This window comes from Mytilus galloprovincialis, chromosome 3 (assembly GCF_965363235.1).
Source record: "Mytilus galloprovincialis chromosome 3, xbMytGall1.hap1.1, whole genome shotgun sequence".
Lineage (NCBI taxonomy): Eukaryota > Metazoa > Mollusca > Bivalvia > Mytilida > Mytilidae > Mytilus > Mytilus galloprovincialis.
Window position 1 is genome coordinate 63,737,815 of NC_134840.1, and position 144,179 is coordinate 63,881,993.

Consider the following 144,179-nt stretch of genomic DNA (forward strand, 5'->3'; position numbering starts at 1 on the left):
TAGTTGCTTTCCAAAATGAACAACACAACAGGTGCAATACGTATAGCAGATCTGTCGACATGCATGGAGCATTTGAGATAACCCATGTTTTTGGTGAGGTTCTTGGTGCTCTGTTTTCTCGGTTTTTTAAGTTGTATTCTGTATACTGTTCTTCGTCTATTTGACAGTTTTGAATTATATTTTGCAATGGTAATGACAAGTTCGTTATCGGTTCCGGGTTTGAGTATCCCATTAGCATCTTTCTTCTCTCTTTTGATGCCTTTCTTAGTATTTGTTTAAAAATGTTTGTTCACTGGTAGTTTTACTGTCGCAAATTTAGTTTACCTAGGGACGCATATCGGAGATAGGTTAGCGGGTATTTGCGACAGTAAGTCCTGATTGACTTCCACAAAGCTTCAAATACAATACAAATATCTCTATTCGAATGCAAATAAGTACGTAATTTAATTTCATTCATTATATCATTATATCAGTGTAAAATTTTCATTTAAGAAAATTCCACGAAACGATGTTTTCCTCTTTGGCCCCTTAACTATGATTATTATTAGAGAAATTACATGTCAATACATTCCGCTTTTTAAAAATGTCGTCTCCTTAGTTACAGAAAAGGAGATATAAAATGTTACGTTTACTGTCATCCAATCAGAACCATTGATACAAAATTATTGCACAATATATTGGTTATGGCAACTGTGTAGATTAATGTTTTGCAAAATTCACCAGACACGTTGAGTACATCAAATTGAATTACCTTTTTATGTTTCATTCTTAATTGTAAAATATGCTGAACTAATCAAAACAAGTTTTATATTTTTTTAAAAGATGGAGACAAACTAAGTGCAAATATATTTCTTAAGATTCAAATTGCATAACATCAGACCACTAGTTTTTTATGATGGCATCTTGTTTAATTATTAAATGTTTCGCCATAAGGTTAATCAGATAGAAAAACGTTCATGTTAATAAAAAAAATCAAATGTCAGTGTAAAATACTACTAAGTAAAGTAAAATAGAGTTTTTCAACACCGAATCTGTACTTTAACGTTGGTCTAAAATAGTAAGCAGTTGTCTATGTAGTAGTAATCTTTCTGTCGCTCAAGAAGTGGAATATTATTTTAACTTAGAGATCAAAACTCAATTAGATCATTGCGACTGCAACATTTCTAAACAAAACAGGCCTTTACAAAGAGCAAAAATTAAAATCATTTACTACTGACTAATAGGTCAAATTAAACAAAAGGATATACTGACCTACTAAAATATCACAAATAGACAGATAAAAGTCTATAAAACCCTATATAAAAACTCAAGATACAGTAAAGTAAACCTCATTTGTTTCCACAAGGGAAATTCGATGATAAGCTGTCATGTTAAAAGTTTGATAGAGAGATATGATTGAGCCTCCTACGGAATTGAGTCATCTATAAAAAAAAAAACCACACAAATAGAAGATTCACAGGTCACATTTTATTTTGTACTCTTACGTTTTTTTCGAATATGATGAAAATTCTATAAATAATATAATCATGTAAAATGTCCTTCAAACCGAATGTATATATCCAATTGCTAATGTGTATTATTATATAAATGTGTCAAAGCATATCATATAACTATAACACAAAAGTACTAATTCAACTTACTCACTTACTCATTCGAGGCAGCCAGTCTATTTTTAATATACAAACCATTAAAGCAAAACAAAATCCAGGAATTTTATTACTTGCAAATGGAGCGCTGTCATGTTTTCAAGACGACCTCTTATACTATAAAGATATAAGAAGATGAAGTACAATTGCCAATGAAATAACTCTCAACGCAGGTCATAATTTTTGCACCAACACATGTCAAAGTATGGTCTTCAATACGGAGCCTTTGCTCACACACAACAGCAAGTTATAATGGCCCCCACATTGACTAGTGTAAAACCTTTCAAAAAAGGAAACCAATGGTCTCATGTATATAAAAAAAAGAACAACAAACACGAGTGAACCACATCAAGAAAGGACAACATCTTTCCAACAGGTTCCTGACTTAGGACAGGTGCACCCATTCAGCGGGTGTTAACGTTTTTAAAAGCGCTAATCTTCACCATAAACTGAAATAACATCTCTATACATACTGTAAAAAAACACTATGACATATCAATTAAAATGGCTTTTATTCTACGAAAGATTCATCAGTGGCGCTAGAATCAAACAATGTTTAAAAAAGAAGGCCAAATAAAGTACGATTTTGAAGAGGATTGACAATCAATAATTTCTTAAAGTTTTGCCAAATACAGCTAAGGTAATCCATTCTTGATGTCGAAAAGACATATTAACAAAAACAAGTAAACATACGCTGAACAAATAAATTTGATCTATACCACTATTCAAGTATAAAGTTGATACGAAAAAGGGGGTAAGATGTTTATAAGATGGAAAAAACAACCATGACCTTTGACAAATGTCGTAAAACAAAAACAACCTACACAGGTAAATAAAAATAATTTTGTTGTAAGGAGTACATGGAGTACGGAAATATTTTTACAAAATAAAAAGAAATTGTTGCTCAAAGTGTAAGAACAGAAGTGAAAACTTATCGTCATACTAAACACGATAAATACCTATCAAAGGGGGTAGTGATGTACGTATTATTTGTCTTTATGAATATTACTTTAACTCTGCTTTATATGACGTGGCTCTGTACTTATACATCCCGTCATTGTGTTAATGTTCTATAATAACTTTTGTATTCTAGTCTTTCATTTTTGCTAATGTGCGTTGTCTATATGCCTTTTTGTGTCTCTTTTAAACAAATGATGTTGCTGTGTACTTATACGTCCCGCCATTGTGTTATTGTGCTATGGTACATTTTTGTATTCCTCTTCATTTTTACCTATTATGTTTGTTTGTTTTGTTCACAAATAATTTTCAATAGAATGGATTGTGATGCCACTGTCATACAAGTGATAGATAAAGCTAGCTTTAAAATCAGATTGAATTCATCATTTTCTACATATGGAAATGCATGTACCAAGTCAGTAAACAGTTTTTATCCATTTGTTTGATACTGCCATTTGATAAGGGACTTTCCATTTTGAATGTTCAGTATTGTTGTTATTTTACTTTTAACTAACAGACATGCTATTTAACTCAGAAAAGCGACTCAAAAAGGAATATGACTCACAATTGTTATATTTACATAAAGTAACATTTATTTATTTTTATCTATGTGTTTTCAAAATAAAATCGCAAAACATGTCTATGGTGAGACTTGTAAGGGAAAGGGAAAGAAAGATACTTTGGGAACATTAATTACGCATATTCCGGTGCAAAACTGAGAATGTCATAGCAAAATACAAAAGACGATTAAAAGAGAGCCATATTTACAAAACACTACACAAAATAATAATATTGAGCAACCAGAACTCAAACTTAAACCGTGTGTGATTTTAGGTGCTTCAAAATGGTAACAGATCCTGCTTCAATAATGACATATTGCATGTTCTTATATTTACATATTGACACTCAAACCACCTCTTCTTATATCTAGTTTAAATTAGGTTTATGATTATTTTTTAGTGATGTCATAATCTCAAAAGAGAGGACGTTATTATGGTTACAACAAACGGAATATATCCATATTAATCTGTAAAACAGAATATCGAATAACGAACCGGCTGCTAACTTCACATACATTGTAAAACAGGTATAACATAACGGTATAACATAACATGTAAACTAACTGATGATTACGTCAGTGCAACTTAAGAAGGAATGACATCCAACTTAAATACTTGGGACCTTTGATTCAATCGCTTCATTTTCGGCAAGAAAATACTACCGGAGCAAACGGGATAGGAAACCAAAGTTCTAGAAATAATTCAACGTGATTTATGTACTCCATCAATAGATGGTGCTGTCATGTTACCAAATAGAATTTGAAAGTTCACAATTGGAAAGCTAAAATCATTCCAGTTGTCGGTAAAAAGTAAAATCACAAAAATACTGAACTTAGAGGAAAATCAATTCGGAAAGTCCATAATCACATGGCAAAATCAAATAACAAAACGCATCAAAAACGAATGGACAAGAATGTAGTTGTAGTTCTCAAAATATTCATTAAGCCTTGAAATTGCATCCAATGAAAATTTTCGGCTGCGATAACAAAACTATGTTGTTGACAGTTTTAGTAGTATAAGATACACATCAACAATTAAATATGTTTATTGTCATTCAAAGGTTCTGCTACTTTGGACCCTACAAAAAATATAAAAAGCATTAGTTTTTTTGCTTGAACTATGTATGCTTACATACTTAATATTTGTACTGGAGAAATTTGATTATTTAAACTGATATCCATTACAATGTTACCAGTTTAAATATTTATTGAGGCTGATGTTGCACTCTATCAAAATTCTCATGAAAGAAACAAGATAACTAACTGAGGTCGCCAGACTCACTATTGGTCTTTAGGAAACTCTTCGGTGACAATCAAATCATAATAGCTAGAAGACCAAATTAAGCAAGTTCCTTAAAAAATGTGCAATGCTAGTTACATGAACCGTAATTTTACTGTATATCAGTTAATATTTCTGGCTCGTTAATTTGTATACTATGCGGACTTCATAACAGATATTACACAGAAGATCAAATACATGTTTTAAATGAGTTTTCAGAGACACCATCACGAGTTGGTTGACTTGTTCAAAGTGTCGGTAATTAAACTATCTAGCGAAATGTATTTGTGGACTAATATCTCTAGATATCAGTGTAACCATCTGATCTGACATTTTGGATGACGGCCAGGTGATACATGTATAGCAGGAGATTCTTGTTCTGTTGACACTTTTTTCATTTGAGTTTATGCGATTCTTCCAGTTTTACCTTGATTTTTCTTTTACTCGATAGTTGATGTTTAAGATTTAAATTCACACCTAACATACACCCACTAAATCCACGAACATGTGTATGCAATGAAAAAAAAATCCATAGTATGTAATTTTAATTTTTCAAATATAAAAAGCAATCGAAATGTTGGAATGAATCTCTTCTTTAGTAACAATTCAATTTTGATGAATGTAAATTCCACCTTAAGGGCATACGATACAGTTTTGAACCTGTATTTACAAGTTGATGAAAATTTGCATATAGGCTACTTTTTACCTGATTAAATCAAATATGTAATAAAAAATATACCTTCATGTGCTACTTTTTGAGTAAAATAAGGTCGAAATTTTGTATATTTGCTCAAATTTCAGATTTGTGTCAGTATTTTCTTTTTCGAAAGAAAAACATAACTTTTTTGTTTTAAAAGATAAACACAAAATGGTTTTTGTTAAATAATCGGTGATTTCTGCATTTTATAAGTATCATTAAAAATTATGCAATTTTTATTCCGAAATAACTCTATATTTATCAAATGTTCATGAATAGAGGAAAAAACGTCATTTTTTGCTGCATGTTTATCAAAATTAAAAAAATTGCGCTATTTACAGTTTTATAAAATTTGGGTCACATAATCTCCTTGCAAAATGAAACAAATTGCTGTTTTAAAAAATAGGGGTCCATGCACTCGTTTTCAAATTAAATCAGTTTGAACGATAAAAATCAGTCGAAAAATGCATCTTTTCCCGATATGTCAGAGTTTGACGTCGCGAAAATAACATTTTACGTTAGCAACGTCATTACCTTCACTGTAACTGTATCGTATGCCCTTAAATATAAATCCGGAATAGTTTTCCATGTTGTGCTTTGTAAACCGTTTGTCTTGTTTCTTTTTATTCCCGATATGTGGCCATTTTTTTTTCCAACTTATGGTTTATAAAGTTCTAAAGACTACTCCCTAAGTCCATAAAACAAAATGAGAAAAGATATTGAGTAAAATTATTATTCAAATTTAAGGCTGGTAGTAAAAATATAAAGTGCCGAGATTACCTACCTTATTAGTAATCTTTATAGACATTTTCACTGCTCAGTATCCGTATTCTGTTTTAAAGTGAAATCATATGATTTATGAGCAAGTATCTTACATTTGTCTGTTACGTATTTTTTCTAACGTTAGTATTTTTGGACTTAACATTTTGAAGGATTTATAATAAGTGCTAGAAAAGGCTAAAGTTTCAAATAATGTAATGATTTTTAGACTTTTAAGAATGACGATCAAGATATTTAATTATAATTAAGTTGTTTATCTACAGATTTGTTAAAACATACAACAATTTTTGTGATGTGTGAGACATTCATATTAATATTTATACCAAATGTATAATCAATAATATATCTAACAAAGGCGATTTCAATTGAATCAAAGCAAAAATTACCTCCAGGATACACTACAAAGTAGTTCCTATCCCTAAGACGTCTAAAACAGACACTTCTGCTTTTATAACTATTCCAGCAGTTACCCCATAAGTTATAAAATCTCTGGAGTCCACATTTCACTGTGTATACTACAAATATAGATCAAGATAAAGGTAAATAACACGAATCAGAAGTTTTATAAATGTAAACATCGAAAACATCTTTATTTACGTTATAATGTAATGTACGCAGATCGAAGATAAACAATTTTAACAATTTGTCTGTAAATATATTTTCTCGAACTTTTTTGTTTATTTTCCACAAGCTTTTTACAATGGGATATATTTTTAAAAGTTACCATTATTAGAAAACATGATACTTAGATTAAGAAATATATTTAAACAATTGTAAAGAGTACATTTTTAGCTCACCTGGCCCGCAGGGCCAAGTGAGCTTTTCCCATCACTTTACGTCCGTCGTCGTCCGTCGTCCGTCGTCGTTAACTTTTACAAAAATCTTCTCCTCTGAAACTACTGGGCCAAATTAAACCAAACTTGGCCACAATCATCATTGGGGTATCTAGTTTTAAAAATGTGTCCGGTGACCCGGCCAACGTACCAAGATGGCCGCCATGGCTAAAAATAGAACATAGGGGTAAAATGCAGTTTTTGGCTTATAACTCAAAAACCAAAGCATTTAAAGCAAATCTGACATGGTTAAAATTGTTAATCAGGTCAAGATCTATCTGCCCTGAAATTTTCAGATGAATCGGTCAACCCTTTGTTGGGTTGCTGCCTCTCAATTGGTATTTTTAAGGAAATTTTGCTGTTTTTGGTTATTATCTTGAATATTATTATAGATAGAGATAAACTGTAAACTGCCAAAATGTTCAGCCAAGTAAGATTTACAAATAAGTCAAAATAAACGAAATGGTCAGTTTACCCCTTTAGGAGTTATTGCCCTTTATAGTCAAATTTTAACCATTTTTCGTAAATCTTGGTTATCATTTACAAAAATCTTCTCCTCTGAAACTACTTGGCCAAATTAATCCAAACTTAGCCACAATTATCTTTGGAGTATCTAGTTTAAAAATAAGTCCGGTGACCTGGCCATCAAATCAAGTTGCCGGCACGGCTAAAAATAGAACATAGGGGTAAAATGCAGTTTTTGGCTTATAACTCAAAAACCAAAGCATTTAGAGCAAATCTGACATGGGATAAAATTGTTTATCAGGTCATGATCTATGTGCCCTGAAATTTTCAGATGAAACGGACAACCCGTTGTTGGGTTGCTGCCCCCTGAATCGGTAATTTTAAGGAAATTTGGCTGGTTTTGGTTATCTTGAATATTATTACAGATAGAAATAAACTGTAAACGGCAATAATGTTCAGCAAAGTAAGATTTACAAATAAGTCAACATGACCGAAATGGTCAGTTGACCCCTTTAGGAGTTATTGCTCTTTATAGTCAAATTTTAACCATTTTTCGTAAATCTTGGTTATCATTTACAAAAATCTTCTCTGAAACTACTTGGCCAAATTAATCCAAACTTGGCCACAATTATCTTTGGGGTATCTAGTTTTAAAATGTGTCAGGTGACCTGGCCATCAAATCAAGATGGCCGCCACAGCTAAAAATAGAACATAGGGGTAAAATGCAGTTTTTGACTTATAACTCAAAAACCAAAGCATTTAGAGCAAATCTGACATGGGATAAAATTGTTTATCAGGTCATGATCTATCTGCCCTGAAATTTTCAGATGAAACGGACAACCCGTTGTTGGGTTGCTGCCCCCTGAATCGGTAATTTTAAGGAAATTTGGCTATTTTTGGTTATCTTGAATAGTATTACAGATAGAAATAAACTGTAAACGGCAATAATGTTCTGCAAAGTAAGATTTACAAATAAGTCAACATGACCGATATGGTCAATTGACCCCCTAAGGAGTTATTGTCCTTTATAGTCAATTTTTAACAATTTTCATAAAATTTGTAAATTTTTATTAACATTTTCCACTGAAACTACTGGGCCAAGTTCATTATAGATAGAGATAATTGTAAGCAGCAAGACTGTTTAGTAAAGTAAGATGTACAAACACATCACCATCACCAAAACACAATTTTGTCATGAATCCATCTGCTTCCTTTGTTTCATATTCACATAGACCAAGGTGAGCGACACTGGCTCTTTAGAGCCTCTAGTTTTTGTCAACTCATTCCAATGTTGCTCAAATGTTATTCTACTAGCATTCTTTTTCAAACTAAATACGAATGCGCAGAACAATATTACCTGAAGGATTATTCAATATTATTATCAATATATTGTTTGTAACTTGACAATATATCTTTTTTTTTTAATTTACTCACCTTTTCCTCCGTATGAAAATCTGCTATTTCTAATTTTGAATCCACGGTATTTGCCACAGTAATCCAAATAGCTTATTACGGACACATATCCTACAGTATATTCATCAGAGTCGTAATTTATTATCAAATTATTATAATATATGTTTACATTTATTGTTAATAAAACATTTCAATTCTATTTATGAAGTTTATATGTACAAATTTCTGTTAATGTAAGTTTTGATAGTTGTACATGGGCGAGCGTCTGAAGTATAATGCTTTGCATTGATATAACTCAGTTTTGTCAAGTTAATAGGACATCTCTGAATTTTAAAACGATTTAACATGGCTGTTTTTTGTTTTTGTTGTCTTTTCAAATAGCAAATATTAAGTCTGATCAAATATTGCTTTTTCCTCTAAATGCTTATCATTACAGTAAGCGTCAAATTGTGTCTGATAAAATAAGAACTAACACGTTGTTCCGTTTCACGTCGTTCATAAATTGCCTTTATAATTTTCAGTTGAAGAATTTCACACAATGTTGATTTTTTGGCAATTTTAATTTTGAACGTTGTGGCCGATTTAGGCGAGTGACTTATTTCAAAAAGACGCTTAGTTAACGACTTTAATGCACCCACCTAACACACGGCTGTATTATATATCATTTGAAAGCTGTTAATCTGTACTTTCTGTTTTGCCCGGTCGTAAAAAAATCGTACGGTGCAATTTTTGTTAAATCAAGGTCAAAGGTCATGAAAAAAAATTCCAATTTTTGCGATTACTAAATAAAACGCCATTTTCTAATTCTTGTACCATAAAATTTTCCAGAAGATCATATGAACTTTATGGAACATGATACATAATTTCCAAATCAAATAAAAAATAAGAGATTCGATGCGCAAAATTTCCCGAAAATTGAAATTTATCACAAATCCTAAAAAAAATGAAAAATTATTCAAAAAGCAAAATATATCTTGGGGAATCGATATTTGAATGCTAAAAAAATAGATAAATGTATATGTTTTAGGTCAAGGAATATTTGTTTTGTAATTTTAAGATGCAATTATTAATTATTGTTCATGGAACAGCCTTCTATTGAAGTGTTTGCAGTTGCCCAAAAATCTGCCATCTGCAAATAGCGATCATTTTGTTAATCTATGTTAAAATAGCACATCGCTAATTGTAAATATCAGGAAGGAGAATGATTTTCCATAATAAAAGAAGGAGTATTTAAAGTAAGAAAAGAATATATGCGAGGTAATTGAGGTTAAAATATGTTTTTTACGAAGTCAAACTGTTTTACTTTTTGTAATCTTGTTTAAATGCAAACATTACTTTGCGACTAAATCGTAGGCAACATTGAAATAAGTAACCTTGTTTAGAAACACTTGGTTGTCTAAAGCGGGATGTAAACGAACTAAATAAAATGCGGCTGCTTCTTATTTAGTTTAAAATCGTGTTATGGTAAGTCATATTAAATGTGTTTAGAAGTTTAATCGCTTTAATTATTTAAATAAAATATGCTTTGAGTATTTTCTACATAAGCTTTAAAAACACAAATGCATGTCATTGTGTATGTAAAACACTATAAGCAGTTGTGAAATAACAAAATGAAAAAGTTAAATACCCTTCCTGACCTCATAAGATCATTCGCTGTTTTAGGAGTGTTCGTTTTCATGGTATGCTGTGTTTTTTGGACTGTTGTTCATCTCTTGGACTTTAATCTTATTTTGTTCATGGTTTTAATTAACTTTATTTGATTCATGGTTTGAGATGTTGATTGTCCCTTTGGTGTTATTTTACTTTAAACACATTAACTTGCAGTAATGAAAATCAGCCAAAACATCACCTCAAAGTAAAGTGAAGGAGATTAACGCAATAAGACAAATATCCGCGAAAATAACTTAATTTGCTCACGATGATATATATATAGAACCAAATCGTTATCATGATACATTTAGCTACACTGATCTACAATTTTTTAACCTTTTACTACTTGAATAGTGACGAAATATATCAAAGGGACATCAAATTCATAATTAAAAACGAACTGACAAAGCCAGGCAAAAAACGAACAAGACAAGCAACAGTATACAAAACACAACATATAAAACTACAGATTGAGTAACACAAACCCCCAAAACATTTTTTGAGTGAACTCAGGGGCTCTCGAAGGGTAGGCAGATCATGTTCCACAAGTGACACCGTCTTAGTTTAAACATATTTATTTATAGTGGATTGGGAAACAAGTTTTGCAACTTAAATTAATCGCTTTCCACTTTGCGGGTGCGAGTGCTGCCTTGTAGCGGCATTAGCCTGCTCTTTTTCGAAATCTACAAAGGTGTGTTTAACGTGCAAGAGATATGGCTCTATCTTAATACGGGTCAGCCATTTATCGTCCCCTTCCGACGGACTTTCATCGTTTCCTCAAGACCATACTCACAAATGGTGTCAAGGAAGAGCCGAAAATTCAGTCCCTGAAATTTTCATCACGGAACGGAAACGAACCAGGAACCTTTGTGTTAGTAGTCCGATGCACTAACCACTACACCACGACTCTCTTTTACCCGTCTTGTGGCTCATGTATTTCCTAACTCGGTGCCAAGCCTTATTCGGTTGGTGACATTCACGGCAGAAATGACGGCAATTTGGTTACGTCGATGGAACTTATCAGTCGTCATCTGGCGAAACAGATATCTCATAATTGCAACCAACTCGTAGTGGCGTCCATGAAATTTTCAAAGGGATGATTTCAACTTTGCATTTGAACTCTGGTTTCAAACATGTTTAAACCACCATTTTTCTTCAAATGTCCTGTACCAAGTCAGGCATATGGCAGTTGGTATCGAATAATCTGTTTCTTTGTATGTTGGTGTTTGTTTTTATAGCAGTTCTGTGTTTCTGTTATATCGTTGTGTTCCTCTTATAGTTGATGCGTTTTCCTAGTTTTTGCTTTGTGACACGGATTTATTTCAGTTACTAGTAAATCGATTGATGACTATTTAATAGCGGTATACTATAGTTGCCTTTATTTCAGAGGAGTTGAGGCACATATCGGTCTCTCCTTTAGTAGTATAGATATGCAGGCGTTGCTATAATGTTGTTACATAGAAATGAAAAGTTTATAATTTTGTAGTAAGGGGTGTTTTTATGGGTTGTTTTATGCTCATCTCTTTTGTCGTAAAACTTGTTCTCAACCAACCCTCATCATCGATTTCAAGATACGTGATAGAGTAAACTGTATCTTTTGAGTCTTTTACTTTTATTGAAAATACGAGTCCAACATTGTCACAAATTTTGCGATATTCAGTGAGATGACATCATCTATATAATGGAACGTGAAGTTTCAAGATAATGATAGCTTCTTTTCAGTCGTCATCAGAAACTCTTGCATGAAGTCATCCACGTATGAAAAATGAACTAGTCATTCAAGCTATTCAGGAAGTCTAGTTGTAACTAGAATCGTTGCGTATTAATGGATATTTTTTCTTCAAAATTATTCTTATTTGACGAATTAATGCATGTAAACAATGAACAACGCAATTTAAGCAATCAAGTAGTCAAGTTTTATAATGTGTTTACTAGTTTTTGAAATTCTTTGAAATTTCAATTTTCATCAATTTATTTTCTATTTATTTTGGTCTAAATTTTCTATTCACATTAAATAAATAAAAGGTCTTTTCACTACATCAATATGTATAATGAAGCTACAAATCAAACAATTAGAAAAGTCTAAATATGCTTATTTCAGTCTGGTAGTTACAATGCAGATTGCAATCTCTTAGTTTCACCCCCTTTATTTCAAGCAATAAGATGATTCGCGCACATATTTTTTCTACTCTAAATTTTTCAGATTCTTAAGAATTTGTTTATTAAATCTTATATTGACCACATACAATGTTTAAATAGGAAGAAATGCTTTTAAAAAGCTGTTTTTTTTTTCAGATGGCGGTATTTTGGGCAACTGTATGAGTTGTTATGATTTGCTGTTTGATTAGAAGTAAGCATAATTTTAGGAAATTTTATGATGTCAAAAACTTCTTTGATAGTCATTACAGGGTTTTACTTAGTTTTAATTGATTAGCATTTGCACCAAAAAGAAAAATTTGGGTTTTCACACATTTTGTTAACTTTTACTCGAATTTCAGGAAACATGTGCTATCTGTCAAAAACACGCTTTAAATATTAAAATATGCATTTGAATAATGACTGTTAATCTCTCTGCTAAAAGTTTAAATTGTTTGCATATGTGAATTTAGTATATAAAAGTCATATTATGCAATCAGGCTGAAATCTTAGAAAATATGCACTTATTCGTCCTTGGCCTTTGATCTTGATTTGACGGAAATTGCACCGTACGATTTTTTTACGACCGGGCAAAACAGATAGTACAGATGTGTAGCTTTCAAATGATATATAATTTAGCCGTGTGTTAGGTAGGTGCATTAAAAATTTATTTTTATGGTTAAAGTCACTTGCCTAATTGAGGATGTTTCATACAACTTAAAATTAAGACAACCAATTAAAGATTATTTAAATATGTATAGCTATTTCTATAAAGGGTCAATATTTATCAAAGGCACTAGGCTTATAACTTAATACACCAGACGCGAGTTTCATCAACATACGACTCATCGGTGACATGCAGATCAGCATAGTTAGACAGCTAAACAAATATAAAGTTGAAACACCTATTGGATCAAAAATTGTGCCAAATGCGGCTTAGGAAATCTATGCCTGGGATAAGAAAATCCTTAGTATTTCAATAACTATGAATTAATATAAAACAGATAAAAAACTTGATTACCTCCGGAGTAAACTGCAAATAGATTTATTTTCCTAAGTCGCCCAAAACAAATACGTTGGCTATGATATCTATTCCAGCAATTACTCCATAAATTGTAAAATCTTTGAGCTTTACATTTCAGTCTATATGCTACAAATGATTTAATGACTTTGTTAATAACTTTCAACAGTGTGAAAAACGCATATATTGAGAACATGTAGGTTTACGTGTGTATGTCTGGTATAATAATAAGATGAAAGAACACATAAGAACTATTGTAATGGATGATATCTACTAAAATGGTATTGATTTCCAAGTTGAAACAGGTTGTACATTATGCACTACGGTTATTTCCTATTTTATTTTTTTTTTTAAGTGAACGCTATTGGTAGAAATTACATTTAACTAAAATATACACATAAAAATATGTATATTGCCCAATATCTCGATCACTTTACCATGTTTACAAAAAGAAACTTTCATATTTAGCTTCAAAAACCATTAAAACAATAGTAACAAAGGGTGTATTCATTTATCCACGTATTCCATTAACAATGATTAATGTGGCATCAATTGTTATTCTATTTTTTGGAGTGTTTTTTCAAACTACATACGAATGAGGGAACAATGTTACTTGTAGCCCCTCCCTTTTGAACGATAATTCTATTTTAATCATAACGATATTATTGGATACTTGTCAATAATTGTCTATTTTCAATTTACTTACATTTCCCTGCGTATGAGAATCTACTATTTCTGATTTTGAATCCATGGAATTTGTTGCAGTAATCCAAATAGCTAATAACGGACGACCCTGTACCATAATAGTCAGCGTCCCAACCTGTTATCAAATTATAAAATAAAATTGAGAATGGAAATGGTGAATGTGTCAAAGAGACAACAACCCGCCATAGAGCAGACAACAACCGAAGGCCACCAAAGGGTCTTAAAAGCAGCGAGGAACTTGTTGATAAATAGTTGTTCTCTGTATAGATTCTCATTAACTAATGTAAGCTTTTTCAGCCCTACATGTGCGAGCGTATGAAATATAATGCTTTGTATTTATATCACTTATTTAAAAACTGATAAACACGATATTTCTATTTGTTATGTGTGATATACATACTAATTTAATTTTACGCTTTTTTATATCATCTCATTTATTTGACAATAATAAAAACAAAAAAGGATTTTAATACGATTTGAACCTTTTTGTTTATTTTCTTGTCAACGAACTAAATATATTCAAAATTTGTAAAGCTCTTTCTTGAAAGGATCAATAATTGTAAAATGAAATGAGGGAAAAAATTATTACCTCTGGTGTAAAGTACAAATAGATTCCTCTTCCTGAATCGGCTAAAACAGACACTTCTGCTTTTATAATTATTCCAGCAGTTACTCCATAAATTGTAAAATCTTTGAGCCTCACATTTTAGTCTGTATACTACAAATGTTTTATGACTTTGTTAATAACTTTCAACAGTGTGAATAATGCAGATATCGAAAACATTTATTTTTATGTTTTTATTTCTGGTATAGTTATTCAAGATGTAAGGACACATAACAACTATTTCGATGCATGATATCTACAAAAATTGTTTTAATTTCCAAGTTGAGTTAGGTTGTACGTAATGCATTACGGGTATTTCCTAGGTTGTTTGGGGTGAACGCTATTGGTGGACCTTTTATATGTTTATTAAGCTACAATATAAATAAAAAATATTTAAATTGTGCAAAAGCTAGATCACTTAATTCTCTTACCTATCAAATGTTAATCTGTTTTTGATTCAAACTGAATACGAATGAATGAACAATATTTTTTGAACGACAGTTTTATTTGAATTATAACGATATCCTCTAGTAATTTGTCGATATTTTGCTTTTCTAATTTTCTCACCTTTTCCTCCGTATGAGAATCTACTATTTCTAATTTTGAATCCATGGTATCTGTTACAGTAATCCAAATAACTAATTACGGAACCAGATCCTACAGTATAATCGTCAGAGTCGTCAGAGTCGTAACCTATTATCAAATCAAAAACAATGTATACAAGTATTGTTTATAAAAAAATGTCTTCTTATTTTCTACTTGTGTATGTTTTTGCAAGTCTTACATGTGAAAGCGTAAGGCATAAGTGCTTTTCGTATTAGTAAAACAGATCAACGCGACATGTCTTTCTTAAGGGATCATAGGTATAAATTTCTTAGAAATGGATTTTTTTTATACTTTGCCAAATTGAAGATTATACTATGCTTTTTTTTCAAAAAGTAATAAAACGAATGGCTCATTGTGCTATTTTCCAAGCTATGAGTCGTTGAAAATTGTCTAAATTTAGTTAGATTGTTCATGCAAAAACACATTTTATTTTTAAAAAAATCTATGAGATAAAATTTTGAAATAAATTTTGGGAAAATAGGTTTCATAATATGTTTTTAGAAAATAAAATTTAAAAAATGGTTTCACCGAACTTGTTTTCTTGCTACAAGTAAACAATGTCTATATCAGTCCAGTATATATTTTTTACTAAAAGAATTATCTCCCCTAAAATGGCTTATTTGAACAAATTTATTTTAAAAACACAAAATTTGATATTAGTTTAAATATTTTGGTTATACAACAAATTGCCAAGTTTTCCATATATATAAATAAACAGTTTAACCAATAAATTTAAATGTGTCTCCAAATTTGCAGACTTGCAAATAACTAGAGCGATTTGGTACTGGGATTTACAATCCAGGATGGCGGTATATCATGAATCTACCTTAAATGCGTGATATACATACAAAACAATAAAATAAAATAAATCTGAAGTCCGAATCAAATACCAAATTAAAAGCTCATACACATCAAACAAATTGATAAAAGCTGTCATATTCCTGATATATACGGTGATTTTCATTTGTAGAAAATGACGGATTAAACCTGCTTTTTTTAGCTGGCTAAACCTCTAACTAAATTTTCACAAATAACCTTTTGATGTCAGGTAAAATTGATTCTAAAAACACAAAATTTGATATAAGTTTAAATATTTTGATTATAGCATAAATCGCCAAGTTTTCTTTATATAAATAAACAGTTTAACCAATAAATATAAATGTGTCTCCAAATTTGCAGACTTGGGCAAATAACTAGAGCGATTTTGTACTGGGATTTTCAATCCAGGATTGCGGTATATCATGATTCTACCTTAAATGCGTGATATGCATACAAAAAAAATAGAATAAAATAAATATGCGGTCCAAATCAAATAGCAAAATTACAAGCTCATACACATCAAACGAATTGATAACAGCTGTCATATTTCTGATTGGTACGGTCATTTTCATTTGTAAAAATTTACTGATTAAACCTGGGTTTTTTAGCTGGCTAAACCTCTTACTAAATTTTCACAAATAACCTTTTGATGTCAGGTAAATTTCCAAAAATTGGATGGAAATCAAGATAAGGTTTGTAATTATGTTATTTGATAAAGATTTGAAATGTTGTTTAGTTTCTCGTCTATCATAACTTATTTTTTAAAATTTCCCGTTCCGTATTTAAAGCAACATGGATTGTTCGGCAATTAAAATTTTGAACCTTGTGTTCGACTAAAGATGATTTCTACACCTAAAGTCAACTGATTGAAGATATTGTAAATTTATATAGCTATGTCTTGAAAGTTTCAATAATGAAACATTAAATAAATTAATTACCTCCGGAGTAAACTGCAAAAAGATTTATCTTCCTGAGTCGCCTAAAACAAACACTTTTGCTATGGTATCTATTCCAGCAATTACTCCATAAATTGTAAAATCTTTGAGCTCCACATTTTAGAAGGTATGCTACAAATTATTTGATGACTTTGTTACTAACTATTATCAGTGTGAATCATGCATATATAGACAACATGTAGGCTTATGTATGTATGTGTGCTATGATAATCCAAGATGAAAAGACACATAGCAACTATTCTAATACATGATATATACTATAAGTATATTGATTTTACATTTGAATTAAGATGTACGTTATGCATTACGGGTTTGTGTAGGTGAACATTCTTGGTGGACATTACATTAAGGTTAAAGTATATATATATATATATATGTATAAAATTTAAATTGTGCAATAAGTAGATCACATGATCCAATGACCTATAATATGATTTCAACATAAATCGAGAAAAAATACTTAATAAATACATATGATTTTATTTTTAAAATTATCTGCACCATGTTAACATTTTTGATCCTTGAGGCCAACATATGTGATAATAATATTAAAAACATGAAGAGCTTTATAAAGGAAAAAAGAATAACTAAAATCCCGTCAAGGAATCTGAACTTTGCATGAGGGAGATATATACCCTTTTTAAATTTCAAAAATTTCCTCACCTTGACCGGCATATGAAAATCTGTTGTTGCTGATTTTAAATCCATGAAATTTGTTGCAGTAATCTACGTAACTGACTACATAATCGTCACCATAAAGTCTAACTGTCTTAGAACCATATTTATACCTGTGAGCTGTTAATAAAGGTAAGTTGAATTTATCAAGAACAAACAATTTCTCTCCTACACTTTAATATATTGTAGTATGTTAGAGAGAAAAAAAATAATGTTAGCAATCCAAATAGAAGGTATTTGACGTTTCAGCTTGCCGTTAGAGGTCAGATTTTTAGTTAATGCTCAATTCTTCACTTTTTGAATTCATTATGTTAACGAGATATATATAAAAAATATTAATTTGAAACATAATAGATATAAGAAGAAGTGGTATGAATGCCAATTAGACAACTCTCCATCCAAGTCACAATTCGTTAAAATAAATCATTATTTTTTTATATTTTTTTTTTCATTTTGTTAATAAAGTACATTTGAATAACATACATCTGTAGAAAAGAAGATATAATTTCAACGTTTAAGTAACAACTATCTTTTTATCAGTTTATACTTATTTTGAAAGTATTATCATAAGAAGAAATAGGCAGCAAATATTTAGAATACTACCTGTCACGGCAACCACAAGGAAAAGTAAGCATATCAGGCGGCTCATGTTGAAAAATGATAAGTGATGTTGACTCTAAGTTGGCACTTTATATAGTAATTGCAAACACAATATGTTACCATGTTGCATGTCAAATTACGGTTAAACAGTTTTGTTGTCTGTTCTTACATAATTTTTATATGTAATCTATTGTTAATACTTTAATGTAATGAAAAGAAACATGATTTGTTTCCCACTCCATTATAATGCTTGACATGATATATTTTCTTATTCTGTGTACACCAGTTTAGATAATTTGTTTGAGATAAGTTGTGTCATGAGACCTTGTAGCATGTCCATTGGAAATATTGCATTCCACATTTTCCTTTAACAAATTAGGGAAAACAGATTCTACCACTCTATCCTGTTGAATATATGAATATTTTAAAGACAGTTTAGCCATGGCGTTGTGAGTTTGTTTTTGAAATATGAGATGAACGTCCCTTTGGTATCTTTCGCCCCTCGTTAATTGACTCCTAGATTTAAAATATTCCAATTTAAAATAATATTGATCTTTGGGGAATATAATATATTGTATTGTATAATATTTAGCATTAGAACTGCAGAATTGAACACTTTCAAGAAAGCAAATACAGGACCACAACTTAAATCTAGTATTCTTTTCAACATTGCGTTAGTCTCGTAGCTTTATGGCATAAAATTTCATTTCCGCCGTCGTGGTATAAAAAATAATGTATTACTTGCTAGTATCGTGTTCTATAAGCAGTGTTAATAGTTAATAGCATGGATTCGTTAAAAAAAATTGTTTAACACAACTTCGGTGTGATGCCTTTAGTTATTGTTTATGAAGTTCCTGCTGTTTTTGTATGTTTGCATTATGGGTGCAATAAACGACCATATATGTAGAAGTCATTAAAAATCAGTCTTTTGCCGCTCTTAATTTTTTTTTAGATTAAACCCCAAGTAGTGTTAATCCTTAATGACCGTTAAAATTAAGACCCAATCCTAAATACCCGTTTTGATAATATAACCTACCTTAAGTATTTATTGTTCAAATGATGTTCAAATAATGCATAGAATATTTGGCACTGGACGTTATGTCTCTTGATCGTGTGTCTTTAGTGATGCTGAAAACCTAAAATTTATTACAAAAAAACAGATGCTTAATTTATGAATTGAACAGCTTTTAAAATATCAAAACTATAAAAAAAAATTGAAAACAATGCTGCTGAAAGCCCGTCGTGCTATATTCGAGTTAGTATAAAAATCATCATCGGAGTTTATAAGTACAGAATAATTTACATAGTTAACGATTAATTCAATTCAGAATTATTTGTATGATCGCTTTAAATGAGTATGAAATACTTGCAACTGGAAAATAAGCAATTTCAGTCAAAAGTTCATTTATAATTACAGATTAAATTTGCAGTTATGATAATTATTAAAAACTGGCATCGAATTTACTAATGCTAATAAAGGACAACTTCATCACCTGTGTTCCCCATAATAGAATTGCCGTGCATGGTATCGATTTCATTTAGGAGATACATGTATTAGCGCTAAAAGACGTGAGACTTTCTTGCTTTAATAGTGGACACGTTTTGGCAAATAATAAATATCGGACACGTTTTGGGGTTTTGAAATCGGACACGTTGGTACAATATTGAATATTACGGAAACGTTCGGGTAAAATAGACCCGTTTGGGGGAATCGGACACGTTTAGGAGTGTTACATATGTATTCTGAAAAAGAATATTAAAATAAGTAGATGTAGCCTGGTTGAAATTGAGACAACTCTAAACAGGAGTATGTTCTTTTTTAGCAGACCAATCTACTTTGAAATGAGACTTTCAGATCGTCAAATTAGTAATATCCGCACAATTATTTCAATTTTAAAATATTATGGATTGGAGTATAACTTGAGTGGAAACAAAATTAATGGTTTCAGTTGTTGCAGATTATTCAAGTTTAGAGCTAGACGTAACAAGTAAAGGCATATCCAGTATTTCTGGGCTGGCTGAAGATGTGAGGTCGTTTAGAGAAATTTATCCTTCTTTCTTTTGATGACAGAAAACAAAATAATATAGTTTGTTTGAGTTTTAAATAACATCACATATATTGGTGCTCTAAGAACAGGGCATTGGTGGTGACCTTATATATATGCTCCTGGTTCACTGGACAAATATAGCGGAAATGCTGAATAATCATTATCTGTTTATCAATTTCTAGATTAAAGCCAAGATATGAAGCAGACTTAACTGTATATAAAATTGAGAATGGAAATAGGGAATGTGTCAAAGAGACAATAACCCGACCATAGAAAAGACAACAGCCGAAGATCACCAACCAACAGGTATTCAATGCAGCGAGAAATTCCCGCACCCGGAGGCGTCCTTCAGCTGGCCCCTAAACAAATATATATACTAGTTCAGTGATAATGAACGCCATTCTAAACTCAAAATTGTACGCAAGAAACTAAAATTAAAAATAAAACAAGACTAACAAAGGCCAGAGGCTCCTGACTTGGGACAGGCGCAAAAATGCGGCTTGGTTAAACATGTTTATGAGATCTCAACCCTCCCCCTATAACATTAGCCAATGTAGAAAAGTAAACGGATAATAATACGCACATTAAAATTCAGTTCAAGAGAAGTCCAAGTCTGGTGTCAGAAGATGTAACCAAAGAAGATAAACAAAATGACAATAAAACATAAATAACAACAGACTGCTAGCAGTTAACTGACATGCCAGCTCCAGACTTCATCATATGAATATCAAGCACATATATATGAGAAAAACATAACCCGTGTCATGCCAACAACTGGCTTTTAAATAAATGTGTTTAGTTCCGATGCAAATACCCTATAGGTGAATCAATATTAACGCCAAAATATGCAATCTTTAATGACCTGACAACAGTATCGTAACTATATCCATTCTTAATAAGTCTATTTAAAGGTTTTGTTAGATTCTGAGGTGAATACTGACATTTAAGTGCTTTATAAAGAATATTTCCATAAAAAAATAGTTGTGAAATACCTGAACGTATAAGAAGACTGCATGTTGAGCTATAATTACGAATGATGTTCTTATGCCAATGATAAAATTTAGTAAATGTTTTGACTAGTTTGTGATATTGAAAACCCTGGTGTAATAATTTTTCAGTAATACAAAAATTTCTGTCGTTAAAATTTAAAAAATTGTTACATACATGAGCGAATCGTACAAGTTGAGATATATAAACACCATAAGATGGTGACAAGGGAACGTCACCATCTAAAAATTGATAATTAACGATAGGAAATGAAGTTTTCCGATAATGATATAGATATCAAGATCGAAAAAGGGCAGTGGTCATTGTTAGTATTAGCTTTATTTAAAGTAAGTTCAAAAAGATAAATTTCTTTAGTATACATACTGAAGTCGTCATTATTGAGAGCCAAAATATCATCCAAATATCTAAAAGTGTTATTAAATTTGTGTATCAGATGTTGTTTCGGTGGGTCTGTGCTGATTTTTGTCATAAAATATAACTCTTATAGCAATACAAAAACAGGTCATCAATAAGTGGTGCACAGTTAGTCCCCATTGGAATTCCGATAACCTGACGATATACGGAATCTCCAAAGCGAACAAGAATGTTATCTAGTAAAAATTCAAGGGCAGATATAGTATCAAAGTATGTCCAATTAACATAGTTTTTTTGTTTATTGCTACTAAAAAATGACCTAAAAGAGTTTTTGATGGGGTTCGTGTTGCTTATTCTTTAGTTTTCTATGTTGTGTCATTCGTACTGTTGTTAGTCTGTTTGGTTTTTTTTTTCATTTTTAACCATGACGTTGTCAGTTTATTTTCAGTTTATGAGTTTGACTGTCCCTCTGGTATCTTTCGTCCCTCTTTTTGAATATATATATTCACATTCTGACTTTTCAAATGCCCATTTAATTAGGTATGTGACTTTTTTCTTAATGAGAATGTGAGGCAATGTAGTATATATGGTAGAAAAATCAAAACTTTGAACATATTCAAAATCACCAATATAAGCATGTAATTTATCAAGTACTTCCAACGAGTTCTTGACACTCCAAAAGCAAATAATTCCACTATTTTCGAAGGCGTTATTTAAACAATTTATTATCAGGTTTTTGATTGTACCAGATGTACTGGTAAGAAGAATAGACAAGTAGTGGAATAATGGCTCGAAGACGAAATAAATCTTTTTTTGAAAGGCATTTCGTGTAGTTTCGGAAGCCAATACATAGTTTGGACGTACATTGTATTTGGTTCTACATGTAAAGCGGTAGCAAACAGTTTATGTTTGTTACAGATTTCGATTTCTGAAAATGGAGTCAGTCTGAGAATGTTGGTGAATTAGTGATTTCTTTTTGAAGAACCTCAATGTCAAATTTACGTCAAACAATAATAATATTATTAGCAGCTTTATCGGCCGGGACAAAAACAAATTTCTTAGCTAGTTCTTTTAGTTTATGTTTGATACGAAAAATAGGTTTATTGTGGGTATTGTTACGAGTAAAATGTTCTTTAAAATGTTGAATACGTATATCAACTATGTTTATTACTGAATTAAAAAAAAGAGTCCAAAGATGTTTTGTCAGCTTATTCCCGTTTTATGAATTTCAAACAGTAAGTACGGAGTGAGTCGTGAATGCTATTACGACACTCATTCAAATTAATAATTGACATGGGGGGGGGCGATAGGTACTTTACTGAGGAATGATTTTAATTCTCGGTCTTTAACAATGTTAAGATCTCATGTTATAACATGGGAAATTGGTCCATTAATGTATTCGAAATTACTGCAATTACATGAAGTAGGTGTATTTTCACTGATATTTACATCTTTACACAATTGACTATAATCAAACACACTATAATTTGAACGATTTCATACTTAGGACTGCTTTATGAAATTGTGTTGCAATCCTCTTAACTTTTATTTAACTAATTAACCGGTAATGAACAGAGCTTTGTTAACAGATAATGTGTGTCATTGCTTTTTGAAATAGAAATTAGGTCCGAAATATTGGTATGATTGGTCCGAAATTTTCTTTGATTGCGATTTTTTCTACGACCATGAGAACGGGTTTTACAAATAGTTACAGAAACTATATCAAAAATGTTAACAGAATCTGTTCTTGGTATATTGCAAATTCCCATGATATTATCATTAAGACCGAGAGGGATGATATTTTAATAAGATGATTGTGCTTCTTAAGGTGTTGATAAATAATACTTTTGAAATTATTTGGTCTTTGAAAACGATACAGATGTTCTTGAGTTCGTTTAGATAAATATCTTCCAGATTCACCTACGTATGGAGACCGCATCCCGGTTTGTTTCATGTGAGTAAATAAATAACACTGTTTGTTTTTCAAGTTATATCAGTTTCAAAATTTAAAGAAAACATTAAACGTGGACCTTACCGTATTGTTGGTGACAATACGGGGACATGTAAGTCATTTTTGGGCATGACACTTATCGATAGAAGGGTAACCACGATTTTTATTGTGAAAAAATGTTAGCCATGGTAGTATTTTTAGAAAAGCGATGTTGAAGATTGAGGCGTGTAGATATCCCTTTAACGAGTTTAGTATTAAATATTTTTCCATTTCTAAGCTTTATATTTGTTTTTTGTTTGTGAATTATATTAGAAAGGAGCAAAGACTGGCGTCCATAATATAAACCAGCATACAATAAATTATTAAATAATTATGTAAAAATGATAAATCTGTTCGGCTAAAGAAGTCAAACGCTATCTGTATCAATTACCCGAAAAAGAAAGGGTATATCAGGAAAGCGACTGACGTCTGACTATGTTTTGAAATATTCCTAAAGTAATGAACTTGTTCGGACACACACTTCATAATCTGATATATTATAAGAGCATAAACCTAAAGCACGGGGAGGCACTCTACTGTCTCCACACGGCACGTTGTATCCTTTATATGAAGTTCTACGGGGCAGATAGTTTCAACATAGTAACCAAATTTTGAATTATTTAGTAAGATAATACCATCTTTATAATGGAAAGAAAAGTTAAAGGACATTACGAACTTCTTTTCTTTCTTCTTTAGATGTTCTGTATGAAGTCAGCCTCATATGAATTACGGAACAAATCGGCAAAAAAGACGATTGCAGTTGGTCTTCATTGAAGACGTCTTCGGTAGACGCAAAAATTGTCTTGTGTTAAAAAAATTATAGCAATGTTAACTTCAACGAATTATAAAAGCAACTAATTATTAACTTTTTGTCCAAGAGGTCAACACAAGCCTAGTTGTCATATATGTTTGTTGATATAACAAATAAGTGGTATGGTAACTTTCTTAAAATGTTCTTTTGCCTAATTTTTTTTAAATTGAAACACAGATGGTATCTATCCAAGTTTCATATTTAGCGTATTTGGCACATCGTATTCTTAACTATTTGTCTTCAATGCTCTTGATCTTAGTTTTTATTTTGTGGCCTGCCAACTTTGTTGATAAAACTACTACTGGTGAATCTGATATAGGCTGAAATCATACTAATCATAAACTGGTTTAAACAAAAACAGCATTTGTTTGTCTTCTTGTAGACTTTTTGTGACTTGGATGGTAAAACTGTGACTATGATGGAGAGTTGTCTCATTGACACTCATACCACATCTTCTTATGTCTATTATATATCTAACATATATCCAGAGCTTGCATACATTATCATAACTTCCGTGGTAGAGGGTTGCTGCTACCACGAATTATTTTAAATCTATGGTTTCTGGTAGTAAAGCGAAAGTCGTCCCTTCGAAAGAATAACGCAATAGACATCATCAGTGTAGTATAAAAAAAATTGATGTGGTGTGATTGTAAAACAGACAACTATTCACAAGAGGCCAAATGACAGAGAAATTAACAATTATATGTCAGCGGACCATGAGTAGCATAGTTGTCCCTTATTGTGTTGGTGTTACACAATCTAAAGATGTCTATGTAGAGGTCAATTGATCTTTATTTGTGCTTCGACCGTTGTTCGTTTTCAAGACATTATGTTACTGTGTCGGTTTTTCATAGACTTTTCTTGGAACTCTTACAATTGATTTTTAATTGGCAGAGCTGTTTTTTACCCCATTATACTAGTTTTTCTTCATTGTTTCAATAATTTAGATTGATTCAAAGTTCTATTTCATTCTCTAACATTCTTGAACTTTATGTTGTTCATACCTGTTCTAATCACAGGATTATGATTCCAAATACATGCATCGGTGATATCATTAGGTGCCATATGTTGTTTTTTTATATACAGACAAAATACCGGTGCAATCAAGCACTTCGTATTAACCAAAATAAGCACCTAATGTTTCTTCTTCGAGGTTTATACTGTAGACACAACTTCCTTATATTGATTACTGCATTTTTATAATCTAACAAGAAATATCTAGTGATGTTCATACAAGATATGGTAATAATCATGGTTCAGTTGTCAAGAAACGATATGAACCTTAACAGAGGATGAGATGATCTTACACAGATTTTCTGCTAGACCAGCACCATGCATACAACAATTTGATTAGTGACCAAACGACTAAATAAATTCTTATGCATTATGAGTAAATACAATTTTAATAACGAGAAACTATTTTGAGTCTTAAAGGAACTGTTTGACGTTGTTTCTCATCTAAACTACGTGTTATATTGTTCTGTTATTTGTCTTTGTTCAATTATTAATATTCCCTTTACTGGTGGGTCTGTTTTATGTGACAGTTCTTGTCCATTCGTTTTCGATGCGTTTTGTTATTTGATTTTAACATGTGATTATGGACTTTCCGAATTGATTTTCAGTATTTTTGTGTTTTTACTTTTTTTTTTGACATGGCTCGGTACTTATACATCCCGTCAATGTGTTTGTAAAATCTTTCATTTATGTTGGTGTGTTTTGTATATGCGACTTTTTGTGTTCCTTTGGTTCCATAACGTGACTCTGTACTTTTAAAGATCCCGTCATTATGTTATTGTTCTAGTATATGTCATTTTGTTATTGTTCTATTATACATTTGATAATACTTTGAACGACAAACGACAAAATTAGTTTTCTTGCGTTGTGGTATTAACCATACATGAATTCTTTAAAATTCTAAGGAAATAAAGGATAATTTTAATTCTCGGTTTTTTTTCTGAAATTAATTCTAACATAACTTTTGATTTTTTTTACCTTGCACACCACCATTCCCCATGTGAAATTATAATTGTTTTAAATATACATTGAACAACAAAATAATTTTCTATCAGACGTTTAAATTTTCTGACGCCAAACACGCGAAACATGAATGTGTGGTTTTTTTTTATTATTTTATAGATGCTTTTTGTATTTCTATGTAAATGTTTGTTTGTTTTGAGATTAAAACACAGTGATGACTTATGATGAACCATATTTTGACTATTTTACCGATTATGTCTGTTTTCTTCACGCATCGTTGTACAAATAACGGAATTTGATGCGTCTGCAGTACAAGTAAGAGGTTTAGCGCTTTAAAACCAGGTTCAATCCACCATGTTCTACATTTGAAAATGCCTGTACCAAGTTAGGAATATGACAGTTGTTTTCCATTCGTTTGATGTGTTTTATCATTTGATTTTGCCATTTGATTAGGGCCTTTCCGTTTTAAATTTTCCTTGGCGCTCAGTATTTTTGTGATTTTACTTTTTTTATATTAAAAATAATAAGAATGACACAAGTATCCACCAAAGTTGAAGTTAGGTGAATGTTAATCAATTTAAATCAAATGGCAGATATGAATTTCTTACTATGCACAACAATCCCCCTAAATTGTATCAAATAGGATTACTGTGGCACTCATGTTATATTCCTTTACTAGTATGTACAACATTTGATGGGAACACAATGGTTTGGAAAAAGGTTTACATGGATCAATTGGCAGACCCAGCATATTTAACACTGTATTATGGAAACACTTGTTTGTTTAATCCACCATTTTCTACATTTGATAATGCCTGTACCAAGTCAGGAATATGACAGTTGTTGTCCATTCGTTTTTTATGTACGATGTGTTTTGTCATTTGATTTTGCCATGTGCGTAGGGACTTTCCGATTTGATTTTCTTCTGAGTTCAGTATTTTTGTGATTTTACTTTTGACTGTTGTTTTTCATTTGGTTGAATTTTTCGGATCCCAGGCACAGATTACCTTAGCCGTATTTGACACAATTTTAGAATTTTAGGTCCTAAATGCTTTTCAACTTTATACCTGTTTGGCTTTCTAACTATTGATCTGGGCAAAACTGATGAGTCTAATGTAGACTATGTATATTCAATAAAACATTATTGTAACAGGTTCACGGTGCATAACCATAACGGCCACTTCTGGCGGAAACGGATACTGCCACCAAAACCAACGGCGACTTTCGGCGTTTTTCCTATGATGGACTCGGACGACGATCCGAATAATGATGATTTAGACAAATCTGTTAGGTAAGTGATACAATTGCTGTGTCCACGGAATCCTCGGATGTGTTTTTGTCATCTAGAAACCACTTATCCCAACGAACATGTATTCCTTTTATATTTGATCAGCATTTTAAACTAGTGACTTTGTGTTGTGCAACTCTTTTTCCACCAAAATGATAATTATTTCCGCTTTAATTAGAACAGTATTAGCCATACTTACATGGTTTCGACGTAAACTTTCTTTTGTTAATAACATTTTGTGCATAATTCAAGATTTAAAGTCAAAGATCAGTCGCCTAGATCAATAATAATAATTTTGAAAAGGAAGGAGTTTGACTTTAAACTTGAATTATGCACAAAATGTTATTAACAAAAGAAAGTTTACGTGTGTACCATGTAAGTATGGCTAATACTGTTCTAATTAAAGCGGAAATAATTATCATTTTGGTGGAAAAAGAGTTGCACAACACAAAGTCACTAGTTTAAAATGCTAATCAAATATAAAAGGAATACATGTTCCTTGGGATAAGTGGTTTCTAGATGACAAAAACACATCCGAGGATTCCGTGGACACAGCAATTGTATCACTTATCTAACAGATTTGTCTAAATCATCATTATTCGGATCGTCGTCCGAGTCCATCATAGGAAAAACGCCGAAAGTCGCCGTTGGTTTTGGTGGCAGTATTCGTTTCCGCCAGAAGTGGCCGTTATGGTTATGCACCGTGAGGTTGACAGATACAAAAGACTCGGAATCTTTCCAATCAATTTAACAGTAGTTATTAACAAGTTACCGGTAAATTTAGTGTTTTTTTTTCTTTACTTCACCTTCTACGTTGTTTTAAAATGAACTGAAAAGAACTAAATTATATGACTTGTTTAATTCTGAGGATTTTTTCCCATCTTTCAATAGAAATGACTGCATGTGTAAAATACTGGCTAATTCATCGACATTTTTCTTTCATCCTCTAATTATCTGACGATTTAAAAAACTACTTCATGACTTAATGAAACTAAAATTACTCTTTATAAATGTGATGTATTTGAAAAAGTTTCTGAATATATCCTCAACACGAACACTTAGACCAAAAAGCAATGTGTTATTATCGGAAAATGCGAGGGCATTTATGAGGGAAAAAATGGACCAAATAAAGGCAATAGTAGCTTACTACTATTCAGAAGTCATAAATCGATTGAGAGAAAGCAAATCCGGACCACAAACAAAAACCGACAACAACAAGAGGGAAACAAACAAAACAACAGAAACACCGAAGTGCAACAAAAAACAAACGACAATGCAACATACATAGAAACAAACTATTATATAACAACTTCCATTTTCCAAATAAGTTAATATAAATTCAACTGGATTCATTTTATCTGGGGGAGTTGAAACCTTTGTTTCTTTACAATTTCTTATTTGAAACTATAGGAATTTGTTTCAGATCTATCCATTTAACGGCAACATTTAACTCACAGTGATGGATACCTAAGCTAGCGTACTGATTCATCAGGTACATTTTAGCGGCGCGTTCGTTTATACTTTTTGTGTTTTCAAGTTATGAGTTTGAATATCCCTTGCATATCGTTCGCCTCTTTTAGAGTCTGTCCAATACAAAAACACAACTCCTTGGTCACATATAGCAAGAATCTCAAATGACATGTGGGTTATGAGATGGAGGTTGTGCGCAAGTTAAATCTGTCATGTAAAAATATTATTCTTTATGGATATTTAACATTAAAATATACGCGGGAGGTTTTAGATAGCCATAAACCAGGTTCAACCCACTGTTCTTTTCTTAAAATTTCCTATTGATGGTCAGGAATACGACAGTTATTATCAAATAGTTCGTTTCATTATCACTTAGCGTTTGATTTTGTTGTAGTTCAGTGTTTCTTTTGTTCAGTTATTTTCTCTTATAGTTCATTCCTCGGTTTTGGTTTGTGACCTGGATTTCGTTTTCGTTTTATGACAGTAACTGTTCATTAGCGGTTTACTATTATTGCCAGTAACTGTTCATTAGCGGTTTACTATTATTGCCAGTATTTACACTTAAATGTTTGCATGATACTATTCAGGTCATCTTCGACATGTGTTGACCTTTTTCTTTATTTTTGTTTGTCTGTTTGTTTTCTAAGAAAATCCGGTCTGGTGGTTGTGTATTCACAGATATAGAATAATAAATAACAACAGCTTAGTTCTAGTTATCGATCATTTTTCATTCCCAAATAAAATCCTCTATTTGGCAAGGCAATTTTTATTTCAAAAGTGCGTTTCATGAAAAGTTTTTTTTTGTGTGATTGTCAGTCTAAATATTAATATAACACAATAATATGTTCATGAGTTTAAATTATTTATTATTCACTATATATACAGGATACTCTTCATTCTACAAAAAAAAGACAAGAAAAATATTAGTTCATTTGGCAATAAAACTTGTAGTTGTTATGATTCTAACGTAGTCAATGTTTAACGTTACTTTCTTAACATTTGACATTGACAGTACTGGAATATGTATACTACAATTTCAAGTGTTGCAATAACATATATTGTGGTTAAGATAATATTTTATCAACATAAATTCCAGTAGGTAAACTAACGAAAAATAGGAATCAAGAATTTTCATCTAATAACATTAACGGTACCAATTTTCCTGCACCAGATGCGCATTTCGACAAAACATGTCTCTTCAGTGATTCTCGTGGCCAAAATATTTGAAATCCAAAGTTTACATAAAAGATGGAGAGCTTAAATCTAAAAGGTCCAAACAGTATAGCCAAATCCGTGAAAGAAATCAGAGCTTTGCATGAGGGAGATTCGTTTCTTAATTTATAATAATTTATAACATTTTGTAACAGCAAATTTTAATAACACAAAAAAAATCCGTATTTTCATGCCAGTACATCTAAGTGTTGTTAATTCCAATAACTTTATGTTACTTCAATATATCTTTGTAAATTTTTAAAGAAACAAAAGGAATACAAATAATCTACATTGTACCACAGATTCAAGCTTATTACCTTATAGAAGGAATAGTTTTCGTTTTCCTTCAATTCTAATTATTCTTTTATCATGTTTGATGACTTTGGAAACGTATAAAGAAATTATAGAGTATATTTAGGAAATGTTGGTCCTCAAGGCTCTTTAACTATGTACATTATATGGCCTTTCTTACTTTTTTTGTATTTGGGCGTCAATAATGAGGATTTTTTAGTCAAACGCACGTCAATACAAAATGCAATCCTGGTACCTGTGATGAGTTTATTTGTCACCTGGTAACTTCTTGATCTTACAATTTCAAATTAAAAACATAATTGTTAAAGATGTTAAATTGCTTTCAAAGTGTTGAAATAAAGTGGAAAGAGTAATTAACCATAATTTGAATAAAAATATCAAAATTAAAAGGCTTGCAGAACAATACAAATTTATCGAAGATATCAGGCTTATCGTGTTGTACACCACAGTCTCGTTTCAGTCTGCAAAAGACTCAAAAGTGGCGTTCAAAAAGAGAGGGCGAAGTTGAAAAGAAGAGTAAACGTATGTTTGCTATGATTACCTCAGTTATCAATACAAATCATCACCATATGATGCCGTCTTTACAACCACTGTTTTAGGAGAGTAGCCAGCATCGTAATCTGTTTTAACAAATAAATATTTTAGCATTCCTCATCTTTAAAGATAAATGTTTTTTTTAGATATTGTTCTAATATAAATATTTTGGAAACACTTATTCTTCAAATGTAAAAGACTTTTCGCATAATGATAGTAATAACCAATAATTCTTCTGCATTTCGTCCTTCCTGAATCAAATGCATGCTGCTTATTTGTTTAAATGCAGTCACTACAACAATATAATGTCATCATAGTCATAGACAAAAGAACTTACACAAAATCGTATTAATTTTTAATCAATAAGATACTAAAAGGGATAATCATTATCAACAACATGAAAATAAATTTACCTCCGTGGTATATTGAAAAGATGTGTAGATTTAGCAGTCGACCAAAACAGGTACTTCTGCTATGATAACTGGACCAGCAATCGCTCCATACGTTATAAAATCGTTGTAATCCACATTTCAGTGTGTATGCTACAAATATATTTTAATGAGTTTTACAGAGAAAGAAACTTAGTGGTTTAGCGTTATGTCCGGTTCGATGATACAAAATAGAAGTAGATATAGGCAGGTATTTTACATTGTACCCTTGCAATAGGTTAGATGAGGGATAGGCGTTACTAAAACATTCAACCAGCCACCGTCTGTATGTTCTTGTCCAAATAGGAACCTGTTCTTAAGTGACTGTCGTTTGTTGCTATATAATATATTTGTTTATGTGTGTTGTTTTGTACACCAATTTAGCCGGGTTTTTTTTTTCATTTCATATGTTTTACATTGTGTAATATCATTTAAACTTTCTATGCGGAAAGGTATTTGTTTATTGACGGAAGCCATACACCGACCTTTAATTGAAAAACTCTACTTCATTTAGTCTCTGATTGATAGTCAAGTCATTAACAATCATACCACATTTCCATGTTTTAGAATACTCATTTATTTGCAACAACTTCGATTGACAATAGAGAAATACAACCAATGCTATGAATTACGATCATTTCAACGTAACTAAGAAAATATATCATTGTGCACGCAAATTCAACATCCATTGTTATTTCTGATAATACATAACATGGACATACGTTCTGTAGTTCTAATTTAGTATAAACATGATATTTCTGTGTTTAAACTAGTCGTTAAATCTGACTCACCTTTTCCTCTGTATGTAAATCTACTATGACTGATTTTGAATCCATGGTATTTCTTGTAGTAGTCCATGTAAGTAACTACATGGCTGTCACCAAGATGATAACCGCCACCATAGACTGCGTTCTTCACAACTACGGCGTCAGGGGCGTAGTCATTGTCGTAACCTGTAATTAAAGAACTTGTTCAACTTTTTTAAGAGAAGGTTTTCCTGGAGTGAATAGTATTTTATATCATTAGGAATGATCTTTAAATTTGAACTAAAATACATATGAAATTTCATCTTATTCATGTGATGATAGAATAAAAGATTTCTTGTGATACATGTAATTTTTGCGTTTTCGTTCAGCAAATACTTCTCTATACATCTGACTTGTCGTCTTGAATTACTTATTTTGTGGTATTTGTCATATTTCATTGCATAAAATGAGACAAAATGTTTTGTTCCGCCTTTCCTCTTTTGTAATTGATGTTAGAAATTCAGTGTTATGGAATATAACACTTGATTGTTCTTTCATTATCAATACGTCTTATAATTGGTGAACATTGGCCTAAACGGGAGATACTCGATTGATGTCAGATTTATATTATTTATTCATATTTCAAAAATACCCATACTTTTTAGAATTATTTTAATTATAGGCGAGTTCTGAAAAAAAGCATAAATAAAGGCAACAGTAGTATACCGATGTTCAAAACTCATAAATCGATAGACAAAAACAAATCCGGGTCATAAACCAAAACCGAGGGAAACGCATTAAATACAAGAAAATGACGACACACACAGAAACGAATGTGAATTACCTCCGGAATATATTTCGAAGAGATGGCTCTTCCTGAGTCGTCCAAAACATAAACTCCTTCTATGATAACTAGACCAGCAGTTACTCCATAAATTGTAAAATCGTTGTAGTCCACATTTCAGTGTATATGCTATAAAAAAAATATATATCATGATAGATTTAGCTTTAAAATTTATAAAATTTCAAGACCAAGTTTTGTTATCTTTACTTTCTTGTCCAACGCTGTACTAAGATGAACATGAAGATAAGAACTAACTATCTGGAATATACAATTAAGGCTTACTTTTTAGTCTTTTATAACTTTTTCATAAAGTACATTCATTACACATTGGTGTATATTGTCTTTAAACGCATCACTACTTGTGATCTGGATTCCTGTCGGCACTTTTAAGTATTAGACACAAGCTTGTGTTAACTCAGGCTGAGGATTTCACCTTAACTATATAAAGGTTATAAATACCTGTAATTTGAACAAATAACAGACGTTTACTTTTGATAAATAGGATCGTCGCCCATACAAGGTGAAACAAGCTTCTTTTTCTTTTGTTAATTCAATATAATACTTTAACGTCACTGAAACATAACATATTTTTACGTAGGACAGGTTTAGAATACTCTGTCAACTCCCTAAACTTTTAAACTTTCTTACCTTTTCCGCCGTATGAAAATCTGTTATGACTGATTTTAAATCCATGGTATTTCTTGTAGTAATCCAAGTAACTCACTAAATGTCCGACACCATATATGCCATGGTAGTCATGTAGTTTATTGATGGTATGTTCGTGTTTTCCGTGTAAGTAGTCGACCTTCAACTCATGCTTTTTGTTCTGATACTCGCGGTCATGTAAATGTCTTTTATGTTGGTATTCAAGAGCTGAAAGATGTTGTTTTGTGTGTTTGTGAAGTCTGTTTATGTGGAAATCTACGAGTGCTTTAAATCTATTTATGTGTTTATTGGCCACGCTTGCAATTTTGTGAACATGCTTTCCTGCCTGGTAAGCAATATTACGTTCGTGTTTGTTAGATACATGTGATATCCTTGCAACATGTTTGTTGGCTACATGATTAATTCTATTCACATGGTGGTTGGCAATATGGCTGTGCCTACGTAACAAATTTAGTCCGATGGCATGTTGAACTGTAAATATAAATAACTACATAGATACTCAATGAATTTACAAAGTATAAATTTATAAAACCGATTGCATTGATAGTTCAACTTTTTTTTATATAACAGCCTAGCTATTTATTTTTTTCTCCTTTAACCTAGCTATATATGTATGTTGTTTTTATTTAGGTAGCTGTTCAGTGTATCTTAAAAAGTTGCATGGTGGACATGCTCAACACATATTTCCCAGGAATGCAGTAAATACTTTAACAGTGCTTGTGAAATTGGTCGTTCTACGCATCACACAAATTTATTTTCAATTTTTTTACAAATAGTATCAAAACCTCTAAATTTTTGGGAAACAGCAAACTAACAACACCAGAACATACATATATAATAGTACAACAAAGTATATGAGGAATATATAATTGCAACAAAGCTAAAACATAACCTTTACTCATTTTCCTTTCCGCGCAGTTGTGTCCGCCCTCATTTTATTTTTGTGACCATATTACTCTCAAATTCTGTATGCTCTGTGTGCTTTTAGCTTAGATATATTGTCTAACGTATGCGGTTCGTCAATAGACTATCAATTTACCACGATCCTACATATTTAACAAAAATATTAGAAACATTTTTTGTTTGTTTCAAAAATATACCTGCAACGTATTTGTAGAACAGATGTTGTCTTCTAAGTAATCCAAAACAGTCACCTATACTATGATATTCATCATAGCAGTCACTCCATAGCCTGTAGAACCGGCTGCTACTACATTTCAGTTGGTATGCTTTAATTAAATATTATCTTTTTTTATGTGTTACTTTGTTTAATGCATAAAAATCCAATATGAAAATATACAAAACTACCTCTTTTTAATTTTTAAAGTATTTTTATTTCTTCGAGTGTTTTTTTTTTTTTTTTTTAGATTTTGATATGCCATTTGGTTATGCACGTTCTATTTTAGAATTTTCCTTGGAGTTCGGAACATTGTTATTTTACTTTTTTTACTTTATCGAAATACAAGAACTGATATACAAAAACACAAGACCAAATGTTATAATGTTGTTTAGATTTTTTAATAAAACAACTCTAAATAATTTTTTTGTTCATATGATGCATCATTGATATGGTTGTAATAATAAATTGACTGTTTTCAAAACAAAATTCGAAATACTAAAGATTTTCTAATCTTAGTTGTATTTGGCAAAACATTTCAGAATTGAGGGTCACTCGGTGCTTTTCAACTTTGTACTTTAATTTGCCATTCTGTTTCTTCTTTTACTGATGAGTCTTTTGTAGATAAGATATACGTCTGGCGTTCACAATTGTAATTCTTATATGTATGATGAGTTTCTTTATATTTTTCGATGTTAAACATCTACTATAAAATTGGTATTATTTTTTTTTTATTTTTTTATAATTCTTTATTTGGTATTTCTTCATCTCATACAATATCTATATGCATTTTTTTTTTATAAAGAAGAATACAATACAAGTTTATTCATTTTGACCTGTCAGTGTCAGTGCTTATAAACATCCCCCTCCCTATACCAAATAAACCCCACCTCCCCCCCCAAAAAAAAAAACTAAAACTAAAAACAAACAAAAAAAAAAAGAACAATACAAAAACAAAAAGTACAAAAAACAAACAAACAAAAAATAAATAAAATAAAATAAATATAAAAAATCATTGACTTATATTCATAAATGATTAAATTGGTATTAAACGATTATAATTATTATTTATGCAAACTAATTATTCTCTTCATACATGTACTCAGATCATAATATAATATATATAGTGGCATACTCTAACAATATCTGGAAATCACATAACAAAAAACAAAAACCAACCAGTATTTCAACTCCTATTATCATAACATAGTAACACATATTTAATTCTTCCATACATACATATATATAATATCTATATGATGCACACTAACCACTGTCCAATTGTGATGTGCATCAAGTTGTGTTACACATTTATTTTCAGTTAAGTATGAGTTATCTTTCTTGTATCATAAAATTAGTTGTTGAAATGGTTCCCATTTTTTTTCTATTTTTTCACCTATTGCAGGAGAACTGTGAAAAGTGGAAGATAGTTTTTCAACAATGTAATAATTTTTCAATTTCTTTAGTGCAATCTTAACACAAGGTAACAGTGAGTTCAATCTACAAGAATAAATATAGTACTTCATGAGAACAGTAAAAAAATTTCCTGATATATCTATAATATCTGATCCCAAGAGAATGTTTTGTTTTGATATCAGAAGCTCATAATTGCAATTTGAATGTAGTGTATCAACTAGTTGAAACCAAAAGTTTTTGACAATGTAACATTCCCAAAAAATATGTTCTATTGTTTCTTTTGTCTCATTGCAAAAACTGCATAGTTGTGTTTCTTTAAGTTTACACTTATATAGCAGATTATTTGTGCTTAAAGTTCTTTGCAGAATTTTGTATTGAAAAATGATCATTTTATTACTCAAAGAACACTTGAAAGGATGCATATAGAAAAGATCCCAGTGAGCTATTTCCATATGCAAAATTTCTTTCCATTTATTTTGTGATTTTGTGGGGTTTTTATGATAAGTAGCCAAAAATAATTTATAAAAATATGGGCATGATTTCTGATTTGTTTTCAAAAAGTCTAAATTATCGCAAGTAATGTTGATTTTCTTTTCACAGTTTTTGATCTGGTCCTTCCAACTACTTGGGATCATATGATATATACCATAGAATTGAAGAAAATTTGTATCGATATCATATGTTTCTTTAAATTGATTAAAAGAGAGAAATTCATTGTTCTCATTCAGTAAATCATTGACAAAAAATATTCCTGCCTCACACCATTTTTCATAAAAAATAGTTTTATTATCAATTTTTAAAAGTTTATTAAACCAAATAGGTTGGCCCATTAAATCATTATGGTCATGGGAAGCATTCCTCAGTTTAGCCCAATTTAGAAGGATGTCCTTCCAAAATCTATTAAAATATATTGAAATTTGTTCAATACTATCCTTATTCATCATCCATATTTTATCTGCCCCATATTTTCTATACTTATCGTTAAAAAGAATTTTCCAAGGAGAAAGATTGAAAGGGTCTAATAATTTATAGATCCATGTCATTTTTAATGAATAACAGAAGGATTCAATATGAGGCATCTTTAGTCCTCCAGTATCATATGATCCAATTAGTACATTTCTTTTGATTTTATCTGGTTTGCCATTCCATAGAAACTTAAAAAAAAATATTTTCAATTTTCTTAAAATTTTCAAAAGAGGGATTTGGCAATATTGTTAATGACTGAATGAGAATTGGCAATGCTAAAGACTTTATGACTGTTATTTTTCCTAGGTATGTAAGATCTTGGTAAATCCAAATATTTAATAATGAGTTTATCTTTTCAATTTTCTCTTTGAAATTATAGGCAGTCTTGTCGACAGCAAATAGATCATAGTTTATACCTAAGAGTTTAAATTTCCCTGTCTGATTCCAGTTTAATCTTTCTCCTTGGTGAAATATTTCTTTTGAATGCGCTTTTGACCCAATCCAAATGGCTTCAGTTTTTTCTAAGTTTGCTCGTAAACCAGAACACTCAGAGAATTTTTCTAAAATATATAGAGATTGTTCTAACGATTTTTCATCATCATCCAAAGTTAAGGTTGAGTCATCTGCATACTGACTAAGCAAATATTCAGAGTTATCTATCTTAATACCATTAATATCTGGGTTATTTTTCATTGCTGCACTCATAAGTTCCAAAGCCAGTATAAAAAGATAAGGGGATAAAGGATCCCCTTGACGAACCCCTCTTTCTATATTAAAGAAACTAGAGCAATGACCATTATTTATGATACAACTTTCGATATTAAAATATAAAGATTTTACCCAATTACAGAAATCAGGACCAAAACCTAAGAATTCAAGTGCTTTATTTATGAATGACCATTCAAGAGTATCAAATGCTTTTTCAAAGTCTAAAAGAAGTAGAAGTCCAGGTATATTTTCTTCTTCAGTTCTTTCTATTAAGTCAAAAATAAGTCTTGTACATTCCCCGATGTATCTACCTTTAATAAATCCTAACTGTGTTTCACTAATAATATGTTTGAGCAAAGGTTTAATTCTATTTGCGATGGATGCGGAACATATAAAATTGGTATTATTATAAACAACTTACAAATTCCATGATACAAAAATCTGTTATGTCTTATTTGGAATCCATGATGACTTCTGTAATAGCTATAACTATATTTCCCGTGACCGTATCCACCAACAATACCACCATATGAGCTACCTGTAAATATTGATCAACATATATCAATTTGTCACATAAAATAAAAATGATAAACAGTTATAATAGTATTTGAAAAATGCCACCATATGAATTACCTGTCAATATTTGTAGATGGATTTCAATTTGTCTCGTAAAATGTATAATAAAACAGTTGAAAATTTATGTATACATGTATTAACAGACATTTATTACAGAGAACATAACACATTATAATATCATGACGTCTGATGGATTTTCCTGAATGAATCTTTTTCAGGGATGGCAAAAGTTAAAAAAACAAAACAAAACAAAACAAAACCAATATTTTATGACAAATGATGAAAATACGTTTTGTGCTTTAACAGTAATTTCGAACTGTATTTCTAGTTCTATGATTTATACAGATGTTTGTGTTGTTATTGATAGTTTTCAATATTATACTTTTCAATATTTAATGTATAATGCCTTTATTTCTAACGGTAATAGTTTTGTTTACTATCGGAACGTTTCCGAAATTTTCACAAAAAAGTTTATATTAGTCATATAATTGGCATGCATCTGGAATTTATTTCAAGTTAGACAAAAAACAATTTTCTAATGCATTTTATTAAAATAGCTAAATATTTATTTATAAAAAAAACATGGAGAACTTTATAATATGTGTTAACATTTCGTTAAGAGAAAAACTTTCAATGTCTGTTTTGAAAATATTGCATTTTACCACTTCGGGCTTTTAATTTTCAATAGAGTTTATTTTCATTTTTTTTCTATGAATTTTTTTGAAATACAGATAGGTATATATGTATTGTCTTTATATATTGTTTGTAATTTTTCTCGGAGTTGAGTCTTTTTGCAATAAACGAACATACCTGTAACGTATTTATAAAACAGATGTTGTCTTCTAAGTCGTCCAAAACATGCTCCTACACTATGATAATGATCATAGCAATTACTCCAAAGTCTGTAGAATCGGGTGCTGCTACACTTCAGTCTGTAGGCTGTAATTGAACATTATCTTATCTTATGTGGTACTCTGTTAAATGCTTTAAACAGTCTTAATAATGTAAACATTACTTCTTTTGAAACTTGAATATCTCTTTCTTTAGCTTAACACATTCAACAAATGCATTATAAAACACAACAAAAATGTTTTAATGGAGCCCTACAAAAAACTGAATTCAATTTTCACTTCGTGAAAATGTCTTGACCGCAATTATAACCAGTAATTTATGAGGCCCATTATAGTTTGCTGTTCGGTTTGAGTCTATGCTCCGTATTTAAAACCGTACTTTGTCTATAATGGTGTTTTTATAAATTGTTACTTGGATTGAGAGTCGTCTCATTGGCACTCATACCACATGTTCATATATCTTTTTAATAAAACAATTAAAAAATATCTGTTTTGAAATGATTTATCATTGATATGCTATAATTACAATTAATCTTTTTTTAAACTTAGATATTACTTCGAACTCTCTATCACATGATTACATTATCATTTCGGAATTTATTTGGAGCCCTAAATGCTCTTCAATACCGTTCTGTAATTTGCCAATTTCATTTTTACTTTTCAAGAGTTATTGGTGAGTCTTGTGTAGACAGACCACGTGTCTGGCGAACGAAGTTTCAATCCTGGTATCTTTGATGACTGTTTTATACAGTTCACCATATTCTGATGACTTCATACAAATAAAGCGATTACTTATTCAATTTACACTTTAGATGTTTCAATCATATATTCTGCAAAAGAATTATTATTTTAGTATCAACTTACAAATTCCATGATACAAAAATCTGTTATGTCTTATCTGGAATCCAAAATGGCTTTTGAAATAACCATAGCTGTATTTCCTGCGACCATGTATTCCAAATACGCCACCATATAAGCTACCTGTTAAATTGATGAACATAAATCAGTTTGTCAATTAAAACTTAACAAAACATTTCAAAGCAGTTAAAATAGATTTTAACTATAAATAGAAATGTGTTAAAGTGAACATAAGAATTTTAAATTGATTGCATCAGAGGCGAATCCATGCACTAACATTTATCGTAGACAAAGAACAGAAGATGTATCTTAACCTTATGACTCTTTATTTGGAATTTGACTTATTTTTGATTTCTATCACAAGTATATATAACACTTTTTGGAAGCAAAGAGATATATAATTTCACTTTAACGAATATACCTGATACGTATCTATAGAACAGATGTTGTCTTCTGAGTCGTCCAAAACAGGTTCCTACACTATGATAATGATCATAGCATTGACTCCAAAGTCTGTAGAACCGGGTGCTGCTACACTTCAGGCTGTATGCTGAAAGTCAAATATATTTCTAAGGTGCAACATTGATAAATGCTTGAACATAAACTACTTATTTTTTTAAACTTAAAAATAATGATTTTCTTTATCTTAGCACAACATCTGAAACACAAAACACAGGACAATGTTAGGTTGTATTCCTAAAATAATTGAAATCGATGAAACATTTCAATATTTATTTATGTTGGCATGATTTTTCCGTGATATGGTACATGTTTACAAAACAAAGTATGTTTTTGAAATACTATAGATATTCTATCCCAAGAATAGATTACCAAATCAGTATTTGGAAAAATGTGTCAGACGTTTGGGTTCTCAATGCTCTTTAATTTCGTAATTTAATTCATCATTGTGACTTTTTTTATTCAACTGTGACTGTAAAGTCTTTTTGTAGAAGAAACTGGCATCTGATGTACAACATTTAAATCCAGGAATCTACAATGGGTTTATTCATATAATACAGTGATATTCTTATAACTTTGAACAAACAAATGCGACAACTAATGTGATTCATATGTCGATGGGTTTTTTCTTCATGTCCTATTATTTTTAATTACAACTTACAAACTCCATGATAAGAAAATCTGTTATGTCTAATGCTAAAACCATGATGACTTCTGTAATAGCTATAGCTGTATTTCGTGACACTGTGTCCACCAAAAATGCTACCATATGAGCTACCTGTGAATATAGCATAGATCATTTTAAACAAAATAAAATTAGTAATAAGAAATTAAAAACTAACGGAAATTTATTACAGTGAACATAAGACTTTGAAATGTGTTGCGCCGATGCGATTTCCTGAATAAACCTTGGAATTTAGTTTCTTGTACTTTCAATCCCAAGTATATATAAAAGCCAATTTGAAAACCCAGAGATTTATAATTTGTATATATATCGCTAACGAATATACCTCCTACGTATCTATAGAACAGATGTTGTCTTCTGAGTCGTCCAAAACAGGTTCCTACACTATGATAACGATCATAGCAATTACTCCAAAGTCTGTAAAACCGGGTGCTGCTACATTTCAGGCTATATGCTGAAAGTCAAATATATGTTTTCTAAGGTGCAACATTGATAAATGCTTGAACATAAGTTACTTATTTTTTTAAACTTAAAAATAATGATTTTCTTTATCTAAGCACAACATCTGAAACACAAAACACAAGACAATGTTAGGTTGTATTCGATCTCAAAAAATTGAAATCGATGAAACATTTCAATATTTATTTATGTTGGCATGATTTTTCCTTGATATGGTACATGTTTACAAAACAAAGTATGTTTTTGAAATACTATAGATATTCTATCCCAAGAATAGATTACCAAAGCAGTATTTGGAAAAACGTGTCAGATGTTTGGGCTCTCAATGTTCTTTGATTTCGTAATTTAATTCATCATTGTGACTTTTTTTATTCAACTGTGACTGTAAAGTCTTTTTGTAGAAGAAACTGGCGTCTGATGTACAACATTTAAATCCAGGAATCTACAATGGGTTTATACATATAATGCAGTGATATTCTTATAACTTTGAACAAACAAATGCGACAACTAATGTGATTCATATGTCGATGAGTTTTTTCTTCATGTCCTATTATTTTTAATTACAACTTACAAACTCCATGATAAGAAAATCTGTTATGTCTAATGCTAAAACCATGATGACTTCTGTAATAGCTATAGCTGTATTTCGTGACACTGTGTCCACCAAAAATGCTACCATATGAGCTACCTGTGAATATAGCATAGATCATTTTAAACAAAATAAAATTAGTAATAAGAAATTTAAAAGTAACAGAAATTTATTACAGTGAACATAAGACTTTGAAATGTGTTGCGCCGATGCGATTTCCTGAATCAACCTTGGAATTTAGTTTCTTGTACTTTCAATCCCAAGTATATATAAAAGCCAATTTGAAAACCCAGAAATTTATAATTTGTATATATATCGCTAACGAATATACCTCCTACGTATCTATAGAACAGATGTTGTCTTCTGAGTCGTCCAAAACAGGTTCCTACACTATGATAATGATCATAGCATTGACTCCAAAGTCTGTAGAACCGGGTGCTGCTACACTTCAGACTGTATGCTGAAAGTCAAATATATTTCTAAGGTGCAACATTGATAAATGCTTGAAAATAAATTACTTATTTTTTTAAACTTAAAAATAATGATTTTCTTTATCTTAGCACAACATCTGAAACACAAAACACAGGACAATGTTAGGTTGTATTCCTCAAATAATTTAAATTGAGAAAAACATTTCAATATTTATTTATGTTGGCATGATTTTCCCTTGATATCGTACATGTTTACAAAACAAAGTATGTTTTTGAAATACTAGAGATATTCTATCCCAAGAATAGATTACCAAAGCAGTATTTGAAAAAACGTGTCAGATTTTTGGGTTCTCAATGCTCTTTAATTTCGTAATTTAATTCATCATTGTGACTTTTTGTATTCAACTGTGACAGTAAAGTCTTTTTGTAGAAGAAACTGGCATCTGATGTACAACATTTAAATCCAGTCTACAATGGGTTTATTCATATAATGCAGTAATATTCTTATAACTTTGAACAAACAAATACGACAACTAATGTGATTCATATGTCGATGGGTTTTTTCTTCGTGTCCTATTATTTTTAATTACAACTTACAAACTCCATGATAAGAAAATCTGTTATGTCTAATGCTAAAACCATGATGACTTCTGTAATAGCTATAGCTGTATTTCGTGACACTGTGTCCACCAAAAATGCCACCATATGAGATACCTGTAAATGTAGCATAGATCATTTTAAACAAAATAAAAATAGTAAGAAGTAATTAAAAACTAATATTTATTTATTACAGTGAACAAAAGACTTTGAAATGTGTTTCGCCGATTCGATTCCCTGAATTAACCTTGGAATTAAGTTTCTTGTACTTTCAATCCCAAGTATATATAAAAGCCAATTTGAAAACCCAGAGATTTATAATTTATATATATCGCTAACAACTATACCTCCTACGTATCTATAGAACAGATGTTGTCTTCTGAGTCGTCCAAAACAGGTTCCTACACTATGATAATGATCATAGCAATTACTCCAAAGTCTGTAGAATCGGGTGCTGCTACATTTCAGTCGGTATGCTATAAATAAATATTATCTTTTTTCTTATGTATAACAAAGGTAAATGCTTAAATATATCTATATAATTAAAAAAAAACTTTGTTCTAAAAACCTGTTAACAAAGCTTAATATGTTTTTCGCAATAATAAGGATTTTCCTTGTCGGTTATATTTGATCTAAGCTGTATTTGCAACACTTTTCGGAATATGTGGTCCTAAATGCTCTTCAATTTCGGATTTTATTTCGTAATTTTACCTTTTCACATGTCTTGCGTACAAAATTTTCATCCTGGTATCTGTTATGAGTTTATTTATAAAGTTCATCGATATTCTTATGACTTTATACAAATAAAGCGTTTAGTTTTTTGGTTTATATTTCAGATGTTCCATTTTCATTTTCTACTTAAAAATGGTAGTAACTACTTACCAACGCCATGATAAGAAAATCTACTGTGTCTGATGCTAAAACCATGATGACTTCTATAATAGCTATAGCTATATTTCGTGTGACTGTGTACACTTCTGTATCCGCTATATACATGACCTGAGTAACCTGCTGTGTATAAAAACATAAAAATCAACGACCAAATAGATATCAATCTCTAAAAATAAGACGACTTATACAATATTAACATACCACTGCTGTTAATACGTGTTAGAGCATTCTGTAACATGACGTTATATTATACTTAAAACTATACTCTCATGATAGCGTCATCTAATACACTTTAGTCTATTTTTTCAATATACTGATTTGGGTAAATAGAACTTCAAATCCATTTTTTTTTCTATCTTTTGGGCATGAATACCAATGCGAGAAAACATTAAAATAACATTTAGTTTCAGTTTCAAACAATAAATTAAAAATTAGTTCAACTAGTCAATTAAATTATTCTATATGCTATTAAACAAGACAAAAGGGAATACCTCTATGATAAATTCCAAACAAATGTCTTTTCCTTAGATATCCAAAACAACGACTTCTACTGTGATATCTTATGTAACAGCTCCTCCAACTTCTGTAGAATACTCTCCTTGCACATCTCAATTTATATCCTGAAATAAAAACATTTTTTTTTTTACTTTTGTTTAAGGAAATTTGTTTGATCTTTTGATGAAAGCAAAATAGTCATAAAAAAATTAAGAAAAGAAAGTGTGTATATTCCTTATAACAATTTGGACCATTTAATAGTTTGGTATATTATTGAAAATTAAGGATGCCGTGTGATGTATGGTTACCCATGATACAGCTATTCACCATAAACACTTACTATTCTCATATACTAGAATACAAGTTTCAGTCTATTTCTATGATATAGATCTATTCGAAACGATTCGCCATCAAAAAGAAATAAAGGCAACAGTAGAAACAATTATTAAAATACTTACCATGACCGCCATAGAAAAATCTGTTGTGTCGGAGTTTAAATCCATGGTATTTTTTGTAATAACTAAGATAGCCTCCTCCATATCCATGACCTTTGTTTCAATGAAAATAAGTCATCGGTTAAGTCATGAAAAAATAATAAGGATTTGAAATATAAAAAAATCAATATGCGTCATGGAAATTAAATATATTGAAATGATGTTATTTGTTGTCTCCTCACTTGACTTTTACCTGTATTAATAAAGAAATTCAGTTGTTTTTAAAATCATTTTCGGTTGCAGTGATAACTACAGTATTTTATAACTAGGTAAAAAAAAATATTTAAGTTTTATATATTTTATAATTTAATCGGCAAAAACAGATTATAAATGATTAACTGTAATCAGAAATTGGAAAATGGTAAATGAAACCTTGTTTTGTAGCGAGACAAACCTCTCACTTATATGACAGTCGCATCAATTACATTATATTGACAATGATGTGACAAAAAAACAAAGATAAAGAATAGGTAAAATTGTCCAAAAATTAAGGTACAGCAATCAACACTGAAATTGTCTCAATAACTCATAAATACAAATAAATATGTAACAAAAAAGCTCAAAAGTAAGTATAGGCTTTAAAAGAAAAAGAGACTATTTGTGAATTATCTGTCAATACCCTTTTTTACTTTTCGTATCGTGATGAAAACAAAATTATTTCATTTCAAAGTTCGATAACTATTTTTATGATTAAATGTAGTCAATAGTTTTATTGTTACGTTACCTTTATAGAGACTAAAGAGATGTCGTGTTCTAAATACTCCAAAACAACGACTTCTGCTATGGTATTTACCATAACAACGTCTCCACAGTCGGTAAAATCGGCTCTTTCCACATCTCAGTTTGTACCCTGATGTAGAAAAAAATATTTCTTGGTTCACATTGGGCTAGGTTTTGGAATTTACAGATTTTACATCTTTACAAAAAATGTAAATTGGGAATGTGTCAAAGAGACAACAAACCAACCAAAGAGTAGATATCAATAATGTTTATCATCGATTTATTCGAATTAGTTTTGTTTTTTTTTCAGATATTTTTATTTATCTTTTACTCTTTTCAGACAATATGAGTTTATATAGAATAAGACAACAACTGATATTGCGAAGAGAATGTGCATTGGCTTGCTGTGTAGTAAATCTACATTAAATTACCGAGTCCATGGTAATAAAATCTACGATGGCTTATCTTGAATCCATGGTATCTTTTGTAGTATGACACTCCATGATAACTGTGATGACTCGAATGTCGGGTTACGACGCTAGTGTGAATAGGATATCCTAAAAAAACAAAATGAAATAATTCTAAGTCATTTTTTTTACAATTTTTTTGAATGAAAAAGTCTTTCCTGAATTCTGCATTTCCTTCGTTTTCTTAAAAATTTGCATTTGTCTGATATATTCATTCACTATAATATCTTAAGAAAATGAATTTTAACTTATAAGGAATTATAAACAAATAACAAATTGAATTAATAAAGCGGAAAATACTTTGATATTCAGTTTAAGTTCTTAATAGGATTCCCCTTACATAAAATCTAAAATCTCCATTGTTTTACATGACATATATAATTATCATACTAACCGTTATATTCTGAAGTACCATAACTGCCGTATCCGGATGTGGACACTGATGAAAAATATAAAAGACTGATTTACTGTATGTGGACAACATGTGCATACAGTTAGGAGTGTTAACCGTATTGAAATTTAGGAAACTAACAAAAAGGGTTACATATAATTTCGACATTCGTATTAAAGAGAAAATCTGTTAATGTTGCTTCTCTCAGCATGCATTTCACTCATGGTACGTGATTTCACTTTTACCTTTCATAGACGTTCGAATTACTTGGTCAATTAGTGTTTTAATTTAAATAGAGTTATTTTTACACACGTACAATGTTTAATTGTAATTGTGTGCTAAAAAATATTTCCTGAAGGTTGAAAGGCATGGAGGGTTGACTTAAATAGATATTTTACGAATTAAGACTTTCTTAGTTTTCCTTTCCATCTTACTTGCACCAGTGTTTTGTTGCCAGCTTGGATTTTTCTTATCACCTATATATTAATTCTATATCTACTGTAAAAATTACCGACGTTAATCTGGATTGATCCTTGCAGACAATGCATATTAACTTATTGGTTACTTTTTTGTTCAGAATATAATAATATTATGTCATAAAATAACTGTTAAAAATTCCATTAAAAGACTTGAAAGTAATGAATATTAACAATGAAAAGTAAAACACGTGTATTTAATACGTTAGTTTAGTTTCTGAACAGTAGATATATCAAAAGTAATGAAACGTTTACTTATGTTAAAGAATATCTTTCTAAAAGATGGGCTAGGCTTTTTGAATTATTTGAGAAAATAGTTGACTTATATACTTGAGATGCAGCATCAATGTTAATCAGAAATTTTTAAAAATAAAGTTTTCAGACATTTGAAATTATCAAATCTAATGGCAAACAATAGTGAAATATGATATACATTACCTGCCGCTACGACCACCAAAAGGAGTATGCATATCCCTCGAGCCATGTTGGAGGATATGATGTCTCTACTATAGAGCTCGGTTTATATAGTAAATGGAAGGAACCATATGTTACCATAAAGTATTTATTTTTACTGCAATACAGTTTTGTTGTCTTTTCTTACACAACAATAGTATGTAATCTATAGTAAATACTTTGATGCAAAGGAATTAAACAATCTTTTTTCTCACTTCATTAGAATGTTTGATACTTCCTGTTAAAATTACAGAAAATGATATCCTTGCAAAAAACAGTTTCTAATCGAGCAAGGACATCATCTAGTGTTTCATTCATAACTTTATAACAGATAATAATGTATTCGTAAATTTACTAATGACCAATATCATATTTTACTGGATTTGTTTGTTTTATTGTTTTGTATATTTTCAAAAAGCGTGACCACGTAAGAGTCGGATTTGGTAACTTTTTACGACTTATTTGAGTTGTTTTAAATATTACAATTTAGTTTTCCTAATATAGTCCGAGATCACAATTATTTCTTAGTGCATTTCTTTTAGAACATAAATGAAAATAAAAAAAATCTCAAAATATGGACTCTTTTAGGGCGTCTTGAAATCTTTTGACAGCTTTTGAAGTGCTCATTTTTAACCTTTTTCAGCTGGACCAAATCACTACTTTCCCTTTTACAGTGTAATTTCACCCCCCCCCCCCTTTTCTTGCAATTTGAGGTATTAAACATGGAGAAATAAATTTGGAAGGGGTATAAAAATTAATGGCAAGTAACCCAGATTCGTGAACAACGAAAATGAACAACGAAAATCAAGGGATGACAATTGTAGTCTCGGACCATATATATGGCTATCTTTGGTAGATACAATAAGTATAGAATATTAGTTTTAAAGTGGAAATGTTCACTACAGAAGTTCAAATAGTGATCATTTGTTATTTGGATATACTAAAATGTTCATAATAATCGTTCTTAATTGCGCATTTTTGTCGATTCGCATGTTTGAAGAAACAAGAATGTGTCCCAAGTACACGGATGCCCCATCCGACTATCATTTTCTATGTTCAGTGGACCGTGAAAATTGAATAAAATCTCTAATTTGGCATTAAAATTAGAAAGATCATATCACAGGAAACATGTTTACTAAGTTTCAAGTTGATTGGACTTCAACTTCATCAAAATCTACATCGACCAAAAACTTTAACTGACGCGGGACGAAAGGACGAACGGACGAACGAACCGACTGACGGGCGGATGAACGGACGCACAGTTCAGAAAACATAATGCCCATAAATGGGGCATAAACATTTTATTTCTGATCAAGTTAATTATTTATTCTATAATGAAAATATCTTTGAAGCGGCCGGCATGATTTAATTTGTACATTTTAGGTAATATCAACTAATTTAAAAAAGTGGTATGTAGATTTCCGTGCTATCAAATGCTTTACAAAAATATTTCAACCTTAAATAAAAATGTTTTCGGTCATATTCTGATGATTCATATTAAACTTGGCATGCATACTAACATCTAACGTTGATACGTCAGGAGATACCAGAAGAAAATGGAGGAAATAGATATGTATATAATCAAAATCAAAATCAAAATAACAACCCAAAACATCCACAAAACTTACAAAAATACATTTAAATAATAAAGAACGCAGTTCTTTTTTAATGATAAGTGGACTGTGTACTCTTTTATTTAAGAATAAATCATTAATACATTTTTGTTGGTATTGTTGCTCTGTTTGATGCAATAAGACTTTGTTCTCAGATGTGGTAATACGTGTCTGATATTCCGTCTTTGATTTATGGTCTAGGCGTATAATTAATAAGATAATTTTACATATCTTTTAGTGCTCATGTCGCCTTTGGCTCTTCTGTCATCCTTAATATTTATCAAAATTTTGCTACTGGACAGAAATTTATTAAAATCAATAAGTCAATCTACTTTCCTTATCTGAGTAATATTTAAATCACATGGAGTTAATTTGTGTTTTCTAAGATTAAATGTGCGATAACACCTTTCTTAGCTCAATTGGCGTTTTCTTCGACCTTGACAATAATTGAATGATTCATGGATTCCAGGGTTGTTGTTTTTTTCTAGCAGCACTAATGAAAATCGACTTTCGAACGCCAATACAATGAAGCACACTAATTTTGAAACCTTAAAATGGAGAATGGAAATGGGGAATGTGTCAAAGAGACAACAACCCTACCATAGAAAAAACAAAAGCAGAAGGTCACCAACAGGTCTTCAATGTAGCGAGAAATTCCCGCACGCGGAGGAGTCCTTCAGTTGGCCCCTTAACAAATATATACTAGTTCAGTGATAATGGACGCCATACTAAACTCCAAATTGTACACAAAAAACTAAAATTAAAATAATACAAGACTAACAAAGGCCAGAGGCTCCTGACTTGGGACAGGCGCACAAATGCGGCGGGGTTAAACATGTTTATGAGGTCTCAAACACCCCCTCCCTATACCTCTAGCCAATGTAGAAAAGTAAACGCATAACAATACGCACATTAAAATTAAGTTCAAGAGAAGTCCGAGTCTGATGTCAGAATAACCAAAGAAATAAACAATATTGACAATAATACATAAATAACAACAGACTTCTAGCAGTTAACTGACATGCCAGCTCCAAACTTCAATTAAACTGATTGAAAGATTATGATTTCATCATATGAATATCAGGCACAATCCTTCCAGTTAGGGGTTTAGTATCATACCATCATAACAAATATGAGAAGAACATAACCCGTGTCATGCCAATAACTGGTTTTTGAATAAATATGTTTAGTTCCGATGCATAGACCCTATAAGTGAATCAATATTAACGCCAAAATATGCAATCTTTTTGTTAGTTTTTAAGGTGAATACTGACATTTTTGTGATTTATAAAGAATATTTCCTTTAAAAAATTGGATGCAATATACCTGAACGTGTAATAAGTCAGCATGTTGAGCTATATTTACGAATGATGTCCTTATGCCGATGATAAACTTACTAAATGTTTTGACTAGTTTGTGATATCGAAAATCCTGGTGTAATATTGTGTCAGTTATCCATAAATTTCTCTCGTTAAAATCTAAAACATTGTTACATACACGAGCGAATCGTACAAGTTGAGATAGCTTTATTTAAAGTAAGTGCAACAGGATAAAATTCTTTAGTAAGTCGTCATTATTTAGGGTCAAAATATCATCCAAATATCTAAAAGTATTAAATTTGTTTATCAGATGTTGTTTTGATGGGTCTTTGCTTATTTTTGTCATCAATTATAACTCATAGCAATACAAAAACAGGTCCGCAATAAGTGGTGCACAGTTAGTCCCCATTGAAATTCCGATAACCTGACGATATACGGAATCTCCAAAGCGAACAAAAATGTTATCTAGTAAATATTCAAGGGCATATATAGTATTAAAGCATGTCAAATAGAGGGACGAAAGATACCAAAGGGACAGTCAAACTCATCAATCTAAAACAAACTGACAACGCCATGGCTAAAAATGAAAAAGACAAACAAACAACAGCACACATGACACAACATAGAAAACTAAAGAATAAACAACACGAACCCCACCAAAAAACTAGGGGTGATCCCAGGTGCTCCGGAAGGGTAAGCAGATCCTGCTCCTCATGTGGCACCCGTCGTGTTGCTTATGTGATAACAAATCCAATTGACATAGTGTTTAAGTGTATTGCTACTAAAAAAAATACCTAAAAGAGTTTGAACATATATATTAACATTCTGACTTTTTAAATGCCCATTTGATTAGGTGTGTGAATTTTTTCTTAATGAGAATGTGAGGCAATGTGGTATACAGGGTAGAAAAATCAAAACTTTGAACAGATTCAAAATCACCTATATATGCATGCAATTTATCAAGTACCTCAAACGAGTTCTTGACACTCCAAAATTAATTAATTCCATTATTTTCGAAGGCCTTATTTGAACAATTTATTATCAAGTTTTTGATTGTACCAAGTGTACTGGTAAAAAGAATAGGCAATTTAGTAGTGGAATAATGGCTTTAAGACGAAATAACTCTATATGTGTAAGGTGTTTTGTGTAGCTTCGGAAGCAAATACATAGTTAGGACTTTCATTGTATTTGGTTCTGCTTGTAAAGCGGTAGATAAAAGTTTATGTTTGTTAGAGATGTCGTTTTCTGAAAATGGAGTCAGCTGGAATGTTGGTGAATTGGTGATTTCTTTTTTCAGAACCTCAATGTAAAATTTACGTCAAACAATAATATTATTATTAGCAGCTTTATCGGCCGGGACAAAAACAAATTCCTTGGCTAGTTCTTTTAATTTATGTTTGATACGAGAAATAGGTTTACTGCGGTTATTGATAATAGTAAAATGTTCTTTAAAATGTTGAATACGTATATCAACTATGTTCATTACTGAATTAAAAAAAGAGTCCAATGATTTTTTGTCAGCTTTTCCCCGTTTTATTCATTTCAAACAGTAAGTACGGAGTGAGTCGTGAATGATATTACGACACTCATTCCAATAAATAATTGACGGGGGACGATATTTAGGTCCTTTACTGAGGAATGATTTTAACTCTCGGTCTTGAACGATGTTAAGATCCCCTGTTATAACATGAGAAATGGGCTCATCAATGTATTCGGAATTACTACAAATACATAAAGAAGGTGTATTTTCACTGATATTAACATCTTTACACAATTGGCTATAATTAAACACAAATTTCCGGGTAGATGTCTTACCTATTTAGAATGTGTCACCAAACTTGAGCAGTCAAAACAAGCTAATAAAGTTGCACCTTAACGATAAACTCACAAATATATTTTTATACTTTTCATACACACACTTTGATCACTTCTTATATACACAATCAGTGTACCATAAAAAGTAAAATCACAAAAATGCTGAACTCGGAGGAAAATCCAATCGGAAAGTCCATAATCACATGGCAAAATCAAATGACAAAACACATCAAAAACGAATGGACAAGAACTGTCATATTCCTGACTTGGTAAATGCATTTTCAAATGTAGAAAATGGTGGATTAAACCTAGTTTTATAGCGCTAACCCTCTCATTATCACAACAGTCTCGGCAAATTCCGTTATGTTTACAATGATGCGTGAACTAAACAGACATAATAAATAAAATAGTCAAAATATGGGTACAGCAGTCATCATCGTGTAACAATTTTAAAAGGAAAAATTTAACAGACTATCTACAAACTCATTCATTGATTCGCGTGTCTGACGTCAGAAAATATTATACGTCGCATATATTTGTCGTTCAATATATACATGGTATATACAAACAATTTTAAAATTTCACATGGGCAATGTTAGCATGCAGGGTTTAACAATTGAAAGTATTTAAGAAATAATATGAGAAATAGACCAAGATTTAAAATAGTCCAAAAGTTATATAGAATTTATAAGAATCTACAAATAGTTCATTCCCCTACGCGATTCAATAATTTTGACGTTTGTGTTTCAATGTATTTTCTAACTCATAATAGAAATATATCAGAATGACATATAATAGAACAATATCATACAGACGGGATCGTTTAAAGTACAGAGTCACGTTATAAGAACCAAAGAAACGCATTAAAGTTGCATATACAAAACATACCAGCAAAATATGAAAGATAATACAAACACATTGACGGGATGTTTAAGTATCGAGCCGTGTTAAATTGATATCACATAAAACAACCCAGCAGTAAAAGTAATATTAATAATAGAAAAAAAAACAAATGAAAGAAAAATAAAACATGTACGTTGTTAAGATGATACACAACTTCAGTACGCAGAATCTATACACCAAGACCATCATGTATTATTTGTGAAGTTGATACGGAATATTTATCAACAAGATCTTGGTACCTTCCGATGAACTTTTTTAGAAAGAGGACGAGACGTTCTTTGATATACCCCTGGTTCATCAACTTTCTACTCAGATACTGATGACGTTTTACAAAGTCTGAGTAGGAGCTGCAAGCTCTTGAATATCGAATATGTTGGGAAATTTATATTCCATATGCAGGTGAAGTTGGTATATTGCTACTAAGGTGTGGGAAATTTATAATTTCAAAATTAAAATCGTCTCGTTTGTGATAGATTTTGGTACTGAGATGACTGTGTATGTCAAATTTGAGATATATGTCTAAAAATGAGGCGGACGAAGCCGTGTCTGTTGTTTCTTTAATTTCTAGTCCATGGGGATATATTAATGGAACGCAATCAGAAAAGTTCGGACTGTTTATGGAAAGAACATCATCAATATATCTGAAAGTGAAATTAAATAATCTGGCTTCTTTTATCCTCTTGTTTTTGACAAGTGTCTGAAGGAACTCCGATTCATATGAAAATAAGAAGAGGTCGACGAGAAGAGGCGTACAGTTTGTTTTCATAGGAATGCCGAAAATTTGTTGGAAAAGTCTACCTCCAAACTCAACAAATATGTTGCCGATAAGAAACTCCAGCATACTGACCACTTGTTCTTCTGTGTAGCATGTTTTACCTTTTTGTTTGCCACTATTAACGAAATGTGCCTTATGATATCCCAAAGTAATAGATTTATAGCGTATGCTACAATTTTTATGTTAAAAGGCAATGTGGATTATTTCTTTTAGTCGATTTTTCAATTTCACATAAGGAATGATGGTATACAGGATTGAAAAATCAAAAGTTTTGATAGCACTAATTTCAGAAAAAGACCGAGATTTAAAATTGTCTAGAAGTTCATTAGAATTTTTAAGAGTCCACATATGGTTAATACCACTACGCGAGTAAACAGTTTCACAGTATTTCTGAAGACCCTCTTTCATTGAGGACAGAATTTAAGTCAATCTAATGGACAATTCTTTAGTGGAACATGAAGATGAGCCAGCAATATACCGTTGTTTGTACGGAATTTTATGAAGCTTTGGTATCCAATACAAACAAGGTAAGTCCTCCGATTTGGTGTTCAATGTAATTTTTATTGAAGCCATGAAGACTTATGATTTGCTAAAATCTCATCCTTGTCAAATGATATGTCTTTGTATGTGGGATTACCTGAGTGTTCATTTATACCTAATTCTTTTACAAGACATTCGTAGTTATGATTTATATACAAAGACCATATTATTTAAAGCTTTGTCCTCAGGAACAACAACATACTTATCATGAAGAAGTGATTGACATTTCATGGCCTCTTTGTCTCTGAAAAAGGACCTTGGTCGATCGTTCACACAGTTTTTCAACTTGTGAATACGACGTTTTGTAAGGGACCTGATAGTTGTAACCCATTCTGACAAAGTGTTCAGTTCAACTTCTTATCGCTTAGCCCATGCTCTGGCGTAGTCCTCAATGGAATCCATGATTATTTTGAAGTTATGGTTCCAATTGATGTGTTGGGGTTCTCTTAACTTAGGACCATGAGAAATCACCTTTCGGAGATTTTCATGTTGAATTATGTTTAGATCCCAGTTATAGCATGACAAGAGGGGCTGTAATTATAAGGCTAATGGGAACAGTCACATGCAATTAGATTGTGTGACATTTTTGTTTTGAATAGCATTCATCTGATTCCAAATATCGTGTTACTTCTCTTACAAAAAAGTATTGTGATATTTTGGTTAAACGATTATACATTTGTTGTATTTTTCAATTTCAAATCATTATTGAAATCTTGCAGTGTTGACATGTAAAACAAAAACCTAACATCATTGCTATCAGAAAAACCAAGAATTTAAAGAACATATTGCCTCGTGATAGAATGATAAAACTACACACAGTACAAGGAATTAAATACTGATCGGTAGGTTGCTTGTTTATCTAACATCCATTGTAATTATTTTAGCTTGTCGATATTTGAATGATTCAAGGGATTATAACTATTTTAGACCAAGAGCTCATATTTTGTATAAACATGTATACGTGACTTTCCAAAGTTTTGAGGCTTTACACAATTGGCTTACTTAGTTTGACCTTGTTTAATATAAATACGTGACTGAGGTGCTGCATGCATATTAATTCATATGTTTTCAACAAAAAAAATCATTTAACAAGGTAAATCAGACCGTTAAAAAATATTTTTGAACATCATATGCCTACGTTTTTGAAAAAGTAATTTTGCCCGCACAGACAATATATAAACATATGAATAGCCATGACAGATACATATACTTTGTTAGTCTTGTATGATTTTTAATTTTAGTTTTTTGTGTATAATTCGGAGTTTAGTATAACGTCCTTTATCACTGTACTAGCATACATATTTTTTAGGGGCCAGCTGAATGACACCTACGGGTGCGGAAATTCTGGCTACATCGAAGACCAATTGGTGGCCTTCGGCTGTTGTCTGCTCTATGGTCGGGTTGTTGTCGCTTTGACACATTTCCCATTCCCTTTCTCAATTTTATGACTTTTAGCATACTGTGATGTGATAGTGCACTGTGTTTCTCCAAGATCAGAACGAAAGTTCAAAAATCTTATTGTTTGACCAAACGACAAAATAAATTTAATTTTTTTAAGAATATATACTTTTCAAAATAACAAGAAACTATTTGGAATCTTAAAGTAACTGTAATATATATAACTAATGAGACAATTATCCACCAAAGTTCAAATGAAGTGGATGTAAGTCAGTTGGCCTTAAATAACAGGCATACATTTTCTACTATGCATAATACAATCTTCCACAGTTGTATCGATTATGACACTTTTACTGTCGATATATTAGTTTACTCTTTTGATTCACAGTTAATGAAAACACAATGGTTTGGAAAACGTTTTCGTGGAGTACTCGGCAGACTCATCAATATGACACTGTTTTAAGGACACATTTGTTTATATTATTTGTAGATGTTTCTCTTTTGGGGTTAATTTGATGTCAAAAGCACATCATCAAACATATTTTGATAGTTCGCTTTTAAATCGTGCTATGATTCGAATTAAATCAAATCTTGATATGTTGTACTGACACCTGCTTTTTTATATTTGTTTTAGTTGTGTATTTGTGCTGCTCTCTCCGCCAAATCTTATTTCATATTTTACCAGCATGTTATCTCGATTATCATATTACAATGCAGCAATAGTATAAATAGTGATACAACAACTTAATGGCTTCAACCTGGATTTAAAGCTAGATTAAACTCTCATGTGTATGACAGTTGCATACGGCTCCAACTGACAAAAGGATGACGTTATTCATTACAGAAATGGGCATGAAGTATTTTGAGAGTTTAGAAACGATTCCTTTTTTCATGTTATGGTCAAATTCAGAAATGAAATGGTTTGATTACGATGAAGAACCTCGTTGGTTAAATGAATCCATGTGTAATGTGGAGAGAAATCTTTATAGATTTTGTCAAATTTTCAATTTTTAGCACGATCGAGTTCATTCGATTGACATATAGTCAACTCTAAGTAATTTTTCAATAAAGCTATTAAAACGATTATAAATGTAAAACACTAAATACTATGAAGCGTTTTATTATTACAAGTTCCATAACTACCAATGCTAAATGATCAGAACATAGATATGTAATTTTGATCGTGTGATGTGATGCCCCAAAATGACAATGTAAAACAATACATAGACTGACTTATTAATCTACAAGGTGCTTTCATCCTATAAGATTTTTAAAACGTGGAGCCATCTCAATACTTCAGCCGATTTCAAATACTCTTTTTGACTTCAGGAAACTAAACTTACGAAAAATTAAGGAAAACAATCTGTTAATATCGGAAAGTGAAAGGTCATTGATAACAAAGTGGATCTTATAAGTAATTAAAAATTCATATGAATACTTTTTCAATTGAGGGAATTGAAACCTTGGCTTCTTTATAATTTCTTAATTGAAACCTGGAATGTTATTTCAGAAATATCCCTTGAATGGCAATATTTAACCCACAGTGATTAATACATAAGCTAGCTTCCTTTATCATCATGTACATTTTAATCTTGCTTTCGTAAATACTTGAGGACTTTTGTTTCATGTTATGAGTTTTAATATCCCTTTCGTATCTTTCGTCTCTCTTAAGAGTCCATCCAATAATAAAGACAACATCATGATCAAATTTTGCAAGAATCTTAATGTGAAGGTCTGGTACCATTAAAACGTTTAAACCCCTTGTAATTGTTTGCCCTGTCCAAAGTCAGGAAGCTGATGGTTGGTAGTTGTCTTTTATTGATGTGGTTTATAAGTGTTTCTCGTTTCTCGCTCTTTTATAGCGATTAGACCGTTGGTTTTCCCATTTATATGGTTTTACACTAGTAATTTTTCTTTGCCCTTTATAGCTTGCTATTCTGTGTGAGCCGATGCTCCATTTTGAAGACCGGACTTAGACCTAAAATGGTTCATTTTTAGATATTTGGACTTGGATGGAAAGTTTAAGTTGACATTTTAGGTTATTTTAAACATTGCTTTAGAAGCGAGATGTTTGGACAGCCATTAAACCAGGTTCAACCCACCATTTTCTTTCTGTAAATGACCTGTTCCAAGTAAGGAATATCATTAAAACTCAGTTCCAATTTAAGTTGTCGTTTGTTTTTGTGGCAATTTCTTTTGATGTTGTTCCGTTGTTTTCCTCTTATAGTTGATGTGTTCCATCAGTTTTGGTTTGTGACCCTGGTTTGTTTTATAACACATACTGTTGAACAGCAGTTTTATACTGTTGCCTTTAAGTATTCAGTTGGGGTTTTTTTTGTGCATGTTCCTATTCAGGTCTTCTTTGACAAATGTTGACCATTTGTGTATCTTTGTTTGTGTGTTTATTGATGCGAAAAAGTCGGTCTTGATGGTTGTGTGTTCGCATATACAGCAAACAAATAAGTTAAGTTCTAGTTATCGATCATTCTCAAATTCCAGAATGTTTAAAAATTACGTACAATGAAAAGTGTTTTGTTTTGTCATAACCAATCTATGTGATTGTCGGTTTAAATATTAACATAACACAAAAACATGTTCATCAGTTAGATTTATTTATTGTTCACTATATATACAGGATACTCCTCATTCTACAACAAAAGACAAGAAAAATATTAGTTTATTTTCTACTATAACTTGTAGTTAAATTGTTTTTCTATCGTTTCCAATGTTTAAGCTTACTAACATAACTATTGAATATGAACTTTTTGTAACATGTTTACTACAATTGCAAGTGTTGCAATACCATATATTGTGATTAAGATTACACTTCATCAGAAAAAAATACAGAAGGTAATAACACTAACGAAACATTGGAATCAAACAATTACAGTGTACCGTGTTAAACTTCTAAAGAACCAAACGGAACACCAGCCAAATAATCAACATTATATCCCTGATGTCAAGCTTTATAATCGTATATTAGAGATAATCGGTTTTTTTCATTTAATTCTTATATTCTCTTATCATTTGTCGATGCTGTTTGACTATAGAGAATATTTTCACCTGGTTACTCCTTCATTTTACAATTTTAAATTAAAAATGGCGGTACCGTGTTAAAATTGAATTGTTCAAGAAGTTAGAGTGTTAAAATAAATTAAGTAATAAATAAAAGAGTAATAACTTGAATGAAAATATCAAATCAAATTAAAAGGCTTAGTGCAGAATACTTAAAGTTTACTGAAGATATCAGGCTTTTTGTTTTGTACACCACATTCTTGTTTCCGTTTACAAAAGACTTAACAGTGGCGTTCGAAAACAAAGGACGAAGTTGAAGAGAATAGTAAAAGTATGTTTGCTATGATTACCTCAGTTATCAGTACAAATCATTACCATATGATGCTGTCTTCACAACAACTGTTTTAGGAGAATACCCAACGTCGTAATCTGCTATTAACAAATACACATTTTAGTATTCCTCATCTTTAAAATTACATCTTTGTACAACTATTTTTTTCTAATTTAAATCTTTTGGCAACATGTTGACTAGATATATATACTTTTTTTTAATTAACAATATATTTATGTAATTTTACCATAACAGGTTTCAATCAAAATACATATAAAATATCTTTTTTTTTATGTGATGATAAATTTAAAAAATATGATATGTTTTCTTTTAGCAAGTAATGTCCCTTTACGTTTTTTTTTTCTTTTGTTATTGATGTTTTCAATTTGACGTGATGGAATAAAACACTTGATATTTCTTTTTAAACGATGTGTTTTATGATTGTTGATTGTTGAACACTGTCCATAACAAGGGAAATGTTATCGATGTCATATTTTATTTTTTATTTATAATGTAGAAGCAAACAAATATTGTATTTTAGATTTATTTTAATAATAGGCGAGTATGATAAAAAAAAAACATAACAAGGTTAATTACCTCCGGAATATAATGTGAAGAGATGGCTCTTTCTGAGTCGTCCAAAACATAAACTCCTTCTGTGATAACTAGACCAGCAGTTACTCCATAAATTATAAAATCGCTGTAGCCCACATTTCAGTGTGTATACTATGAAAATATGTCATGATACTTTTTATAAACATGCATAAGATTATAAGATGTTGTGGTGTGATTGTCAATGAAACAATTCTACACAAGAGACCACAATACACAGACTATTAACAACTATAGGTCACCGTATGACCTTCAACAATGAACAAAGTTCATAGCGCATAGTCAGCTATAAAAAACACAAGATTATATTTACTCAGGCTGAGGATTTCACCGGAATTATATCGAAAGTTCAAAATACTTGGCATTTGAACAATTGTCAGACGTCTATTATTCATTAATAGGTATGAGTTTCCTATACAAGGTGAACAAAATTAACAAAAGACTTCTTATTTCTTCCTACTTCAATATACTATTTTCAGGTCTTTATCTCACCCCATAAAACCTCCTACTCAAATATATTCATACCACAATGAGATTATATTGTGTTAAATAAAATGCACGTTTTTCAATATTAAATACTCTTAATTCACTGAAACATGACAATTGTTTTCCAAATGATAGGTTTAGAATACTTTATTCATCTCCTTAAACTTTAAAACTTTCTTACCTTTTCCTCCGTATGAAAATCTGTTATGACTGATTTTGAATCCATGGTATTTCTTGTAGTAGTCCAAGTAGCTCACTAAATGTCCGACACCATATATACCATGGTAGTCATGTAGTTTATTGATGGTAAGTTCGTGTTTTCCGTGCAAGTAGTTGACGTTCAGCTCATGCTTTTTGTTCTGATACTCGCGGTCATGTAAATGTCTTTTATGTTGGTATTCAAGAGCTGTAAGATGTTGTTTTGTGTGTTTGTGAAGTCTATTTATGTGGAAATCTACGAGTGCTTTAAATCTATTTATGTGTTTATTGGCCACGCTTGCAATTCTGTGAACATGCTTTCCAGCCTGGTAAGCAATATTACGTTCGTGTTTGTTAGATACGTGTGATATCCTTGCAACATGTTTGTTAGCTTCATGATTTATTCTATTCACATGGTGGTTGGCAATATGGCTGTGCCTACGTAACAAATTAAGTCCGATGGCATGTTGAACTGTAAAGATAAATAACTACATATATATTCAATGAATTTACAAAGTATAAATGTATGAAACCGTTTGCATTGACAATTCAAGTAAATTTTTATAACAGCATAGCTTTTTATTTTTTTTATCTATCTCATTTAACCATCTTTTCTGCTAATAAATCATTCTAACAGATTTCGAATGTTCTCATTATATCTATCTTTTATATATATATATATTCGCCCTCATTTTATTTTTTAGATTCCTATTACTCTTAAATTCTGTATACTCTGTGTGTCTCTTACTTAATGTTTACCGATTGTCTAAGATATGTGATTTGTCAATAGACTGTTCATTTACGTCTTTTCTGAATATTTAATAAAAATATTAAAAACATATAAAAATTGGTGTTGTTTGCCTCAAAAGATCGTTTAAAAATGTACCTGCAACGTATTTGTAGAACAGATGTTGTCTTCTAAGTAATCCAAAACAGTCACCTACACTATGATATTCATCATAGCAGTCACTCCATAACCTGTAGAACCGGCTGCTACTACATTTCAGTTGGTATGCTGTAATTAAATATTATCTTTTTCTTAGGTGGTACTTTGTGTAATGCTTAATTAAACCTACATGCTGTAAAACTACGTCTTTTTAAACTTTAAAAATATTTTTATTCTTTTGATGTTTTCAAGATTTTTATTTTGCTATTAGATTAGGCACTGTTTATTTTAAATTTTAACTTTGAGTTCGAGGTTTAGTTATTTTACTTTTTTTATATCAATACAACCCTGACACATCAACTCAAAAACGAATTAATATAGCCCGGGAGTTCAATAGAGGTTTCATAACAATATCAAGAACGAAACGATATTTTTCCTTTTCACACGAGTGTTTCTGGTGAGAATTTAGAAAATGAAACACGCGACAGGCGTACAAAATGTAAATCATATTATATGAGTTTATTTATAAAGCTTAGCAATATTCCTCATATGACTTTATGCAAACAAAGCATTTACTAAGTCGGCTTATATTTCTTTTATTCTCATTCTTTCTATAAGAATGTATATTTTCAGTACCAACTTACAAACTCCATGATAAATAAATCTGTTATGTCTTATACTGAATCCATGGTGCCTTCTGTAATAACTATAGCTGTATCTACCGTAACCGTATCCACCAACAATACCACCATATGAGCTACCTATAAATATTTATAAACATAGGTCAATTTCTCAAATAAAATTAAAAAGATATCCAGTTATAATGGCATTGAAACCAATAGGCATTTGTTATGTATGCTATACTTTATATTTTTTTGCATTCGAGACTATTTCCTTAATCGAGTTTCGTGAGTTGTGCTCAAAGCAAAAATTTTGCAAACAAAGATAGTTTAATATATTGCATATTGTGCTTTTCATGTTATTTCGAAAATATGTTTCCTGTGCTATAATTCATAATTTATTCATGCTATCTGTTTAATTGCGTTTTTTATCTGGTTTAGGCAACAGTCATTAGTTGAGCAGAAACTGATTACTTCAACTGACAGATGCACTAGCAACTACTTGGAAATATCATATTCAATCTATGAGGATTATTTGTCGTTATAATTTTTATTCCTTAATGATTATGTGAATTATTTGGTGAAGGGATTTTTATTGGTCTTAATAAACTACAGACTTTTCAATGTTATTCATTATGTTCTCAAAAGTATTTATAATAAGGTTCAATAAAATATCAAAATACATATAAATACTTTGTCTTCCTGCTTCGTGTACGATAATACCTTTATCATGGAAGAGAGGGTTTATTCTGAAACGTTTTTAGAATTGATGGGGTTTTTTTTACTTCCTAACTCAAGTATATAAAAAGCTTGATGGAGATATAAAGATTCATTTGTCTTCAAATATTGTTAACGAACATACCTCCAACGTATCTATAGAACAGATGTTGTCTTCTAAGTCGTCCAAAACAGGTTCCTACACTATGATAATGATCATAGCAATTACTCCAAAGTCTGTAGAACCGGGTGCTGCTACACTTCAGTCTGTATGCTGAAATTAAATATCAACATTTACGTATGTGTAACTTTGGTTAAAGCTAATGAAAGTCTTATATAATGTAACGCATGCTTTTTGAAACTTTAAAAAAAAAATGTCTTTGTAGTCAAAAAACAACTGAAAATAAAAACACAAGAAGAAAACTTTTGGTTGTGATGAAAAAAATTAAAACTATGTTTAGAAGAAACATTTCAAAGTGCATTTGTCTTGATATAATTTATCCTTAAAACATACAATGTTTTGAAAATACTACAGATGTTCTTCTATAGGATTAGATTACCAGAGCTCGTTTGCAAAATATATTTGCGTTTTTCTATGTCTCGTTTCGTTTCTACAAAATATTGTAGGTATTTGAATTAACAACTTACAAACTCCATGGTAGGAAAATCTGTTATGTCTGATGCTGAATCCATGATGACTTCTGTAATAGCTATAGCTATATCTACTGTGACCGTATCCACCAACAATACCACCATATGAGCTACCTATAAATATTGATGAACATAAATCAATTTGTCACATAAAATTAAAAAGAAAGATAAACAGTTATAATAATATTTAAAACCAACGGGAATCTGTTATGGTGAATGTAATACTTTATAATTTTTTGCATCTGAGGCCACTTCTTGAATAAAGATTCCGTGCTCTTGTTTATAAATTATTTGGATTTTTATTGCTAGTTTTTCATTGTTGTACAAAGTAATAGAATAGTGGTTATGCCTTTGATTCTATCAGTTACGGTTTAGTTTTACCATGAAATTTTTTTAGAGTTTGAAAATATTAACATTCGGAGTTATTCTCAATCTAATGATGGGATTTTTTTTCGCGTGATGCAAGAAACATAAACAAATCAACATTTATGTTATGAGTTATCATATGTACGTACTTTTCAATTGCGTTTTATATATTGATTAAGGAATTAGTCATAAGTTTAACAGAAAGAGATAACTTTTCTTGGACAGATGCAAAAGCTACTTGGAAAGATTATCTTCAATCTATATGGATTAGTTTTCGTTATAATTGCATAACAGTTATTGAAAACCTGGTCATTATCGTGATATATGGACTGCCCATAGGACAGGGGCATTGACTGAGACAGCGATAGTGACTGAGCCGAAGGCGAGGTCGCTGTCGCAGTCAATACCACTGTTCCACGGGCTGTCCATATATCACGATAATGACCAGTTTTCAAAAACTATTATGTTTATTTCATTGAGAAATCATGTTTTACAAAGAATTTATAGATTCAAATTATTGAAAATAACTCCGAGATAATGCACGATTTCTATATGAAAGATTGCAGAGCGGTCATAGTTTCAAATAACTATAAGTCACTTCATTATATGAAATACAAAATAAATTTTACTATGATTAGCAAAACGGTCATAAGAGTTGTCAGAACTAGCACTGTAAACTGTAAACCCGTCTGAATCGCGATTGTGTTTTATTACGGAACGACAATCAAACAGACAAACCACGCCCCACCGGACTTTACCATGTACAAGTCTGTTAACGACCAGTTTTCCGGTACATTTTGTTAGGTTAATGACCAATAGAATTTGTTACTGAAGAATACAGAATGTCATGTGGCCCCTTTTTATCCAATAAGATAAGCTTATTCTTAACCGATATGAAATAATTGTTATTATTGTATAGCAATATAATATTTCCCACAGAAAGTAACCAAAAGTTAGCGTGCAATAAATTCTAATATTGCACTAGTGCAATAAATCGTAAAAATTCATGACGTCATCAACGACAAAATCTTAGTTTAAACCAATTTTTACTTTGAAATATTATATTGCTATACAATAAAAGGGTTATTGCATGAATATTGGGGAATATTGTCCCTCGTAGAACATATATTGCACTCGCAAGCTCGTGCAATATAAAATTCTACTCGGGACAATATTCCCCAATATTCATGCAATAACCCTATATTCCTTTACGACAAGGTGACTTATTTGGTAGAGGAATTTATTTTAGTCTTCTTAGACTACTGACATTTCATTGTGATTTATTCAATTCATTATGTTCTCTCCAAGTAGTTATAATAAGATTTAGAAAAATATTAAAAAGACATATAAATACATTGTCTTCCTGCATCGTTTACAATAAAACCTTCATCATAGAATAGATGGTGCAGTTTAAAACTTATGATTTTATTAGGAATTGAGTTCTTTTTACTTTCTGTTCCAAGTAGATACAAATCTTATTGAAGAGGTAGAGATTCATAATCTGTCTTCATATATCTTAAACGAACATACCTGCAACGTATCTATAGAACAGATGTTGTCTTCTAAGTCGTCCAAAACAGGTTCCTACACTATGATAATGATCATAGCAATTACTCCAAAGTCTGTAGAATCGGGTGCTGCTACATTTCAGTCGGTATGCTGAAATCAAATATCAATATTTTCTTTATTTGGTCTTTTTAACATTTTTTATTCGAGCGTCACTGAAGATTCTTTTGTAGACGAAACGCGCGTCTGGCGTAGATATATAAATTTTTATTCCTGGTATATATGATGAGTTTATTTGTAAAAGGCTAATACAAGTCTTGTATAATGTAAAGCATACTTTTGAAAACTTAAAAATAATTGCCTTAGTAGTCAAACAACAAAAACACAAAATAAAAACATAATTTTTGGTTGTGATTACAAAAATTTAAAACATATTAAGATGAAATATTTTAAAATGTCTTTGTGTTGATATGATTAATTCTTAATGTGGTAACTGCTAACAAAACATACAATGTTTTGGAAATACTATAGATGTTCATCCGTAGGATTACATTACCAGAGTTTTATTTGTTAAAATATATTTGTGTTTTTCTATGTTTCGTTTCATTTCTACAAAACATTATAGGTATTTTTAGTAACAACTTACAAACTCCATGATAAGAAAATCTGTTATGTCTGATGCTGAATCCATGATGACTTCTGTAATAGCTATAGCTATATCTACCGTGACCGTATCCACCAACAATACCACCATATGCGCTACCTGTAAATATTAATTAACACAGATCATGTTTTCACAAAAGCATTAAACACAGTACTAATTGTATTTTATAAGCTTTTAAAACAGCAAGGCGATTCACTGAATTATTCTTGGAATTGTGTAATCTTAGAATTCTGTTTCTTTTACTTTTTATCCCTATTATCTACTAAAACAAAGTTAAAACGCAGTGATTTATATTTTTTCTAAACATATCGTTAATGAATATACCTCCAACGTATCTATAGAAAAGATGTTGGCTTCTAAGTCGTCCAAAACAGGTTCCCACACTATGATAATGATCATAGCAATTACTCCAAAGTCTGTAGAATCGGGTTCTGCTACACTTCAGTCTGTATGCTAAAATTCACTTATAAATTTTACTTAGGTGCAATATTGATACATGCTTGAGCAAGTCTGTATTATGTTAAAGTTCTTATCTTTTTAAACTCTTAGAAATAATGATTTTCTTTATCTTACCTCAACATCTGAAACACAAACCACAGGACAATGTTTGGTTGTACTCCCAAAATAATTGAAATTGATGAAACATTTCAAAATTTATTCCTGTTGGCATGATTTATCATTGATATGGTACATCTTTACGAATGTAGAATTCGTTCGATATACTACAGGTATTCTATCCCATGAATAGATTTCTGAGGCAAATTTTCTCAAAATGTTTCAGACGTTTTGGTTCTCACTGCTCTTTAATCTTATAATTTAACATACCATTTTGACTTTTTCTACAACCGTGATTGTGAAGTCATTTTGTAGAAGACACTGGCGTCTGATGACGTACACAGTTTTAATCCAGGAATCTACGATGGGTTTATCTATATAGTGCAGTGATATTCTAATAACTTTGAACAAACAAATGCGTCTATTAATTTGATTCATATGTCGACGGTTTTGTTTTTCCTTGTCTACTAAATGATGGGTACTTTTAGTAACAACTTACAAACTCCATGATAGGAAAATCTGTTATGTCTGATGCTGAATCCATGATGACTTCTGTAATAGCTATAGCTATATCTACTGTGACCGTATCCACCAACAATACCACCATATGAGCTACCTGTAAATGTTTTATTAACAAAGATCAATTTACCACGAAAACATTAAATACAGTACTAATTGTATTTCCATACGCTTTTATGACAGAGAACACTGTTTCAAAATTGGTTGCGTCCAAGGCGATTCCCTGAATTAATCTTTGAATTTAGTTTCTTTTGCTTTTATTTCAAGTATCTATTTTAAAAAATGTGAAAACGCAGAGATTTATAATTTTTCTAAATATATCGTTAATGAGTATACCTCCAACGTATCTATAGAACAGATGTTGGCTTCTCAGACGTCCAAAACAGGTTCCTACACTATGATAATGATCATAGCAATTGCTCCATAGTCTGTAGAACCGGGTGCTGCTACATTTCAGTCGGTATGCTGAAAGTCAATAATATATTTGTATCAAGTGCAACACTGATAAATGCAAGAGTAAGTCTTTATGATGTAAAAATACTTATTTTTGGAAACTTTAAAGAAAATCATTTTCTTTGTTTGTGCATAACATCAAAAACAAAACATAGGTTTATGTTTGGTTTTGCTTCTAAAATAAATGAAATCGATGAAAAGTTTAAAATTTATTAATGTCAGCATGATTTACCCTTGATAGGGTACATGTACATGTTTACAAACGTAGAACGTTTTCGATATATTACTGATATTCTATCACATAATAGATTACCGAGGCAATTTTTCTCAAAATGTTTCAGACGTTTTGTTTCTCACTGCTCTTTAATTTTGTAATTTAATATATCATTTTGACTTTTTTCTACAACCGTGACTGTGAAGTCTTTTTGTAGCAGAACTGGCGTCTGACGACGTACACAAATTTAATCGAGGAATGTAAGACGGGTTTATTAATATAGTGCAGTGATATTCTTTAAATTTAAACAAGTAAAATGTCTACTAATTTGATTCATATGTTGATGTTTGTTTTTTTGTCTTCATTTTCTATTTAATAATGGGTATTTTTAATAACAACTTACAAACTCCATGATAAGAAAATACGTTATGTCTAATGCTAAAACCATGATGACTTCTGTAATAACTATAGCTATATTTCGTGACACTGTGTCCACCAAAAATTCCACCATATGAGCTACCTGTAAATATAGCATAGATCAATTTAAAACAAAAATAACAGTAATAAATGTTTAAAACTAACAGTCATTTATTACATTGAACATAAGACTGTGAAATTAGTTGCGTCTGATGCGATTCCTTGGATTAACCTTAGAATTTGGTTTCTTTTACTTTCTATCACAAGTATATATATATAAAAAAACTATTTGAAAACGCAGAGATTTATAATTTGTCGAAATGCATCGCTAACAAATATACCTCCTACGTATCTATAGAACAGATGCTGGCTTCTAAGTCGTCCAAAACAGGTTCCTACACTATGATAGTGATCATAGCAATTACTCCAAAGTCTGTAGAATCGGGAACTGCTACATTTCAGTCGGTATGCTGTAATTAGATATCATTTTTTTATTAGGAGTTGCATAGGTAAATGCTTTAACAAATCTATATAAACTGATTTGGACACATGCAATTTCAAATTGATTTTAAAAAAAATATCAATTGAGTTTTAATATTTTTGAATAAAGAACCTACAGGACTGAAGGTTTTGCTTTGATAACAATGGCATCAAGTCCAAGTCATACTTAACATCGCGTGAAAACACGCTAATGTACAATATTGAAATGTGCATAAAATGCCTATGCTAGGAAAGAATTGAATGAACATTGACTTACACAGTAAAATGTCTACTAATATGATTCATGTATTGATCGGTTTTTTCTTCATTTTCTATTAAATGATGGGTATTCTTACAACAACTTACAAACTCCATGATAAGAAAATACGTTATGTCTAATGCTAAAACCATGATGACTTCTGTAATAGCTATAGCTATATTTCGTGACACTGTGTCCACCGTAAATGCCACCATATGAGCTACCTGTAAATATAGCATAGATCAATTTAAAACAAAAATAACAGTAATAAATGTTTAAAGCTAACGGTCATTTATTACAATCATAAGACTTTGACATTAGTTGCGTCCGATGCGATTCCTTAAAATTTGGTTTCTTTTACTTTCTATCACAAGTATATATCAAAAACAATTTAGAAACGCAGAGATTTATAATTTATGTAATGTATCGCTAACGAATATACCTCCAACGTATCTGTAGAAAAGATGTTGTCTTCTAAGTCGTCCAAAACAGGTTCCTACACTATGATAATGATCATAGCAATTACTCCAAAGTCTGTAGAACCGGGTTCTGCTACATTTTAGTCGGTATGCTATAATTAAATATCTTCTTTTTATTAGGAGTTACATAGGTAAAACTTGTATTTTCAGAAACAAAACATACAATTAACAAAATAAAGTAAGAAAATATTTTTTTATTTCAGTCCTACTAAAAAGAAATAACTGAGCCGTCTTGAACAGAGGGGCGAAACATACAGAGGGACAGTCAAACTCATAGATCGAACACAAACTGAAAATGCCATGACAAATTCTGTATGTATGTTTCTGTCCCAAGTCAGGAGCCTGTAAAGCAGTGGTTGTTGTTTTTTGTGTGTTATATATTTGTTTTTCGTTTATTTTTTTGTACATAAATAATGTGGTTAGTTTTCACGTTTTAATTGCTTTACATTCATTTCGGGGACTTGTATAGCTGACTATGCGGTATAGGCTTTGCTCATTGTTGAAAACCGTACGGTGACCTATAATTGTTAATGTCTGTGTCATTTTGGTCTCTTGTGGAAAATTGTCTCATTGGCAATCATACCACATCTTCTTTTTTTTATATCATAGGCACTTGGAGACTTTTTTATAAACAATAGTAAACATGAAAAAACATAGAAAACTAGAGACTAAGCAATACGAACCCCACCCTTATTGTTGCTCATGTTAATACAAACCTGAAACATGTCTAATTCGGTCGCTCACATTAAACTGTCGTGACCAAAATTAAATCGTGTTTTCAATGAAACGTTTTAAAATGAATTTGAGTTGACATGATGTATTAATGATATGGTCATGACTATAAATTTCCTGTTAACAAGACCTTCTATGTTTTTGTAATAATAAGGATTTTCTACCCTAGGAATATATGATCTTATATTTGGCAACAATTTTAGGAATATGAAGTCCTAAATGCTCTCCAACTTCGTACTTTAATTTGCCGTTTTGACTTTCACAAACGTTACTGTTGAGTCTTTTGTAGACGATACCAACGTATGGCGTACAACATTTCCATCCTGGTATCTATAATGGGTTTGTTTATATAGTTCATCATAATTCTTTGTGAGTTTTTACAAATAAAGCGTTAACTATTTTGGTTTATATTTCAGATGTTTCATTTTCAAATTCTACTAAAGAAATGTTTTTTTAGTACCAACTTACAAACTCCATGATAAGAAAATCTGCTGTGTCTAATGCTGAATCCATGATGGCTTCTATAATAGCTATAGCTATATTTCGTGTGACTGTGTACACTTCTGTATCCGTTATATACATGACCAGAGTAGCCTGCTTATATTTAAAACATAAAGATCAACAACCAAATGGATATTAATCTCTTAACTTAACATGACACAATACTAACACATAACTGTAAATAATATAGTTCAAAGCATATTGTAGAACGACGCTATATCAATTTTGCCCTTATTATCTCTTGATTACTTATAAAAATACACCAGTATTTTTTTTTTTTTTTAAATACATGTACACTGATTTGGACACATGGAATTTCAAATTGATTATAAAAAATATCAATTGAGTTTTGATATTTTTGAATAAAGAACCTTCAATATTATTACTACAGGACTGAAGGTTTTGCTTTGATAACAATGGCATCAAGTCCAATTCCTACTTAACATCGCGTGAAAACACGTTCATGTACAATATGCAAATGTGCATAGAATGCCTATGCTAGGAAATAATTAAAATAATATTTACTTAAATAGTCAAACCTGTTTTAAGAGACCACTTTAGGGAGAGCAAAAATGTTGTCTCTTAAAATAGGTGGTCTTTTGATACAGGTTCAATTTATCTGAAATGTACTTCAGAAGGATCTAAAATTGATGGACTTGTAACACAGGTTTTTGTTTAGTACAGGCGGTATCTTAGGCAGATTTGTAGTTCAAAACTTTAAATTAAAAAATAATATATCTAGTCGATTAAATTATTCTATATGTCTTTAAATAAAACAAAATGTAATACCTCTATGATAAATTCCAAATAGATGTCGTTTCCTCAGATATCCAAAACAACGACTTCTACTGTGATATCTTCTGTAACAACTCCTCCAGCTTCTGTAGAATCGTCTCCTGGCACATCTCAATTTGTATCCTGAAATAAATGTAGTTTTTTCGATGCAACTTTTGTTTCAGAAAATTGGTTTGATCTTTTTATGAAAGCAAAATAGACATTTAAAACTTAAAACAAATTAAAACGTGTTTATATTCTGAATTTCAAATGTGGTACATTTTGTAGTTTAGTATATAATTAAAAATTGTGCATGCCGGTTGTTGTATGATTGCCAATGAGACAGTTATTCACCATAAACATTTACTAATAACGTATATTAGAAAACACAAGTTTCGGTCTATTTCTACGATATAAATCTGATCAAAACAATTTGCCATTTAAAATGAATAGAGGTAACAGTAGAAGCAATGCTTGAAATACTTACCATGACCGCCATAGAAAAATCTGTTGTGTCGGAGTTTGAATCCATGGTATTTTTTATAATAACTAAGATAACCACCTCCATATCCATGACCTTTGTTTCAATGAAAATAAGTCAGATTAACAAATGTCTTTGGTTATGCCGAGAAAAGACAATTAAAATTTGAAATTTAAAAATCTAAAGACGTCACATTGAAATAATGTTGATTGGTTGATCTTTTTCTTTGAACATTTTTATAAGTTTTGCAATTAGCCTGACACAATAATGTTAGCTTATTATCTTTTTATTAACAGCGACAATAACTGTATCTACAAACAAAAGAGAAAATGACTCAACTTAAATTTGTCAAAGTATTCTAATTTAATCGGAAAAAAATAATGTAAAAGCTTATTCGTATTTATAAATATCTTATTTGTCTTAGTGCCTTTGACTTATAGCCCCCATACATACTGAACAAATCGTATGTAAATGTAGGCTTTAAAGATAAAATCAACAATTTTGTTTGTCTATCGATGTTAGTTTTAAAGAAGTTTTTATTTCAAAGTTTAATAACAGTTTTTATAAGCATAAATATTATGTTAGATATAGTATGTTACTGTTAATATAAAAAAAGAAGATGTGGTATGATTGCCAATAAGACAGCTCTCCACAAAAGGTCAACATGACACAGAAATTAACAATTATAGGTCACCGTGTAAGTTACCTTTATAAATTCCAAATAGATGTCTTTTCCTGAGATATCCAAAACAACGACTTCTACTGTGATATCTTATGTAACAGCTCCTCCAACTTCTGTAAAATCGTCTCCTTGCACATCTCAATTTATATCCTAAAATTAATACGGTTTTCGATGAAAAATATGTATCAGGAAATACGATTTTTCGAAAATATATGAATAGTTATCAAAGGAACCAGGCTCCTAATTTGATACGCCAGGAACACATTTCGTCTACATCAAACTTATCAGTGACGCTCAGATCAAATTAGTTAGAAAGCCAAACAAGTAATGAAAAAAGATGAACAAATACTTTCTAAAAATTGGGTGCATTACAATATACATATAGTTTGTGATAGTGGTGATATATTTTTATAAACACTAGAACAAGTGGATATAATTTGAAGCAAAACATATATTTTGGCTATCCAGAAGCCAAGAACTTTTGTAAATGCATGTCAGGCAATTGCACAATGTTTCTCATTGTTCCTTTCATTAATTCGTTGTTTTTATTTCTATGTTGTTACTATATGAATCGTTTAACGATCAGGACTACAAATAATGGTCTAGAGCGATTGATTATCTTTATAACAAGGTTAAACAGATAAACTTGTAACAATGGAAAAACACCTTTTCTAAGAAGGCAGTAAATATTTAGCATTAAAGATAAAACAATGTATTTCAATGAACAAATTAGTGGGTGCTCTGCTAGCCAAAGAAACACCTATTTGACAGGGACAGTAACTAACTTTATACACTAGATTTATTAAATTTCTGGATATTCCTACAGACTTTATCTAACTAACACGTTACGCCATGAAAAGGTATAGATTCATTCAATACTTACCAAGACCGCCATAGAAAAATCTGTTGTGACGGAGTTTGAATCCGTGGTATTTTTTATAATAACTAAGATAGCCCCCTCCATATCCATGACCTAATGACCTGTATCCATATCCATGACCTTTGGGAGAATGATAGTAAGTAAGTTAGATTAATATAATTCCTCGGTTAAGTCTACAAAAACATCACAATGAAGATTTGGAACGTAAAACGTAAAAAATCAAAATATTGACATTGTGTTATTTGTTTTCGCCTCTTTTTTTCAACTGCAGTATATTATAGCAGAAGAAAAACGATTCAAATTAAACTTGTCATAGTACCTTAAAATTTAATAAGCAAAAGCAGATTTAAAAAGTTTAGTTGTATTTAAACATTTAGAATTCGTCTCAGTGCATTTTAACCTGAAACAACGGGCACACTGAACAAAAAGATGTCAATGAATACTTAAAACTGGTTCATTTCAACGTTCGATAACTACTTGTATGATTAAATGTATTCAATATGTTTATTGTTAAGTTACCTTTATAAAGTCCAAAGAGATGACGTGTTCTAAATACTCCAAAACAACGACTTCTGCTATGGTATTTACCATAACAACGTCTCCACAGGCGGTAAAATCGGCTCTTTCCACATCTCAGTTTGTATCCTAAATTAAAATGAAAACATTTAAGTTTTCATTGTTTAGAAAACAGATTTTTTTTCACTAAGTTTGTATCCTGATATAGAAGGAAGATTTCTTTATTCACTAAGGTTAATGTTTTAGAGTTCACAGATTTTTAAACTTATTTAGTGTTCCGTTTCGATTTATTCGAATCAAATTTGTTTTATTCGGATATTTAAGTATACTTTTTAATCTTTTGAGACAAAATGTGTTTAATCCAAATATCACAGCAACTGACAATGCTGAGAGAATGTGAACTCGCTTGTAGTGTAATAAATCTACAGAAAATTACCTAATCCATGGTAAGAAAATCGACGATGTCTTATCTTGAATCCATGGTACTTTTTGTAGTATGACACTCCATGATAACTATGATGACTCGAATGATGGGTTACGACGCTACTAGTAGTGTGAATAGGATATCCTAAATAAAATCAAAACAAAATAAATCAAGTCATGCTTTTACATTTTTATAAAAAAAAAAAAAAAAAAAAAAAAAAAACTTTTCTGAATTCTGAAATGTGTTTCCTTTGTCAGCTTGATGATTTACATTTGTCTAATATATTCATTAAATATAAAATATTAAGAAAAAATAATTACAACATATATTATAATTTTTATATTCAGTTTCAATCATTATTTGGATTCCCTTTACATAATATCTGTGTTTTGCATGACATATATAATCATACTTACCGCTATATTCTGCAGTATCATAACTTCTATAACTGCCGTACCCGGATGTGGAAACTGGAACAAAATATAAAAGACTATATTAAATAATTGTTAACAATGTGTGTACACAGGTAGGAGTACTTATTATTTATAAATTTAAGGAAGTTATCAAGAGGGTTACATAGCTTTAACATTTGAAATAAAGAAAATGTTTTTATGTAACAACTCCGAGCATGCATTTCATTCGAGGTACGTGATTTCACTTTGAGCTTTCATTTCATCGAATAACTTGGCCAGTAGGTGTTTTAATTGAAATAGAGTTGTTTTCACACATGTTCAATATTAAATTATAATTGTGTGCTAAATTATTTTTTCCGAAGGTTTTCAATTATATCTTAACTTCGCTAGTTTTTGTTGCTACCTTGGACTTTTCTAACCTACGTATATTCATTTTCTATTGGTGGTAAAAATGTCCCAGCCCTCAATACGGATCTACAAACTCTGCAGACAAACAAAACATGCTTATTCTTTTGTTACTCTGTTATTGTCCTAAATATGCATGAAATATATACCACTTGAAGTTCAGAAAACAACTATCAACAATTCAATTAAAATATTAGTAAAAATGAAGTTTAGTATTAATCCATTTACTATGAAACGTAAAATGTGTGTCTCATCCGGTAGTTACGCTTTCGTACAATCAAAAATATGTTCTAACTAATGAAACATATATGTTTAAGATGTGATTGACTTTTTGAATTCTAAGAGAAAATATCTCATTTATATGTTTGAGCTGTTAATCAGAAATTTCTATAAAAAAAAGAGTTTTCGGACATTTTGAAATAATCAAATTCAGTGCTAAACAATTGTGAAATATTGAGTGCATTACCTGCCGCTACTACCACCAAGAGGAGTATGCATATCCCTCGAGCCATGTTGGAGGATATGATGTTTGGACTGTATGGTTCGGTTTATATAGTATATGGAATCAACCATATGTTACCATAAAGTATGTATTGTTACTGTAATACAGTTTTGTTGTCTTTTCTTACACAACAACGGTATGTAATCTGTAGTAAATACTTTGATGTGAAGGAATTAAACATACTTTTTTTCACTTCATTAGTATGTTTGATATTTCCTGTTAAAATTATAGAACATGAAACCCTTGCGGAAAATAACAATACAGTTTACATTCGACCAAGGACTTTATCTAGTATTTCATTCTTCATTGTGTAAGGCATTTATAATGTTGTTATATAACAATAATACTACAGTTAATTTAGAATACTAAAAACACTTAAAGATCACCCGCAGTTGTTGTTCATATTTTTGTTGCTCAGTCTTGAGCTTTATTTGTTGTGTTTTGTGTACTGTTGTTTGTCTGTTAGTCATTTTACTTTTTACGCCATGGCGTTATCAGTTGATTTTCATCCAACGAGCTTGAATGTCCTTTTAGTATGATTCATCGCTCTTTTAAATGATATATCATTTTAACTATTAAGCTGTTTATATTTGTTTGTGGTCTTTTTTTTTTTTTTTTTTTTTGTGGGACAGATTTTGTTACTTTTTTCAGCTGATTTATGTTGTTTTATATATTCAACCTGTCTTTCTAATGTTACCAGGCTATCTCTTCTATATGCCTGATATATGCATACCTCTACTATATGCATTTAGCATGAAGTTTTACATCAACAAGTTAAAAAAAATCACTTTTATTCCTGTATGCTTACAGTTCACAACACTTATTGCGAATACTGAAGCAATATGTTTCTACTTGTTTCTCCCTTTCTCGTGGCTCGGTACTTGTACATCCCGTATTTGTGTTATTGTGCTATGGTAAATTTTTGTGTTATTGACTTTCAGTTTTGCATGTGTTCTTTGTCTATGCGTCTTTTTGTGTTTCTTTGTTTGCGTTTTAGTGATTCAGATTATACCACAATGTTGACTGTTGTTCCCCTATTTTGACGTGTTATGCCTGTTTGTTTATTTCACCCATTGTTGTCAATTAAATGTTTATTCTTTAGTTTTCTATGTTGTGTCATGTGTACTATTGTTTGTCTGTGTGTCCTTTTCATTTTTAGCCATGGCGTTGTCAGTTTATTTTCGATTTATGAGTTTGACTGTCCCTCTGGTATCTTTTGTCCCTCTTTTAATGGAATTTTATTTGATTGTCAGAAAAGTGAGAGGTTAAGCTAGCTATAAAACCATGCAGGTTGTTATCCATTCGCTTAGTGTGTTTGAGCTTTTTATTTTGACATTTCATTAGGGACTTTCCATTTTGGATATTCCTCGGAGTTCGGTTTTTTTTGTGATTTTCATTTTTTCTCATACAATTATAACTTCATTAATTTTGAATTTTTTTGAATTTTTTTTTACGAAACCATAGTATGAGTAAATTTATCAAAAAACTGGTAGAGAAAAAAAGAGATGACGAAAAGATAGCTGAAATATATGTTTCATGTTCACTTGAACAATATACCATGTAACTCTTGAAATAAAAAAAAATCAACAAAATCAAATTGGGCTCATTGATTTTATATATTAATGTATCAGCCACTCGATTGGAGCTGATTGAAATTGAATATTCATTATCCAGTTCATGGTGATACTACTGTGAAGCGACCAGAAAAAATAATTATATAGTTAAGCTAATATTTAAAAGTAAATTTACTTTAAAGGGGGGAAATATGCAGTTGTCTCTGACAGATTTTGTTAGTTTTCGTTGCAGCACGCCAATCGTTTATCAAAAAGTGTGCACTCATCCTTTTAAACCATTTGCATCGATGATACCTGATAGCTCATATTCAAGAACAGCTGATCATACATACTGAAATTATACGTTGATATGTCAGGATCTACCAGTGGGAAAAGAGTGTGAGAGTGTAAACCAACTGGAAGAAAATCAAAATCAAAACATTCACCAAACATCATACAAAAACAAGTTTTGTTTTTTTTAAAAGAAAACGCAGGGTTTTTTTTATAATAAGTGGCTGTGTTCTTTTTTATTCTAGAATAAGTAAACATGTTAACTTTGTTCTCATTAATTCAGTTGTGTATGTCTTATCGATCTATTTGTTGTATGCGCAGTAAGACTGTATATTTAGATGGGGTGACTTCGCTCTAATAGTGTGTTTACATTTATTCTCTAAGCTTGCCATTAACATTGAGAATTTAAAAAATCGTTTTTAATCTTTTAGTTTACATGTTGCTTTCTATTCTATTGTCGTCCTTGACATGCATCAACTATTTGATACTTGACAGTAATCAAATACAATCAATTAATCAATATCCTTTCCTTGTTTGATGAATATTGTAAATCGCATGTCTATTATTTGTGTTATATAAGACCACTTGTGTTATAGCAACTATGTTTAGAACAATAGTCATCTATATACGTCAACCTTAACATTAATTGAATGATTATGTTTTAACATTTGTCTATATGACGCATTGGAAGAAGTGGATACCTTGGGCTATTTTCTGCTACCGTTGATGACACCATTTATGAGAATAACACTTGCAAACGCGAATAGAATGAAACAAATTGATTTTAATACCTTGTAATTGTGAATGTGCCAACAAACACAAGCAGTTAATATCAGCAAAAAGTAAAATCACAAAAATACTGAACTCCGAGGAAAATTAAAAACGGAAAGGCCCTAATCAAATGGCAAAATCAAAGGATAAAACACATCAAACGAATGAACAACAACTGTCATATACCGGACTTGGTACAGGCATTTTCAAATAAAGCATTACACATTTTCATTATCAATTTTATGTTCCGCAACTTTAGAATGTGTAGAAATAATTATGTATTCGTTGTATTTATCATTTTCAATTCATTATTAAAACATGGTAGCTTTCATGTAAAAAAACATCCGTCATAATATTTTCCTTATAATCAGAAAAACTGAGGATTTGGAGAACATATTGACTCGTGACTGAATCATAAAACTACAAGCAGGAATTAAATTCTGATTGAATGGTTGCTTGCTTCGTTAACATTCATTGTAGCTTTTGAAGTCCAAGATCTAGGTGTAGACTTATAGTTGGCAAAGATGCAAATTTCAAAAACGTAGACTTTACACGTGTGGTTCACTTTTTTTAACCTTGTTTAATATACATACGTGATTGAAGCACTGCATGCATATTAATTCATATGTTGTCAAAAAAGCTTCATTTAACAAAGTTAATCAAACCGTTAGCATATAATACAATAGTGTCTTAATCTTCTTTTTTTACATATATATGGAAATGTTTACATCTTGTTTGAAGTATATATTATTTCTACGTTTGTAGATAGGAGAAATGGAAATCTTGGTAAATGATATGAATAGGAATAAACATGATTCATAGATATCAATAATGCAGAGCCCGCTAAATAAAGGCAACAGTAATATACCGCTGTTCAAAACTCATAAATCCATGGACAAAAAACAAAATCGGGGTAACAAACTAAAACTGAGGGAAACTCATTAAAATATAACAAAATAACAAACTAACACGACAGGGTTACAGTTTAGCATTTAACAGTAAGCATGCACCCACAATGAAAATCTATCTTGATCATATTTCTGGATGACTGGATTTTCTGTTAACATTTCTGGAATGTTAAGTTCACAAATACATTTGTGTATTGTATTGTCTTGCTATGAAATTTTATATTTAGATCTGTGTTTTGTAAATAAAAAAAATTAAGTGACGTAGATAATTTGAAATGGAAAATACGCTTTTCACAGATTAACAATATTTCAAGCTTATCCTAATCAGATATAGTGCATTCAAATTATTGGCTAGCTAGGAAGCATAATCTTAATTCTGGCATATATGTTATGCAGAAAAACGTGTAAATTCAGGCAACATTAAACACGTTTGGATTACATTTTGAATTTATTGAAATATGTAAAATATTCTAAGAATATCGCGTATCAATGAGTGAACATGAACGAAATATTTATTCTGATAAACTATAACATAGCTACATGAAAACATACATAATATGATACAAACATCATGTGAATGTGTGAATAATGAACATGTTCAAAAACAAGAAAATTAGCTTGGTGGACTGACTTTTACAATTCTAGTTATGATAAATCTACAGAGTTGTTCAAGCACAACTTTGCTTGTCGAATCAAATAATGGATCCATTTTGCAAGCATTTTGGATTCGAACAATATACACTTTTATTTCAAATCACTGTACGGTTGACATTATTTTATTGTTGTTTTTTTTTTGTGAAACAAGAGGTCCTACTTCTTTTCTAGCGTCAAAACTATCTTTCTAACACTTTTCGTGATAACATTATCATTGAAACAGTTTCATATATCAAACATTTACGTTTTAACAGTAATAAATACATATATGGTATATTTACTGTCCTTTGATTGGTTAAAAGTATTACTTTTATTTTCAATGTTGTCGATTTTTATGGCGACACACCCATCTGACGTTGTATATTTATACGCCAACATGTGTGTACGTTGTTATTGTTAATATGAATAATAAGAAAAGTTTTTTGAGCCTTATTTTTGATAGAAATTTATTTATAATGAATGGCAATAATTTATTTTGAATTTATTAACCCATAAAATTAATTAAATCCGTTTCGTTAATTTTTGACTCTTCACATTTAACATAATCCGCCAAGCGGATTATTAAATGTGAAGAGTCAAAAATTAATTTTATGGTTCAATAAATTCAAAATAAATAAATGCCATTCATTAAATATAGGGATAGCCTAGTCGTACTAACTTATCAAAAATAAACTGACAAAGCAATTGTGAAAAAAAGAAAAAAAGACGACAAAATGATCAGTACACAAACATGCAAAACATAAAGAAAACTGCAGACTGAGCAGCACGAATCCCACAAAAAAACAGGCATCGTTTTAGGTGCTCCAAACGGTTAAGATCCTGCTCCAAAGAACAGTGTGGCAACAATCATGTTGCTCGTATAAACACAAACTCGGTAACAAGTCTAATTTAGAAGCGATAACTATAAAGTTATTGAAATCATAATATATCATCTATCAGTTTACAAGACAAGACTTTGTCAAAGAATTCATTTCTTGTATGAAAATTGGAAACGATTTATAATTGAATCGTATTAAACTTAAAGCAAGTGTACATAATGTTGAAGCTTATATACGACCCTTTTAGACTGAAAAATATAACTGCCAAAACCATGAAATTGACGACCGAGTTTAACTTTTCGATTGTTTTGTTTTAATTTTTTCAGCATTGTTGTAACAATATATTGGAACTCAGGTTCGATAATTTGTCATGACCTACTATTAAGTTTTTAAACAGACGGACTTTCGCGGCAATAACACCTTTACGACAATTTCACTACATTTTTCTAGATATTGCTGTTATCTTTACTTAAGGATTTCATGCACGTTTTAATAACTATATGCATGCATAGACGAACAATCTAATTCGAATACTGCACACTTTTTGTTCTTATTTCTTTTCTTTGAATAAACAACTGAAGCATAACGGTGCTTCATTCTCTCGCAAACCAAAATTTTTAAATTCAAGACGTAACACCCTGGAACGACATGCTCGACCTTGGCGTAGTTGAACTGCAAGAATATAAAAATAAAGAGATTTATGCGTCTACTTCAATGAAACAGAAACCCAACGTTAAAACCACCGTGTTGGAAAACAGTTTTTAAGAACACAGCAGGTTTCCATGCAATATGTATTATAATTGAAAAGAGAGGCAAAAGATACCAAAGAGACCGTTAAACTGAAAAGACGAAAGTCATATACTGACAACTAAAAATAATGGACAAACAGACAAACAATGGTGCACCAAAAAACTGGGATTAATCTCATGTGCTCCGGAAGGAGTAGACAAATCCTGCTCAATATGTGGCACCCGTCGTGTTGCCCGTGTATAGGTACTACTAACCCGTTGATATGTCTTATCAGTAGATAGATCATGGGACATTTTGTGAAATGGGCGGAATTGAAGTTAAGGCCGGAATTGGAACACATCCATCGTCATCTGTGAAATAGATATTCCGAAACGGTCAAACTTTTCGTGAAAGCGTCCACAAAACTTCAACTTCACCACTTTGTTAGCACAAGTGTAGTTAGTGACGATGAACCAGAGCCAAATATAGAGGAGCAAACTGATCTCCTGCGTTTGGAAACACTTAGGTAGACTTAGGTAGGTAGGTAGTTTGTTTAATAGCCACTGCAGTTCCTTGTGAGCAGCACAATCTTATATCAAGGAAATCTTGATAGGAAATAAAAGCCTTGGAAATAATGAGTTTAATTATTAAATTTGCTATACATTCCTTGTGAACCTCCGTGAATTTTTATTTGTTTAATCTCAAAGTCAAACATTCAGGCGTCTTCCAAAGCCACTGTCAATACCAAAGACATGGTATTGAGCCGTTGTGGCTACCTACATTTTTAATCATTCTTTTGGGTTTAAGACATATTTTACCGTCATTGGTTCTAAATTTATTTCACCGGAAGTACGTCCAACAACAAAAATCTGAAACCGAAAAACAAATCGATGTTAATTTAATCCACATTTTAGGACACTTACCTATAAATAATGTAGACTGTACTTCATTAATTGAAAATGAAGTAACATTGACTGCAATGACCACTGTAAATAATGTACAAGGTGCACACATTTCACCTTGGAGACGATGCGGGTTGTGTTTGGTAGACTTTAAATCTTCCAAAGACTTTTGTCGTCATTTACGTCAAAGCCATTGTACAAAAGAAGGAGGATCATATGTTTGTAGATATGGAGCAAATAATATATGTCCATCACTACCTCTAGAGGGTGTCAGTGATATGGACTACGAAAATCATATAACAAGAGACCATGCAGGAAAGCACTTGCATGGTAGGTTTTCCCTTTGACTTTTATAACATAACCATCACACAAAAAAAGATAAATAACATTGAAAAATTACAAATAAGGGCTGTGCACTACAATACCAATGAATAAAAAAAGCCAGCTGAGTCGCTTTTATAATTAGCCATAAAAAATAGGGTTTCGGGTCGATCCGGCCCCACGTCGATCCGGCCCAAGTCGATCCGGCCCCACGTCGATCCGGCCCATATGTAAAGTCGATCCGGCCCCAATAAAAAATATATTTATAAGGAATAGAAATAAAGATATATATTAATTGTAATTCATAAATGTTTATGATTTTTATTATAATGTAAAAAGTGTACGTTAAAAAAAATTAAAAAAGGCCTTTGAAAAATATTTTTTTAAGATGAGTATAAAACAACTAGGTTGATTATGTTTTTATTACAAGTTCTCAAGATTATTGTATAATTATATTAAAACGTGTATAACAAATAGTTACATACCGGTACACAACGGTACAAGCCGATCCCCAAGCTGATACATACAAACTTTGTTTTTCTTTTATTTCTTTAAATTTCTAAACTGTTGTTTGATTTGCCGAATCCTTGTGCATTCAATGTCATGTTATTTTCTTGCAATAAAGCATTGGATACTCATATAACTTGTTTTTAAAGCAATTGCTTTTATGCCGTCGCGTATGGCCATCTTTGTGACCCAGATCAGAGACTCCGCCCAGATCAAGCCATAGTATTTTGTTAAACAGGCTCCTGGTCAGTCATTCTTTAACACCTATGTATGTTTTCTAATGCAATACATAGCTTGAAACTTTAAAAAAAAGTAAGTGGATTTAAGAAGTTTCAGAATATGTTCTTGTAGATGTATTTTTGTATTTAAAGGGTCAACCGTTTGACTATCAAATAACATAGAAGTCCGAGTGAAAAAAAGTACATTTTTATAAATGCGATTCCGTTTTCCGCCGTTCGTACGATGTTTCAACAAAATATGGATTCATTTCAGTTGTTGATTTAGTATTGAAAATTTAACTGAATTATCTCCTAATAAATACGGTTTTTTATGTTTAATTTGTGTTTCTTTAAGAGGTCAGGTGCTCTTGTTCATTCATAAAATTATCGTTCATTCATACATTTATCGTAAAATCAAAATCACTACACAGGTTAATGCGTAGTGTCAAATTATTACCTGTAATCTAAAAATAGTCAAACTTTATTTGCGCAAATAATTTAGCGGAACGAAACCCTTGTTGAAAACACATAACAATAAGTTCGTTTTCCTTTTCTGTCAAAACTCCGTAATATTTATCGATCACCTTACTAATGAAATGGACCCGTCCAAACGTAGTAGATGCCAAGTCGGTCCAGATGAAGAGATATTTACAATTTGGAATTTTCTAGTTTATTAATACATAGATTGAAAAAAAGTACGTCTTTTTAAATATCATGATCAAAACTGGGTTTGCATAACAAATGTCAGATGAAACCATTATCCTCGTCTTTTCAGTGAACAAGTCTACTACGTTTGTTGACACTCGACGGTCCACCGTGTTAGCAATTTTATTTCACATGTTTTCGAAATATTGAAGATCATTTTTCGCAATGTTTCCTGAAAATTGATAAATATCAAAGCAACGTAGAGCTGTTTGTTCTTGTTCGTATAATAAAATTGAGAATGGAAATGGGGAATTTGTCAAAGAGACAACAACCCGACCATAGAAAAACATACAACAGCAGAATTAAGGTCACCAACAGGTCTTCAATGCAGCGAAAAATTCCCGCACCTGGAGGCGTCCTTCAGCTGGCCCCTATACAATATATATATACTAGTTCAGTGATAACGATTTAATGTCATGTTTGTCTATGATGACCCCCCTTTTCGGGATTGCATGAGAATTGTAGTTATCTCGTACCCACATGCACTTGTTTCTATCCATAGGAAGGTCGACTATCCATATAAAACTATTTATATGGATAATAGACCTTCCTATGGATAGAAACAAGTGCCTGTGCTCGTACCGCATCAGAAGGACACATATCAACTGAGCAATAATGTTTGGAACTTAGTTTTAAAAATGATGACAAAGTAACATTATGAAAATATTTTTATTAAGCTGAAATATACATTTATTCTTTACATGCTTATGTCTTGTAAGATATTTTATTTCTTTCCCGTTCTTTAACATTTGCGTCTGGAAAGTTGAAATGTTTTAACTTAATCATTTGTGTTAATGGTTAAATATAAATTAATAATGAAAATTGTTAAAATTAAATCAATAAAGGAAATTATTGCCAAGGAAGTTACAAACACTACCAGGGGATAATCCATGATGATTTCTTTTTGAGTTATATGTTTCAGCACATGTATATTTGACCCCAACTTTAGCCTGGTAAACGTGTTGTCTCCTTGTGCAATATAAAACATATTAAAAATGACTTTCTGCTAAAGTCTTTTATTTATATAAAGTTAAAACCTTCTTACTTTTAACTAGACAACACTCATGTCAGGTTTAATTCTTGTATATATGTGGATGAAAAATAAAAGTCCCCAAACATTAACATGGCAGCAATTGCTTTTACAGCCTTTAAGGCTTTGATTATTTATCTACACACAACTATTCAAAATATTGTCAACTTTAAGAAAAATATATTGACTATATTCGATATTACAAAAAAAAAACAAGTGTTATAGAAGCATCTGATGTTACCTGAAAAAAAAATATACAATTAATACTTATTATTTATACCAAACAAAAGATCAAACTATAAAGACCTTGTTGATCACTTACCTTTAATTAATCAGGCTTTGATTGAATTAAGTGATTACCAGTGGCATTACCTTAGTTCACAATCATCAGACAATTGTTGAATAAACAAACCAATTATAGACTAATGATTTGGTTAAACAAGACATTATGATGAGTTAAATTTTAACGGTTCCATTGGACTGTAAATATTTATTTAGCTACTCTGTGTGAGAAGTAAATAAAATAAAAATGACATTCAAAGTCAACATGGAAAATATCTTCACATTTTAAAATATGTTGGAGCTGCTATACACACAGACACAATACCACTCAGTTTCGTATCGATTTAAAATAGTTCTTTAACTGGTACTCCAATACTTCACTTTACCTGTTGTCATCCATCATCGACACTTTTTGCAAATTCTGTTTATATTGTTCAAATTTGTGACAAATTCGTCCATATAGTGAATATAGTTTATTCATATTTTATTATGGGGCCGGATCGACTTGGGGCCGGATCGACGTGGGCCGGATCGACTTGGGCCGGATCGACTTTGGGCCGGATTGACTTGGGGCCGGATCGGTTTGGGGCCGGAACGACCGGATACCAAAAATAGAACTGTAGAAACTGGAACAAACATCTTGACTGAGTAACAATGGAATCCGGGTCCGTTCGCGCCCATTCACGTTCGCACCCACTCATGTTCGCCCCCTTTCATTTTCGCACCCTACATGTTCGCGCCCAATTTTAATTGGTTTTATGTTTAATAACTTTGTAATCAAGTTTTGGCAAGTAGTATTCTTATAAGTATAATTGTTTTCGTGGTCTCAAAATAAAGTGAGACAGCATTTTTTTTTTGTGTTGAATAAATCTTAATCATGTTTTGGATAGTGTATTGTTAAAAAAAATTATATTCCTTTCTAAATAAAGTGGGATTCTGTCAACGTTTTATTTTGTGTTGAATAACTGTTTATCATGTTTTGGTTAGTGTATTGCTATAACTTTTGTTTCATTGACTTGTTTCAAAATGAAGTGAGATTCTGACTACGTTTCTTCTTTTTTTTTGTGTGTTGATTAAATTTTATCATGTATAGTAATATATAATAGTGTATTGTTTCATTATTTCAGATCAAAGGGACCAAGCTGTTAAAAACAATTATCTTTTGTGTTTTTCATTTAAAATCTTCAATCTTTTACTCATACCAAGCTATAAATACATTCAGTATTTACACGAAAGCAATTAAAAACAACAATCATGATTTTCCAATTATTCAACTCGAATTTAAATTAAAATTGGGCGCGAACGGACCTTGGGTGCGAACGTGCGAGGTGCGAACGTGTAGGGTGCGAAAGTATATTGGGCGCGAACGGACCTGATACCGTAACAATGATGTACACAATCACTCACAATCTTATAATAATACACCTTATTGCTAATCCCGGCTGACCTGGCCGCTTGAACTTTTGACGCAAACAACAATCACTTTTCCATTGTGGCATCAGATATTTTGTTTCATGATGTCAAAATTTTACGGGAACCTGTGTGATATGCAGTAATGGCAGACAAATAGCGATAAGGTGTATTGACCCAAATCTGTACTTGTTCTACAGCCAATAAGCCAGGGCTCACACGACTTCAGAATTATAGGGGGTTTAATTTAAGATTTAAATTATTTAATTAGCAAAACAGTGAAATTTATATTTTTACACCTCAGTAATCACACTGGTTCAAACTAGATTTTCGTTAGTATAAACTCTTGCATTAAATTTACTCACTATATTATTTCGCCCTTTTTATTGGATATAAACTTTTCCTTTGTTGTCAATTGTTTATTTATACTATTGCAAAGTGTTTTCTTTATATTTTTTAATTTGATATTACGTTGAAATTACTTCTCTTTTTGAAACTGATAGGGAGAAGTGGTGAGATTTGAAAGAGAAGTGCTCATTCGCGCAGTGCGCTACAATGTTTGGATTTTACCATAGTATAAAGGGTCATATGTAAATAATGTTCTTTTTATATTATTCAATTCATATCTGAGTATACAATTAAAGAAACATTTCAAATTAAAAGTTGTTTAAGTTTTACTAAAAGGTTCTTGTGAGAAACTACCAACTAAATATTTAATATCTAGCACTAAAAAAAATATTTTTTTATTTTAAAAAATGTAAAGAAATTATAAAAAATCAATTACAATTTAATTCAAATCTATCTTGTGTGTGAAATTCATTGTTTCTCATTAAAAAATATAAAAGTTATTAAGGGCCATAATATAATACATTTTTTTAGCTTTCAATGAAAATTTTATGGCTAAATTGGGTCTCAAAGTTGAGAGCAAAATATGCTCTCAAAGTCCAACCGAAAATGGCGGCTTCAGCATTATGACGTCGAAGTAATGAAATGCATATTTCTTTATATTTTATTAAAAAAAAGATGTTTTCTTGTCACTAGATAGTGTTCTTGTCGCTAAAATTATTCTTCTTGTCACTAATTAGTGAGACCTGTTTCAAGAGCTACATTTGACTGTAACCAAGGTTGATGTAACATGTCTACATACACATATGCTTAAAATAAAAAATACATGTAACATAATATAATAATACTTTATTCAGAAGCAATACAGCTTATAGAATATACAATTTTACAATATTTTTTTGAATGCATCAGTGAAATATAAATACAATAATTATACACAATACATGTATGGCGGAGAATGAAAATAAATTCATATGATACATATTACGAATTTTTTCAATATTAAACAAAAATTTACCTAAATTATTAAGTTCTTTCACATTGTGAACTGATAACAACTGTATAAGTTTAAAAGTGGATGGATATTGCCAATAATATTTCTTAATGTATAGTTTTCTTACATCACTATATCTATTACATTCTAGAATAACATGGTATTCATCTTCTACCATATTGTTATTGCACATAGTACATAATCTGTTTTCTCTATCTATATTGTAATATCTGCCTGTTTCTATATTGAGGCTATGGGCGGAGATACGATATTTACATATAAAAGGTTTATATATTTGATTAATAGGTCTATCTAAATAAAATTGCAGTATATCTGTGTCATATATATATCTATAAAGAATACATTTTGATGAATTATTAAAAAAAGCATTAACATCAGCAATAAAGGTATCTTTCATTCTTTGTTTTAACTCGTGTATGAATATATCAACATTATTTACGCTTTGTTTTAGCCATACATCATGAAAACCATATCTACATAAAATATCTTTGACTGAACATGCCCAATTCGATTTGTCATTGGGAAATTTAAATGAACTCTCCAACATATCTTCATGACATGCTTTAAGTATACAGTTATCAGTATTTAATAATTTAAACCAAAACTGAATCAGTCTTCTTTGTCTTTCATAATACATTGGATAACGTCCCAATTCACAGTAAACCATGTTATTTATAGCAGTTTGTTTAACCTTTAGAATTCGTTTTAAAAAATATAAATGTACTTTCTCTATATCATCAGCTTTATGATTACCCCACACTTCACAGCTATAATTAAGTATACTAGATACATAAGTATCAAATAAGGACAGTAACGTTCCACAGTTATAATATTCATCTACAATTTTACTACATAAAGCAAAAACAGCTTTTCTTCCTTGATTGGCTAACATTTTTTGTGTATGTAAAAAACTGCCATTATAATTAAAAAGAATACCCAAATATACAAAACTGTCACATATATCTATTTGGTTGTTATTCAAAAACCATTTTTCTTGACTTTTTACACTACCTCTATTTCTAAACACGACCACTTTATATAATTAGTTTTAGACATATTAATATATAAACCATATTCCTCTGCAGAAGAGTTTACAGCATTTATCATATTTTGCAGATCATCTATGTTCTCACTAAATAAAACAGTGTCGTTTGCATACATAAGTAAAAATAAATTTAAGGATTTCAATTCATATGACTGACAGCCATTACTGATTAGCTCTACTTCCATATCATTGACATACAACGAGTATAATAAAGGGGATAAAGATTCCCCTTGCATCAAGCCAGTATTACAATTAAAAAAATCTGAATTTTTTCCATTACACTTTATACTAGTTTTCAATTTAGAATACATAGATTTAATTACAGTAAGAAGTTTACCAGTAACGCCACATCTAACTAATTTCAACCACAATTTTACATGAAAAACACTATCAAACGCTTTAATATAATCTATGAAACAGCAATATAAGCGTTTACCTTTTTTACACATAAAGATTTAACTCTTGTAATGAACATCAGATGACATTTATACCTTCATTAAACAGTTGATCTAAACAAGCTTAAGACTGTTTTCAACCATGTTCGCCTTTTTCATGTTTGTATCAATACAACACCATCATTTAGATAAGTGACACATTTTGTTTTTATGAATTAGAATTCAATTTATACAATAATTACAGTATTCAACAATTTAGAAATATTAGTTCATGTACATGTACATCTGCACTACATTTTGTTTCCCTTTTTAAATTCTAGCACATGGTAGGAACAGAAGTCTTGAACATAATGAAGCTTCACCGCCACCTTCAGCGACAGACAATGCTCCATCAGTTGTACAGGATCAGTTAAGATGGACAGTATACAATGCTACAGTTAACCTACCAGCAGCATTAAATGATCCCAATAGAACAAAGAGAGAAACTGACTTCTTCACTAAAACCTGGGGCCAAGATTTTTATGAGCATTCACATATTCCAAAATCAACTTATATACCAGATATCAGCAGAAAATATTTTGAGAAATATAAAAATAGAATTTCAAAAGTAAATATGATGTATGATAAGAACTAAATGTACTTCAAGTTTAATAATAATTATATGTATTTTGAAAATAATGACACTCAGAAACTTGGAATTGTAGTTTCATAAGATGACATGTAAATTAGAAATTGTATACAAAGCTTTGTGGGGTATACCTTAATGAGACCCAACCAACAGACTCCGGAAAAAAATTAAACATGATAAAATGTTCTTATATATCTTGTCCGTATCAATATCGTACTATATTACATGTTTATTTATATTTGAGCAAAAAAATTCACCATGCTAACAGCTTACTGATATATTTCCACCTGATGTGGAAATTTTATAAGGTTTATAAGAAATACTTTTATATAACTTAAAAGAGAAGTTCTCATCAATAGTCAGTCATATTTTTGAATTTGAATTCATAGACATTTACAATTGTTTGATGTATTTTAACTATTGTAATTCTGCTGTTACATTTTAGCGATACAAGAAGTACATCAGAAGTACAAGTAATTCTGATTCAGTTAGTGGTGAGACATACCTACATCAGTTAGGTGAGGTTACTTATGGACTGTGAGAAATAATAATACGATAATTTTGTCTATTGTGCAGTTATAAACAACTAAGATAATTCAAACATGCATTGAAATATTTTTTTTTGTTTTATGTAGGTTGATTAACATGAACAGAACAGCATTAGAAATATAATTGCCAAAATTTATAAATATAGACTGTACAGACTATCATATCAAAGAATAATTGTCAATTTTGTAATTTAGATATAAGTACTGGTAATAGTTTTCCATTTATACTAAGAAGCAAATATTTGTCTTAAAGTTTATTAAACAGATATTAAGTAACTAAAACAACTGGTTTTTTTTTGGTCCATTTGAAATAAAGGTTGTTTATATCTTAAAGATTATTTTTACCAGACATTAGACAGGATTAATACTTTTTTTAATTTTTCATATTTTATTATATGAAATATTTTATAAATGTGAAGATGTGTTGTTGTTTTTTCAGAAAAGAGTAGATCAGAATTGCAAGAAATTCCAAAGGTATGACACTCTTTTTTTTATTAGACTTAGTATTCTCCTAAGACTCCCATGTCAGCATTAGGCATTTAAAGGAAGGATTTTCAAGAGAATGATGTATCATAATCTGTATGAAATCCATATTGAATTATATGCCTTGACATCACATGGGATGCACTTGATTTGACTATTTTATTGAGGGTTGTATGTTGTCTTATACATTTACTACTTGTCCTTTTTTTTCTGGCAAAATTAATTATTTCAATTCTAAATTTAAGATAAATTGATTTATTGAATGATTATTGTAAGAGTTCTTAAAAAGAATGAACAGCAATCAAGATTTATTGAATTATTTGTCACAAATTTTACAAAACACATTTAAATGGATTTATAAGCAGTTCCAAAATTAAATAACACCATTTATTTTTACACTATGAGTTTGGGCCTGGTTAGAAAGCACATACCAGAAAGTAGTACATATTTAACACAAAATAGTTCCTACACATGGGTGTGACTTTCAAAATATGTAGAATATTTAGGTATTTTTGGTATCAAATGAAAACTTAATGGCTGGTGGTCATTGTTGAACACTTTTTGACTTATGATTTTAAATAATAAAAAAAAATGTATGAAATTTAAAAAAGGATACATTTTGACTGTTTGTCAGATTTGAAGTACCTATTTTTGGTACCTTCAAAGTTCTTTGAACCAGTTCTTTTTAATATGCCATTAATGGTATGTTGTTTTTTCAGTACAAAAAAACCATTAAGAGTTACTTTGACATCAGGGTTTCCCCTGGGTCAATTATTTTTTTCGCCACCTCTTTCGCCAAAACAATATATTTTTCGCCACTTTATTATTTTTTTCGCCAAGTAACATAACTATATTTTTCGTTTAAAATTTACCTTTTTTTCTACCCACCCCCTCCCCTCCCTTAAATAAGATGATTTTGCCCCATTGTGTCTATGATTATTCTCTCAAACTTATTTTAGAGTCTATATTTTAAATGAATTTGGATAGATTTCTTCATAACGACAGTTTTCTTTTCTTGACCATCGTAAATGAAAAAGTTGAGACGTAAAACTATGCTTGAAACACGCGTGTCACTCAAACAACTTTAAAGTAGTCTCCCTAACCAATTACCTATATTAAAGCCAAATGATAATTAAAGTTTTAAATCGGAGATTTTTCTTGCTTTTGCACATTTTTCGTCACAAAACAGCTTTCTTTTCTAAGCTATCTTTAAAAGGAGAGGAGACGTCAAAAGTTTGCTTCAAACACGTGCGGCGCAAAGTGGTAAATAAATTCTGTATGTGACATTTAGCGGAAGCCATTTAACCATATTATTTTGTCAAACAATTCAATCAACACCTTTATTAATTAGTCCTTTGTTGTCGATAGCTTTTAAATGCAATCAGCTGATTATTGATTTTTCTGTCAAAATCTTAATGAGGTCAAGGTGAATACAGAGTATTGTCTGATCGGGTAAATCCGAGAAACTCGAGAAAAAAAGTAAATAAACAAGATGGAGGAAAATAAATCGTTATATATATTTCTTTCGCCAAATTCTTTCACAAATGACGAATTTTTATCGCCACAATTATTATTTTTTCGCAAATTGCAAAAATGGCGACCGCCAGCGGAAACCCTGTTTGACATATAATGATTGTTGCTTTATTTGAACTAAAAACAAAGGAACTGTGCCTGCTTGAAATTAAGGAATGTATGTGGACAGCAATGGGGCCATTAATTAGAGTTCTTCCTATTAATGCTAATTTTCAGTTGTAGAAACTAGGCAAAAACTCTTGAAAACAAAAATTGTTAGTATGAAAATGCAGATAATACATTATCAATTTGTATATACTGTATGATTGGTATGTTTCATTTTACACATTTCAATATACGTTGCAGTTGTGTATATTTATTTATGTATTATGTTTTGTTTCAGCTTTACCTGTTACAGAATTTTGATTTGGAACACACAGATACATTTAATTCTGTATTTCCGTGGTCTATGATAGAAGATTCTAAAAAGTCTTCACCCGGTCACCAGTCCTCAAAGTTACTGCAAGAAAAGGTATATTTTGTTATGATATAATATTTTCAAACATTTACACAACCAATGTAGAAAGGTTATCAATATTTTTTTTTAATTTTGGTATTCAAACAATCTATTTTTCACATAAAATAATGTCCAGTTCTGACTCCTGCTGAAATGTATATGTATAGTATAACTTTTCATAAAGACTTTATAAGAAGACACTAAGTCACTCACAAGTCCAAAACAGGGCATGGCACTGCTCATGCATATTACTAATAAAGGATTTTTTTCAATGCATTATGTTATCATATGGTTTCCAAAAAAGAGTGACTCCCATGAAGTAAAATCTTCCTCAAATATTCATCATGAGCTGTTAATTAGTATTAACAAAATACACTTTGCAAAATTTTATGCAGTATTAGATTATAGCTCCTATAGCCATTACTATATATATATCATTAAATAAAAGTGATACTATCGATAAAGATTTTAAGAATAAATGAGTTGAGACAGTTTCTTTTGGTTTTTTTAGCTAAGTCATTATTTAGATATAATAGAAGTTCATATAGCCAGACAGATATCTACCAAGTCTGATGCATTCTTTCAAGCTATGTCATCTCATGATAAACTACAAGAAGATATGATGAAAACATGTCAGTCTATCAAACAACTCAGGTAAGTAGTATGTTATCTTATCAATGAAATACAACCATCCATCAGAATAAGTTGATGTTGATCAGGTTATTTGAATTCTTGGAGGTTGAATTGTCTCATTATGGATTGTCCACTGGAGTTTATTAAATGGGATCTTTAAATTTCTTCTGAACATCATTCTCTTTATTTATTTAGCTTATTTCTTTACCAATGATACAGACACAGACCTCCCAATCCTAGTTGATATACATGATATATGAATACATGTACATAGCACTAAATTCTATCACAGCTATTTAACTGCTCTGCTCAATACCAAATTGTGCTTGTTCCTAACTTTATTGTAATGCTTGCAAATCTGGAAAGGTTATTTTGTAAATTGTCTGATAATTATTTCTTACATATTCACTTTAAATGTGTTCTAGTTGGCTGAATTATTGTGATATACTAGTATCTACAGGCATGGGCCTTCATGTTGTATTTACACATCTAATATTCAGTCTGTCAAACATCTTGTTAGTTTTCTGTATATTATATTAATGTATTTTATTCTACAGCTGATCCTTTATCTGTTTCCTAACACATAGTGTTGCTTGAAACTATATTATTTTGAGATAACAGCTGTGTATGTTGAAAAAAATAGATACTGCACAAGCAAGGTGAAATTATGGTTAGTGAGCACTTGTAGTTATAGACTAACTAATGGAAGAATTCAAATAGAGAAAAAAACGAGTGACTGAACAACTCATTAATTCACGAATGCGCGTAGCACATGAGTTAATTATCAGTGTTGTTTGATCACGAGTTGAATATTTTTCGATATTTGAATTCTTTAATTAGTTATTCTTTTTATTACATGGGCAAATGGCTCTTTTAAAGAAATTGATATAAAACATGTAAGGAACTATATCTTTTTTTCTACGAATTCACAATTTGTTTTGATCCACCGTTATCGACGTCTTGACAATGCCTATTGTTGTATGACGTCAGAGAGTGAAATAACCACGTTTATTTCACATGTGAAATTATTGGTTTTTATTTAACTGGGAAATCAATGTAATTCATTGCAACCAATGTAATAATAATGAATATATATGTTTGACAGGCATAAAGTACAGCAGATAGATGAAGTGTTAGCCAAAGGATCACTAAAAGTAATAAAATTACAGCAGGCAAGACGGAATCATATAAATTTGTATGAAAAGGTAAGAAAGAATTATATATAGTTGTATAGTAAGGTATTATGGATCTCTTGTCTTTAGTAGTCCCTAAGTCTTTTTATAATAAAAGTTTATAAATTAATTGATAAACAAAGGGTATAGGGTATCCATCCATGGCTCAAATTAGTACATGCACAGAACAAACACACAAAAAGCAAAAGAACAGCACTTGTATTACTGTTCTTCATATTAAAGCCACAGTGAGACATGCAATACAGAGTAAAATAATGGTACCTCACTGCCAGTTTAAGACTGCCCCTAGTAAGGTCTTGAGTGGGATTGTTGACAAAAATGATTTGGATAGACTTTGTTCGACATTACGCCACCAAATTGTGTCTGCTTAAAAAAATACATACTGCAAAGAAGAACTCATTTTCAATTGTATGCATCTGATGTGAATATATTTTAACAGTAGTTCTACGCTATTTTGTTGTTGTTGCCCTATTAATTTGAAAAGTAATATTATGACAGTATTGTTTAATATGATAGTGGTTCACAAGTTACCGAATATAATAAATTACGGTTATTGAATTCATCAACATATGATTAAACTTACAATAACAAAGATCACAAAGATAAGATTTTTTTTTAAAAAGGACAGACAGACGAACGAACAAACAGACGCACAGATCAGAAAACATAATGCCCATAAATGGGCATATAAACATTTTGGCTAAAAAAATCTCTGTTGTTTACATTCAAAATGTATTTTCAATGTATTGAATAAGAACTCATATGAGCAAATATGCACCGTATTAAAGTTTGTTAATCTGTTATATTTACTGGATAATGTTTTATACAGTTGAAGATGATGGCTACAGTACACCAAACCCAGCCTACAATCCAGTTATTGTTATCTACTAATGAGTTTGTAGGAGCCTTAGATTTAATATCCACTACACAAGAAGTGCTATCACAGGAACTTCCTGGGGTCCATAGTTTTAGGTATGTAAATTTCCAATGTTAACAAATGGTTAAAGGAAAAAAATTTACCGTTCAGTTGAATTAGAAAAGTGAAAATTGTCAAATTATTCAACATCTACATACATGACATTTGAAGTTTAAATTGAAAAAAATAAAAGTACTATAAAAAGTAAAACACTGGGTTTAGAATGTTAACTTGAGTTAAATGGAAGACTTGCTCATAGAAACTGGCTCATATGAATGTTTTTCGTTTAAAACCATTATACTAACAAATGAATCTCACAGATTTTCAATTACTTATACTTATACTTATGACTCAATTTAGGAAATATTCTTTAAAACAACTTTCAGCTCAGTTGTCAGTGCTTCATTGCTGACTTGATTTATAAAATTCTTTTCTAACATTCCCTATTGGTAAAGTAAGAAATAACTAGGAAAATAAGAAAAATATAGAATCGAGCAATAAGGATATAAGGGCAACATATGTTGTTAAAATGTAAATTCCAACAAATATATTTATATGAAACTTCAATTTTAGACATTTGGGATCGCAGTTAGCAGAAATGGAAAATCTTATAGAGAAAATGTTACAAGAGGACTTTGCTAAATGTATATCATCAGATTTGAATAGACCAGTCACAGATACCATTCCATTATTAGAGGAGGTAAATATTTGGACTTTTTTTTTATGAATGTCCATTGTTTGATGAATATTAACGGAAAGGATTGACATGATGTTTGAAATGATTGAGAATTTTCAGATTTTTCTGGAATAGAATTATGGTTTGTTGAAAATAAACTTGTTTTTGTTATAAACAATATATATTTCCATTAAATGCTTTTGAATTTCAGTTTTTCAAGTTAATACTGTATTAAATTTTTCTGCATATTTCATTGTGGAAAAGCAGTGTAACATTGATTTAACATATCAGATTACATCAAAACAGTATGTCATGTGTAATTCATACATGAAATTTGGATAGAAATACTGATTGATATTTATACATATGAAGTAGGTGTGGTGAAAACAATGTTTTATATAAAGTACAGATAGAAAGAACTAAAATGTTAAACAATATTACCATCTAATCTAGATCCAATTCAGAAAATCACTCTTTTGGAAAATGTAAACACCCCATATATGCAATGTTATGATCATGTCTTATATTTATTTAGATAAAATCAAAAGGATCTAAGAGAAAATAACCAAAATGAATGAACATCAAAAGGCAAAAAAAATAGGGGAAAATTTCAAATCTTGGAATAGTAAGTTTTCATTTTTACAACTGAATATTGTAACTTAGTATTTTTATTTTACAGGAAAAGTTAGTGTCTTTAGTATTTGGTATGATTAGGAAAGACAAGTTTAATTTTGTGGACATGTATAGAGAGGAAGCCTTTACAGCTATTAGAGCCTGTGTCAAACAGGTACATATTCATAATCCATTTACAGTTTATGTTATTGTTACAGCTGATATCCTAATGCTAGCAAGTTAAAGGTTTGGTTTGCTTGCTTGCTTTGTTTGTATTAATGTTTACTCAAGCATTGTAGTTAAGATTGACATCTGAAAACAATAAAAAGAGGGGGAGTTAAAGATGCATACATTATATTTGAATTTGATTGGACATTATCAAATAATCAGATTTTATTATATACAGGTTTAACTCTGTCTACTTGCATGACTTGTATTGTTTACATGTAGTAGAGAAGTCATTTGTGGCCCATTGATTTAGAAGTTTTATAAATCAATAAAATATAACATCTTCTTACAGATATTCTTACTACAGTAGTCTGTTACATGTAAAAATGATAACATATTTGATTTTTGCCTTACATATTTACCTTTAATCTTTCTGCATTTAAGCTAAGCAGCCCTTAGTTTACTATAATCATTGTTTTGCTGGTAATAAAAAAGAACAAATGAGGAATTCAAAGGAATTTAATTTTTAAAAACATTTTAAATGACCAATTTATTTGCAGACGGTGGTAGAAGCAGTATCAGAGGCAGATAATGTAGAAACTTCAGATGACAATGTAACTAGGTAGGTTTTACACAGTAATTCATTGGGTATTCATCCATCACAATGTAACTAGGTAGGTTTCACACAGTAATTCATTGGGTATTCATCCATCACAATGTAACTAGGTAGGTTTCACACAGTAATTCATTGGGTATTCATCCATCACACAAATTCACAGCAAAAAAAGAAAAAAACAAAGAAACATTGCCACTCATTGTTTTTATTTATATTTGATTTTTTTTTTTGTTTTTTGTTAAACATATTTTCCCCGAAATTCGCATCAAATTGTAATCATGGCAAATCTCTCATATGGATATTATCAAGTAACCACTTATGGAACCGAAGTGCTGCCACCCATGAAAAGTCATGAATGAAAACAATATTTAGGATAGGATACAATTCTTATACAAACTTCAATGTCAAATAAAATTATTTTTAAAATGTATCATGAACAAATAGTTTATATTTAAATTTTTTAGTCTTGGAGACCAAATGAGAATGTTAGACTATAAACAGTGGATGGAGTTACTCTGTAAAATATTCTCCAATCTCCTTATTCTCTTAAAGAGAGGACAGGTAAGTTCATATTTTACTACAAACACACTGGATGTTTAATGGAGGTTGGAATCACTTTCTCCTCAAGGTTTCCTTGGCTAACAAGGCACCATATTCATGTTTTCAAGTTTCATTTTAAGATAATTTTTGATTTTTGCTATTTTCTTTATTCTCACATAACAATAAAAGATAGTACGTATACCATCACAATAAAAAGATGCATGCAGTATTTATATAGGCACAATACCATATCATTATATACCACAAAAAATACTGGCCTACATGTTATGACCATCAATAAGGGATAGTCAACCTGGCAATATTACAGTATTGAATAGAATAACAAGTTATAAATCATATTTAAGATGCTTGTAAGATAAAAGATTGTATGGACAGTATTTATGTATAAATATTTTAGCTAACAACAAAAAATAACTGTACACAGTTATTAAAAAAAATGTAAACAGCATAAAAAAATAACAAAATTTTAAGACTTTAGCCAATCAGAAATACTCTCTTGATTTTGATAAAGAGTATTTGTTTCTTAGACATTCCAAGGTGTAATAGGTGATGTGATAGGGATCACAGCTGGTAGAACTAAGGCTCCTAGTCCTGTCTCAACACCCACAGAAGATAAAGAATGTACCCTAGAGGAACCATCACATCTCCATGTTTCTGTGTAAGTATGGTTTACAAATGACATAGATTTTTATGTGTTTTACTTATATAGCATACCTGAACAATTTTTCAGTCAGAAAAATGTCCCCCCCCCCCTATTTGAACCTGCATTTTCATTTAATATGTTAGTTAGTGCCTAAAAGGTTATTCAATTTAATATTCTATTTCAGTATGATCTATTATAATATTCCTGCAGGTAAAATGTAAAATTATAAAATGGCTTCCAATATTTCTTTATTCTTAGCTATGCTTCACTGACTTTTTTGCACTGTTAACATCATTCACATGTTTTCTGATCAGATGAATTTACATGTAGTATCAGGTTTTAAATACTCCATTTAAAAGAAGTTTCTTAACAACACAGAGCAAATATTAATTATGATTTGAAAGAAAAATGCCATTTCCATAAAAGTTATCTTGTTTTAAGACAAACTGTTATTATACCTTTTTATTAGCTCACCTGGCCCAAAGGGCCAAGTGAGCTTTTCTCATCACTTGGCGTCCGTCGTCCGTCGTCGTCCGTCGTCGTCGTCGTCGTCGTCCGTCGTCGTCCTGCGTTAACTTTTACAAAAATCTTCTTCTCTGAAACTACTGGGCCAAATTTAACCAAACTTGGCCACAATCATCATTGGGGTATCTAGTTTAAAAAATGTGTCCGGTGACCCGGCCAACCAACCAAGATGGCCGCCATGGCTAAAAATAGAACATAGGGGTAAAATGCAGTTTTTGGCTTATAACTCAAAAACCAAAGCATTTAGAGCAAATCTGACATAGGGTAATATTGTTCATCAGGTCAAGATCTATCTGCCCTGAAATTTTCAGTTGAATCGCACATTTCGTTGTTTGGTTGCTGCCCCTGAAATGGTAATTTTAAGGAAATTTTGCTGTTTTTGGTTATTATCTTGAATATTATTATAGATAGAGATAAACTGTACACAGCAATAATGTTCAGCAAAGTAAGATCTACAAATAAGTCAACATGATCAAAATGGTCAGTTGACCACTTTAGGAGTTATTGCCCTTTATAGTCAATTTTTAACCATTTTTCGTAAATCTTAGTAATCTTTTAGAAAAATCTTCTCCTCTGAAACTACTGGGCCAAATTTAACCAAACTTGGCCATAATCATCATTGGGGTATCTAGTTTAAAAAATGTGTCCGGTGACCCGGCCAACGAACCAAGATGGCCGCCATGGCTAAAAATAGAACATAGGGGTAAAATGCAGTTTTTGGCTTATAACTCAAAAACCAAAGCATTTAGAGCAAATCTGACATGGGAGGTAAAATTGTTCATTAGGTCAAGATCTATCTGCCCTGAAATTTTCAGATGAATCAGACATTCCGTTGTTGGGTTGCTGCCCCTGAAATGGTAATTTTAAGGAAATTTTGCTGTTTTTGGTTATTATCTTGAATATTATTATAGATAGAGATAAACTGTAAACAGCAATAATGTTCAGCAAAGTAAGATCTACAAATAAGTCAACATTACCAAAATGGTCAGATGACCACTTTAGGAGTTATTGCCCTTTATAGTCAATTTTTAGCCATTTTTCGTAAATCTTAGTAATCTTTTAGAAAAATCTTCTCCTCTGAAACTACTGGGCCAAATTTAACCAAACTTGGCCATAATCATCATTGGGGTATCTAGTTTAAAAAATGTGTCCGGTGACCCGGCCAACCAACCAAGATGGCCGCCATGGCTAAAAATAGAACATAGGGGTAAAATGCAGTTTTTGGCTTATAACTCAAAAACCAAAGCATTTAGAGCAAATCTGACATGGGGTAATATTGTTCATCAGGTCAAGATCTATCTGCCCTGAAATTTTCAGTTGAATCGGACATTTCGTTGTTTGGTTGCTGCCCCTGAAATGGTAATTTTAAGGAAATTTTGCTGTTTTTGGTTATTATCTTGAATATTATTATAGATAGAGATAAACTGTACACAGCAATAATGTTCAGCAAAGTAAGATCTACAAATAAGTCAACGTGATCAAAATGGTCAGTTGACCACTTTAGGAGTTATTGCCCTTTATAGTCAATTTTTAACCATTTTTCGTAAATCTTAGTAATCTTTTAGAAAAATCTTCTCCTCTGAAACTACTGGGTCAAATTTAACCAAACCTGGCCATAATCATCATTGGGGTATCTAGTTTAAAAAATGTGTCCGGTGCCCCGCCCAACCAACCAAGATGGCCGCCATGGCTAAAAATAGAACATAGGGGTAAAATGCAGTTTTTGGCTTATAACTCAAAAACCAAAGCATTTAGAGCAAATCTGACACCAGTAAAATTGTTCATCAGGTCAAGATCTATCTGTCCTGAAATTTTCAGATGAATCAGACATTCCGTTGTTGGGTTGCTGCCCCTGAAATGGTAATTTTAAGGAAATTTTGCTGTTTTTGGTTATTATCTTGAATATTATTATAGATAGAGATAAACTGTAAACAGCAATAATGTTCAGCAAAGTAAGATCTACAAATAAGTCAACATGACCAAAATGGTCAGATGACCACTTTAGGAGTTATTGCCCTTTATAGTCAATTTTTAACCATTTTTCGTAAATCTTAGTAATCTTTTAGAAAAATCTTCTCCTCTGAAACTACTGGGCCAAATTTAACCAAACTTGGCCATAATCATCATTGGGGTATATAGTTTTAAAAATGTGTCCGGTGACCTGGCCAACGAACCAAGATGGCCGCCATGGCTAAAAATAGAACATAGGGGTAAAATGCAGTTTTTGGCTTATAACTCAAAAACCAAAGCATTTAGAGCAAATCTGACATGGGAGGTAAAATTGTTCATTAGGTCAAGATCTATCTGCCCTGAAATTTTCAGATGAATCAGACATTCCATGTTGGGTTGCTGCCCCTGAAATGGTAATTTTAAGGAAATTTTGCTGTTTTTGGTTATTATCTTGAATATTATTATAGATAGAGATAAACTGTAAACAGCAATAATGTTCAGCAAAGTAAGATCTACAAATAAGTCAACATTACCAAAATGGTCAGATGACCACTTTAGGAGTTATTGCCCTTTATAGTCAATTTTTAGCCATTTTTCGTAAATCTTAGTAATCTTTTAGAAAAATCTTCTCCTCTGAAACTACTGGGCCAAATTTAACCAAACTTGGCCATAATCATCATTGGGGTATATAGTTTAAAAAATGTGTCCGGTGACCCGGCCAACGAACCAAGATGGCCGCCATGGCTAAAAATAGAACATAGGGGTAAAATGCAGTTTTTGGCTTATAACTCAAAAACCAAAGCATTTAGAGCAATCTGCCATGTGGTAAAATTGTTTATTAGGTCAAGAATACTCAAGATCTATCTGCCCTGAAATTTTCAGATGAATCGGACCACCCGTTATGGGGTTGCTGCCCCTGAATTGGTAATTTTAAGGAAATTTTGCAGTTTTTGGTTGTTATCTTGAATATTATTATAGATAGAGATAAACTGTAAACAGCAATAATGTACAGCAAAATAAGAACTAAAAATAAGTCAGTATGACCAAAATAGTCAATTGACCCCCTAAGGAGTTATTGCCCTTCATAGTCAATTTTTAACAATTTTCTTAAAATTTGAAGATTTTCAATAACATTTTCCACAGAAAGTACTGTTATAGATAGAGATAATTGTAAGCAGCAAGAATGTTTAGTAAAGTAAGATCTACAAACACATCACCATCATCAAAACACAATATTGTCATGAATCCATCTGTGTCTATTGTTTGATATTCACATAGACCAAGGTGAGCGACACAGGCTCTTTAGAGCCTCTAGTTTCTTATAAAACCAAGTTTAAGAAAGTTATTTGCAATTAAATTGCCAATAATGAATATGTGCAAAAATTTCTGAAGTTACAGTAGATATCATTTGGATATGATTAAATTAAATATAGAATAACCATACATTGTCTCGAAATATCAATGTTATTTGTACAAGGCTTAGAAACAGGTAGAAAGCCAGGCTGTCCCGAGCATTTCTACCTGTTCGAGTCGAGTACAAATAACATTTATATATTGAGACAATGTATGGTTATTCTTTATATACTGCAACTCTTATAACTGTTCTAAATGAAGTATTTAGGGTAAAAACCATCATTTTTTTGAGCGGAAAATGTAGAATTTCAGCGAACCTGTATGTTTTATTGACGTTATAGATAAAACTCTACGGAAACACTTTGTCAACGTAATAAACAAGGCGATATATGGTCAGTGACTGTATATCACATATAAATATACAGTCAATATACAGTCAATGCACTGCTAAAATAGCACAGCTTCAGTATATACATCTTTATTATATTTTAGGAGTGAGGATGCAGCGGATATGTTGATATCAGATGATGATTATTCCAGAGTACAAAGTAGTCTTTGTGATATGATGTATGCTATATGTGATCATGCACATGACCGATGTGTCAAGGTCATAGTAGCAAGGTCAAAGGTTAGTATTATATATTGTATGCTATCTGTGAGCATGTACATTACTGATGTGTCAAGGTCATATGGGCATGGTCAAAACTTAGTATTTTTACCAGTCTTAGGTAATATAGCATTAGTAATTTAGTTTTATAGACATATATATAGCAAAGAACATGCAGTAAATCTTATTGTTTGACTTTTTTAAGGCCTCACTGTGACTAAAAAAGAACAAAAAGAAATATGGTGCATCCTCTTTTTCTGAATTTTGCAAATATTGAAATATTATCAGAAAAGCTTCATGCAAAAAATGTTTGTTTTGTTGATGTTCTTACCTAAGAAATCATTCATCAGACAATTTGTCACTTATCAACAGGACAGACAATTGACTTTGACCTTTTGAGTATGGCATTCCATAATAACTGCAATTTGGGTCAAAAATGTTAACAATGTTATTAATATATTTGCAAAGAGAAAGGTAAGTAAAGAATGTGGGATTGTTTTTTTATTTATTTTTTTACATTTTATTACTTATTACTTTATTACAATAATGTTTTGATTGAAATCATATTGAACCTACCAGTGGCAAGAAAATTAGTTAATTTTGTTACTTATAGCATGTTTATTAAAATTAGTTATAAAAATCAACTAAGGATAAGTGTCATATTCAAATATTCCTGTAATACATTACATTATATTTTGATAACTCTTTTTCCCATAAACTGAAGCTGTTAATTTACAATATTTTTTGTAGGCAAACTAAAAAGATGAGTTTTGTGTTGAGCACTTGTAATATAAAGTATCTGTGATGTGAAAAAAAATACACTCTGATTATTCTATTGTTTTAAGTAATTAGCATATTAATGTCATTTATGACTTATGCAAAAAATTGTGAGGTATATAATTTTAATTTTTTGTCAGACTTAATAATATTATAGGGTTATTGCATGAATATTGGGGAATATTGTCCTGAGTAAAATTTTATATTGCACGAGCTTGCGAGTATTCCCCAATATTCATGCAATAACCCTTTTATTGTATAGCAATATAATATTTGAAAGTAAAAATTGGTTTAACCTAAGATTTTGTCATTGATGACGTCATGAATTTTGAAGATTTATTGCACTAGTGCAATATTAGAATTTATTGCACGCTAACTTTTGGTTACTTTCTGTTGGAAATATTATATTGCTATGCAATATTAAACGTTATTTTGTTAGTCATTATGAAGCTGTGATACAGTCTAGTGAGATGAAAAAGTAGAATTAGTGAAAACAAATGGGTATTTATTTGTTACTCTATTCTTAATATCTGAATTTTGATAATGTGATTCTGGTTAAACCTTTTAAGTGTTTTAATAATTTTACATTTTTATCGCATTCCAAGTTACACACACAGGGAATTATCAAGGATTTAAATGAAAGATATTTTTTTTTTTTTTTTGCAGGATGGCTTTTTAGAGAGATTATCTTCTACTGAATTTGTTCAATTATCCAGAACTGTAGAAAATTTTGTAACAGATTGTGAATTTACATGTGGCAGGAGGAGTACATCATTAAGACTTAGTTTGCAGTCACAGGTGAGCTCTAAACATAGAATGATATATGTTGAATTGGTCCCAAAGAACACCAGGAAAATTATGAGAACAAAATAAGTAATTAGAATATTCAAATGAATTGGTGCTATCCTAGCAAGAATTTATCAACCTTTGTTTTAAGGGGGTAGACCTTGGTTCAGGGAGATAACTCTTTAAATCAGTCAAGTGTTTGTAAAAGTCAAGTTCATCAATGTATTTTAAGCATTTACCTGAAACAGATTGAAAATAATCTATGTAACCTAGAAGCTTAGAATATGTTTTTGAAAATGATTGACACAAACGTACTGATGATTTTAAGAGTTATTTCCCTTAACCTAGGTCTACCTCCTTAATGTTTGCATTTTAGATATGTTCTTTAGTATCTCTGACAAGGGAAACAGGAATATGACTTTATTGATTTTACACTTTTTATGAATGAATTATCATGTAAATATACTTTGGAAAAGAAAAAAATAAGTAGCACATAAAAAGTGTTTATGACAATTTATATTCTTAACAGGCAACAAAGTTTGTAAACAGATTCCATGAAGAAAGAAGACAAAAGTTAAGGTAATTGACATACATTTTCAATTATTACCATATTTTTAAAGTTTATAGGTCAAAATATCAGCTGATTTAATTACACACAAAAGAACATGTGAAAAATAAATATGATATACAGAAACCAATGACCACTGCTGAAGTATTAGCTCCTGACTTGTGACAGTCACATAATGATTTGGTGTTAAATATGTTTGAGGGTGCCCAATCCTCCCAGTTACAAGGAACAGTGGTGTAACAGCACAACATAAGAACAAACTATAAAAATAATCTTATAAAAGGCATGGCTTATACTTGATACTTCCTTGAGATTTGTTAACATGGATAGAATATTTATATCTTTTTTTGTTTTTAGTTTGATATTAGACAATGAAAGATGGAAGCAAGCAGATGTTCCTGCAGAGTTCCAAGAATTAGTGGACCATATTACAAAATCAGGTAACAACAAATCTAAATGTACCAATAAAATATGAATTGCACCTTGGGAATTTTTTGGTTTATAAATAAGGAGAGTGATATGATTGCTATTGAAAAACTCCATCAAAAACCAAAGGATAAAGATTGGTTTGGATTTTTCCGAATAGCTGAAAGTTTATTTTAAAACAAGGATGCTAGTTCTCTCCAACATACTTCTAGAAGGATGGATGCTGAATGTCTGAATTTGTACATTTCAATCTTTTCACCTCATTTAACTTTCCAATGCCAAGTGTTGATTAAAAATAGAGATGTTGAGACATTGAGATTACACACATGTTTAGTATATGTAAATAAAATAATAGTTCTGTAAATTATATAACACATACAACAAAAAACATGTTAAACACTGACAATAACATCTGAATCTTAAAAAAAAAATAACCTGCTGTAAATTTTATGTCCAAGGTGTTTTCTGGATTAACCAGCATCAAGAAAATTCAAAGCCAAATTTTAAAAGCAAAGGATCTATTAGTCTAGAAACTCTGGAAGAGCTATATTTTTCAAAAGGTTTCGTAAATCCATCTAAGTCCATGATATGAAGAGTTATGAATACATGTATTTCATTAAGTTTATCGCATAATTAGAATTATTATTTGTTATTAAAAACCTTTTGATCTGCTTGAAGAAAAGTATATATTGGATTTTAATAATAACATAATATCTGTATATTTAAATCAAGGTACAATCTGCATTCCCGAGAGAACACAAGATAAAGGTAAATATGAATTTATATGAAATTTAGAATGGATACCAGAAAACCAAACTTTTTATGAAAAATCTGATGTTATAACTCAAGATTTATTTTTGTCATGAAAGGCCTGTAAGAGTTGTGTATTTGCTAGATATTTTAAAGGAATATATTCAGATTAGAGTTTATATGTTGAAAAGATTATTGAGATTATTCAATAGTTTCTTATTGAATAAATACATGTGTATAAAAATCTTCTATTTCCAATTTTACCATTATTCTTCATAAATGAACAAATTTTATCACAAATGATTTAAAAACCAATAGTATGCTGAAATTGACTTAAAAAGTATGATGTATTTAAAAATTGATATTATTGAATATTTTCAGACAAAAAACCATCTGAATCACTGAAAGTAGAAGAACAAAACTTTACTGTAGTTGGGTATGTATAAACATTTCTGTGTAATATCAGACATATCTGATATTTCATAACTATATAATGTTACACATAGATGATATACTATCATTCTGTTGTATGATACTACACAATTTAACATATTTGTGTCACCATAACCTTTATTGATTACCACTTCTATGAGAACAAATGCCATTTGACCTAAACAGCTCAGTTATTTCGTTATATTTTTGAATTGTTGTTAGATAAAGACCATTGTACATCATAAAAAGGGTTTCACAAAAGCTTGAAAGTTTATAAAAAAAAAATGTATCGAAACAACAGCAGTAAAAAAAAATAATGAGTGTAGCTAAAGGGTTATAAAATTTTGGGATATTTGTTTATTTCAGGTTCTTTATTTTATTTTATAAGTTACATTTACTATTTACAGCACTGTGTTACTGTTGTTAAAGATGATGGTAGAATATTGTCAGTGTGTAGATGACATTCCATCGGCTGCCCCAGATTTACTCACTAGACTTGTAGATTTATTAAAAGTAAGTTATATGACAATAATGCATTATATAAAAATATTTACATGTCAGAACACCTAAGGAAGTTCAAACTTTAAAATGTGTACCCAAGGCAATAGAAAAATTGAAGAATCTAAAAAACACCACTATTTCTAAACTTAAAATATTTGTTCTGTGAGCTTATGTATGAATGCAGTGTATATAAAGTAAATTGAACACATACTACATTACAATTAGAGGTTTGACAAGTGTGGTGTTTTTTGTGTGTGTGGTTTTTTTTTTTGGGGGGGGAGTGTCTATGAATACTAGGCACACACAAAAATACTGTATATTGGTCGATGATTAGTTGAATTGTTGCATTTATTTTCATATGCAGGTCGCATGTCGTACAATAAAAAACTTACTTAAAGAGGATATATTTGCATATTAAGATTAAAAAAAAATTTTACTTACTCAATTATAACAATAAATATTTGTCTTAATTTTATTTCAGATTTTTAATTCAAGAACTTGTCAGTTAGTATTGGGTGCTGGTGCATTGCAGTTGGTAGGACTAAAGACAATCTCCACTAGAAATTTAGGTATTTTAAAGTGCTTTTGAATTAGTAGATTTGTATTTTATGTACAAATTTATTTTTTTCCATAATCAGGATCCTATTTGAAAATAGTTTACTTTTATTTATAAAAATATAAATCTTTTGAAGGCAAACTTTTAACTATATCCCTTTAGATGTGGAACCTTGGCGAAAAAAGAAAAAGTAAATTGCATCAGAAAAAGACATCTAACTCAGGAAATGGGGTCTCTGGTCCTCTCTGAGACACTAATTGTGTAATAGTGAAATCAACATGTGAATATGACTTTAAACTTATGATGCTATTAGGGAATTGTTTTTGTGCTATTTTATACTTAAAGTTAATTAAAGATTTAAAACACTAGAAAGAAAATTTTGGTCAACTGCCAATTTTTCAGATGTAATTTATTGAACATTATATAAATTGTCAACAATATTGTTTACAGCAATAAGTGTTTAAAACTACCATACTACTTCATTTCAGCCTTGGCTTCAAGATGTTTGCAGCTCATAGTATACTTTATGCCAAAAGTCAGACAACATTTTGAAGACAGACTAATTTCTAAGAATAAAACCATGTTAAAACATTTAGACCAAGCAAATAAGGTATGTACAAAGTCTAGATTGAACTAATTTCATGAGTATATATTTAAGACTGAAAATTATATGTATGGACTGTGAGATGTATTAATAATAATCATTGACTGGCCAAAGTATACCCTGGTTGTTGTACTAACACTAATTTACAAATTGTGTCTTCGATCAGCATTTGGATACACAACTGGACCTTTGTTTCAATTTAAGTCTAAAACATAGGATAAACTATTTTCGAAGCTAAAAGAATATTATGATAACAATCAGACTTAACCATTAAGCTATGGAGGCTTTTCAAAGATATAAGACCTGCAAATATATAAAGTTTTTGTCATCCTAAAAGCGTGAGGGTTTTTTCTGATCCAGAAATAACTGTTTTCTTCTAAAAGAAATTCAGAGACATTTTAGAAAACCAAGATTATATTACCTTTCATTTTGGTAAATTAATAAAAGAATATTATTTATGAAAAAAGTGTTGAAAGATACTAAGCAGACATTAAAAAATCATAAGGCAAAGAGAAACTTACATCTCCATAGCAATAGGTTAAAGAAAGAAGAGGAAAAGACAAACAAATCACATGGAAAACTAAAAATAAGTGTCAGTAAGAAAGCAGCCCATTAATACAAATTAAAATTGACATGTAAAGGTCATAATATTATTAATAGTTTAATACACAGACATCCATTACAAAAAGTTATTAAAACATTGCTTTCCTCTTCAGCAATATTCATTCCTTACATATTTTTGTGAGTAATTTTTCTGTGGTTTTTTTTCAGGATTATAATGACCATATCAATGAGATTACAAATAAACTAGTCAGTGTGATGGAGAGTGTCATACAAGCCCAGCTAGTCAGGGTAAAGTATTTACAAATAAACTAGTCAGTGTGATGGAGAGTGTCATACAAGCCCAGCTAGTCAGGGTAAAGTATTTATAAATAAACTAGTCAGTGTGATGGAGAGTGTCATACAAGCCCAGCTAGTCAGGGTAAAGTATTTACAAATAAACTAGTCAGTGTGATGGAGAGTGTCATACAAGCCCAGCTAGTCAGGGTAAAGTATTTACAAATAAACTAGTCAGTGTGATGGAGAGTGTCATACAAGCCCAGCTAGTCAGGGTAAAGTATTTATAAATAAACTAGTCAGTGTGATGGAGAGTGTCATACAAGCCCAGCTAGTCAGGGTAAAGTATTTATAAATAAACTAGTCAGTGTGATGGAGAGTGTCATACAAGCCCAGCTAGTCAGGGTAAAGTATTTATAAACTGTTGTGTTACTCTGTAACAGAGGGGGCATGATGTTTTACCCTTGTTAGTCTGTATGTACGTCCCAAAATTGGTTTTGCTCTCTAATTTGTCTCGACCAAATGTTATAAAACTTATACACAATGTTTATAACCACAAAACTCAGATCAAGTTCAGACTACACGAAATACGTCAGACCGTCGAACAAATCCAGTGAATAATGGATCGGTCTGGTAAAATTTTGTTGAATTCCAGTCCGAATGTCCGGTGGTTTTATTTCATGGATTTTTCTAACATTCTAGCAAAATTGCCAAACGATCTCAAATTCATTTTCATCTTTATTATTCATCACAGCGATGTTTATTTTGTTCAACCGCTAGCTTTATGCCGAAAATCGCCAACCAGTAATGTGTAAATCCGGGTAAAAACATATTTGACTGTCAAAAACAACAATGGCTGCCATCATTGGCACAACCTGAAATGTAAATAAAACCGGATCAGATTCTGGGAACGGATAAGGATAATTCCGGGTTTGCCAATTAAATACAATAAATGAATAAAAATCCAAGCAGATTACAAAATTCAGCTATGAAATATAAACACTAGAATTGAAAACCAAAAAGATATATGAAAAAGAAAGAAGAAACAGGAAACAATATTTTATACAGAAACTCTAAATTATGTTTAGTTCACAAACATTGTCAAAATCCAATAAAATGGGACATTACTCTTCACTGAAATGCATTCAAGCAATTGTGCACAACTTTCATAACAATATACCCTCTTGTTACATCATTTTGTTTTTGTGCATTTTGGGGAGGAGTAGAGCACAACAAAGTCATATATATGTTTGTTGTTTTTTGTCGGATATTATACAATTAAATGTAAAAAAAATTGGTCTGGTAAAATTTCATTCGGTCTGGTAAAGCTAGGATGCTGACCAGACCAAATGTCCTGTAAAAATAAAATTCATTCGTGTAGTCTGCAAGTTTGAATTTTGGTAGTGTCATTTTAACCATTCTAGAGTTATGCCCCTTTATTAATTGAAAAATTGTTAGTTTCCATTCTGTTACTTAAGTTTTCCTCAACCTAATGTTATGAAATTTATACACAATGCTTTTTACCACGAAATACAAATCAAGTTTGAATTTTGATGGGGTCACTTTAACCATTCTTGAGTTATGCCCATTTATAAATGAAAAAAAAAAATGAAAAATATTTTAGTTTCCATTCCCTAACTTAAATTGCCTCAACCAAATGTTATGAAACTTGTACACAATGTTTATTTCCACAAACATGTTTAGGAATCAAGTTGAATTTTGGTGGTGTCACTTTAACCATTATCAAGTTATGCCCCTTTATAAATTGAAAAAATTGCAAATTTTTTAATTTCCATTCTGTAACTTAAGTTTGCCCCAACCAAACATTCTGAAACATATAAACAATACTTATTACCACAAAACTCAGATCAAGTTCAAATTTGGGCAGCATCACTTTTAACTTTCTTGAGTAATGTCCCTTTATAATGTTGTATTCAAGCAGGGGCATCATCTGTGTCCCCATGGACACGTTCTCCATTTATTAATATAATGCAAAGTATGTTAGAACAATATTTTAATTTGTTTTTAAATGAAACAAATTGTGTATATGAATCTATTGTTGTATATTATCATTGGAAAGTGTTATTAGGAACAATAGTTTATTTTTATTTATTTTTTCAGTGGGAGGTGAAAGCACCAATGCCTTCACAGTGTTTTAGAGCAATATGTAAACAGATTAGTAAAATGCATGAAGCTGTGATAGATATATTACCATTAAATCAAATCCAGGTAATATATTTATATTTGAATATGTACATGTACATGTGTAAAGCTATCAAACTCCATAGACAATTTTCTAATATGTGCATTTTCCTGTAAATATCTTTTGTCCCAATGGTTATTTTATTGCATCACAATAAGAACTCATTGTTTAATGATGTCATTTACACAGATTTCCCTTGTATCAACAGGTGGAACTCTTTCTTTAAAATAAACAAACTTGAGATTGGTCTTTAGATAATTACAGTTTAGTTCAAATTCTAAAGCTGATCACAAAAGAGCATGGCATTTTATCATTTTATTCAGTTGTTTTCAAAACATAATCTTTGGAATCAGTCATTCAAACAAGAAATCTCTGAAGGTCAGCCCACAGTGGAAATCAGTACAGCATAGCTTATATTGGAACAGCCTCTTGCTCATTTGATTTTATTTGGTGACTGCATCAGTTTCTTTTTAGCTCACCTGGCCCAGAGGGCCAAGTGAGCTTTTCTCATCACTTGGCGTCCGGCGTCCAGCGTTGTCGTCGTCGTCCGTCGTTAGCTTTTACAAAAATCTTCTTCTCTGAAACTACTGGGCCAACTTTTACCAAACTTGGCCACAATCATTATTAGGGTATCTAGTTAAAAAATTGTGTCCGGTGACCTGGCCAACCAACCAAGATGGCCGCCATGGCTAAAAATAGAACATAGGGGTAAAATGCAGTTTTTGGCTTATCACTCAAAAACCAAAGCATTTAGAGCAAATCTGACATGGGGTAAAATTGTTTATCAGGTCAAGATCTATCTGCCCTGAAATTTTGAGATGAATTGGACAACCCGTTGATAGGTTGCTGCCCCTGAATTGGTAATTTTAAGGACATTTTGCTGTTTTTGGTTATTATCTTGAATATTATTATAGATAGAGATAAACTGTAAACAGCAAAAATGTACAGCAAAGTAAGATCTACAAATAAGTCAACAAGACCAAAATGGTCTGTTGATTTCTTTATAGTTATTGCCCTTTATAGTCAATTTTTAACCATTTTTCGTAAATCTTAGTTATCTTTTACAAAAATCTTCTCCTCTGAAACTACTGGGCCAAATTAAACCAAACTTAGCCACAATCATCATTGGGGTATGTAGTTTAAAAATTGTGTCCCGTGACCTGGCCAACCAACCAAGATGGCCGCCATGGCTAAAAATAGAACATAGGGGTGAAATGTAGAGTTTGGCTTATAACTCTGAAACCGCAGCCTTTAGAGCAAATCTGACATGGGGTAAAATTGTTTATCAGGTCAAGATCTATCTGCCCTGAAATTTTCAGATGAATCTGACAACCTGTTGTTGGGTTGCTGCCCCTGAATTGGTAATTTTAAGGAAATTTTGCTGTTTTTGGTTATTATCTTGAATATTATTATAGATAGAGATAAACTGTAAACATCAATAATGTTAAGCAAAGTAAGATTTACAAATAAGTCAACATGACGGAAATGGTCAATGGACCCCTAAGGAGTTATTGTCCTTTATAGTCAATTTTTAACAATTTTCATAAAATTTGTAAATTTTAACTAACGTTTTCCACTGAAACTACTGGGCCAAGTTCATTATAGATAGAGATAATTGTAAGAAGCAAGAATGTTCAGTAAAGTAAGATGTACAAACACATCACCATCACCAAAACACAATTTTGTCATGAATCCATCTGCTTCCTTTGTTTAATATTCACATAGACCAAGGTGAGCGACACAGGCTCTTTAGAGCCTCTAGTTTTGTGGTTACTATACCAGTTTATTTTGTTGTGGAAACTGTATGTTCAAGTTTTTTTTTATAGAACTGTTAAAACATTATGTTTAATATTTTGTAATTTCTGTTTAATACCAGATTTCTGTTTTCTTTCAGGATTTGTTCTCTAGAATAAATTCATCTTTTAAAGAATTGTTACGTCAACAACTATTAAAGTTAGAAGTTACCAATAATGGCGGTCCACAATATGGGTACAGTATAATATTTATATTTTCAAGGCTTTTACAGCTATATCTAGTTATTTATACATTTGTGTATAATTTTTTTTGTACATTTGTGTGGGTTAAAAAGGTTTATGAGCGGAACACATTTTTAAAATGAAATGCAACAGTTAATATAAAATAACAAGATTTGGTATGATTGCAAATGAGACAAATATCCTCAAGAGACCAAAAAGGCCTACATATTAGCAACTATAATTTACTGTACAGTGAGACAAACCCATTCCACATGAGATATAAAAACCCAAAATAACAAATTGTAAAACAATTCAAATGTAAAAAAAAAAAAAATGCAAAGATTCTAAGATTAATCAACATTCTCTTTTTGAAGATGGTTTACTCTTGTGTCTGACATTCTACTAAAAATTCAATATTATTATGATAAAAAAAAAAATTTCAGAGTATGATGATTATTATGGAGAAAACCAATTTGCTAGCCCTAAAAATAAATTGTTATTTGATTTTTTTGGTCATTAAAATTCAGCTTGTTCCACTGAAATAACAGTTTTTACAATATGTGTTAATTCTTGTCTGTTGAACCCTTGATAAGGTGTGTTTTCATTTCGCCTCAGCTGTGAATTCCAGGTAAAAAATATACTAAGGTCAGATGGGAATTGAACTAAGACGAAATGTAAAGTTAGATAAAAATATTAAATAAACAAATTAAACCTCTGTGTTTTATAGCATTTAAACAACATTTAATTAGGGAATTGTTTCTCTTGAATTATTATTTTTAATGAAAGTGACAATTTTTATGATTTTAAAAGAAAAAAAATCCACAATAAAACGTGAGTCAGTAGGAAAGTTGCTTCTTTTATGCTCAATTTAATATAAGTTTCAATTGTATAAATTTTATGCAATTAGAAAGTTCTTAGCAATCAGTCAATTATCCTTTTCATTGTGCAACACAAAAAGTTAAAAAAGAAAGAAAAAAGTGTATTCCCACAAACTTGTTTACATATATTACAGAAACTTTAATAAAATAAATAAAAGAAAAATAATTTTAAATTGTGTTACATGTATTATAATTATATATAATAAAGATATTACATGTAAAAATAAAATAAAAAGAAGATGTGGTATAATTGCCAATGAGACAACTATCCACAAGAGACCAAAATGACACAGATATCAACAACTATAGGTCAATATACAGCCTTCAACAATGAGCAAAGCCCATACTGCATGGTCAGCTATAAAAGGCCCTGAAATGACAATGTAAAACTATTCAAACGAGAAAACTTACTGCCTTGGCTTATTTATGTACAAATAATGAACGAAAAAGAAATATGTAACACATAAACAAACGGCAACCACTGATGCTGCGTTCATACGTATTTCGAATTCGATTCGCTTAACTAATTTGAATTAGTTTAATTAGCATTCGAAACGTTTTATGTCCAAATGTTAATTCTAATTCGAATTGCAATGCGCGTCAAATTCGCTTTACAGTCCGAACGATGTTAACTTTAAATTCGTATTAACAAAAAAGCATTTCTAATTCGAATTGGATAATGCGATTTAGTCAATTTAAATCAATTTTAATTGAAAAGAAAGAGTGTGCGAATGCGATTAGCGAATTCGATTCATATTTGATTCGAATTAAATGTATTTGTGAACGAGGCAATACTTTACATGGTATACTATGACTAACCCACATTATAAACCTCAGTATGGTGATGCAGCATCTTTAATACATCCTCAAACTTGGAAACTAAATGAACTTTGAACATTCAAATGTGTACATCAGTGCCTTGTTTTTCACAATATGAACTATATGGAAATAATTCTTATGTTATATGTATTAGTGCTTTTTTCTCATGCTATTATTTATAACATGTACATTTTCTATATTAGTATGCAAATTTAAAATTGGGGTTTGAATTCAGTACTGATTCAGAGATGAAATTATTGTTATGATAGTATGATATTTGTCTTTTATTTATTCATTGAAATATGAAAGATTCATATACAATTTGTCATATCTAATAAAACTTTATTTACAAAATATAACTCGTGAGTAAAAACGTGTGTCCATAGTACACGGATGCCCCACTCGCACTATCATTTTCTATGTTCAGTGGACCATGAAATTGGGGTCAAAACTATAATTTGGCATTAAAATTAGAAAGATCATATCATGGGGAACATGTGTACTAAGTTTCAAGTTGATTAGACTTCAACTTCATCAAAAATTACCTTGACCAAAAACTTTAACCTGAATCGAACAGATGCACGGACGGACGGACGGACGAACGAACGAACGAACGCACGGACGGACAAACAGACGGACGGAGGCCGACCAGAAAATATAATGCCCCTCTACTATCGTAGGTGGGGCATAAAAATTCAGAAAAAGAAGAGCAGCTATAAAAAAGAATTATTTAAAAAGTGGGACACCAAACATAAATAATATTTCATGATAGAATTTGACATCAAAATAACAAATAAACTAATTGCAATACAAACAAAACATAACTTAATTACAATGTTTACATAAGCTCCCATTTCGCCTTAGTTAATTCTTATGTACCTGAAAATTTGTACTAAGGCAAACTGGGATTAATTTTATATAATTATTTTGACAGCTAAGGCGAAATGAGAAAAAGCCCTTGATAACATCACAAACACCCCAATAATTTGAAGGTGTTTATTTGCCTTTAATTTACAAACACACAAATTCATTTAAAATAAATATAAAATACATTCATTGGAAAATGACATATCTAGTATATTCAACAAATGGCAAACATTTTATATAAAGATTACAAAAATGTATTAAAAAAGTTAGTTGTTTTATTTGTTTTATATATTTTTAATAATTTATTGCATTTACAGGTTAGTGACTTCAGATGTAGCATTCTATTCAGGAACTTATAAAACCTTACGAGGACTGGAACATTTATGTAACAATATGTCAGATTTGTGGAATGGATTATAATGAAGCATCTATGGAGGGCATTTTATTTAATTCTTATTACTTCTTTAATTTTTATTTTATTAAGTTACTATACAATCTTCTTCACTCTTTCTGTGATTTATGTCATACCAGATAGTAAGTGACAAAACTAAACTGGAAGAAGAAAAAGAAACTAAGGCCAGAGCTCCATTATATGAAGTTGAACAGAAACAGTATTGGCTATAAGTTTTACATCCAATTTGTTGATGTACCTACTCATATATATTTTAATGTTTTCAAGTTTTCTTACTTATGTTCATTTGTATTGCCTTTAACACTACAAACTTGTAAGTTATGAAACAAATGTTTAATTATGGGCCAGTTTATATTCATATGGGATTCCGAAGAACAGATAATGACGTTTTGTTAATTGCAAAGATACATTTTATTTTATTTCATTCAATTTGATTGTATTCACTTTATAACTCAGTTTGTGGTTTTCTCCTCAGTTAGAAAGCTTTGTCACTGTTTTTAAGAGTTCTTATTAAATTTTCTAGACTTGTATCAGTTTGACTAGAGATTGACATATTGAATAGAGTCTTGTCTATTTTTTAAGACCATATGTTGACCTTTATTTGTCTTTTGGGATTTTTTGGTAACATTGGGTTGTCTCAATGAACTTAAATTGAAAAGATCTCATAAAAAAACAACCATGTAAGCATATAATTCATAATGAACATGATTTAAGGGATAAAATAGCATTGATATAACTGACGGCACTTGTATTACAAACATATTACGGATTCAAACAGTTATCTCCCTTACCTCAAGTATACTTTCTTTAGTAGACTTATGTTTTCTCTCAGCAAACTTCAGAAAAGGCATACATTTAGTATGTTTATTCCTCATACTTGTCCTATTTTAGAGAAGTTCAAAAAGTAAGACTTGTATTAGTTTAGACACAGGTTGACACCCCTTATTCTCTACCTCAGCATTAATTCATGTACTAGGATTAAGAAACCAAATTTAAATGTAACAATTCATCTGTAAGGGCCTACATAAAAAGATTGCTTTAATAACAAGCAAATAGTTTTGCTATTCAATTTTAATAGTTTGATGAGAAATAATAATTGAAGCAAGTTTTAACTGGCCTATCATACATAAAGGAGTTTAAAGAGGTTGTGAAATTTCCCCTTTTTTAATCTTTAGCTTGCAATCTCAATTAACATCCTATTTCTTCAGATATATTCCAACTGTTACTCTTGCTCTATCTTCAATGGTTTTAATGCCTGCTTCTCTCTTCAAATACACCAACTCTTCTTTTCTGCTCTTAAATTTCTATCTTGCCTGACAAGTTTCTTTAGATACATCTTTATAAGTAATTATGGCTTGTTTATTATTTACTATGTGTAAGTGTGTTTTGTACAAATTACATTCATAGACAAACCGAATTATTATATAAATAAAACTCCTTTAAAAGTAAATGAATTTTAAGCATAAGGTAATAAAAACTAAAAACTATAACATAAAAAAAATGAAACTAGTTTCTTTGAGATTTTTTTTTCTTTCTTTAATGTCATACATAAAAAATGGTCATTTGAAAGATGAAATTATGTGCCAGGAGATTGCGAGAATGCAGGATTTTGCTCTATTAATGCCAGACCCCCTGCCGTAAGGCACCAAGCTTACAGCTTGGTGGGCGTCCGGCTTCGCCAAACACATGTTACAGCCCCTATAATTTTAATTGAGCCTTCTACTTCAATTACAAGGGAAAGCTCTGCATTTATATGCAAGCTTTTTTTCTCATGTGCTTTTTTTTCTTTTAGTAAAGTATTCATATTTTTGCAACACATATGCTATGGTCTGATGAAAAAAATCCATTAGGTCTGAGACCACAATTAATTTGTAGTGTATTTCTTTCAGAACATAAATGAAAAATAAAAAAATCCCACCTGCACTTTCTCAATGAAATTTTTACAGTGTGTTGTACTACTTTTGGGACAAATTATATCAAAATTATAGAAACTTCATCAGCTCTAACTCAAAATATGGACAATTTATGTTTAGGGCATCTTGAAATCTTTTGACAGCTTCTGAAGTGCTAATTTTTAACCTTTTTCAGTTAGTCCAAATCACTACTTTCCTTTAAAATTCTGGACCCAAATTGTTTTACAGTTTAATTTCACCCCGCTTCTTGCAATTTGAGGCATAAAACATGGAGAGATAAATTTGGAAGGGGTATAAAAAATATTGGCAAGTAACCCACTGTCAACACTAGGGACTATATTCGTGAACAAGGAAAATCAGGGGATGACAATTGTGGTCTCGCACCATTACATACCTATTATGCATTTCTCTGCATATCATGGTGTAGGTTCACAAAAGTTTGCTTAAGCTAAGACACATTTCAAATTTCTTTTCTTCATGTAAATGCAATATGTCCTTCATTTTTCAATACATCCAAGTTTATTTAGTACTGCATTTTCAGGACTTACTTTGCATTTGAGAATATTCAAACCCAAAGTTGAATACCTAAAAGCATACAGGGGAAAGGAGGATACAAAACAAAAAGTAAATCAGGGTCACAATAACATTAATGATTACTCTATTATTTTGATAAATTGAAACACAAGGTCAATATTTCAATTGTGTTGATTATCCCTTAAGGTAGTTGGTAAATAAGGATACTTTTTTTGGTCCCAGCAAAATGTAGCATTGGTTTGAATTAAAAATTGGTGATATGAAATGCTGACACGAAACTGCAACTTTAAGAATATATAAATTATTTCATTTTTGAAAGTGTATATTTTTTCATTTATATAAAGAAACTAAATCTAGAGAAACTAGCATGTGATTTGAAAGAGACAGATTTTTGTAGAACTAGGTCAAGTTTGTAAAAAAGAGGTATTTATTATTGCAACTTTCCTGCAACACGTTTCTCATTTTTGAACATGCTTAAAACCCAAATACTCTTTAACTTTACACCAAAACATGTAGATATTTGTAATGTGTGAAAGGGTACAGTATAAAAGAAGTCTTTCTATTTCATTTAAATATTTATTTTGTTGGTGTTTGTCTCTCCTATGAATTGTGTTATTTTATTTATTTACTTGTTTCTACTACAAGTTGTGACTAACTTTACAAGGATTATATTTTGTGATATGAAATTTGCTATTTAAATATTACTATGAAATTGTTATTGATTATGGAACAAGTAAAAAAATTCCAAACTATACAAAGTTGTTGATTTTTTTACTGCCACAATGTACATTCCAATTATTGCATTAAGCAGTATTAATATGAAAATAAGGTGATGGGGTATGATTGCCAATGACACAACTATCCGCTAAAGTTAGAATGAAGTGGATTTAATTGATTATACTCATTTATAGGACAGAGTTGACCGTAGATATAGATTTTGTTATTATTTTATGCCCCACCTACGATAGTAGAGGGGCATTATGTTTTCTGGTCTGTGCCTCCATTCGTGCGTCCGTTCATCTGTGCATCCATCCGTCTGTGCGTCCATTCGTCCGTCCGTCCATGCGTCCGTTCAGGTTAAAGTTTTTGGTTAAGGTGGTTTTTGATGAAGTTGAAGTCACATCAACTTAAAACTTAGCACACATGTTCCCTATGATATAATCTTTCTAATTTTAATTTCAAATTAAAGTTTTGACACCAATTTCATGGTCTACTGAACATGGAAAATTATAGTGTGAGTCGGGCATCCATGTACTATGGACACATTCTTGTTAGGTCTGTTTTGATTATATACCTCACCTGTTATGATCCAAATAAATCTGGCTTTCAAATATTCAGCTTTAGGTATTCTTGATGAAGGTAAATACAGAAAAGACCTTCAAATGAGTGATGCATAAAGTGTTGTTTTTATTTTTGACATTGGTTTTGATATTACTGTTGTTAGACTATATGTTCATGACATATCTTCAGCTTTGTAGGTTTGTCCTTTTTGGTCATAGCGTGTGATATGGTTCCGTTCTCATACATCCTTGCCTTTCAGATACTCAGCTCCATAGTTCCTGATGAAGGCTAATATTTTCAAATAATATAGGCATAAAATGCATACCAAATTGTTTCTTCAAGCTAAAATTGTGTTTAAAATAACTTTCTTTTAAAAAATGATTAATTATGTGAATGATGTTTTTGCTAGGATTTAAATGAACAAGTTATCCTTTCATTATTACGAAATGATTCTCAAAGTCAAAATGTTTGGTTTCTTACCAAAAAACATAGTTCTTGTATTTTAATATACTAGTAGTATACATAAATCAGAAACACATCCTAAATTAGCGACCTGTGCAAAAATTGACAAAAACTGACAATCTATAAACATTTGCTTTGTATGTATCAGTCTCTTTACCTGACATAAAAATGTGCAAGCACATCCTTTGACGACATGTCAGATTTTCTAGTTTTCCATATAATAAAGTTAACCCAACCATTAATATGTCCTGACAAGTACTTATCAATCTAAGACTACTGCTAATGATACATATAGACTATTGAATATACTGCTCTCTTAGTCACTAACATTGGCTCAGGTTTTGTAAACTTTTCACTCGACGTATATAGATGTCTTATGTTACAAAATTTATGTCTGTCACATGTTCATTGTCCTTGACCACATTTTCATGCTTCAGTGACTACTTGAAAAAAAGTAAAATTGAGATTTTTTGTAATTTTTATTTCTCTGTTTTAATGGCTAATATAATAACTGTATTTGGGATGTGTGTACCTTGCAAGGTCCTCATGCCTGTAGGACAATTGTCACTTGACCTCGACCTCATTTCATTGATCAGTGAACAAGGTTAAGTTTTTTGTGGTTTTAAAAGTCCATACCTCAGATACTATAAGCAATAGGGCTACTATATTTGGTGTATGGCAGGATTGTAAGGTGTAAATGTCCAACTGACAGGTGTCATCTTACCTTGATCTCATTTTCAAGGTTCAATGGTTATAGTTAAGTTTTTCTGATTTTGTCTGCTTTTCTTATACTGTATACAATAGGACTAGTATATCTGGTGTATGGAATGATTGTAAGGTGTACATGTCACACTTGCAGGTGTCATCTGACCTTGACCTCATTTTCATGGTTCAGTGGTCGAAGTTACCTTTTTTATATCTCGTAGGATTTGCATTACTTTGACCTCACTTTCACGTTTCATTGAGCAGTGTTAAGTTTTTGTTTTTTGGTCTATTTTTCTTAAATTATAAGCAATAGGTCAACTATATCAATTTGTTGTATGGAAAGATTGTAAGCTGTAGTAATATGTCTGTCTGGCAGGTTATCATTTGACCTTGACCTCTTCTCGTGGTTCATTTTTTTCATGGTTATTTGTTTCTTTGATACGTTAAGCAATAGGTCAACTATATTTAGTGTATTGAATGATTGCAAAGTGTACATGTATTTCTCGTTTGGTTTATCTGGTCTTGACGTCATTTGCTCGGATAATGTTAAGATTGTGTGATATTTATAGTAAAGCTTTATATTTAGCAATATCAACATAATATCAATGGTTAGTAAAGAAGTCGAGACATTTCAGCATGTGCACTATTGTTGACATTAGAATCGTTTTCATAAGAGCGTGGACAATTGCAATACTTATGTTGGTGATAATACGGAATCATTTACCTTTAACCTTTTACCATACAAATCCCTAGTCAGACCAACCTTGGAGTATGCATGCACAGTATGGGACCCTTTCCAGCAGAACAACAAACACCGGCTGGAAATGGTACAAAGAAGGACAGCAAGGTATGCCACTAACAGATATACAGAGACACGCTCATTCCACCAGACAGAATATCCCGGAACTTAAAAATCAACGGTTTCCAATTACCAACTTGCAGAACAGAATTGAGGAAAGAATCGTTCTATCCAAGAACAATAAGGGACTGGAACGCACTACCACTTACCACCACAAGTGCAGATAGTCTTGAAAGCTTCAAGACTTACCTACATGCGACGATCGATTTAGATCACCGTCAAGGATGTTTTTAACCTCACTGTATATAGAATGTATAGCACAAAAATGTTCACATATTTTAACTTAAATATTTACATGCGCATCCAAAAAGTGGCAAAATAATCAGTTTGTTGATGGTGGCCGCAAAATGGTAGAAGTAAAAAGTAACTTGTTTGCCATCGGCAATCGATAACAGTGATGTTACGCTCACTCAGTATGCCAGAGGCCTTCCAGTAGGGATTTGAATATAATAAAAAAGAGTAATGTACGTGCAAGTGCACGAGAAGAAAATAGAAAGTTTAAGTATTCAACATTTAAATCAACACACAAGGTTTAGTCCTCTAGTATTTATTCATATTATTTGATTTAGGCGTTTGGAACCTTTGGCGACCCTACAATTTAAATGTCTATTACACATACAATATGACAAGTGTGCGTTACAAACGAAAGTTCGCCTAAAATTACCCAGTCAATTGATGATCTGACTGCGCCAAGAAATTGTCTTGTCCACGCTGTTATAAAAATGATTCTATGTACATTGTACTTTTAAATCCGTTTGTCATTGTACATTGTACAACACTTAAACCATTGTTGTTACGTCATCTATTCTAGAAGCAGTTGATTATTTTTCAAGAATCCCCTGAAGATTTGACTAATTTGTAATATAACACTACTCACTATGGTTCATTGAATGAGAAATGAGTGGGTAGTTTACATAACAAGTGAAGACATGGCTGATGTTTACCAATAAACAAAAATTGTTGACAATACAGAACACAGAAGAATTATACGCAAGCGTAATAGCGCCACAGTTAAAACGTTTTTCTTATAATTGCTTTTTAACGTAAACCTTTGTGGCGTTAACACGCTTCCGTAGAAAAGTTAATAAAACAATCAATAATTTATTTGGTTGGAAAGTCAATTAAATAAAATGCTTGTTTTCTGCTCTTTTGTCGGGTTGTTGTCTCTTTGGCACATTTCATTTTTATTTCTAATGCGTGTAGTAAAAATGTCATTGGTAACATTTCAACGGTTAACGGCTACATCTAATAAAGTATAAGCACTCATACCATACATTCTTCTTTATAAGACACTTTATGAAAATGATCACTAGATATTTATAGATTGTCGCTATAGAAAACCTACCAATGAGATATGTAGTCTCTATAAAATTTAACAATACATCTCTCGGGATTTTCTTTGTTCTCATACGCAAAAGCTACTTTTTGTTTGCACTTTCTAGATTTTAACCCGCCTTGGTTATACTTAAAAACATCCTCTCTGTATACCAGATAGGAGTCACCATTGGTGTCTGTGTGCTCTGATATTTGACTGTTTTCAATTCGTAGATCTCGATGCTCCTTTCCAGTACGAAACGAAACGATCAGTAACTGTTTATTATTTTAAAACTTAGTAAATAATTCAAAAAAGACTTAGTGTGAGCTTTTAGTTAGGAACCTGAATTTATATGTATATGATTGAAAACCCGTCGTTATGCTGGTCTTTGCCGTGTATTTATATGTATGATTCATACTATTTTTAACATTAATTGTGATTAGAACATACTCAACCCTTCTCGTCCAATGAAAAGTCAGTTTTCCCCTATAATTTTCATAGTACATGGTTTTCCATGCACTATAAAATGCTATACATGAATGACTTTTCATTGTCAGTTTATTATGAAAGTGAACTCTCAATAACTGCACTAACCTAACGAAGTATACAATCCCCTGAGGCATTTTCCATGGGAAAAGAGCCTACTGAATAAAGATAAAAGAGCAAAGATTAAAACAAAACATTTTGAATTTTGTAAATTTTCATGCATTTTCTAGGTACACATATATAGAATAAACAAAAATAATTTGGGTAAGGATGTAGGCAAAATGATACTTATTTAATTTATATACCTGACATTTGAGGGATTTTTTTTTCTTTCAAGAAAAAAATGCCAGACTGCTGATATATAAGGCAAAGATTTTTTTTCTCGGAAAAACATGTAAATTTATCAACAAAAAGTAAGCACTGTTGAATGGTCTGAATTTAAATATTTAAACATAGAGTTTTATATTTATAAATAGAAAGTCAAATTTCAAAAAGGGGATTTATATAACATTGTGTTGCTTTTTAAAATAAGAAAATCTCAAGATATATAAGTATTACATTTTACCTTAAGGAGAAGAAAAACAATTTATCCATTCGGTCCTCACAAACTATGTCCGAGCTTTTTCATTCCATCCATTGCAATGGTGATTACCTATGTTTTACTTATATGTTAGACAATACTTAAAATTGAGAATGGAAATGGGGAATGTGCCAAAGAGACAACAACCCGACCATAGAGCAGGCAACAGCAGAAGGTCGCCAACAGGTCTTCAATGCAACGAGTCATGTTTTATGAAGATTTAAGCCCATGTGTTGTTTAAAAGGTTAAGATCAAACGGAACAACTACACGCTCCAACATTAATCATCGAGTCTTATAGTCTGAAGAAACTCGAACAACTTTTAACGAAGGCAGTTTACAATATACTGACGCAGATAAGAAACATATAACGAATTATTTTTTTTCTTTTTTTTTAAGGTGTGATTTCTAAATAGAACTTTTAGACGTGAATAGTTACGGCGATTGTTTTTTCTCTCTCTAAAGTTTTCTAGAAACGTATCGAACCATTTAAAGACTATAATTTTACACTAATTGCAATCGGCATTTAATCATTTGAAGCGTATATTGAAGTATAATCGTAGTGATGAAGATGCGTTGTTAGTCTTTAAGGTGTACATGCATATATAAGATACCCTAAAAACAATCATCTTTGCTTTCGAAGAAAAAGATTCCGATATGAAATATGGCACAATATGAATAAACTGTTTTTCAGGTCTAAAGAATGATTAGCATCGTGTTGCAGAGCATAATATACTTCCTAGATAAAAGAATGGCATTCAACGTGAAATGTCCGCCTATTAACCAGTAAACGAGTTAAATATTTAACTTCATGTGAATCTAGCTTGAATGTTCATAATCAGGGAAGATAATCCCAGTATAATATTTCCAAAGTGACAATGAAATATCTGTCATAGTCAGGTTATACAGGTAAACATAAATAAAATACAAATGCAATCGATTTACACAGTTAAGTAAACTCACCAATTTGTGGAACTGAGTTTGTACAATATATAACATCAACAGCTACACTATTAAACTTCTATCCTAGTGTCCTTATACAGATCAATATATCATGGATCTATGGTCAATACATAATATCATTATCTGAAATCAATAATACAATTATAAGTACAAGATTCTATTAAACAAATAAATCTTTACAAAAAGGTTCTTTCATTTATAAACAAATATAATATCATCTGACTTGTTTACATTTAAATGTCTACGTCATTATTGACAATACCATACTATAACATAGGTCAAGGTCACTGTTAAAATAAATCAAACTCACCCGTACAGCAAATACACAAAAGCTCTCAAAACAATCAAATTACATAATCATCTCTCAAACTAAAATCTCACACTCACTTGGACATTGGGGAAACTTACTTTTACCTTGCATATTAATGAAATATCATAATCAGGATTCATACTTCATCCATCTGTCAGAACAAAGGCTCTCAATGTAAATAAATGTAACTTACCAAAATATGCTTTATTTGTGGTTCCTGACTGAATCTAAATGTATCCAATATCACTGAATGATTCAATCCTTCTATGAAAAGTAACTACAACGTCTGGATACTAAATAATTAAACTATTTAAACTTTTGTAAACAAAGACCAAAATTGACCAGCCATTTACTTTGAATTCCCTCTATATAATATATCACAAGACCACCAATGACCAATAAAATAAGACCTTATCACAAGTAGATTGCAAACGAATCACCTACTTCAATAAATCATCTGCAAGAGATATTTAGAATTAGTACATATAATATAATCAATGCATCCAGGGTAAATGGCAGAAAATCCACTCTACCACATGATCTCATAAGTTCAGTTATACATTTTATAGTTAAATAAATTAAGTAAGCACCATTCGGCACATTTAATAAGAAAACTGTTTAGGCAAAATATTGTTTTGTAATCCGGTCAAGTGGTGGGATATGCCTAACATCAAATTTCCTTATGTTTTCTGAAGGAGCCAAATTATTTCATGTAATCCATCTCAATAGTCGATATTGGTTTAAAAAAGTAAGAGTTAGTTGTATTTCAGGTATTATTTTACTGTTCATGTAGACAATATTTCAGAACTATATTAAGTTTCGTTGTAGTTGTTAAATATAATGGAAAATGCTTTAAAAATCACATGTACTGACTTTAGTTCCAGATATACCAGTTCGATTAACAGTTAAAATTACTCGCATGTATCTCAAGAACTTACACGAAGGTGTTGTGGAAGTTTTCTTCGATGGCCCCTGGGGATTTGTGTGCTTCAACGGAAGTAACGGGCCATCAGAAGCCAATGCAATTTGTCTCTCACTTGTTTTCAGGTACATAAACGTAATTATAAAATAACATGGCATTTATTTACCCCTGCTACCTTCAAAAACACAGTCATATATCGAGCAATATTGATAACCTGTTTCGTCACTTGTTATCACAATAAAACGCTCGTTTCGGAACGGAAAGTAATTCTTCATTCGTGTTGACATATCACGATATGTGTAGCACAAGTTTAGCTGCATTAAGAAACAGTATGAGCTCGAGATTTGTTTTATGTATTCGACACGAAACAGTTCGAAAAATACCATTAACCTGTTAACACTACATGTATATTGTTAATGTTTTTGATTGAATCTAGAAATGAGAGGCTTTCTTGTGTCTGTATTAGGAATAAAGTTCTACATAAACAGTACCTTGTGTGGACAGTATGCAAATTTGTTTCATATACTTTCCACATTCATATCTTTTTTATTTTATACACACGAAATAAAAAGTGGGCATGCTAGTTTAGAGATAAATTAAAGCAGTTTTAAAAGTTCAACAATTAGATTGTCTGAAGCTGTCAAACTCAATTACAGACCTCTTTAACATAAAATAGGCCCTATATGTGATTTGTGCCAATAGCCGTCAAAAAAATTTAAACAATTCGTTTTATCTTCTCTAGATTTGGTGGTATGAGTTATAGGAAACAATATATTTACCTCTCAAATAGTTCATTGGACATGACAGGAGAGTATATACAGAACGTCTCGTGCCCCGAGAACGCAATGCATTTTGATGAATGTAAGCATACGGACTGGGGAGAACGATGTGAAGCAACATCATGTGGATGTGACGTTGGAATTTCTATGGCATTGGCTATACGATGTTGGACCGATACGGAAATAAGAAAGCGTATAGGCAACAATCAGATTGCATATGTTGGCGTTAATTTTGATTCACTTATAGGGTCTTTGCATCGGAACTAAACACATTTATTCAAACAGTTGTTGGCATGACACGGGTTATGTTCTTCTCATATATGTTATGATGGTATGATACTAAACCCCTAACGGGACGGATTGTGCCTGCTGTTCATATGATGACATCATAATCTTTCAGTCAGTTTTATTGAAGTCTGGAGCTGGCATGTCAGTTAACTGCTAGAAGTCTGTTGTTATCTATGTATTATTGTCATTTTGTTTATTTTCTTTGGTTACATCTTCTGACATCAGACTCAGACTTCTCTTGAACTGAATTTCTCACTGAGGTACAAATCCCAAATCCAGTGCGTGTACGACTAGTAGGGACGAATAAAGAAAACTAACAACGAGTAGAACTTTTTCATAACAATGTTTGGGTACCTTTGGCAGACACTTCGATTGGTAATTCGGAAGCAGACGTGTTTTGTAGAATGATGGGATATACGTGAGTATAACAATGAAATCATTGTTATACTGATGCCACATAACCGTACAATTAAGCCGTCTGACGCGGGCAAAATATTAGGATGAATGTTTGGTGTATCTATCGAGGATTGCACAAGCTTGATGCTATACCTTAAAATGCCAGGACATGCTTACCCTTCCGGAGCACCTGATTTCATTCCCAGTTTTTAGTAGAGTTCGTGTTGATTTTTAATTATTATTCATAACTGTTGATGTAAATGTCCTTTGGTTTTGTGAGTCTTTGTTTACCCTTTGGTTTTGATTGTTATTGTCTCAAACAAGCAAGGACCCGTAGTAAGTAGTTATAATTTATGGTACATAAGTGTTGTATCGTTTCACAATAAAACATATAAAAAAAGAGGCAGAAGATACCAAAGAGACATTGAAAACTCATAATTAGCCATGAAAAGAGAAAGAACGTAGTTTAGTCGTTTTGACTCCACGTGTAATACCAGGCTCGATGCTCATGCAAGTTAAACATTTATTCAATTCAGGTTAAACAGCTCATGAAACCGTCTGTAAATTTGTTGACATGATGAATTCAACCTCATCATTTAGCACTCTAAGTAACATAGCTTCATTATAAGCAGAAATGCTTTTTCAGGAGAATCAATCATGAAATGTTTTCAGCCAACGATATATTGTATCACCTGTAAAAGATATATTAAAAATGTCATGTAAATTATAGTTGCAAATTAGAAAAATAATGTTTTTTAAAAAATATATATCATGTTTATAAACAGTAAATGACCGACGACATGAGCCAAGTTCAACCAATCATTATATAGGTATGGAGAGGTAACGAAAAATTATAACATCCCCCTATATATGGACAAATGTGGATAGACGACATTACATGTACTCCGAATGCCAACGATTTACAGGATTGCATATTTGAATTGGAAAGTGGGACAATAATGTATCTAGGTACTGTTGGAGTAGTGTAGGAGAGAACCCAGTGAAGGTTATTATTGATTTGTTTCTACTTTTAATTTATTTTAGGAGTTTTCTTATCGTTTATTAGAGATTTCCAATAAAATGACTTTACTCGACATAACTCAGCGTATTTCGTCCTACTGCATTGAAGAGTGACGGAGGGGAGCATACACTGCATGCATGTTTTGCTATTTGAACACGCATTGTTGCTGGAATATGCCTTCACTAAAATTCAACCACAACTGGTTTTTTTTTACTCTTTAAATATTTTGTCATTAAACTTTGAATGACTTTATTGACATAAATACTATAATAGAAAAAGTAAATTAGCAACTTGTAATCAAACACACCCACCATTTTGTCATTTCACTTGACCCATATCTTAGTTCTTCTCACATTATGAATTTTAAAAACTACCGAGACGACATTTAGCATACAAATATTAAAATAACAAATTCCGAAGCGAGAAGGTTGCCTTTTTATTGTTTTTAAAAGATTTAACGTTTAGCACACCCGAATGTAAAAGGTGTACTCGACTTTTAAAACAAAATAATATTTTTCTATAATTTAATTGAAGTTAATTTGATGTGGCCAGAAATTCATATCAATTATCTATTTTTCAAAAGTACTTTTTCGTCTTTACCTTTACCAAATTATGGGGCGAGGTTTTTGTTTAAGTATACCTAAACTCATTTTCATTGTCAAAACCATGTAAGACAACTCCTATGAATCGTATGATAGGTACAGATACGTACATATACGTGGTCTTATGACAGTGAAGTTTAGGCGGGAATCTCAATAATCACGTGATATATACAAATCATGATTTCTTTCGTTTTTCATCATCTTAGAAATATTTTATATTGATAAAATTTATTATGAATGGGTGTCATAGTTAAGGAATACTTAGTTAAAACTTGAGTAACGCATTTAACAAAATAAATGGTTAGCAACAACCGGTCCCCTTACGTGCGTTCGTCGAGTTAGGTACGTATGTCATTTTATTGGAAATCTCTAATAGAACTTTTTTTTCTTTGTATCAATTTTTTTATTCAGTTGTTGATGTACCTATTAACGTCAAAGGGTTCTATCTAGAGATACCATTCATATAATATCTTTGTTCATTTATTCATGTAATTTGAATTTTCCTATTCTATTCTTATTATATATATTTATTTTCTATGTATAAGTAGTCATTGCGAAATATAAAAAAAACTTTTTAAAACAATATAAACAAAAAAGAAGGTCGTACTGTGACCATTAGTTGTTAATATCTGTGTTATTTGGTCTCTTGTGGAAAGCTATCACCTTTATAATCATACCTCATTTTCTTTTAAGAGGATATATATCTATATATATATAACGTTGTAGAAAACAAAACAAATCTGAAATCAATACAAAGCCACACAAATAATTTATTTACAAACAACAGAAAAAGACATTAGACACTTTGTTTACCTCTTTTGTAGCGAAAACAGACCAAACTGTCGTACACTGATACAAAAGATAGAAGTGTTATACATGATATCCGTCAATGAGAATTAAACCAAAATGCCAAAAATATAAATCTACAGGAAAAGCTACAAATTGCGTATTCTTAGTCTAAGCTACATGATTTGTAGCAGATGTTATTGGCTTTGCATTACCATTAAGTAACCACGAATACTGACAGTTCTGTGCTGAGTGTCGTTCTTGTTTTTTGTAAGAGTTTCTATTTGTTTTTTATCAATTTAATATGTGAATTTCTATTCAACTAATATTCTTACGGATTTTTGCAAGTATTTTACAAATTGTGACGTGTTTTCGCAAATGGTTTATAAGCGGTATACGGTACTCACGGATATTTTCGACTTTTTCCGTAAACAATTGCAATGACATATTTTACGCAAACTTTTGTATCTGGCCGTCCCTAGTAAGTCTTGTGTGGACAAAATGAACTTCTGGCGCATTAAAATTTTAAACGCGTTGCCTTTTGTTGGCTATTATTCGAGTGTTTCTTTGTCAATTGTGTTCTCCTATTTATTTATATTGTAGTCCTGTAATTTTATGTTGTCATTTTAATGTTATATTTCACATGGCCATAAAAGAGGGAGGTTTGGCATGCCACAAAAACAGATTCAACCCACCATTTTTTCCGTAAAAATGTCCAGTACCAAGTCAGGAATATGGCCATTGTTATAGTTTTTGTGTGTGCTACATTTTAACGTTGTATTTCCGTTGTGTTGTTTGTTTTCTCCTATTTTTGAGTGAGAATTCCCATTACTATAAGACGTGTCACGGTACCTATCTATCCCAAATTCATGTGTTTGGTTTGATTTTATGTTTTATATTTGTTATTCTCATAGGACTTTGTCTAGTGCTTAATCCGTTTCTGGGTGTGTTACTTTTTAATGTTGTTTCGATGTTCCCCTCTTATATTTAATGCGTTTCCCTCAGTTTTAGTTTATAACCCCGATTTTGTTTTTTGTCCATGGATTTATGAGTTTTGAACATCGGCATACTACTGTTGCCTTTATTTATAATTACATATTTTGCAAAATGTTGCGTGTCATATTTAAATTCCTGCGAGTTTCTATAGATGTTCGTGATCAACAACGAGTTGGCGATCCGTAAGAACTCGTTAGAAAAATAAAGAGGGTACAATGCTTAGCCAATCGGTATGTAAAATTATTGCAGGGATGACTTAAAATCATCCAGTTTTGTAGCTTCTTTGTAAGTAGCAAATCTCTATCTCTGAAGCAGCCAACCATAAATGATGTATGAGCAGTTTATTAATATTTTTGCAGGATCAATGCTCAGCTGAAATTTGCAAGAGTGGATCATTTCAAGCTTCACCGTATGAACGACGCAAAAAAAGTGTTCAAAAAAAAAATTTATTTTAATCCTAAATAAAATTGCTATATTGTTTATTAATTTTAATATATAAGACTTAAGAATTATAAGTGTCGAAGGTTTGTTGTATGTGTGTGTGTCTTATATAATCGTCATTTCATAATGAGCACCTGCATCACTTATTTTGAAAAAGAAAGTCGTAATGTATTAAAGGAACAGTTAAATTCGTACGTTTTAAATAAACTGACAACTATAGCAAATTAAAATAAATCCACATATTATGAACGAAAAACAGTATTTATAACAAAAAAACTAAGGTTAAGCAACAGACACCAACTAAAAAACGGGATGATCTCTGGAAGTGATAGTAGATTAGGAGTACAATGCAATAAGTTTTGAAAGTTGCAGAGAATAGAACTTCGTAAGAACTTGTCGAACTATCAACGGTATTTGAATCAATGGCAAAAGTGCATTTATAGAGTCATCACGGAGAGTATGTGATGCATAATGAAAAAAAGGTTTTGTCGACTTCGACGTGTTGATAAAGGTCAAAAGAAAAATATATATCGAACCTATACCGAAACCCCTTTGGTCGACATGGCATGTTATTTTCGATTTATGAGTTTGACCGTCCCTTTGGTATCTTATACCCATCTTTTACGACAGTGACATGCACTTTCATTAAATAAAAATGACAGGATAAAAAAAAACCTGAAAAAAAAGAGACATCATGTACCCCACGAAAAACCTGGTGAATTTCATATGTTCTGCAAGGATGAGCAAATTCTGCTCGCGCGTGTTATCCATCAAGTTGCACGTGAAGGTCCACACAGGAGCTCTTAAATGACTAATGAGTCTTATGTTGACGAAACGCGGGACTGGCGTATTAATTTTATTTAAATTTATAATCCGGGTACCTTTGATAACAATCAGAACAGAAAGCCCTTTTTTAAATTGCAACATCAAAAGCTCAAAATATTTAATGAAGGTAACACAGCAGTTATATCCTTACTTGGTTTACACGATTTATTCTGGCGAAATAGCTAGCTAAACATCTAAATTATATGACAGTAGCGTATAAATATGATATAAATTGTTTACAATACAATGGTTGAAAAAAACAGACAGAAATTATAGATAAAAATGTCAATCACAAATAAGAACAAAACAGCAGTCAACATTGTGTTATAATCTTAATCACTTCGACAGGAAACAAATGTGTCAACAAAGAAAATAACGGAATGTTAAAGTATAGGTTTTTTCTTAAATATCTAGTTCTGGAAGATGTTCTAAATAAACCAAATTAGAAAAGTTTGGATTGATAATGGAAAGAACGTCATCAATATACATATCTGAATGTAAAATTCGCTTTTTCAATTTATCCTCTTGTTTATGACTAGTATGGGAAACTCAAACTCCTATGAAAATAAACATAGGTCCGGACCAGACGAAATATGTGGCTGGTAGATACACTGGAGAAAATCTAGGACTCATTGCTAATATTATATTAAAGAATTATCCAGATCTTATATAACTAGTCGATTTTAAAAAGGCTTTTGATACACTAGAATGGCAATTTATTCTAAAATCGTCGGTTTGTTTTAATTTTTGTAGCAAGTTCCTGAAATGTATTTTTAACTTCATACCCAAATATATCTAGGCTTGTCGTTAATCAAACTCCGAACAGTAATCGTTTTCGTTCCGGAACTATTTTCAGTAACTCCATTAGTGAAGAGTAGTTTGCGGACCTGTATACCGATCGGAGCTGGAACTGCCGGGGAGTTTGGTCGTTAATAATTGATTTAGTTCTATTCCATACAAAGTTGAGAGGTGTGCTCCACAAGGTTGTCCTTTGTCTCCTTTTTGTACGCCGTTGAACTGCTGTCAATAAGTATTCGTAAGAACAATCAGATATCTTTTATAAAATTCGGGGATACTGAAATAACAATTTCACGGTTGGCTGCGGATACCACTTGTATTAGATTCCTCTAACGATTCCTGAAAAGTTTTCAGGGTTAAAAGTCATTTTTTTTCTAAAAACCTAAGCAACATAGATTGGAAGAAATAAATCTAACACGGAAGGTTCCTGTACCAAGATCTTATGTTATTAAAATACAACGTGACATTAATAGTTTTTTATGGAATGGTAGTACTCCGAAAGTTAATTCGGAAGTTATTCAAAAGTGTTCTAGCGAGGGTGGACTGAAAGCCCCAAATTTTTAAGTACAGCTGTTATCTTTTTGTATTATGAAGGTAAACGGATAACTGTCAGAACATGACTCCAACTTAAAATATGTTTCCAAATAAAAATAAAATTGAGAATGGAAATGGGGAATGTGTCAAAGAGACAACAACCCGACCATATAAAAAAGAAGATGTGGTATGATTGCCAATGAGACAACTATCCACAAAAGACCAAAATGACACAAACATTAACAATTATATGTCACCGTACGGCCTTCAACAATGAGCAAAGCCCATACTGCATATAATCAGCTAAAAAAGGCCCCAATAAGACAATGTAAAACAATTCAAGCTAGAAAACTAACGGCCTTGTTTATGTAAAAAAAATGAACGAAAAACAAAAAATATGTAAAACATCAACGAACGACAACCACTGAATTGCAGGCTCCTGAACATGCATGGAACAGACCCACATGCAGCAGAAGGTCACCAACAGATCTTCAATGTAGCGGAAACACTCTCGCACCCGGAGGCGTCCTTCTGCTGGCCCCTTAACAAATATATATACTAGTTCAGTGATAATAAACGCCATACTTAACTCCAAATTGTACACAAGAAACTAAAATTAAACAGAATACAATACTGACAAAGGTCAGACGCTCCTGACTTATGACAGGCGCAAAGATGCGACAGGGTTAAACATGTGTATAAGATCTCAACCCTCTACCTCTAGCCAAAGCATTTTTCCCCCTTTTTGATTTTGAAGATTTATTTATGAGCAGAGGCGAATTTGAGTTTTTAAATTTAAAAACACCTCTATTTTTCATATATATTGAAGTGTTAATTGCATGGAAATGTATAAAGGGTATTTTTATTCCCATTAAATGCATTTGATGTGAGCAAAGAATACATTTGGGTACATAAAAGGCATAAAGTTCATGAATGATATTGTAGATGATAAAGGCGATTGTTTTGTCTCATGACATTCTACCTATTAAGCTTATTTTACCACGTGGCTGGATAAAATACAACTTATCTCACCTAAGAGCAGCTCGTCTTTGAGCATGAGAATAGAAAAATGCCTATCAGCATTTGTTTGGCTAAAATTGTGTATTGACTTTTTATAGATCAGAGACATGTTTTCCCTGTTTAACATTAACGGTGGAAAGACAGTTTTAATACAGAAATTAGTGACACAAAATTGAAGAAAAAAAATAATTTACTGGCTTTTACATGTACTAAAGAAAGCAAACTCCAAGCTTTCCAATCAAAAATATGCCACAGAATAGTCTCATATAATTATCTACTTGAAAAATATAAACTTTCCTTAACTTATAAACGTGTCAGTGGTAAAGAAATAGAAACTATAGAGCATATGTTTTAAATGTACAGAAATAAAACAGTTTTGGAGATAATTTTCTAATTGGTGGTATTAGTTTTTGGAGTCAGAATATAAATTTAATAAAGACAGTGTCTTTTTTGTTTATTGAGTTTTGATAAATATTTAGTTTTAAATTTTTATTTTTTTACAGGCAAATTCAAATTTAGACAGACTGTTGATATCTGTCCAAGCTTTTTTGAGTTTTTTTTACAAACGTCTGGAAATATTAAAATACTGATATCTTTCTACAGTCACTTGTCGACTGAAAAAGGGGTAAGGGGATTTATGGAAGTTATTTAATTAATTCTTAAATATTATTATATATTTTATGAACTCTAAAGTCTTCTTGACATGTATCATATACAGTGGTGTATATCGTTGACTTGTAAAGTGTTTACTTGTTTATTCGCATCATTACAACAGTAAAGCAATATCATAAAAGTCTTGTCATTCACTTATGTAATAACTAATGTATGCATGTACTGTACAACAAAATAATCAATTAAAAACAAATAAGAAAATAAAAATTAGACGAGGCGCTACGTTTTCATAGGAGTGTTGTCAATTTGTTAAAAAGTCTATTTCCAAAATGATGTTGCAGAAAAAACAATGCAAAAAGACAATGATAACGTAAGTTGACTTATGTCTATCTATCAACTCCGTTTAGATAACTTTTACTTCCCCCTAAAGGAACTCCATTGAAGAAAAATGCAAAATAAAATATACAGCAAACACAACATGCAAACATAACAAAGGTTTTATGCAATCGGAAGCTTACAATACTTGTCCAGTGCACAATGTTTAAATAATATTGTTAACAATGTAAACAAAATATATTGTCAACATTTTTTACATTATTAGAACTCGTATATACTGGTTACATCGTTGAAATCGTTACCATCGCGATGTTTACAATGTATTATCATTACCGTGTTGTTGTGCGCACGATAAGGTGTCAACATAATTAATTATATTTGAAATATTATGAAAGGTTTACATCGTTTACATTGACATATTAGAATTTCTTAACGATATTTTATTGATAACAATAGATATCAAGTTATACATGTACGTACCTCGCCACGTCCACTCTGCGCAGTATTTGTATTTGTATCGTTCTGATGAGTTAATAGTTATCAAAGGTACCAGGATTATATAATTTAGTACGCCGGACGCGCGTATCGTCTTCATAAGATTTATCAGTGACGCTCATACCAAAATATGTATAAATCCAAACTAGTACAAAGTTGACGAGCATGGAGGTTCTAAAATTCCAAAAGGTTGTGCCAAAGACGGTTAAGGTAATCTATGCCTGGGATGAGAAAGTCCTAAGTTTTTCGAAAAATCGTCGTTTTGTAAACAGGAAATTTATAAAAATAACCACGTTGTTGATATTCATGTCAACACCGAAGTGTTGACTACTGGGATGGTAATACCCTCGGGGACAAAACGTCCGCCAGCAGTGGCATCGACCCAGTGGTGTAAATTGTTACCAAAGGTACCAGGATTATAACTTAGTACGCGCGTCATCAGTGACGCTCATATTAAAATATTTATTAAAGCCAAACAAGTACAACGTTGAAGAGCCTTGAGTATCTAAAATTCCAAAATGTTGTGCCAAATACAGCTAAGGTAATCTATGCCTGAGATAAGAAAATCATTAGTTGGTCGAACAATTCAACGTTTTGTAAACAGGAAATTATAAAAATGACCACATTATTGATATGCATGATGTGTTGACTACTGGGCTTGTGGTACGAAATAGTTATCAAAAGTACCAGGATCATTCTTATTTTTTGTAATTGGAAAATATCAAGTTCTTTTTTTAAGATAAAGATGAAAAGATGGAAAACCTGTATTTGAAAGAATTACACAAACTATTAGAGATAATAATAATGTACTGATTAAATATACTTGGTGATGAATTTTAATAAATGTCAGGTATTGGTTAAATAATTAAGAGACAGGGATAGTAACTTATATATGTGTAGTTCTGATTTCAAACAGGATATACAATGTGACATTTACGGGTTTATAGATATAGAAAGACAAGGTATGAGTGCCAATGAAACAGGTAAAAGTCACATTTTATAAAAGTATACCATTATACGTAATGGTACAGTCATCATCCCAGAGCCTTTAATGGGCGTTCTGAACTATGTCAGCAGGGAAGTATTGACATCATATGCAACAGAAACACGATGTTATCAACATCACGATGTATACGATGTGAACGATGTAAACACAAAGGTAAAGACTTGTTACACAACTTAAATCTAATGTCAACGATGTGAACGATGTAAATTTGATATGTCAACATCAGTATGTAAACGATGTAGACGATGTGAACAGAGAGGAATAGACTCTCGCTACATTGAAGACCTGTTTGAGACCTTCTGCTGTTGTTTTTTTTATTTGGTCGGCTTGTTGTCTCTTTGACACATTCCCCATTTCTATTCTAAATTTTATCTGTATACAACTAAACACAATGTGGAAACGGTATTGTCAACATCACGATGTATAAGATGTAAATGATTGTAACACATAAGTATAGACTTGGTACACACCATTCGTATTGTGATTACGATGTGCACAATGTCGACCCGATGTTGTCAACATCACGATGAATACGATAAGGACAATGTAAACACAATGTATAGACTCGATATATAATATAAAAACTGTGTTGACTCGATATTGTTAACACTAAGATGTAAACGATGTCAACGATGTAAACAAAAAGGTACACACGAAACCATCGAAAAAAATATTTCCTCAAAATTGACAGTTGTAGGTACATATGTAATTATTCCTACATTTCATTGCAGTAAAACTTTTCTTGGTCATAAACATATATCTTTGATATTTCAAATACTATTACTTTTTTATTTGGGATTTCTTGAGGTTACATGGTTACTAAAGCTTGTATACAGTTACAAAAGAGGTGTACATTTGAGTTGGTTAACTTCCAGTGATGTATTTTTATACGCAATGAAATGTAATGTGAAATTGTGTCAATAGCACTGGACTGGAAACAATTTACTTATGTCATAATTTGTTTTATTTGAAAGAAAACTATATTCTGCATAGTTTGCAAAGTGTAAATTGATCAAAGACTAATACGGGATCAGCAATTGTGGTATTATACCTTCACACTCTCAGATCTAGAGTAAGTGGCTTATTTTTGGTGTGATGATAATATATACCGTGTTACGTCTGTTCTGCGTTTTTGTTGCTTGATTTTTTGCTTGTATCAATCTGATTAGTTATGTCTTTTTTAACTAGTTTCTATTGTTTGTCATATGTTACACCACTGTTCCAGGGCGACACCGAAACATGCTTTATCCCGCCAATTCTGTACAGGTATGTTACTGTCCCAGGACAGGAATCTGTATATATTTCAATGTTTATTTTTTGTTACTGTTTATCATAATTGTTTTTTCGGTCGTTGGTTTTGGCATAAGTTATGCTGTAAAAGAGGGACGAAAGATACCAAAGGCACAGTCAAACTCATAAATCTAAAAAAAAAACTGACAACGCCATGACAATATAAATTTTCTCGTTGGAACTGAGCACTTCTGAGTAATGTATAGGTTACCATGCGGTATATGTTTTGCTCTGTATTGAAAGCCGTAACGTGACCAATATATTTTAACTTCTATGTCATTTGTTCTCTGGCGAAACATTGTCTCAATCATCCCGATATTCTTGTTTTTATACTGAATCTTTTATATACATATTACATGTATGTATAAATAAATCAATATCTGGTCACGCAAATAACTCATCATTCGTTTGCAAAAGATACCGATGTTTCTATAAAAACCGCGTTGTTAGATAGCTGGATGTATTGTTCGGCCATTTCAAAACGGACTAGAAGGAAAGGTATGTTAAATCTGTAATAGTATCTTTAGTTTAAAGAGGCCAGAAATATCTACTTTCTAAATTAGATCTCAGAAACGATACCAAACCATACGGTGTAAAATGCAGAAATAGCACCGATTTACACAACAATCTTTAGTAAATCACAAGAAGGAATCAGGCGAAAATACATACGTATGTTGATTTTCCCATTCAAATTATTTACAAAAGTTAATAATTGATCAATATTTTTTAAATGATAATATTAAACAAGCAAATACTTGACTGTTCTGTCGTAACGGTTGTGTTTTGTCAGATATCTTTATTGTGTTAAAACAGGAGATTTTTTTTATTCTAAAACAAAAGCAATAGTTCGTCAAACTTTCGTTTTCAAAAAGCCAATATTTCAAATCTCGAATTTCACCAAATACACCTATTTATTGTAAATAAACATTACACTTTTGCTACTCTCAACTAAACAAATCATGATTTTCTATACAGAGAATGATGCAAGATTTTAAACCATTCTATATTTATATTATAGGCAGAATCAATATGTATTTTGCTAATTTGACAATTGTGCTAGCAACTGTTATTCTGGTTGTGTACAGTCATGAATGTAAGTACTATGACCTCTCAGACTCAGATCAGTCGCTGGTAGATATGATGAAACATTACTTACATACGTTAAGAAAGGGCGAATGTTCAACGAAAAACAAAACACTCAATACAGGTTTGTATTGATTTAAATTGTAGAATTTCGGTCTATTGCGGAGAGTTGTCTCATTGGCAATCATACCACACCATCTTTTGAAATGTATCTGTTTAATGCTATCAATTGAGTGGACGACAACTTACAAATATAAATAATGAAATGACAAGTTAACTATATCGATTTGTTTTTAAATAAACATGCTTTGAGTTACAAAAATCGACGTGCATTATGTTTCAAACAATTGTGATGATAAAGAATGTATATGTCATGTACATATATGTGGAATTTATAACTATGGTGTCTATTTGACTGGTTGACAAATATGTAGTGCCATGTGTATTATTGTTTGTCAGTTTGTTTTTGATTTGTGAGTGTTATGCCTGTGGTATATTTTGTCTCTCTTTTTTATAATCCTAATTTTAAATTTCGATAACTCCATTCAAACTGGCAAAATACCAAAAGAAATACTTTTACCGTTTCTTTTGTATTTATCTTTAGGAGTGACCTATATACGATGGGGAAGGAAAAGTTGTCCAAAAGGAGTTGATCTAGTATATACAGGTATCTTAAATAATAGTATAAGCTAACTTTGTCAAGTATAGCAACCCTGAACTTTTAAGTAAAATTAAACAACTTTATTTTCTTCATTTTCCTTACAGTAATTTTGTTAATGAATTATTATCAGTGGAACTATCGATTTGTTCGTTCGCTCATTCATGTACACGGATAGATATACTTTTTAACAAATTTATAAAGAAAATTAATACGACTAAATGTAAGTTTATATATATGAACACTTTTCATTGATTAGATCATCATATCGTTGATGGATAGTAATCTCATTTAAATGATACCATATCGTTGTTAATTAAAACTCTGTAGATTATGTGTAATAATGTTTAAACACATTTTTTCTTGTTCAGGTCAAGTCGGTGGAACTTACTATTCATATAGAGGAGGTGGTGTTAACTATTTATGTCTCCCTAATGATCCAGAGAATGGACAACATCAATCATTCGACAATGACCAGATACATGGAGGTGAATACCAACTTACTTCAACAATGAAGCCATCAGGATGGTCAGAGAGTATGGACAATAAGGAGGTGCCTTGTTCTGTGTGTTACCAAAAACAAAAATCAGCTGTTTTGATGATACCAGGTATATGAATTATTACGATGATCAAGATTCAAAATGTTTAGGACTTATTTAATATTTGTTAATGCAATTTAATTTGTACTGCTGAAATCAAACCAGAAATGTCATTACAACTTTTGTAGACTGCCTTGAATGTTATCTGAACTACAAATCAGTGTCGTGAAAACAAACACGGATAGTGCCTTCACAAAACAGCAATAACTATTTATTTTATTTCGAAATTAAAGCTGTTTATCATATCTACATTGATATAACATAATGTAAATATATTTATAGACTATGCCTTTGAAGTATGCTTCAAGTAAAGTTTTTTCTACAAATTCACCAAAATAATGGCAATCAGACATTGTTAACAACTTCGCTGGAAAACATATTAAAACGTTCATTATAGATGTAGAAAAATGTATAGTGTACAATTGCAACAAAACTAAAAAAAGAAAGCAAGTGAATAGTTTAAGAATTTATATTACTTCACATGCTTCAATTATTTGTTACATATCATACACATATCAAATAATGATAGCATTTGGTTAAATTGTCTAACAAATAAGACGCAATAAAAAACATAAATCCCTAAAGTCATAAACTTAAAATGCATTTTACTCTCACCGGATCTACAATTTCCAGTTTTTCATAATATGTTCAATCATAATTAAGGTCGGAAGACTTGCTTTAAGGGATGGAACTCAGAATACAATGGTTATCTGATGAGTGGTCATAAAGGACATTACAAAAGAGACTACGCATGTGTAGACAAGAATGCAGAACCATTGGACAATAAGAATGGAGAGGAAAGTGGAGCTTTGTTTTATCCTTTACGAACCAAATGTAGTAATTTAAGATGCCCTCCATATACCAATGAAGCAGATGTTCTTTGTGTCGTTTGTACAAAGTGATTGTATAATAAATAAATATACGAAATTTCTGTTTGCTTTTCATTTAAAAAGCCTTATTCGAGAATTTAACCTATACTGATAGATGTCAGTACTATTTATCATTAATACAAACTACTCTACAATATGATATGTGAAATCACTTTTTGCGTTGAAATGGCTTCGGCAAATTCGGCTGTGTATTTGTCCGGCTTGTATTTAGGTTTTATTATGTAACGTATCCGTTTATATTCTGTAGTTAGTCACCACTTCGGTATAATAAAATTTACTGTTTGCAAAAGTATGAATTATTCTGAATAATAAGGATATTCTTATCCCAAGATTAAAACCCTAGCCGTATTGCCTACAATTTTTCGGAACATTTGATCCGCAGTGCTCTTCATTTTTGTACTTGTTTTGGCTTTTAAACTTTTTTCATCTGAGCGTCACTGGTTAGTCTTGAGTTGGCCACACCTACGTCTGACGTAATGTAATTTTCTGGGCTTATTTACGGAAACAGCAAGTATTTGCCTTTACCTTCGACCCTAAATAACAGTTTATTGTCCTACTGGAATAGAAATATTTCATGGGGGCTTGAAGATATACTGATTCTACCACAGGTTTGTCCTTTAAGCCGATATGTTATCCTTTGCTGTCGCTCGTAAAATATGTGGCATAAAGGGCTAA

The 144,179-nt window shown here is 31.1% G+C and overlaps 5 protein-coding genes and 1 long non-coding RNA gene across 6 annotated transcripts; 2 read left to right on the plus strand and 4 right to left on the minus strand.

Annotated features, from left to right (window-relative positions):
• Positions 1 to 5,933: 5,933 nt before the first annotated feature.
• On the minus strand, positions 5,934 to 13,559 carry LOC143068612 (uncharacterized). The gene is made up of 4 exons (XR_012976212.1): positions 13,437 to 13,559; positions 8,651 to 8,740; positions 6,305 to 6,433; positions 5,934 to 5,969 (listed from the first exon to the last, which is right to left on the minus strand). It is a non-coding gene; the product is annotated as an uncharacterized LOC143068612 (long non-coding RNA).
• A 238-nt stretch (positions 13,560 to 13,797) lies between these two features.
• LOC143066755 (uncharacterized) lies at positions 13,798 to 18,531 on the minus strand. The gene is made up of 6 exons (XM_076239567.1): positions 18,522 to 18,531; positions 17,790 to 17,921; positions 17,109 to 17,237; positions 15,313 to 15,438; positions 14,731 to 14,859; positions 13,798 to 13,820 (listed from the first exon to the last, which is right to left on the minus strand). The coding sequence occupies exons 1-6, from the start codon at positions 18,529 to 18,531 to the stop codon at positions 13,798 to 13,800; spliced, it is 549 nt and encodes a 182-aa protein (XP_076095682.1).
• Positions 18,532 to 31,420: 12,889 nt separating this feature from the next.
• Positions 31,421 to 48,219, minus strand: LOC143066756 (uncharacterized). The gene is made up of 13 exons (XM_076239568.1): positions 48,174 to 48,219; positions 47,263 to 47,307; positions 46,833 to 46,958; positions 46,406 to 46,531; positions 45,646 to 45,735; positions 45,184 to 45,312; positions 38,718 to 38,834; positions 35,190 to 35,318; positions 34,072 to 34,560; positions 33,424 to 33,552; positions 32,625 to 32,786; positions 31,819 to 31,947; positions 31,421 to 31,491 (listed from the first exon to the last, which is right to left on the minus strand). The coding sequence occupies exons 1-13, from the start codon at positions 48,217 to 48,219 to the stop codon at positions 31,421 to 31,423; spliced, it is 1,788 nt and encodes a 595-aa protein (XP_076095683.1).
• A 10,923-nt stretch (positions 48,220 to 59,142) lies between these two features.
• On the minus strand, positions 59,143 to 76,299 carry LOC143066758 (uncharacterized). The gene is made up of 26 exons (XM_076239569.1): positions 76,254 to 76,299; positions 75,386 to 75,439; positions 74,982 to 75,113; positions 74,549 to 74,674; positions 74,033 to 74,149; positions 73,174 to 73,299; positions 72,474 to 72,563; positions 72,002 to 72,130; positions 71,180 to 71,308; positions 69,943 to 70,071; positions 69,608 to 69,724; positions 69,103 to 69,231; positions 68,748 to 68,864; positions 68,014 to 68,142; positions 67,658 to 67,774; positions 66,928 to 67,056; positions 66,586 to 66,702; positions 65,964 to 66,092; positions 64,065 to 64,181; positions 63,562 to 63,690; positions 62,724 to 62,840; positions 62,080 to 62,208; positions 61,177 to 61,665; positions 60,495 to 60,623; positions 59,917 to 59,998; positions 59,143 to 59,199 (listed from the first exon to the last, which is right to left on the minus strand). The coding sequence occupies exons 1-25, from the start codon at positions 76,297 to 76,299 to the stop codon at positions 59,925 to 59,927; spliced, it is 3,246 nt and encodes a 1,081-aa protein (XP_076095684.1). The 3' UTR covers positions 59,143 to 59,199; positions 59,917 to 59,924.
• A 6,554-nt stretch (positions 76,300 to 82,853) lies between these two features.
• LOC143068614 (vacuolar protein sorting-associated protein 54-like) lies at positions 82,854 to 120,926 on the plus strand. Its single transcript, XM_076242806.1, has 26 exons — positions 82,854 to 83,245; positions 90,509 to 90,795; positions 91,262 to 91,334; positions 91,804 to 91,838; positions 93,763 to 93,891; positions 94,388 to 94,530; positions 95,615 to 95,714; positions 96,532 to 96,674; positions 97,192 to 97,318; positions 97,974 to 98,081; positions 98,635 to 98,696; positions 99,155 to 99,251; positions 99,779 to 99,909; positions 104,215 to 104,350; positions 105,773 to 105,904; positions 106,422 to 106,471; positions 106,818 to 106,900; positions 107,619 to 107,654; positions 108,018 to 108,072; positions 108,476 to 108,581; positions 109,051 to 109,138; positions 109,614 to 109,735; positions 110,501 to 110,581; positions 112,688 to 112,795; positions 114,664 to 114,758; positions 117,627 to 120,926. Exons 1-26 carry the CDS (start codon positions 82,993 to 82,995, stop codon positions 117,727 to 117,729), a joined length of 2,883 nt encoding a protein of 960 aa, XP_076098921.1. The 5' UTR covers positions 82,854 to 82,992; the 3' UTR covers positions 117,730 to 120,926.
• A 20,370-nt stretch (positions 120,927 to 141,296) lies between these two features.
• On the plus strand, positions 141,297 to 143,545 carry LOC143066518 (short-chain collagen C4-like). Its single transcript, XM_076239426.1, has 4 exons — positions 141,297 to 141,481; positions 141,962 to 142,024; positions 142,387 to 142,623; positions 143,278 to 143,545. The coding sequence occupies exons 1-4, from the start codon at positions 141,304 to 141,306 to the stop codon at positions 143,514 to 143,516; spliced, it is 717 nt and encodes a 238-aa protein (XP_076095541.1). The 5' UTR covers positions 141,297 to 141,303; the 3' UTR covers positions 143,517 to 143,545.
• Positions 143,546 to 144,179: the final 634 nt, after the last annotated feature.

Coding starts and splice junctions, on each gene's coding strand:
- LOC143068614 (XM_076242806.1), top strand. CDS start 82,993: ATGACCACTGTAAATAATGTACAAGGTGCACACATTTCACCTTGGAGA. Junction 98,697..99,154: donor TCAGATGACAATGTAACTAG/GTAGGTTTTACA, acceptor TAAATTTTTTAG/TCTTGGAGACCAAATGAGAA. Junction 108,073..108,475: donor CAAAACTTTACTGTAGTTGG/GTATGTATAAAC, acceptor TACTATTTACAG/CACTGTGTTACTGTTGTTAA.
- LOC143066758 (XM_076239569.1), bottom strand. CDS start 76,299: ATGGCTCGAGGGATATGCATACTCCTCTTGGTGGTAGTAGCGGCAG. Junction 73,300..74,032: donor ATTTTTCTATGGCGGTCTTG/GTAAGTATTGAA, acceptor TATTAATTTTAG/GATATAAATTGAGATGTGCA. Junction 68,865..69,102: donor GTTCTATAGATACGTAGGAG/GTATATTTGTTA, acceptor CTATATTTACAG/GTAGCTCATATGGTGGAATT.
- LOC143066518 (XM_076239426.1), top strand. CDS start 141,304: ATGTATTTTGCTAATTTGACAATTGTGCTAGCAACTGTTATTCTGGTT. Junction 141,482..141,961: donor AAACAAAACACTCAATACAG/GTTTGTATTGAT, acceptor ATTTATCTTTAG/GAGTGACCTATATACGATGG. Junction 142,624..143,277: donor AGCTGTTTTGATGATACCAG/GTATATGAATTA, acceptor ATCATAATTAAG/GTCGGAAGACTTGCTTTAAG.
- LOC143066755 (XM_076239567.1), bottom strand. Junction 17,238..17,789: donor ATTTTCATATGCCGGTCAAG/GTGAGGAAATTT, acceptor AATAATTTGTAG/CATACCTTCTAAAATGTGGA. Junction 15,439..17,108: donor TTTTGCAGTTTACTCCGGAG/GTAATTAATTTA, acceptor ATTTGATAATAG/GTTACGACTCTGACGACTCT.
- LOC143066756 (XM_076239568.1), bottom strand. CDS start 48,219: ATGGCTCGAGGGATATGCATACTCCTTTTGGTGGTCGTAGCGGCAG. Junction 32,787..33,423: donor CTTCGAAATATATTCCGGAG/GTAATTCACATT, acceptor CTTTAATTACAG/GTTACGACAATGACTACGCC. Junction 31,948..32,624: donor ATTTACATACAGAGGAAAAG/GTGAGTCAGATT, acceptor ATATATTTGTAG/CATACACACTGAAATGTGGA.